We start from the raw sequence: 144179 nt of genomic DNA on the forward strand, positions 1-144179 counted from the left end.
ATTAATGCTATGTTAGTTCCTTTCCATAAATCTTATCTCTAACATGATTTGTTTTCAATTTACCTACATGTTTGCTGTAGAACTTGCTCCGGGTTACCTCGAATAAAAGAAAGGTCCATGGATAAATAATGGTATTAACAACACAATGAGATTTTTAACACTGAACACTCAACCCACCAAGAGAAGAAACTATTATTGAAGCTAGCCAGAGACGTAACTGTGTAACAGAAAATCTTCAAGTTAGGTAATCCACAGCCAGGTGATTAAAGCATTACTAGACTGGATCTTGGAATTTGAGTACAAAGTTAATAGAATTGAGTTTGAGTGAATGCTCTTAAGTGATTTTATGATTTGTCCCAGCAACATGTATGCAAGGCACTGGAAAACTAATGTTACTGGGTAATTCTGCTGGTGAGATAGAGTAAAAGAGCTGTAGAAATTATCCAGATTCTATGTTAGGTCTAGCAAATCGAAATTTCCGTCAAAATTAGTAGGGGCACTTCAATAACAGGAAACGTCCTCACAGCTGAGGATATTTAAAGGACTATTGAATTTTAGTAATTTTAGTAGTCTTGGTTTAATCACTTTTTATTTCTTTTATTTATGTATTTATTTATTTTATAAGTTTATTTATTTTTGGCTGCAATGGGTCTTCATTGCTGCATGCGGGCTTTTCTCTAGTTTTGGAGAGTGGGGGCTACGCTTCATCACAGTGTGCAGGCTTCTCACTGCAGTGGCTTCTCTTGCTGCAGAGCACGGGCTTTAGCCACGTGGGCTTCAGTAGTTGTGGCACAAGGGCTCAGTAGTTGTGGCTTGCAGGCTCTAAAATGCAGGCTCAGTAGTTGTGGTGCACGGCCTTAGTTGCTCTGTGGCATGTGGGATCTTCCCAGACCAGGGCTCAACCCTGCATTGGCAGGAGGATGGATTCTTAACCACTGCATCACCAGGGAAGTCCCAGTCACTTTTCTTAATGAATTACATTAAACAACTGATGTTACCTCCTCATGTGCAAAGTGGGGTTATTAATAACAACTTACTAGGGCCATTATGAGGATTTTAGTAATTAAATGTGAAAATGCTTTGTACAGTAGGAAACTCATTAAGTTTTAAGTGAGCCTGAAACTGTTAGATAAAAATGAGGAAGAGTATTACTGCTTTATATAAGGACTTTTGAATCATTCTTGACATGCTTGCTTTAATGTAAGCACCAGGTCATTTTGACTTCTTTGAAGAAAATGTTTTTTATTTACATTAAGTTTGCTCAACAACACCTTTATTTCATCTGTGGTTCTTGTAAAATCATTAGCCACATCTCCTACCTAATGTTTACCATAATCCTCTCCTAAGTCTTGTATCCCATTCGATCCTGTTTCATTATTTCCTCAAGGTATGCCCTACATTTAACCATCTCTTAACTCATCCACAAACCTGGCCACTGTCTACCCTGATCAATCACGTAAGTAGAAGCTGAAGGATGGAGAAATGAGGTTTGACTGAAGGATAGAATGAGATTGAGTTGTGGGAGGGATAGATAGAGGTTTGGGTAAGGGGTCAAGTTTTAGCATGTATTTTTATACACTGCTTGATTTGACAAAAAAAAAAAAAAAGAAAGAGCAAAATAACCCCCTCCCCAGCCTTCTTATATTTGATTGGGCTCATTAAAAAAATCAAAATGGCCTATGTTATTATATATACATCTTCTAAAAGTTGAGTTGAAAACAACTTTGAGGCTAGTAGGTATTCATAACATCTCTTGCTTTCCTCCTTTACCATATTTTTCCTCTTTTTTTTTTCTTGCAACCAGTAAATTGTGCCTGTAAGTGCCACTTAATGGATGAAGTACTTAAATATTTATTAGCTCAAGGTACTTGGGATCTTTGACCTGAGGTAGCCTTTCCCCAAGTTAACTTACGCATTATGAGTTTATGTTTAAGGAAACAGTACCATTCCTATAAAATTGTGATTCCACATTGAAGATGGCATATTTTACAAAGAGATGATTCTTTGTATATACAGAATGCATGCAAATGGACTTTCATAAAATGTGAATGAAGCCTGATTCATGGCTGAATTTCAAAGTCGTAACATTTATCTTCAGTAGGCTGAAGATAAATGACATGTTTATTCCATTCTGATTAATAAATTAGTAAGACAGAAGTGGGTGTCTCAAGAGTTTTCACTTCAGAATCAGAGACAGGATTTCAAATCTGAGATCTGTATCTTATTAGTTGTGCTTCTTGGACAAACTACTTATTCATCTGAGTCTCAGTTTCTTTCATCTCAAAACATAGAATAAAATATTTCACCAAATAAACTTTCTAAAGATTGATTTAGAGATAAACTAAAAAGACCTAAGAAATAATAGGTACTGAACATGTATTAGATTCCTTCAACAAACATAAATTAATTATTAATTACAATGCTTTTTATGACTACATTGAATTTAGGTTCATTAGCATGTTTGAAAAAGTGAAATGTAATTTTTATAATATTGATATATAGTAATAGCTAATTTTATTAGAGAGCTTTGCTGTATAAAAAGTAAATTTATGTACATTGTTTCATTTGATTCCTAAATAATGCTTGTGAGTTTAATTAGTAAATTAAAAAATAATTACATAATTTTACAAATGAAAAGACTGAAGCTCATAAAGAGATTTGACTGAAATCACAAACATAATGAGTGACACAGGACAAGAACCCAGGCATTTTTGCCCTCAGATTTCAATATTTCCACCAAAATATGCTATAAGTTACAATAATTTTTTTTGTTTTAGGGAAATAGTTCTTAGAAAAAATGTTTCTCTTACCACAGAAAGACAACAAAACAGCAAAATGTCTAAGCATTGTCAAGAAGTTTCCATCAGTCATCCATTTGTCATCAAAGACCTGATGACAGAATAATAAAAGATGATCCTCTTCTTGTTATTCTATACAAATCAAGAAATATGTTAATATTTTTCCAGTTCTGTACTCTGAAACTAATTTGTTACATAGATTGCTTTCTATTAAGTGACACAATATTCATGCATGAATTGGTATTTACAACTTTTTATGTTCATATAGTAGATCAGTTTGGTAATTATGGATCAAAGTTCACAATCTGAAATGGGTCAAGTGATTTGAAATGAGATGTTTAATTTGTGAGACAGAAAAATAAAAATGTGTACTTATATTTAATGCCTCTACAATTTAAGAGTCAACTCATATGTATACAATCAACCAGATCCTGGTCCCTTTCTACGTTAGTCTATTACTCTATTCCATGAACTGTAATAAGGTGGAAAGAAAAACTGCTTTACCTACTTTGAAATAAAAGTAGATCTTAAAGACAAAAATATGAATATTAAAAATTTTCTGAACTTCCTTATCCTCAGGAGAGCTTATTATAAAATCTGAATGGCATACTGATTTGTACCTTGTAAGTCTTCATACACATGATATTTTACATCTAGGCTTATTATTAGAACCACAAATTAAATGTCTATTAAAAGTTCAATCACTATGCAACATGACAGTGTCCAAGGGAATTCTCAATAGTTTAAAAATCAAGAGGAATATCAGCATAATATAATGTGTGAAGCATTTTATTGGGTAGACAAAAACAGACCAAAAAAAAAAGAAAGTTAATATTATATATGTGTATTTACATATATATAATATATATGTACTAGGTATATTCATACTGATGGATTGTCATTTGTGCTGGATAATCACTGTGGTTCTATTTCATTTAAGGTTATCTTAATAACCGAAATGAACTAAAAGTTATTAAAACAGATTTGCCTGGATGACTCTCCAAGTATATTTATTGCTTTATGTCAACTTTTAGAGTTTCTAAAATGTACCTAGTCAGGGAACTAGCTCAGCACAGACCGAGAAAATGAGTGTGAATTCTTCCCTAGAGCAATGCATTATTCCACAGAAAGTTAAAGTTAAAATTAATATTTATAGAATACTTATCATGTGCTAGGCACTGTGCTAAATAATTTGCTTGAATTTTTTTTTCATTTAGTTCTTACCTAGCCCCCTATGGTGTATATATAATGCTTTTGACAGTTATCTATGGCTTGTGAATACCTTGACTTAATTTTGCTCAGCTTTCTTTCTCTCTTTGACTTATCTCTGCCTACAGTCTGTATCTCCCTTCATAGGATGGGGAGGGGAAGAGGTGTGGTAGTGGTTGATGACTGAGTAAGTTAGATTGTGACAATTTTTTGAATTCCTAAAGGATAAAGTTTGGGTGGGAGTGCCTATCTGTGGCAACCAGGGATGAAAAGAGAAAATCTCTGAACCAAAAGCTTTGAGGAATACCAAAAATCAAGTCTGGGAAACCGTAATTAGTATGCAAATCCAACAGGAAAGGGAGAACAAAAATCAGGGAAATAAAGCAATAAATGAGGGTTGGTTAATGATAGGTAAAATTGGGTTGAATTAGAAGTGGGTCAAAACCAAAAGGAAAAACTAAGGAGCATTTGAGAAGTGGAAAGACAGCTGTAAATAGCACCAGAGTTTCAGAGACATTCATTTATTTGTTGTGAAGCAGGAACTAATGAATGGATTGAGTTGGCTTATACGTGCAAGATCAGGTAGATTAATCACTACCTTTTAGTTTTAATGAGTAAAGCTTGTAGGATGGAATTATAGTTTTACTCTATTTGTTAGAAAGAGAAGCAATTTGATTCCCTCAGAGATGAATCTTGAATGCTGTGATGAATGGTGACAAAGAACAATATTTAACGATATTACATGAGCTCTTAGTATTTTTGGTTAGCCATTTTATAGCCACAGTTGCGTGCGTTAAAAAGGTAAGCAACAAAAAACACTATGACAAATATTAGGCAATCAATAAATATTTGCCTCATTTGATTCTTTTCTGTAATTTGTGTCTTTCCTTGAAAGAATGTTCTTATGCAAGCTATCATCACCATATTTTAATACCTCCTCTATTCTTCCTTTTTCCCTGATATACTTTTTCAACACTGAGTAGGAAAAAATACATACTCAAATGTAATCAGGAAGGAAAACAAGAGAAATTAATGATCGGTGTCATCCATAGAGTGAGTAGACGGTAATTTTATAAGCTTAACATTTTGACAGTTCTGAAAGTGCAATTTATTTTATGACATGGATGAATCATCATCTATTGTTACTCAAAATAGTTTCTTTTATTTCTAAATATATATTTGATTTCACATAAAAGTGTATCAATTTATTCCACCTTGACTCTATAATTTAATAGCAGCAGTTCTCTTAAAAATGGAATTTTACCATTAGAATATATATTTTTTCTTCAGAAAGAATATATTCTTCCTGAGTACAGATGTTAAGACATTAGTATTTAACATAATAGTTGCTTATTTAAACCACAGGATGGAAGGCAATGGTGTTCCCAGACCTATCAGGAATATTGCTCTCTATGGTCATCAGAATTGTGAGATATCCTTTAAGATTCCCATCCTGGTGTACATACTTTGTATGATCCCTTTTCCCTTGAGTGTGGTCAAAACCTGTGACTGTGACTGGGTATGTTTATGGAGTCTCAGAAAGAGAAGGGGGAAAATGTACTAGAAATAATTTTGAAGAGGAAATTACTGAACATTTTCAAAACTGATGAAGACAGTAAGCCATATATTAAAGAAAACATATGATTATAAAATAGGATAAAAGAAAATTAATCTATATGGTAACAAAACAGTAAAACTCACAGAAAAGTAAAAACAAAAAGAAAATCTTAAGCTACTAGAGAAAAACAAAACAACAAAAGAATTTGTCTATTTTCTCAACAACAGTGATAAAAAAAGCTAGAAGACAAATTATAAAGTGTCAAAATAAAAAAACTGTCAACCTAGGATTTTAAAGCTAGGAAAAAAGCCTTTAGAATGAATAGGAAAAAAGGCATTTACAGATACATGAAACTTGAGATAATTTACCATAATAGATCTGAAATAAAGGAAACACCAAATATTGCTCTTTAAACAGTAAAGGTATAGAAGCTGGAAGATACAGGAAGAAATAAGGGTAAATATATTGGTGAATAGTGGTTACCAGGACATGGGGGGGTGATAAGAGTGTTAGTGTTTAAGGTTACAAATTTGTAATGAATAGCAAATAAGCTGTAGAGATGTAATGCACAGTAAAATGGATATAGACAATGTATTGTACTATGATTATGTAATGTGATAAATATCACCACAAAAGCAAACATATTACAGTATATAAATGTATCAAAGTAACACGTTATACACTTTAAACTTACACAATGTTACATGTCAAATATATTCAATAAAAAAATAGAGCAATCACACACACAAATATTGGTGAAGAAATAAATATTGCCTCTCTCAAAACAGTAATTATAATGAGTTATAAAGTATAAATACACAGAATTAAAATGCATGGGAAGAGTATATGGAAATTAGAAAGGGGGAACAGAGTTAAAGTGTCCGAAGGTTCTCGCTTTGTCTGGGAAGAAGTACAGTTGTGGTTAGCATTAGACCAAATAAACCAAGACTTATGTTTAACCAGTAAAACAATGGTAAATGTGTTTATGAGTTCTGTGCTGTTTATTCTGCTTGTCATATTCTAGATAGATCAGTTCTCTATATTTCTTTGTCTTGTTCTCTATCCCAGGAGGCTGACATTACATGAACATTCTTGCCCTTTGATCTCTTTATTAGCTTTGGCTAATAGAAAGCACTGGTGTGAAATCTAAAGTTAGGAGAATAAAAATTGGATATATTCCCCTGATCCAATCTTTCTGGCTGCTATTATATCCCACTAAGGCTGCATGTTGAAGAGCCCTTATTCAGTGGCTCGAGGCTGTACTAACTCCATTTCCTCTCTTGCCCTTTAGCCATAGGTATAGTTCCTATAATACATTCCTATAATTGTTCCTTCCTGGTTCCCTTAAACTAGTACAAAATAAAATAAATTCTTTCACTAAAATATTATCAAAATTTAAAACCTTGTTTTTTGCTAAGACAAAATTTGATAAAATTTCTAAATGAATAAAGGAAAAAAATGAATTATAAAAATATCCGATCGGGGCTTCCCTGGTGGCGCAGTGGTTGGGAGTCTGCCTGCCGATGCAGGGGATGCGGGTTCGTGCCCCGGTTCGGGAGGATCCTGCGTGCCGCGGAGCGGCTGGGCCCGTGGGCCGGGGCCGCTGGGCCTGCGCGTCCGGAGCCTGTGCTCCGCAGCGGGAGAGGCCACAGCAGTGAGAGGCCCGCGTACCGTAAAAAAAAAAAAAAAAAAAAAAAAAAAAAAATCCGATCAAACTAAAATTACGTTAAAAAAAAAGAGAAAGATAACATAAAGCTCGTTGGCCAAAGAGCAAATGGTTGGTAGATATAAATATAAATATAGAAGTAATTAAATTAAATGTTAAGGAACTAAATATTCCAATAAAACGACTAAGACTATCAGAAGGGGAAAAATCAATCCAGGGAGCATCTGTGAAGATTATAGTTTATCCACGTTACTGAATTCAAGTTGCTAGAAAGACTTTCAATTATATACTTGAACATGTAAACAGCAATGTAAATAACTGAGTTAATCTAGTTACAGTAGCTTATGAAAATGGCCACAAAACCTGCATTTTCACCCTTGTAATCTTGAACCCCTCATCAAGAAGTCAATCTGTTTTCTCACTCCTTGAATTTGACCATGAAACTTGTTTTAGGCAGTGGGACATTGACAAACATGATGTAAGCAGAGCCTTGAAAAGAACAATGCTTTGAGGTCTGCTCTCTTTCTGTCCTTGAGAATCCTGTGAGCAAGTGTGAATGAGCAAGCCCAAGTTAGCCTGCTGAGAGACAGGAGGCTGCACAGAGAACAGATGTGCCCTCAGGGGCAATCAACCTGTTCTCCACTAAACTAGAAACTGACTGTAGGTACAAGAGTGAGCCAAGGTGAGAACTTCTGAGCCTGGACAGACCAACAGTACAATGATCTATTGAGCCCAGGACAAATTGCCAACCCGCAGAATGATTAGCTAATAAATAAACATTTGATGTTTAAAGCCACTAACTTTTAGAGTGGTTTATTATGAAACTAAAGCTAACTGGTAGAGTAATTAGTAGCATTTCCAGTAAATGTATTTAGAATCCTTATGATAACTGAGAAAATCTAATTGATTTGGGGAAGTCAGAAGTTATTTCCAAATTGAAAATATTTTCCTGTGTAAATTGTAGGTTAAAATTATTATATAAGATTAGAGTTCTTTGAATGATTAAAAATCTCTACATTTAATATTTTTTAACTTTAAAATAAGAGGTTGAAGTAGGATGATCATCATTGCTAACATTCCATGGAAGTTTTATGACAGCAGATTCACCATAGATGTTGATTTTATGGTGAATATCTAAGTCACAGTCCTTAGCCAGAATGCACTGAAAAAAGGAATAATGTTTCTGTGCCCCCAGCTCACTATCTAGAATATGACTGAAGTGTTGTACCAAAGTTTATGGTCATAATTCTGTATTACTTATAAATTTCTGCTAATAAAATAAGACTCTAAAATTTTAAAATTTGTTCCAGGTTTTCAATTCCAAATTCTTAGAATTCTGTGGCCTTATTAAGATATAGTAATAGCAAGGGCAAAGAAGATAGGAAAAGTGAAAGCAGGAAAATACCAAGTACTTCTCAGAGTTTACAGAAATCTTTGTTGTGCTAAGTTAGTCTCATGGACAAAGTATATTACATTGATAACCTGTATTAGAATCACCACAGTGTTGTTAAAAACGTAGATATCTAGAGTCTTTCTTTAATTTTCTGAATTGGCATCTCTGAGTTTTAGAATTAATCATAATGTTTCTGAAACTTTAGTGCACCTTTCAATCACCTGTATTCTGATTCTAAAGCCAAAATAAAGACAACTCGGTGTAGTATGGGACTTTAGTTTTTTTTTTTGCGGTCCGCGGGCCTCTCAGTGTTGTGGCCTCTCCTGTTGTGAAGCACAGGCTCCGGACGCGCAGCCCCAGCAGCCATGGCTCACGGGCCCAGCCGCTCCGCGGCATGTGGGTTCTTCCTGGACCGGGGCACGAACCTGTGTCTCCTGCATCGGCAGGCGGACTCTCAACCACTGCGCCACCAGGGAAGCCCTAGTTTATATTTTTATAAAGAACTACCAGTGGTCAAAAAAAACACATACTATTGGAATATTTCTTCAAACAGCTTTTTATTAGCTTCATTATTTGATAGATCCTCAGTAATATATGCTTAGTACAATGCCTCATTATGAAAGTGCTTCATTGATAATTGTCATTGAATTGATGACATATTTAGATCTATTCACACTCAGAATGGGCAAGATGATATTTTTAATTCTTAACGTGGGCTAATTTATAATAGATATTACATCAACTATTATATATATGTCATATACTTGTTAAAGAAAAATACTTTCCAATGACACCTGTTAAAGATGGCAAGGCAGATTTTATTCAGGACTTTTGCAATAGTGTAGGGACAACTGCAATGGGATTTTACAGTGGGGGAGAGAGATTGGGCTCAACTCCTAATACAGCATGAACAAGTGGGAAATTATAGCCAAGGAACAAGGTTGGGGGTGGAGGTCAGTGGATACAAAATTATTAAGAGGAAACCTCAGAGGTAGAAGGGGTTTTGGCTAAACTAACAGGATTCTTGCCTAGGACTGACCAGGGTGAGTAGACATTACCCTGGGGAATGGTGGAAGATGAGGAACATGATCAGATATTGAGGGTGATCAGATAGGGAGGGTGAGGAGTTCTGGTTAAACTGAATTAGCAGGGTTCTTGCTAAAACTAGATTTTAAAAGAAAGTGAACAGTTGTGCCTAGGAGAAGATTCACGAGCCTGACTAAAGTTTGGGCAAGCAAAGAAGCTTTGGCATACTTCATATATATGAAGTATATAGGAACATTAAATCTTATTTCATTTGGTTATCATGTCAAGTGAATTAAATGATGCAGGTAAAGTGAACTAAAAGGTTATATAGCAGTCTTACTGAATGATTAAGATCACTAAAACTTTAAGAAGTTCTAAGAGATTCAAATTAACTGATTTAGGAGGACAATTAAATTGTATCTATAGCAATAGAGGGAATATTTATCTCTCTTTCTACAGTATAGTGTAACATCTCTACTTATTATATACTCAGCAGGTTATGTATTCCTTGCTGACAAGTACAAATAGGGATAGCTACATCAGCTATTTTCCTGGGAAATTTTTAAATGTTACATAAATTTGTAAATTGATATAATTATATTATTTATAAATTGTTACACTTCCAACCTCATAATTTAAAAAAAAATGTGGCACAGCCTCTCTTTTGTTAAAAATTTGTGATATTCTTATTTTCCTAGGAAAAATTCCTTTAATGCTTTGTTCTTAGCCTTAGATTTTTAAGCTGCTTAAGATAAAACAAAATCACAAGGATCAAAAATCAAAAATTTTATTTACAAAAATGTGTAATAGGTCATTTCTTGTATAAATAGCACCAAAGACGTTGGTGTAATCTCAGCTAAAAAACTGCAAATCATGTTTAATGAGTAATTAAAAAATCTAAATATTGAAAAAAGGAGGCTGTTCTGGAAGTTAATAATAAATTATATCACTGTGCTCATCACCATACCTTAAAAAAACTGGCATACGCAAATCTATCAATGTGATACACCATATTAACAAATTGAAGGAGAAAAACCATATGATCATCTCAATAGATGCAGAGAAAGCTTTTGACAAAATTCAACACCCATTTATGATAAAAAACCCTGCAGAAAGTAGGCATAGAGGGAACTTTCCTCAACATAATAAAGGCCATATATGACAAGCCCACAGCCAGCATCATCCTCAATGGTGAAAAACTGAAAGCATTTCCACTAAGATCAGGAACAAGACAAGGTTGCCCACTCCCACCACTGTTATTCAACATAGTTTTGGAAGTTTTAGCCACAGCAATCAGAGAAGAAAAGGAAATAAAAGGAATCCAAATCGGAAAAGAAGAAGTAAAGCTGTCACTGTTTGCAGATGACGTGATACTATACATAGAGAATCCTAAAGATGCTACCAGAAAACTACTAGAGCTAATCAATGAATTTGGTAAAGTAGCAGGATACAAAATTAATGCACAGAAATCTCTGGCATTCCTATATACTAATGATGAAAAATCTGAAATTGACATCAAGAAAACACTCCCATTTACCATTGCAACAAAAAGAATAAAATATCTAGGAATAAACCTACCTAAGGAGACAAAAGACCTGTATGCAGAAAATTATAAGACACTGATGAAAGAAATTAAAGATGATACAAATAGATGGAGAGATATACCATGTTCTTGGATTGGAAGAATCAACATTGTGAAAATGACTCTACTACCCAAAGCAATCTATAGGTTCAATGCAATCCCCATCAAACTACCACTGGCATTTTTCACAGAACTAGAACCAAAAATTTCACAATTTGTATGGAAACACAGAAGACCCCGAATAGCCAAAGCAATCTTGAGAACGAAAAAAGGAGCTGGAGGAATCAGGCTCCCTGACTTCAGACTATACTACAAAGCTACAGTAATCAAGACAGTATGGTAGTGGCACAAAAACAGAAAGATAGATCAATGGAACAGGATAGAAAGCTCAGAGGTAAACCCACGCACATATGGACACCTTATCTTTGATAAAGGTGGTAGGAATGTACAGCGGAGAAAGGACAGCCTCTTCAATAAGTGGTGCTGGGAAAACTGGACAGATATGTATAAAAGTATGAGATTAGATCACTCCCTAACACCACACACAAAAATAAGCTCAAAATGGATTAAAGACCTAAATGTAAGGCCAGAAAGTATCAAACTCTTAGAGGAAAACATAGGCAGAACACTCTATGACATAAATCACAGCAAGATCCTTTCTGACCCACCTCCTAGAGTAATGGAAATAAAAACAAAAATAAACAAATGGGACCTAACGAAACTTCAAAGCTTTTGCACAGCAAAGGAAGCCATAAACAAGACCAAAAGACAGCCCTCAGAATGGGAAAACATATTTGCAAATGAAGCAACTGACAAAGGATTAATTTCCAAAATTTACAAGCAGCTCATGCAGCTCAATAACAAAAAAACAAACAACCTAATCCCAAAATGGGCAGAAGACCTAAATAGACATTTCTCCAAAGAAGATATACAGACTGCCAACAAACACATGAAAGAATGCTCAACATCATTAATCATTAGAGAAATGCAAATCAAAGCTACAATGAGATATCATTTCACACCAGTCAGAATGGCCATCATCAAAAAATCTAGAAACAATAAATGCTGGAGAGGTGTGGAGAAAAGGGAACCCTCTTGCACTGCTGGTGGGAATGTGAATTGGTTCAGCCACTATGGAGAACAGTATGGAGGTTCCTTAAAAAACTACAAATAGAACTACCATATGACCCAGCAATCCCACTACTGGGCCTATACCCTGAGAAAACCAAAATTCAAAAAGAGTCACGTACCAAAATGTTCATTGCAGCTCTATTTACAATAGCCCGGAGATGGAAACAACCTAAGTGCCCATCATCGGATGAATGGATAAAGAAGATGTGGCACATATATACAATGGAATATTACTCAGCCATAAAAAGAAACGAAATTGAGCTCTTTGTAATGAGGTGGATAGACCTAGAGTCTGTCATACAGAGTGAAGTAAGTCAGAAAGAAAAAGACAAATACCGTATGCTAACACATATATATGGAATTTAAGAAGAAAAAAAATGTCATGAAGAACCTGGAGTAAGACAGGAATAAAGACACAGACATACTGGAGAATGGACTTGAGGATATGGGGAGGGGGAAGGGTGAGCTGTGACAGGGCGAGAGAGAGTCATGGACATATACACACTAACAAACGTAAGGTAGATAGCTAGTGGGAAGCAGCCGCATGGCACAGGGATATCGGCTCGGTGCTTTGTGACCGCCTGGAGGGGTGGGATAGGGAGGGTGGGAGGGAGGGAGACGCAAGAGGGAAGAGATATGGGAACATATGTATATGTATAACTGATTCACTTTGTTATAAAGCAGAAACTAACACACCATTGTAAAGCAATTATACCCCAATAAAGATGTTAAAAAAAAAAAGGATTTGGTGTTTGAATATAGATTTCTCATTTATTACTATAATACTACTTTTTTCTCTAGGTATCATAGAATTGAGTAAATCTTATAATTTTCTTTATCACAGTGTTCTATTAGCCAAGTGCTGTTAAAGTATATATGAAAATGCTGACTATATTGAAAAACACATGATTAAATTTCTAATTCTAATAGTTATTTATATTATTTGGGGCATTCTTCTATAGGAAACGCCAAGCAGACTATCAGGGGGAGGTGATCAAAGATGTATCATTAACAATGGCCAAGATTGCCTCTCAATTTAATATGGCTATTTCAAGTTTTTACTATAGAAGAGTCAGGGTCAATGGTAAAAATGAATAAGGTACATAATTGAGAATTGGGTTTGAATTTATCATCTCAAGTTTCCTTGGTCTCTCAAACAGAAACCTAAGTCAAATTTACAAAATATTATTGGGTTCTCAATACCGTCTAAATGATAAATGTGTTATATAGTGTTCTATAATTTATGTTTTATTTTTAAACATGTTAAACATTTATTTCATTGCATGTTATGCCCTAAGTATTTTATGTATTTCAAAACTAAGTTATTATTTCAGAAACTAAACCAAGAGATTCACTATATTTAAAAAAATCTTATTTGATGCTTTTCATGACAATTTCTTAGTGTCTGTGTTAGTGTGGAGCATGGTTTATCCCATACATAGATGAAGAAATTGTGGTTTAAATGTTATGTGTTTTCTTCAAGTACTGTCATATACAAAATGCTGGATTTGAGTCTATTAGATATTGTTAGGACATGATACAAAGTAAACAAACTAAAATTTCTGGTGTCCTAGTTATTTCTTTCTGCCACTTTTGTCTGCTATGACTTTGGTTTGAGATGCAGTTTCACATTAGGTCTGCGCAATATGTATTCACAGTTTGCTACCTCAAAGGACAGAGTTTTCTGGGTCGTGTCCTCCTTCCTCATAGCACAGGGCACAGGAACAAAAGGGCAGGTGACAACTTGGAGTTCCTTTAAAATGTCTGCTTGGATGTAGCAAACATCCCATTTACTCATATTCCATTGGCTAAAGCAAAATGATTGTGCAAAAGCAATGACTGAAGTTAATGGGGGCTGGAGAGTATTATCTGTTAACAAAGAAATGAGTGAATAACTGAGAACAATAACATGATCTACTGTACAGATTTTCAGAAACATGTTTTCAGAAACATAGTTTCTTCCTCTTTTTCATATACTCATCTGCGCTGTCCACTATGAGGTATATACGATAAAAAGATTTGTAAATCCTAGGGGAAGTTTTGATTTAGGTTTGTAAATAATTATCCATAAAGGAATTATCTAAGAAAAAAGGTGCGACCAAACAAATTTCAGAGTATGGTAACGTAAATTCCATAGAAATTCAGAGGAAGAAAAATTAGTTTGTCTGCAGATGGAAGATGCTGCATCATGGAAGTGAGGATTGAAATAAATCTTAAGAAATGATATATTTTTATTGGCAGAGAAAAAATAAGAGGACATTTAGATGCCGAAAATAGGAGCATGGACACAGCTGAAATGAACTTGGTAGATATGGAGAGCATTATGGAGATTTACTCAACTCAAATAAGATTTCTGTTGTATAATTAGGAAATGTGATTGGATAACTAAGGTAAAAATCAGTTACTGCAAAACCTTCAAATAAAGAAGAAAATTGTAAAAAAAAAAAAAAAAAAGAGAAACCTCAACTAAATAGAGTTGGGAGGCCAGAAGGGGGAGCTCTCACACCCTGCAAAGATTGCACAGCCCATCAGGGAGAATGACTCCTCTCTGGGAAAGAACTCAGCCAAAGAAAAGCTATGGAATCGTTGTTTATTATAACCCTCCCAACTACTTTTTCCTCTCTGTAAAAGCATTCTACCCACTTTGCTGTTTGGGTACTTGCATGTGGCTTGTCATGGTTGCAGACTCTGAACTGTAATTCTCTGCTGATCTCAAATAAACCCATTTTTGCTGGAGAACTATCTGGCAATCTATTTGTTTTAGGTCAACAAAAATGATATAACAATTCATAGGCAACCTTCCTTCCCAAAACTATAACTAAAATTATGAGATGATTTACAACAACACAACTATGTTAGTGTGTTTATATTTTAAAGATTGTTATTCTTCATAACAGCTGTGGGGAAACCTCTCTCTCTGTTCCACGTAAAATATTTTATTGAGAGTCTGTTTCCCCAAACGGAAGGTAAGGAATTCTTGAAGACAGAATTTACATTGCATACATTCAACAAATGTTCCCACATAAAAGTATGTATAGCACATATTTAAGTTATGAAGTGTAATAAATATGCATGTATCCACAGTCGAGAAAGTCTTGAATCTCCTAATGTAGCTGGCTCCTTCATGTCTGAATTTGCTTTACCTCTCCCTGCCATTGCCTCAAGGAGTTCTGTCTCAGATCTTTACTGTGATAGCTTGGTGGGATACTTGGAAGTAAAACCCATGAAGCTTGAGAGATTCCCTAAAACTGTGGTCCCCAGGACTTTCTCTCACACTCATGCTAGTCCACACTCAGCCTCCAGTAATTCATCAAAATTTTCATTCAACTGCTCCCTCCTTTCACTTTATGGCTCTAGATGCTTCTGTTTCAGGCAGACTCATGTAATACTCTGTATTCACCTGTCTCGTCAGACTTAAGAGTAGTGATTTACACTTTCAAGTCTCGTTCTTTGATGAGTCAGAGTAATGTTGATTTTCAGTTTGATCTTTTTCTTCTTGTAAGGATGGATGTGACAACTTCCAAGTTGTCTACATGTCAGTTGTGAAACCAAATTCCTATCATTTTCTTTTTTTAATTTAACATCTTTATTATTAGAGTATAATTGCTTTACAATGTTGTGTTAGTTTCTGCAGTATAACAAAGTGAATCAGCTATACGTATACATATATCCCTATATCCCCTCCCTCTTGCATCTCCCTCCACCCTCCCTATCCCAGCCCTCTAGGTGGTCACAAGCACCGGGCTGATCTCCCTGTGCTGTGAAGTTGCTTCCCACTAGCTATCTATTTTACATTTGGTAGTGTATCTATGTCACTTCGTCCGAGCTTACGCTTCCCCCATCCATATCCTCAAGTCCATTCTCTACGCCTGCATCTTTATTCTTGTCCTGCCCCTAGGTTCATCACAACCACTTTTTTTTTTTAGATTCACAAATTTTTTTTAGATACACAAAGCAATCTACAGATTCAGTGCTCTCCCTTTCAAACTACCACTGGCATTTTTCACAGAACTAGAACCAAAAATTTCACAATTTGTATGGAAACCCAAAAGACCCCGAATAGCCAAAGCAGTCTTGAGAAAGAAAAACGGAGATGGAGGAATCAGGCTCCCTGACTTCAGACTATATTACAAAGCTACAGTAATTAAGACAATATGGTACTGGCACAAAAACAGAAATATAGATCAATGGAATAGGATAGAAAGCCCAGAGATAAACCCATGCACCTAATTCATGACAAAGGAGGCAAGAACATACAATGGAGAAAAGACAATCTCTTCAATAAGTGGTGCTGGGAAAACTGGACAGCTACATGTAAGAGAATGAAATTAGAACAGTTCCTCACTCCATACATAAAAATAAACTCAAAATGGATTAAACACCTAAATTAAAGACTGGACACTATAAAACTCTTAGAGGAAAACAGAACGAACACTCTTTGACATAAATCACAGCAGGATCCTTTTTGACCCACCTCCTGGAGAAATGGAAATAAAAACAAAAATAAACAAATGGGATCTAATGAAACTTAAAAGCTTTTGCACAGCAAAGGAAACCATAAGCCACACAAAAAGACAGCCCTCAGAATGGGAGAAAATATATGCAAATGAAGCAACTGACAATGGATTAATCTATCATTTTCTTATAGTCTGAAAAACTTTCTTTAAATTCTTGTAATCCAACATCTACCTTTGATAAATTCTTTAATTATTTGTTTTTCTGAAACCATCTTTATTTCCCTTTCAAATTTGAAAGGTGTTTTTGTTGGATATAGCATTTTAAGTGTAAGGTGTACATCATAATTATTTGATTTACATACATCATAAATATATCACAATAAGTTTAGTGAATATCCATCATCTCATAGAGATACAAAATTAAAGAAATAGAAAAAAATGTCCTTGTGATGAGAACTCTTAGGATTTACTCTCTTAACTCTCATATATAACATAGAGCAGTGTTCATTATATTTATTATGTTGTACATTACAAGTTAGTACTTATGTATCTTATAACTGCGAATTTGTACCCTTCGACTGCCTGCATCCAACCACCCCTGCACCCCCACCCTCCACCTCTCATCATCACAAATCTAACCTCTTTACCTATGAGTGTTTTTTTGTTTCTGAGGTGTAATTGACCTACAACACTGTTAGTTCCTGTTTTACAACATAGTGATTCGATATTTCTATACATTTCAAAATGAGCACCTTGATAAGTCTAGTTACTATATGTCACCATACATAATTATTAACTATATTCTCCACGCTGCCTATTTCATACCCATGTCTCAATTATTTTGCAACTGGAAGTTTGTATCTCTTAATCTCCCTTACATTTTTCTTTCCTCCCTCCAACCTCTCCCCTCGAGCAACCACTTGTTTGCTCTCCCTGTCTATAACTCTGTTTCTGTTTTGTTGAATTTGTTCATTTGTTTTGATTTTTAGTTTCCACATATAAATGAAATCATATGGTATTTGCCTTTCTGACTTATCTCACTTAGCATAATAACCTCTAGGTCCATCCATGTAGTCACAAATGACAAGATTTTCTTCTTTTTTATGGCTGAGTATATTCCATTGTATTTATATATACCACATCTACTTTATCCATTCATCTACTGATGGGCTCTTAGGTTGCTTCCATATCTTGGCTATGGTAAATAATGCTGCAATGAACATCAGCGTGCATATATCTTTTCTAATTAGTGTTTTTATTTTCTTGGGATAAAATACCCAGGAGATGAATTTCTGGATCATATGGTAGTTCCACTTTCAACTATTTGAAGAATCTCCATACTGTTTCCCATAGTGGCTGCACCAATTTACATTACCACCAATAGTGCACTAGAGTTCCCTTTCCTCCACATCCTCAAAAACACTTGTTATTTGTTGTCTTTTTGCTAATAGCCTTCTAACAGGTGTGAGGTGACATCTCATGGTGGTTTTGATTTGCATTTCCCTGATGATTAGTGATGTAGAACATCTTTTCATGTGCCTGTTGGCCATCTATATGTCTTCTTTGGGAAAATGTCTATTAAGTTTCTCTGCTCATTTTTGAATGGGTTGGTTTGTTTTTGTGATGTTGAATTGTATGCATTCTTTGTATATGTTTAATATTAAACTCCTATCAGATGTATCAGAAGATGCAAATATCTTCTCCAAATCAGTAGGTGAGGTTTTTGTTTTGTTGACACTTTCCTTTCTTGTGCAAGAGCTTTTTAGTTTGATGTAGTCCCACTTGTTTATTTTTGCTTTTGTTTCAGTTGCCTGAGGAGACTTATCCAAAAAAAATATTACTAAGATTCAACTCAAAGAGATTACTGCCTAGGTTTTCTTCTAGAAGTTTTATGGTTTCAGGTCTTAAATTTAAGTTTTTACTTCATTTTGAATGTATTTTTGTACATGGTGTGAGAGAGTAGTCCAGTTTGATTCTTTTGCATGTAATTGTACAGTTTTCCCAACATTATTTATAGAAGAGGCTTTCTTTTCCCTATTGTATATTTTGCCTCCTTTTTTGTAGATTATTTGGCCATGAAAGTGTGGGTTCATTTCTGGGCTCTGTATTCTGTTCCATTAATCTGTATGTTTGTTTTTGTGCCAGTACCATACCGTTTTGATAGCTATAGGTTTGTAATGTATTTTGAAATCAGGGAGCATGATACCTCCAGCGTTGTTCTTCTTTCTCAAGATAGTTTTGCTATTTGGAGTTTTGTGTGCTTCCATACAAATTTTAGAATTATTCTAGTTCTGTGAAAAATGCCATTGGTATTTTTTTTAATAAATTTATTTATTTATGGCTGCATTGGGTCTTCATTGCTGTGCGTGGGCTTTCTCTAGTTTCAATGAACAGGGGCTACTCTTCGTTGCAGTGCATGGGCTTCTCATTACAGTGTCTTCTCTTGTTGCAGAGCACAGCTCTAGGTGCACGGGCTTCAGTAGTTGTAGCACGTGGGCTCAGTAGTTGTGGCTCGTGGGCTCAGTAGTTGTGGCTCATGGGCTCTAGAGCACAGGCTCAGTAGTTGTGGTGCATGGGCTTAGTTGCTCTGTGACACATGGGATCTTCCCAGACCAGGGCTCGAACCCATGTCCCCTGCATTGGCAGGTGGGTTCTTAACCACTGTGCCATCAGGGAAGTCTGCCATTGGTATTTTTGATAGGGATTATGTTGAATTAGTAGATTGCTTTGAGTAGTATGGTAATTTTAACAATACTGATTATCCCAGTCCTTGAACATGGTATATCTTTTTGTCTGTGTCATCTTCAATTTCTTTCATCAGTATCATATAGCTTTCCATTTAAAAGTCTTTTTCCTCCTCAGTTAGACTTATTCTTAGGTATTTTATTCTTTTTGGTACAATTGTAAATGGGATTATTTTCTTAATTTGCTTTCTGATAATTTACTGTTAGTGTATAGAAATGCAACAGACTTCTGTATATAAATTTTTTATCCTGTAACTTTACTGAATTCATTGGTGATCCCTAGTAGTTTTTGGTGGTGTCTTTAGAATTTTCTATGTATGGTATCATGTCATCTGCAAACAGTGACAGTTTTACTTCTTCCTTTCCAATTTGGATACCTTTTATTTATTTTTCTTGTCTGAGTATTGTGTCAAGGACTTTCAATACTGTGTTAAATACAAGTGGTGAGTGTGAGCATCTTTGTTTTGTGCTTGAATTTAGATGAAAAGCTTTCAATTTGTCATTGTTGAGTATGATGTTAGATATGGGTTTGTCATAAATGGCCTTAATTATGTTGAGTTATATTCCCTCTATACCCACTTTGTTGAGTTTTTATCATAAATAAATGTTGAATTTGGTTAAAGATTTTTGTGTGTCTATTGGTTGCAGGGACAAGTGTCCCAGATCTAGTGTCAGCCTGCTGGTGGGTGGGGCTGGTTCATGACATGGCTGGCTGTGGCATCTTTGGTGTTCTGAAGCTGGTGTCTGCATGCTGGTGGGTGGGGTCAGATGCTGAGGTGACTGGCTGAGGGTCCCTAGGTATCCCAGAGCTGGCATTGGCCTGCTAGTGGGTGGAACCAAGGCTCAGGGAGTCCTGAGGCTGGTGCAGGCCTGCTGAAGGGTGGTCTGGGTCCTCCTGACATGACAGGTTGTGGGGCTTCAGTAGTCCTAGGGTTAGTGTACCCCTGCCAGTATGTGGGACCAGGTCCTAGAGCTAGTAAAGGCCCACTGATGAGGGGAGCAAGGTCTGGGATCTCTGGCTGAGGGGCACAGGGATCGTGGAGCTGGTGTCAGTTCACAGGTGAGCAGGGCTGAAGCCTAGGGGGTTCTGGTGCTAGTGCTGGCTCACTGGTAAGTAGAGCCAGGTCCCAGGTTCTCTGACTCCAGGTCCCTGGGTGTTCTGGAGTTGATATGTTGTCCTGCTGGTAGGTGGGACTGGGGCCCAGGTTGTCCTGGGGATGGTGCCTGCTCACTGATGTGTGAAGTTGGTCCTAGGACTAGTGCTGGCCCCTGGTGAGCAGAGATGGGTCCCAGCGTTTCTGGCTGCAGGGCTCTGGGGGTCTTGGTGTTAATGCCAGTGCCCTGCTGTGTGGGGCTGGGCCCTAGCTCTTTGGTGGACAGGGACAGGTTCTGGGGTGGTGTGTGCTCAAGGGATCTAAAGGCAGCTGGCTTGCTGGTGAGTGAGATTGTCTCATCCCACCTAGGTGCTTGGCCTGAGGTGTCCCAGTACTGGTGCCAAGAAGCTGATGGGTGAGGCCAGGTATCAGTGCTAATAAGCTAGAGGGAAGATTCCAAAATAGCACTTGCCAGCAACATTTTTTTGTAGTAGAACAATCTCCCAAAACTGACTGGGACCAGTGTCTATGTCTCCAGGGTGAATTCCAGTTGCCTTCTGACTCTCTGGGAAGCTCTCCATGATCAGCAAGTGTGTCTGACCCAGGCTCCTTTCAAATTACTGCTTCTGCCCTGGGTGTCAGAGAGTGTGAGATTTTGTGTGCACCCTTTAGGAGCGGAGTCTCTATTTCCTACAGCCCTCTGGCTCTCCTGAAAGTAAGCCCTTCTGGCCTTCAAAGCCAAACTATCTGGGGGCTCATCTTCCTGGTGTAGTATTCCCAGGATGGGGAGCCTGATGTGGGGTTCAGACCCCTTGCTTCTTAGAAAGGAGCTCTATTATTATAACTATCCTCCAATTTGTGGGTCGCCCACCCTGGGGTATGGGTCTTGACTATAACATGTCTCCAGCCCTCCTACCCATCTTGTTGTGGTTCCTTCCTTATATCTTCTAGTGTAGAAGATCTTTTCCATTAGTCTTCTGGTCTTTCTCATCAACAAATGCTCTGTAAATAGTTGTAATTTTGGTGTACCTGTGGGATGAGGTGAGCTCAGATTCTTCCTACTCTGCCATCTTAAGTTCCAGTTGTCTCTGCTATTGCAAGCTGAATTTCCATCTCTTTAACTCAGTGCAGTGTACACTGCTTAGTATCCACCACCCTTGTCTTCATTCTGGAAATGACTCCAGCCAGAAAGCAAGCAAAGTTATGTTTCTATCATTTGTTTCCCTTTTCTCTGGGGTCACAGTTGTCTGTTGTCCACTGTCAGAAAAATTTTATTTCATATATTTTTCTGTGTTTTCTAGTTGCTACTCAAGAGAGAAAGTCTGGTAGCAATTTTTCTAATTTGGCTGGCAGCAAAAGTCCTGGTCAGTTTTTCTCAACATTTTATTATTAAAATTTTTAAATATACAAAAAAGTAGAGAATTTTACAGTTAACATTCACATCCTTACCATCTAGATTCTGCCATTCATATTTTTTATCTCACATGTGTCCATATATTCACCTTGGTATCCATCCGTTGATATAATTTATTTTTATAGATTTTAAAATAAATTTCAGACATCCATACACTTCCTGCTACATACTTCAGCATGCATACCATTAATTAGAATTCTATATTTGTTTACACGTTTTTTAAATATATGCAGATTTCCGTATACAATGAAATGCGCAGATCTCAACTATATGTTCACTGAGCTTTGATGAATGCTGTATTTAATCCCCATCTTGATATTGAATATTACAATCAACTTAGAGAGCTCATTCATACCCTTTCCCATTTAATTTCCAGCCCTATCCTCCAAGAGGTCATCACCATTTTGATTTTTCCATCATAGATTTTTTTAACGTGTTCTAACAAGTAAATGGAATTATTTATAATGAATTCTTGTCTATAAGGATTCTTTTACTTATCATAGTGACTTTTTGAGATTTATCCATGTTATTGCATGTATTAGTATTTTATTCCTTTTTATTGTGTAGTATTTGTCCATTGTATAAATATACAATAGCTATTTTTCATTCTACTGTTGCTAGACATTTGGTTTGTTTCCAGTCATTGGCAGTTGTAAATAAAAGTGTTATGAGCAATTTTGTATGAGTCACCTATGGACATATATTTTTATTTCTATTTGGTAAATCTAGAATTGGAATTGCTGGGTGATTGGGGTAAGTATTTATTTAGTTTTCAAAGAAACTGCTTAAATTTTATCTAGGTAGTTGCACCATTTTATATTACCACCAAAAAATGGACTTTTTTTATCACTCCACATCTTGCCTGTTTGATAAAATCAAACTTCAAATTTTAGCTGTTTATGAAGGGGTAAATATTTTAGTAACAGCTCATTATAGTTCTAGTTTGAATTCCACTGCTGAGTTGATGTTAAGCAATTTTTTTAACCTGTTTTTGACCATTGTTTTTATGTTTTATTTTGAAGTGTCTGCTCAAAATTTTGCTCACTTTTTTTGAGTTGTTTTTTTCATTGAGTTGCAAGAACTGGCAATATATTCTAGATGAGCAGAGGTTTTAAATTTGATGAGCAGAGGTTTTAAATTTGATGATATCCAGTTTATCAATTTTTCTTTAATGGTTACTGCTTTCTGTGATCTGTCTGAAAACATTTTTCATTTCTTTAGTCAAAAAGATACTCTCATGTTTAGTTTTTTAAGCTGATGGTTTTAGCTTTTATGCACACATATGGCTCATCTTAATTAATTTGATATAGGGTGTGAGAAAGATGTCAAGGTTAATGGTTTTTTCAAAAGAATATTCAATTGTTCTGGCCCATTTTTTGAAAAAACTTTCCTTTTTTCCATTGGATAATTACACACCTTTGTCAAAAATCAAATAATTATATAAGTCTGTGTTCAGTTCTGGGTTCTTTACCTGTTGATCCTTAATGTCGGTGACATACTGTCTTGATTATGGTAGCTTTGTATTATTTCTTGAAGACATGTAATACAAGACGTCCAAATTTGTTTTTTCAAGAATGATATTTATTTTCTATGTTCTTTGTATTTCATATACATTTCAGATTAAGATTTGAAATTTTCAAAAAATAAGTCCTGCTGAGATTGTTTTTAAATTGCTCTAAATATAGAAATATTTGCAGAGAATTGACAGCTTAACAATATTGAAATTTCCAACTTATGAACATGTATATCTCTCCATTTTTTAGATCTTCTTTAATTTCCTTTAGTAATATTTTATAGTTTAGTGCACATCTTACACATCTTAAAAAAATTTTATTCCTAATTATTTGGCCTTTGATGCTATTGTACATGGATTTTTAAAATATTCATATTTTTTGTTGCTAGTACAGAGAACTACAATAAATTTATGTATCTTAACTTTGTATACTGCATTTTTTCTAAATTCACTTAGTACTGTGGTGTATATACATGAGAGTAATGCATACAAATGTCCACTAAAATCATGTGAAAAATGTTCATAGTGGCACCCTTTTGTAATAGCCAAAAATGAAACCATACAAATGTTCATCTACAGAAAACTGGATAAATTGTTATTTAATCAATGGGATATGATACAGAAATAAACATGAATGAACTATTACATACAAAAACATGGATAAACTTTCCAAAAAAAATTTTTTTTGTTTTCGGTACACGGGCCTCTCACTGTTGTGGCCTCTCCCATTGCGGAGCACAGGCTCCGGACGCGCAGGCTCAGCGGCCGTGGCTCACGGGCCCAGCCGTTCCGCGGCATGTGGGATCTTCCCGGACTGGGGCACGAACCCGTGTCCCTTGCATCGGCAGGCGGACTCTCAACCACTGCGCCACCAGGGAAGCCCCCAAATTTTTTGAGTGAAGGTACCCAGACACAAGTAATTTTATCTATATAAGATTCAAAAGCAGATAAAACAAATATATGATGATAGAAGGCAGAAAATATGATTAAACTTTGAAGAGGAAGGAGGGAGGTAATTAGATGGGGGTAACTGAGAAGCTTCTGAGATAATAAGTAATGATCTATTTTCTCTCATGTTTGGGAGTTAACTGGGTATATTAATTTTGTCCTCATTCCTGTATATGTACAGTTGTTATTTGTGTACTTTTTTTTTTTTTTTTGCTTGGTACGCGGGCCTTTCACTGTTGTGGCCTCTCCCGTTGCGGAGCACAGTTTCCGGACGCGCAGGCCCAGCGGCCATGGCTCACGGGCCTAGCCGCTCCGCGGCTTGTGGGATCTTCCCAGACCGGCGCACGAACCCATGTGCCCTGGCATCGGCAGGCGGACTCTCAACCACTGCACCACCAGGGAAGCCCCTATTTGTGTACTTTTTATGTGTGCTGTATTTCAATGTCAGAATTTTACTTAAAACATTCCCCTACTTATTCTTGTATAGATTTTGTAAACCAAAGTATTATAATTCAGTATTGTTTTGAGGAAATTATATTCAGTCACTAACTGATGAAGAGTAAAACTGTAGTGAGGAAAGGATGAACGACTCTAATATAACAACGGATGAACTGAAAGATTTTACAATGCACTAAAAATAGGGTAGGGGAAATCACCTTACAATTGCTTAAGCAAGTTCCTTTTTTGTTTTTTTTTTTTTTTGCGCATGTAAGTAAAAGTCATTTTGTTTACTATATCACTAATAAACTTCTGGGTAACATATTTTTTAAATAGTTCATATTTTCCTAATAAAAATTCAACAATGGGGAACATTTATAAAAAAATAATTGGGCTGGACACATGACCAATTGTGGAGTAAAGAAATATTGCCTCGAGGATTTTCCATTTCCTTTTACTTTTCTAAGCCATTTAATCCAGAGCCTGCTGATTGGGTAGGACAGGTAACTGCCTAAAGTGACCATATATAAAGGTTTCTGAAACATCAAGGGAATGGATTAAAATACAGTTTTTAGAAGTAATTCTTTAACTAGCAAAAAGGAAAACTGAAAATGCTTCAGTTGCGATAAATACATACACATCTACAGACACAAAAAAGGGAATAATATGGTATTACAGAAAAGTGCGAAATGTTTTACTAATTTTTTCAAGACATTTCCTATGAATCAATTAGGATTTAATTATTGAATTTATTTCTCAATGTAAATTTTATTTATAGATAATAAGGAGGTCTTATTGAATTAAATATATAATATTCAATATATATTGAATATATTCAATATTATATTGAAAAACAAAGAATATCTATTTCAAAATAAACCTTATTATTAGCCTGTCCATAGCATCTACTATAGGTTTCCATATCACACTTTTTATACTGTTTGCTATGTATCCTTCCAGGTACTTGGCCCTGGGGCATAGCATGCAGAGGGATAAAACTGAGTATTAACTAGCCTCAAAACCATGAATAATTCTGCAAGCTCATAATATTAACTGAGCCTTTGCTTAGAGAGCTATTGTCATTGCCTGAACAAGAAAGAAACTTCTCTTAAAAATATTGTTTATAATTAAGTTCCAGAGGCATTGGATGGTTTAGAGGAGGCACAGGCTCAATGGAACATTAGGAGACGATTGTTCTCCAGCAGAGGGTAATAAACAGATCACATGCTTCCACAGAGGCAACTCTGGCTTTCATGCTTTTCTTTTAATTAGTATTTAATTGCTTAAACTGGTAATTTTCTCTCTTAAAAGCATCAGTAGTTCTCAGTAATAGGCACCTGATTAAATAGTCTTTATAATTCTTATTTGCCCTATACCTCTCTAATGTTAGAGATAAGCCAGTCCATTTCCTTCCACTCCTCCAGTTCACTGTGTGTAAAAATCTTAGTAATTGCCTTCTACAGGATGTTAAGAAACATCAATATCCCAGTATGGAGAGACGGGATTCTTATTGTTTGCTAGCTGATGCATGACTGAACTCCAGAATCCTTAGAATCTACTTCTTAGGGCCATTCCTGTACTAACTCTCTTAGATTCAGTTCCTGGAAACAGAGACTAAGACAAGATTTTGAGAACACACGATTTATCAAGGATTTTCTCTTAGAAAAGATTTACATAAAGAAAGAGGGATGACACAGTGGAGACCCATGCAAGGACGTGGTCTCAGGTCTAAACTGCATACATTGCAACACAAAGTTGATCCCAACTTGAGGCAAAAGGAGTAGGAATTTGTGCCCCCTTTTAGTCAGTCCTTGGCTGTGGGCTTCCCCTGGATGGGCAAGACCTCTCAATGAGTCATCTTCTATTTTGCCAAGGGCAATTTTACAAGAAGAGGGAATCTTTGAGCCATTAGAAGTCAACTCTCACAACAGCTGGGAAATAAATGCACTGGCTCAGAAAAGTGGGCTGGTAACTCTGCTATAAGAAGTGAGTTATGGCAAGAGTGAACAGTTAAAATTTGAAATTGATATATAATTTCATAACTTGCACCCTATCTGGTAACTGATATTTTATCAAAAAGTGATAAAAATGTCTGCAATGAATATGTTTTATTATCTTTCAAGAACTGAAATAAAGATACTTCAAAATGGTATTTACATAATAATTTTTCCTTGTTTTTGTAATCTAAGATTATTTATTACCTGTGTTGTAATTAGCAATAAAATAGTATTTAATTAACTCTAGTAAGTAGCTAAATCATTGGTTATATCAACACTTGAAATCATCTATCTTGGGTAGAAAACCAAATATATAATAAAAAACATTTAACGTGGATGCAAGGGAAGAATACTCTTGATTATAATATCATATTGTATAATTTTTGTTATATATCTTATTTGAAAGTGACATTCCCTTATGTCTGAGGTTTATGCTAAGATAAACCACCTATAAAACAATATATAAATGAGGCTACATGTAAATTTTTTGGAAAACCTTCTGGAATAACTAATAAAGAAGCAGTGTAGAGTCTGGACTTCTATAAACTCATCAATCTGGCTGAGCTGTCTATAGGCAGGAGTCCCTACTAACAGCTTCTGTCAGTGTCCTGATGGATCTCACTGGATTTTATTTGTAGTGAGAGACTGACAGGATGCTCTATTGTGAATGAAGGTCCTCTTCACCACCAGATTTATCAAGCAGACACTCATTAACAAAATCACACCACTCATTTTTTCATTCGGGGACTGTTTGCTGATTTGTGTTCCCAGAAGAGGACGAGCAATTTCTAATTATAAAAGAAAGCCCATGAAATGGTGATAAATAATGTACATTTTTATAACACTGTGCAGTTTTTCAACCACTGTCACATTTTTCCTCTCATCTGATTGTTGCAACTGCACTATGAAGTTGGCAGGGCATAACATAGCTGGATTTTTGGTTTATTCGTTTTACATTTTTTCTTTTTTTTTTTTAATTTTTATTTATTTGTTTTGCGGTACGCGGGCCTCTCACTGTTGTGGCCCCCCGGGTTGCGGAGCATAGGCTCCGGACGCGCAGGCTCAGTGGCCATGGCTCGGGCCCAGCCACTCCGCGGCATGTGGGATCTTCCCAGACCAGGGCATGAACCCGTGTCCCCTGCATCGGCAGGCAGACTCTCAACCACTGCGCCACCAGGGAAGCCCTCTTTATTGTTTTTGGTGAAAAACAGACATTCAAACATATCTAAGGTAATATAGAAAGGAAGTGTTAGATCCAAGACCAGACTCTAGTCCATTTCCTGATCTCTCCAAAGCTTTTTAAAATTTATAATGGTACAGTGTTTTCTCTCAGTAGGTAATGAAACATTTTATAAATATATGTTTGTAAAAAATACATATCATTATTTTTACTTTATGAATGAAATACATCAGTCACATACTCCTAGAGGTTTAATAACACAAAGTTTAGTAGGCACCGTTTGATACTTCCCTGTATTTGGAGAATTACAGTTTTACTAATCACTACCTTTTCAATTGTTAGCAGCGGAACTTACACTTGGTGGAGGATTTTAGCAATGGAATGATACTTAGCAAAGTGGCCCAAATTCAGGTAGCAAGCTAAAAGAGTGTGGCAGTACAATTCAAAATACCTTCCCAACAGGAAGCAGTTTAACACATTTGCTCTGTTCAGTTTACTGCACAGTGCTGTTATGTCAGCTGCTTAACTCAAAGATCACTCAAGTGCAGCTCCCCTCCCTTCTAACGAGGAGACAGCAGGTGCAAAGATCACATTCCTTCCCTGGTGTGGAAACATGGCATTCAGCAGAGTAGGCAGGGACTCAAATCAAACAATAGGTGTCAAGAGCATGAACCCTACAGAATAACTGCCAACCTCCTGCACTCCTCAGATGGATGACTCCAGCTTACTCCATCTTCCTGTTCAATCTGATCTTTAGGAATGATTCCAACAGTGGAGAATAAACAGCAGGGGTTCAAGAAAATAAAGAAAATGAGACAGTCAGATAAATTTACGGCCCATTTAGAAATCTGTGTGCTCTTACAAGTCTTACATTCGGCAGTGTACCACAAGGCAAAAAGGGGAAATCTGAAGGGGTTAACACTAGCTTCATTATATGGCAGATGGTTTATATCTGAGGCTTTGTGCTCATGCCAGTCTCAGGCCCAGGTAATTTATAATAGCCTAAAGTTCCAATATAAAAAGCACATACCTGTAGGGAGACATGTCAGCTTCCCTATGTAGCCTGTCATTTCCTTGGAAACATAATAATTAAGATGTCTGGTATAACTGCTTCTGCCAGAAATATTGTTAGATTTCAGCCCATTTCAAGAAACTCTGAATTCAAGGAGAGAATTATTAAATACTGCATGACAAACTAAGGAAAGTGGTCTTACAGATTTAGTCTGTCAAAAGGAACAGATACTTCATCTAAATCTCTCGACAGTAAGTAGAGGAATACCTAGGCTTGAATTAAAAATAAAAGGATTGACAATAGTTTGATTAGAGCAAAATCAGATGAGATGGGAGAGAAACATGTACTCCTAACCAAATGCAGTTTTTCCATCTAGAAGACTGACGTGGTTTTAAAGGTAGAGTGGCATTGTCCCCTCTTCTCAATGCAATTCCCTCTTCTGATTGCCCATATTATTCATAAACAAACTACTCATCGTAGCATAAGAGTGCTACTGAGGGTGCTATTCAGTATCAATTTGCTTGCAACTATCAGAGGAGGCAACTCATGACATTTGTATGGTAAATTAATTTCCTGGAGGTATGATAAAACTATGTCAATTGCACTAAAATAATTTACCTTGTAATATATTTAACTTATAGAGGAATATGATTAGATATTTAAAGGAAGATTTAAATTCAATGGGGGTAAAATAATTAAAAAGAAGCTGAGAAGTTCCCTTTAATAGTGAAGGCTATTTTTCTGACCTCTTTCAGGTGTTTTTTTTTTTTTGCAGTACGGAGGCCTCTCAATGTTGTGCTGTTGTGGCCTCTCCCGTTGCGGAGCAAAGGCTCCGGACTCGCAGGCTCAGCGGCCATGACTCACGGGCCTAGCTGCTCCGCAGCATGTGGGATCTTCCCGGAAAGGGGCATGAATCCGTGTCCCCTGCATTGGCAGGCGGGCTCTCAACCACTGCGCCACCAGGGAAGCTCCTCTTTCAGGTCTTCTTAATAAAATCTCTTATTATGAACTCAGGTGAGGCCATAAATTCAGTTCAATTACAGTAAAACAGTCAATAGCTGTATGAATGACAGCAAAAACTATATTACAATTTTATGATGAATATTAGGAGAAAGAGTAATTAAAAAGTCATTTAGTGCTTCCCTGGTGGCGCAGTGGTTGAGACTCCGCCTGCCGATGCAGGGGACACGGGTTCGTGACCCGGTCCGGGAAGATCCCACATGCCGTGGAGCGGCTGGGCCCGCGAGCCATGGCCGCTGGGCCTGCGCGTCCGGAGCTTGTGCTCCACAATAGGAGAGGCCACAACAGTGAAAGGCCCGCGTACCGCAAAAAAAAAAACAAAAAAAACCCAAAACAGTCATTTAGCTTCAGCTAGCATTAGTTTAAAACTTAGTATGTGCCACGTAATGTGCTAGGTTACCACCCTGACATATGTTGTTATCTCATTTAATCCTCATGACTATCTACTTAAGGATCCATTTTGTTTCCATTTTTAAGCAAGGGGACCGAATCTCAACATCATAGTTATCAAAAGGCAAATTTGTAATTTTTCTCTATTATGCTTAGTCAGTGACTCTTTTAAGTTTGAATTACATTTCTTTAAGATTTTTATTATCTATTTGTTTACATGGAAGACCACTAAAAATAGCATGCTAAATTATAATTCTACCATATATCTACCATAACTCATTACACAAAAAGGTCCTTGAGAATGAGAAGACTTCATTTTGAGGAGCTATTTAAGCTACAATAATACTAGGCTAAATAGACTCCTATTCAAAATATGACTTAGAGGCTTATATGGACTTTGCTAATACAAATCAAAGAAGTAGAACCTTAATGATGTGATGTTTATTCTCCTTTCTTGCTCTATTTATTGCACTGATAATCTCTTTAACTCTACTTCTACCTCTATCTCTATTTCTGTATCTATTTCTTTGTATACCTCCATATATATGTATACATTCTCCTATTTAAAATCTATTTATATTTGCTGCCCCCCATCCCAATAAAAAGTGAGCAGCACCTTGAAGGCAGAGAATGTGTTTGGTTCATTGACATTTTCCTTCATCTGATTCATAGCAAGTTCAATAAATATATATATATATATATATATATATTTTTGGCTGCGTTGGGTCTTCGTTGCTGCACACGGGCTTTCTCTAGTTGCGGCAAGCGGGGGCTACTCTTCGTTGTGGTTTGTGGGCTTCTCATTGGGTGGCTTCTCTTTGTGTGGAGCACAGGCTCGAGGCGTGCGGGCTTCAGTAGTTGTGGCTCACAGGCTGAGTAATTGTGACGCGCGGGCTTCAGTAGTTGTGGCTCTCAGGCTCTAGAGCGCAGGCTCAGTAGTTGTTGCAACAGGCTTAGGTGCTCTGCGGCATGTGAGATCTTCCCGGACCAGGGCTCGAACCCGTGTCCCCTGAATTGGCAGGCGGATTCTTAACTACTGCGCCACCAGGGAAGCCCTCAATAAATATTTGCTGGATGAAGAAATGATGTACTTATTGACTGTCTTATAGAAATGTCTGATTTACAGGTGTATTGGGTTGAATTATGTCCTCCCCAAATTCATGTCCATCCAAAAACCTCAGAATGTGACCTTATTTGGAAATAGAGACTTTATAGGAGTAATTAGTTAAGGATCTGGAGATTAGATCCTCCTGGATTTAGAGTGGCTTAAATCCAATGACTGATGTCATTCTAAGAGGAAAGGGCACAGACACACAAAGAAAGCCACGTGAAGATGGAGGCAGTGATTGGAGTTATGCTGCCACAAACTAAGGAATGCCTGGGGCCACAAGAAGCTGGAAGAAGCAAGGAGGTATTTTTCCTTACAGCCTTCAGAGTGAGCATGGCCCTGCTGGTGCCTTGATTTCAGACTCCCAGCTTCCAGAAAGAGTAAAGTTCTGTGTTTTAAGCCAACCAGTTTGTAGTACTTTGTCAGGGGTAGTCCTAGAAAGGAAGTACAAAAAGGGAAGTCCTTTTTGTATTTGATCAACTTTGGCTACAAAAAGAATTTGCTAGAGTCCACTCTTCCCAAAGAATTGAGCAAGGCATATGGGATGCAGAGGTGAATAGGATTAAGTGGTACGTGAGGAATTTACAATTTTCTAGAGGAGACAGAAAAAGCACATAGACAATTGTAACTCACAAAAATAAGCAAGTTTGCTAAATGATAGAGACATAATAAAGTTGCGAGGTATAAGAAAATCAATATTTTAGTTGTAAGAATATGAGAAAAAAGTTAATACCACTTTTATATGTATTCTGGTTGCTCCTGTCTTAAAATAAGACAGTATGACAGTATGGCTACCATGAGTACACATGTGTGTGATGTGTGTGTGTGTGTATCTGTGTGTATACATATATATGCCACAAGATTATTGCACCTGTCAGTTGTCTATTATATTTGTATTTATGTGTGTGTATGTATACACACACAGCCATACATGTGTAATAAATATATGTATGCATAGAAACAAATTGCTAGAATGCCTGGCCTAAAGTAGACGTTTAAAGAAGAGAGTTGTGTCTTTGTCCTGGATCACTTAATTGTCTTAATTTTTAATTACTCTGTTCTTGTATGAATTATTTATTAATACTTCCAGGTCTCCAGATGTTTTAATCACTTGCTGGCATGTGTACTGAAAAGTGTTTTATCCCTCTGTATCTAACGTGCAATGATTAGTCCAAAAATTATGGCCTAAGCACACAACGGTCCTCTTCTTTCCTATTCACTATTTTTATTTTCTAAGTTTTACTGAATAAATCTGTGCGAGGAACTAAACACTTTTGTCCATGAACTATTCTGCAGTTTGGGCAATTCCTCCAGGCTTGGTTGGAACTAAAGGGGGCTTTCTTGACTTTGGCCCCAAGCAGGAAGGTTATCACATTCTATCTTAAGTGCTGCTTTGGAGACTATTTTCTAAAACTCTTGTCCTCACTGGTGTGTTAGCTCTCCTTACCAACTGCAATAAATTTTCTGTGTTTGGACCTGAGTCTTATGGTCTTATGTGGCTCCCTTTGCCAAATATATACCATCTCTTTGCACAGAGTATCTGCTGCATATGGATAGGTAAAAGCAGATAGGCGTATTCCACAAGGCTGAATCTCTCAGGAATTACCCTCATGAAAATGTTTCATTCTTTCATCAAAGATTATTTCAAAAGTACACTTGACATGAGAGGCACTAATGAGAATAAAGAGATAGAATAATTAATTGGAATCAGAATGCTTGCCTTCCTAGTCTTGAGAATGTAATTCTGATGAGGATTCTTGGTTTTTCAGGCCCAATTTGTAATATTTTTCCATCTAGAGAAAGAGTAGGTGCCTCTTACACCATACATCAGATCACCAATATAGCAGTTGGGATGATGGTCTGTCGGTATTTCCAAACTGAAGTTACTTTTTAATCAATACTTCTAATGCTAGCATCCAATGTTTATACGTCTACCATCGCCACTACATCAAACTAAAACCTATCACAATGTTAATTATTCACATCTAAATTTGGTTTTGGAGTGGTGATGGGGAGAAAATATTTAAATTTTTCATAAGAATCTCCTAAGTCAATGAGGCCTTGAAATACAATATTTGATATATGTTTGTATATTTTGTGTTTTGGGGGTATAATTTTAAATTATAACTACATTATATACTCTGGTTTAATTTTACTTTATTAAATTATTTATATGATACAATCATATCTAGGTTTCAAAGATTCACTTATATATTCCTTGACAGCTACTGAACCAGTACAAAATCCATGATTTCTCTATTCACCCGCACTATTGTCAGGTGTACCTTACAATTCCCTTCTGGTCATATTTTACTTCCTTTCTACAAGTTCTAATCATGCCCACCATTTTAGAACTGATTTAACTGTCATTACTTTTTGATAGTATTTGGTTGTAAAATATAAACTTATTTTTATTTATTTTTATTTTTTATTTTTATTTTTTTTTGTGGTATGCGGGCCTCTCACTGTTGTGGCCTCTCCCATTGCAGAGCACAGGCTCCGGACGCGCAGGCTCAGCGGCCATGGCTTACGGGCCCAGCCGCTCCGCGGCATGTGGGATCTTCCCAGATTGGGGCACGAACCCATGTCCCCTACATCGGCAGGCGGACTCTCAACCACTGCGCCACCAGGGAAGCCCCTATCTTTATATTTTTAAAACTGGAAATATTTGACAAAATTCAGATTCTTTACCATAATAATAAGTCATTGAATGAACTTGTATAATGACTTAACTCTCCCTAACTGTTAAACATTTACTAAGCAGAACTAACAAAGTCTTCAATAAATAGTACTATTACATATATGCTGTGCCTATAAAGATATGGCATAATGGTAATATCTAGAATATTAGTGTGTATATTTGAGAGGACCATTGCTGAAAAGAGATATTTCAAATTTTCTTTGCATAGGATTTGAAATATGTAGCCCTTTGCAATCAAATTTGTCATTAGAGGCAAAAATATCACCAATCTTTTTTTTAATTTGGAAGCACTTAGGTCACTCTCTATACATTATTATATCTCTTTGTTCTCCCAACTCTGGTTACACTTTTTAGCTTAGACTGCACACTGTCCTGCAACTGTTAGTTTATATCGCTGCCATTCCCTAGTCTGTGAATAACATAAGGGCAAAATATGGTTCATTTACCTTTGGGTCCTGAGTTACTGGCACACCTATAGAGTTCAACTAGACAACCTTTCAATTTATAAGAATGTTTAAATTTAAAGAGGTTAAGTGACTTGCCTCAGAAAATAAAATTGCATGTTGACAACAAGCTAGACCTTTGTTTGTTTGTTTTTATGTAAACATTGAAAACAAAGACATTGACAGAAAACTATGAATGGTCTTTTACTCATTAAAGATGATCTTTGGCCTAAGCTGGCCAACAGCCCTCAACAGTATTTAATAAAAGATGTATCTGCCACTATAATATCCACACTGCAGATTATCTATAATAAATTACTCTCCTGACAACCACTATATTCTAATTGAGTTCATCTTCCAATCAATTGGTATGTTAGAAGAGGAACTGATTAATTTTAAGCATAGAATGTACTAGATATAATCATGAAGCAAATTTCCCTCAAATTTCAGGAATAAGTAGGAATGAATGTTGAAGGAAGCTGTACTCTAGTTCTGAATAAGTGTATAACCATTTGATAAGCGTTTTTGAAACGTCTGTGAGAGGTAATGGTATTTTGCTGCTTAACTGAGATGTTTAAATCTGATTAATCCATGGTTGTTTCATGCAAAAGTTACAGTTTAGACAATTCTACAGGCCCTGAATATTCCATCTTTTTCCAACTGGTGGCATCCAGTTCAGAAAGTATTCTTTATGTCACTTATCTATAAAAACTTTGAAGCTATGGATTAGTTTTATTGTTAAACTTCCCTAGTCCCCACCAAGCAAGGAAATATAGAGATGGATAAATTTCATTTGCAAAGCATAGGTATGACTGTTTATCAAGATATTCTGCTCCAATTCTTATAAGGATTCCAGCACTGGAGAAGAAATTATCCAGGAAATAAGATATCTCAGAATTCAGTTTACTGTATAACCCACCTCTTGTCTACTTAGATCAGTAGTGATAGTATTGTATGCCATTAAGGAAAATATAATTTATTGCCAATGTTGATATTACCATTTTCACAGTCTCAATTTTTTAGTCCCTTATGACCTCTCTGGAACTGGAAACTGTTCTTCTGCTCTTCCCTTCTGACTTTCACAAGCTGAGTAGATATGCTAACTCCCTTCAAACTGATATCAAACATTGCTATTAAAATCCCATCAATGAAGTAATTTTCAAAATTGCATTTGTTTTCCATGATTTGCCCATAGGGCTTTTCAATAAAAAGTAGTGATTTCCATTTTAAAAGACTGTAAAATTGTCACCAGCTTCAATTCCCTGATGACTTTAATCTAAGTAAAGGTCATTGCTATCCTATTACAAGGTTTTTGCGAAGTACCAAGCGAAAACAAAATTGACAGTAGAATCTCTGGTCATAAATATATTCGTAAAACCTTATTACTTCAGTTGAAAACCCAGGATATTACTATTTCAGCTGTGCCGGTAACAATAGAAATCTGAATTGGTTTAGATCTATATTTATATTGTTAGCGCCTATTTGGCAAGACATGAGCTTTGTAGCTTTTCCAACAATGGCCAAATAGCAATAACAACAATAAAATAAATATATATTTCTGAAAAAACCTAGGCTATGATTATGTCTAGTAGGAAGTTACCAGGAAATTGCACTAGGACTAGACATCCCTTCTAATAATTCTATTCCTTAGAAAGAGCCATATTTTGAAATTGCTTTACAGATGTTGCAAAGCAAAATATGATTTAATAATTAATACTCTCAAGGATAAGAAAATAACCTCTGAAATAAAATTAATTAATATAATTTTATTAAAAGAAAAAAATGCTAAGCTGCCCTTCCATAATTACCTTAGATGCATATGAAATTGTGGAGCTAGGTTTATAGAAGGTTAACCAGTTTTATCAATATGATTCTGGCTACAAATTTTAAAGATTCTTGGTATGGTTAAAACTGCATGCTGTGGGATTGGTTCTAACTCTTGGAACTCAAGCAGAGTGTGTTGGGAAATAGTCTTTTTTTTTTAACATCTTTATTGGAGTATAATTGCTTTACAATGGTGTGTTAGTTTCTGCTTCATAACAAAGTGAATCAATTATACATATTCGTATGTTCCCATATCTCTTCCCTCTTGCGTCTCCCTCCCTTCCACCCTCGCTATCCCACCGCTCTAGGTGGTCACAAAGCATCGAGCTGATCTCCCTGTGCTCTGTGACTGCTTCCCACTAGCTATCTATTTTACGTTTGGTAGTGTATATATGTCAATGCCACAACTCTCACTTTGTCACAGCTTACCCTTCCCCCTCCCCATATCCTCAAGTCCATTCTCTAGTAGGTCTGTGTCTTTATTCCTGTCTTACCCCTAGGTTCTTCATGACCTTTTTTTTTTTTTCCTTAGATTCCATATATGTGTGTTAGCATACGGTATTTGTTTTTCTCTTTCTGACTTACTTCACTCTGTATGACAGACTCTAGGTCCATCCATCTCACTACAAATAACTCAGTTTCGTTTCTTTTTATGGCTAATATTCCATTGTATGTATATGCCACATCTTCTTTATCCATTCATCCGATGATGGACACTTAGGTTGCTTCCACGTCCTGGCTATTGTAAATAGAGCTGCAATGAACATTTTGGTACATGACTCTTTTTGAATTATGGTTTTCTCAGGATATATGCCCAGTAGAGGGATTGCTGGGTCATATGGTAGTTCTATTTGTAGTTTTTTAAGGAACCTCCATACTGTTCTCCATACTGGCTGTACCAATTTACATTCCCACCAGCAGTGCAAGAGTGTTCCCTTTTCTCCACACCCTCTCCAGGATTTATTGTTTCTACATGTTTTGATGACGGCCATTCTGACCAGTGTGAGATGATATCTCATTGTAGTTTTGATTTGCATTTCTCTAATGATTAACGATGTTGAGCATTCTTTCATGTGTTTGTTGGCAATCTGTATATCTTCTTTGGAGAAATGTCTGTTTAGACCTTCTGCCCATTTTTGGATTGGGTTATTTGTTTTTTTGTTATTGAGCTGCATGAGCTGCTTGTAAATTTTGGAGGTTAATTCTTTGTCAGTTGCGTCATTTGCAAATATTTTCTCCCATTCTGAGGGTTGTCTTTTGGTCTTGTTTATGGTTATCTTTGCTGTGCAAAAGCTTTGAAGTTTCATTAGGTCCCATTTGTTTGTTTTTATTTCCATTTCTCTAGGAGGTGGATCAAAAAGGATCTTGCTGTGATTTATGTCATAGAGTGTTCTGCCTATGTTTTCCTCTAAGAGTTTGATACTTTCTGGCCTTACATTTAGGTCTTTAATCCATTTTGAGCTTATTTTTGTGTATGGTGTTAGGGAGTGTTCTAATCTCATACTTTTACATGTACCTGTCCAGTTTTCCCAGCACCACTTATTGAAGAGACTGTCTTTTTCCACTATATATTCTTGTCTCCTTTATCAAAGATAAGGTGACAAATGTGCCTGGGTTTATCTGTGGGCTTTCTATCCTGTTCCATTGATCTATCTTTCTGTTTTTGTGCCAGTACCGTACTGTCTTGATTACTGTAGCTTTGTAGTATAGTCTGAAGTCAGGGAGCCTGATTCCTCCAGCTCCATTTTTCATTCTCAAGATTGCTTTGGCTATTCGGGGTCTTTTGTGTTTCCATACAAATTGTGAAATTTTTTGTTCTAGTTCTGTGAAAATGCCCGTGGTAGTTTGATAGGGATTGCATTGAATCTGTAGATTGCTTTGGGTAGTAGAGTCATTTTCACAATGTTGATTCTTCCAATCCAAGAACATGGTATATCTCTCCATCTATTTGTCTCATCTTTAATTTCTTTCAACAGTGTCTTATAATTTTCTGCATACAGGTCTTTTGTCTCCTTAGGTAGGTTTAATCCTAGATATTTTATTCTTTTTGTTGCAGTGGCAAATGGGAGTGTTTTCTTAATTTCACTTTCAGATTTTTCATCATTAGTGTATAGGAATGCCAGAGATTTCTGTGCATTAATTTTGTATCCTGCTACTTTACCAAATGCATTGATTAGCTGTAGTAGTTTTCTGGTAGCATCTTTAGGATTCTCTATGTATAGTATCATGTCATCTGCAAACAGTGACAGCTTTACTTCTTCTTTTCCAATTTAGATTCCTTTTATTTCTTTTTCTTCTCTGATTGCTGTGGCTAAAACTTCCAAAAGTGTGTTGAATAATGGTGGTGAGAGTCGGCAACCTTGTCTTATTCCTGATCTTAATGGAAATGGTTTAAGTATTTCACCATTGAGGACGATGTTGGCTGTGGGTTTGTCATATATGGCCTTTATTATGTTGAGGAAAGTTCCATCTATGCCTACTTTCTGCAGGATTTTTATTATAAATGGGTGTTGAATTTTTTTTTTAACATCTTTATTGGGGTATAATTGCTTTACAATGGTGTGTTAGTTTCTGCTTTATAACAAAGTGAATCAGTCATACATAAACATATGTTCCCATATGTCTACCCTCTTGCGTCTCCCTCCCTCCCACCCTCCCCATGGGTGTTGAATTTTGTCGAAAGCTTTCTCTGGATCTATTGAGATGATCATATGCTTCTTCTCCTTAAGTTTGTTAATATGGTGTATCATGTTGATTGATTTGCATATATTGAAGAATCCTTGCGTTCCTGGGATAAACCCCTATTGATCATGGTGTATGATCCTTTTAATATGCTGTTGGATTCTGTTTGCTAGTATTTTGTAGAGGATTTTTTGCATCTATATTCATCAGTGATATTGGCCTGTAGTTTTCTTTTGTTGTGACATCTTTGATTTTGGTATCAGGGTGATGGTGGCCTCGTAAAATGAGTTTGGGAGTCTTCCTCTCTCTGCTATATTTTGGAAGAGTTTGGGAAGGATAGATGTTAGCTCTTCTCTAAATGTTTGATAGAATTCGCCTGTGAAGCCATCTGGTCCTGGGCTTTTGTTTCTTGGAAGATTTTTAATCACAGTTTCAATTTCAGTGCTTGTGATTGGTCTTCATATTTTCTATTTCTTCCTGGTTCAGCCTTGGCAGGTTGTGTATTTCTAAGAATTTGTCCATTTCCTCCATGTTGTCCATTTTACTGGCATAGAGTTGCTTGTAGTAATCTCTCATGATCTTTTTATATCTGCAGTGTCACTTGTTACTTCTCCTTTTTTATTTCTAATTCTATTGATTTGAGTCTTCTCCCTTTTTTTCTTGATGAGTCTGGCTAATGGTTTATCAATTTTGTTTATCTTCTCAGAGAACCAGCTTTTAGTTTTATTGATCTTTGGTATCGTTTCCTTCATTTCTTTTTCATTTATTTCTGATCTGATCTTTATGATTTCTTTCCTTCTGCTAACTTTGGGATTTTTTTGTTCTTCTTTCTCTAATTGCTTTAGATGCAAGGTTAGGTTGTTTATTTGAGATGTTTCCTTTTTCTTAAGGTAGGATTGTATTGCTCTAAACTTCCCTCTTAGAACTGCTTTTGCTGCATCCCATAGGTTTTGGGTTGTCGTGTCTCCATTGTTATTTGTTTGTAGGTATTTTTTGATTTCCTCTTTGATTTCTTCAGTGATCATTTCGTTATCAAGTAGTGTATTGTTTAGCTCCATGTGTTTGTATTTTTAACAGATCGTTTCCTGTAATTGATATCTAGTTTCATAGCGTTGTGTTTGGAAAAGATACTTGATACAATTTCAATTTTCTTAAATTTACCAAGGCTTGATTTGTGACCCAAGATATGATCTATCCTGGAGAATGTTCCATGAGCACTTGAGAAAAATGTGTGTTCTGTTGTTTTTGGATGGAATGTCCTATAAATATCAATTAAGTCCATCTTGCTTAATGCATCATTTAAAGCTTGTATTTCCTTATTTATTTTCATTTTGGATGATCTGTCCATTGGTGAAAGTGAGGTGTTAAAATCCCCTACTATGAATATGTTACTGTTGATTTCCCCTTTTATGGCTGTTATTATTTGCCTTATGTATTGAGGTGCTCCTATGTTGGGTGCATAAATATTTACAATTGTTATATCTTCTTCTTGGATCGATCCCTTGATCATTATGTAGTGTCCTTGTTTGTCTCTTCTAATAGTCCTTATTTTATAGTCTATTTTGTCTGATATGAGAATTGCTACTCCAGCTTTCTTTTGGTTTCCATTTGCATGCAATATCTTTTTCCATCCCCTTACTTTCAGTCTGTATGTGTCTCTAGGTCTGAAGTGGGTCTCTTGTAGACAGCATTATATAGGTCTTGTTTTTGTATCCATTCAGCCAGTCTGTGTCTTTTGGTGGGAGCATTTAATCCATTTACATTTAAGGTAATTATCGATATGTATGTTCCTATTCCCATTTTCTTAATTGTTTTGGGTTTGTTATTGTAGGTCTATTCCTTCTCTTGTGCTTCTTGCCTAGAGAAAGTCCTTTAGCATTTGTTGTAAAGCTGGTTTGGTGGTGCTGAACTCTCTCAGCTTTTGCTTGTCTGTAAAGGTTTTAATTTCTCCATCATATCTGAATGAGATCCTTGCTGGTAGAGTAACCTTGGTTGTAAGTTTTTCTCCTTCATCACTTTAAATATGTCCTGCCACTCCCTTCTGGCTTGCAGAGTTTCTGCTGAAAGATCAGCTGTTAACCTTATGGGGATTCCCTTGTGTGTTATTTGTTGTTTTTCTCTTGCTGCTTTTAATATGTTTTCTTTGTATTTAGTTTTTGACAGTTTGATTAATATGTGTCTTGGCGTGTTTCTCCTTGGATTTATCCTGTATGGGACTGTCTGTGCTTCCTGGACTTGATTATTTCCTTTCCCATATTAGAAAAGTTTTCAACTATAATCTCTTCAAATATTTTCTCAGTCCCTTTCTTTTTCTCTTCTTCTTCTGGGACCCCTATAATTCGAATGTTGGTGTGTTTAATGTTGTCCCAGAGGTCTCCGAGACTGTCCTCAATTCTTTTCATTCTTTTTTCTTTATTCTGCTCTGCAGTAGTTATTTCCACTATTTTATCTTCCAGGTCACTTATCTGTTTTTCTGCATCAGTTATTCTGCTTTGTTCCCTTGTAGAGTATTTTTAATTTCATTTATTGTGTTGTTCTTCGTTGCTTGTTTCCTCTTTAGTTTTTCTAGGTCCTTGTTAAATGTTTCTTGGATTTTCTCTATGCTATTTCCAAGATTTTGGATCATCTTTACTATCATTATTCTGAATTCTTTTTCAAGTAGGCTACCTATTTCCTCTTCATTTATTAGGTCCTGTGGGTTTTTACCTTGCTCCTTCAGCTGCTATGTGTTTTTCTGTCTTCTCATTTTGCTTATCTTACCGTGTTTGGGGTCTCTTTTTCGCAGGCTGCAGGTTTGTAGTTCCCGTTATTTTTGGTGTCTGTCCCCAGTGACTAAGATTGGTTCAGTGGGTTGTTTAGGCTTCCTGGTGGAGGGGACTGGTGCCTGTGTTCTGGTGGATGAGGCTGGATCTTGTCTTTCTGGTGGGCAGGTCCACGTCTGGTCGTGTGTTTTAGCATGTCTGTGGCCTTTTTATGATTTTAGGCAGCCTCTCTGCTAATGGATGGGGTTGTGTTCCTGTCTTGCTTGTTTTTTTGCATAGGGTGTCCATCACTGTAGCTTGCTGGTCGTTGAGTGAAGCTGGGTCTTGGTGTTGAGATGGAGATCTCTGGTGGATGTTCGCCATTTGATATTACGTGGAGCTGGGAGGTCTCTTGTGGACCAGTGTCCTGAATTTGGCTCTCCCACCTCAGTGGCACAGCCCTGATGCCTGGCTGGAGCACGAAGAGCCTTTCATCCACAAGGCTCACAATAAAAGGGAGAATAAGTAGAAAGAAAAGAAAAGAAAAGAAAGAAAGCAAGCAAGCAAGAAAGAAAAAGAGGATAAAATAAAATAAAGTTAGATAAAATAAAATAAAGTTATTAATGTAAACAATAATTATTAAGAAAAAAAATTTTTAAAAAGAAAAAGAAAAAAAAGGACGGACAGAACCCTAGGACAAATTGTGAAAGCAAAGCTATACAGACAAAATCTCACACAGAAGCATATACATACACACTCACAAAAAGAGAAAAAGGGGGAAATAATCATATATCTTGCTCTCAAAGTCCACCTCCTCAATTTGGGATGATTTGTTGTTTCTTCAGGTATTCCACCGATGCAGGGTACATCAAGTTGATGGTGGAGATTTAATCCGCTGCTCCTGAGGCTCCTGGGAGAAATTTCCCTTTCTCTTCTTTGTTCCCACAGCTCTCAGGGTTCAGCTTTGGATTTGGCCCCACCTCTGCATGTAGGTCGCCTGAGAGCGTCTGCTCTTCCCTCAGACAGGACGGGGTTAAAGGAGCCGCTGATTCGGGGGCTCTGGCTCACTCAGGCAGGGGGGAGGGAGGGGTATGGATGCAGGGCGAGCCTGTGGCTGCTTTCCTCATTAACAAAGAATGTGTTCTTCATTATGGTTCGTACACACTTGTGTTAATTAGGACTTTAAAATTCTGTTTCTATATTAACCATAATTAATTATTCATCTTTACAATATATTGCAGATCAAATTGCTATCTTGATGTGTATTCATTTATAAACAATAGAGTCAATGTTAATCATATTTTTATGCCTTTTTAGAAAAACAAACAAACTTGCTTTATTTTCAGTTACAAATGTTGATTCGGAATCTGAGTTTTCACTTCCTCACATTTCTCACAAGATGCCATCATCTGAGCTTTGTTGTGAATGATTCATTTTAGAGGAAAGCACATTTAAGAAAGCAAGTTTGATGGTGAACTGGGAAACATTCCATTCACTCCTTTTTTACATCAGGTAATGGAGTAACTATCAAGTATCTGAAACATTTTCCTCTTAAGCACCAAATTTAACATTTATTGTAACATAGGCATTTTTCTAAAATTGCACTATTTTATGCTTTTGTGGAAAGAATTTTCTAATGAAAAACTTTTCTTGATGCTCAAGGATATAATTATGAATGTTATTGTATTCTTTTAAATAAAAAATACTTAAAATTACTGAAGTATATAAAATTATCTACTCACACTTAAAGGCCCTAAACTTATATGATTTGTAAATTCTGTAGTTTTTCAGAATCTCTGGCATCTTGTTCAGTGAGACAATACCAAACTAACTTTCTTTTTGTAATTGAGAATTAGTATCTAGCAGTCATTAATACAACAGGTCATAAGCTTTGCTTCAGAAAAATCGTGTTTGAGTACAGGGTATATCATGAAACTTGGTTAAATTAATTAATGACGCCTCAGTTGATGACAATAAGAGGATCTAACCTAGAGTGTTGTGCTGAGATTTAATTAAAATCGAGCATGTAGAGCTACTAGAGTAGTAATAAGCAGTCAATAAATGTCATCAATTGCTAATACTATGACTTTAATGCATACTAGTTACACATTTGAGCTAAAATCTGAGAGATGAAAAGTCAACCATGCAAAGACTGGAGTAAAAAATATTCCAAGCAAAGTTGCAACTGAGACATCCTTGAAGTAACAAGAGTATTTTTGAGTCACAGATATGAAGTCAGTATGCTTTTAGTAAAAATCTGAAATAAAGTTGGAGCTGTAAGAACCCTTCATGAAGGGCCTATAGAACATGGCAGAAAGTCTGAATTTTCCCTTAAACTCATTGCATGAATTTAAGTAACGGAATGGTCATGATTTGATTTCTGTTTTAAAAATATTACTCTCATTGCTTTTTATGTAGGAAAGTCTATGTAGATAAGTGTAGGGAGACAAGAGGTGTAGTATAGGTAAAAAAAAGTAATGGTGAGGCAGATTAGGGTAGTTTTCATAGAGAGTGAAAGGAAAAGATGTTTCTCTCTTATATTTTATTCTTGGATTCCATAAAATTTGATTTGTGATTCCCTAAGGGAATTATAGGCTTACTCATTTTTTCATGCTTTCACATGCCAGTGTTATCCTATACAAATATATATATTTGTGCATATATATATGTATATCCATTTATATATCACCACTTTATGATTACAACATCCCCTTGAGTTTGTTATATGTTGAATTGTGTGCCCCCTGACCAGATTCATTGGTTGAAGATTTAATCCTCAGTATTATAGAATGTGACCTTATTTTCAAGTAGGTTGTGGCCAATGTAATTAGACAAGTTTAGATGAGGTCATTCTGGAGTAGGATGAGCCCTTAATCTAATGATGACTGGTGTCCTTATTAAAACAAACAAACAAAAAATGTCATGCAGAGATACTTGGCACAGGGAGAACACCAGGTTCAGATTGTAGTTCAGTTACCACAAGTCAAGGAAGTACAAGAAGCTACCAGAGAGAGAGGCCTGGAGCAGTCATTTGCTAGAGAGTTTAGAGGGAACATTGCCCTGCTACACCCTGATTTCAGACTTCTAGCCTCCAGACTATGAGACGATAAATCTCTGTTGTTCTAAACCACCCAGTTTGTGGTACTTTGGTATAGTAGCCCTAGCAAACAATTACACAGTTATATGATAGTACTATCATCTGAAGAAACTAAGACAGAGAGGTTATAAATTCATCTAAGATAAGACAGCAGTAAATATTAGAGCTAAAGTTTAAGCCAAGTTTAAGCTAAAGTTTAAGTCACTCCAGAGACTGAACTCTGAATAATGATGCAAAGCTGCCTGATATGTGACGTTGAGATATCCCTTCAGTGTGATGAGTTATGTGCTGTCTCTATATTTTTATCCAATGCATAGAAATTTAAGATTCTTTTTATAGCAGTGAAAATATTTCTCAGAAACTTATATTTGAATCAATTAATTTAACTTTAAAAATAATAGAGTTAATTAGTTGGAATTTATAATACTCTGTACGCTTACGATAATTTTTACATTTTACATGAAAGCATATGATAAGTTTTGTTTAGAAAATATTTTAGGGGACTATCATTAATTAAATATTAGATACTCTTAATAGACTGAATATTTTGTCACTCTCAATCTTTTTTTAAAAGGTTTTTGACAAACTATGAAATTTGAAAGCCATTGTTTAACTTTTTATCTCCTAACAGTTGTCCAACTATTATTTAATATGACATAGAGAGATGTGATGTACCAAGAAAATGTAGTTTGTAACCTATTTTTATTCATACTCTTGTATTTTTATGATTATTAGAAGTTTAAGCATAAAGTACACATCTTTCCATCAGTGTTGCTTGTACGAGGGAGGAGCTAAACTGCATTTAAAAGTTTAAGGGAACATTGCAGTGGCCTTGTGCAAAACAAACTTGTTTGCAAGGCTCTCTTCTTAATATTTCCTCATACCGTAGTTCTGTGCTATAAACCCCAAACACCATATTATAATAAATTAAATATTAAATTGTATTTATAATTATTCAACTTTTAAAGTACTTTTATCCAAAGAATTAAAAAATGACTTAAAATACTAGCTTAATCAGAGAAAAACATTCTTATTTTATTGACAAAAACATGCATACATAAAGGAAATAATTCAGAGGTCATTAAATTATCTACTCTTACCATGTCATGCTGTAGAGGAAGAATCTGACGCTCAAAAAGATGAAATTCTGGGCTAAATTCCCAGAATGAACAGTGGCACAGCCTAGAGTAATGGCATACTGGTTTCTAAACTTTTAGATTTTTCACTTTCTACTACATTATTCTGCCTGTCATGACTTTACTATATTAGGAAATGATTTTCTTTTAAATCCTCTTTTTCCATATCCTGTCTACTTGTGCCGTGTACTCATTACTATTCGAAGATGTTCCGATGGTCAGCATAGCTATTTTAAAAAGACTCTAAATTTCTTAAACATTTTTCTTGCATCTACACTGCAATTTTATAGTTTTGTTTATCTTGAGAACCTATTTTTCTCAAATAATAAATTTACCTTTAAATAGGAAAAGTCAGCTTCCTTCTATTACCATCTCTATATCCATTGCCCTGGAGATATGCTCCGTAATTAGTCAAATGGGCCACCTAATTAGCCGAACTCTAATTTTGATCTGTCTGTTCGCTACCTTCTTCTTCACTGAGACAAGCCCTCGGGATTTGAAAGCTTGTCATCATAGTTTCTGACTGTGAAGGGTTATAGTTCACATAATTGCTGAATATTTTATTTGTCATTCAGCCTTTTCTTTGCCTCTTGTTAGGAAAGTACTACTTGCCATAAAAACATATTTGTCTGTCTTAACCTTTCTGACCCAAGCCAGCTCACAATCGCCCAAGCTAGATCACAGTCACAGGTGCAGTTTCTACGTTGAAGTCAAAAACAGATATTGTAATTTTAACCACTCCATACTAAGGAATAAAGGACAAAGGAGAGGTTTGAGGGCATCCCCTCTTCCCACTTAATTTTCTTTTTAATGACTCCAGCCCTCTTGGAAAATACCATATGTTTGGCTGAGTGGGCATCTTAGCTTCTTTTTCAGAACATAACTGGAATTATCTAAGGAGAAAGAGACAATATATCTCAGTAAATGTCCCTTAAACAACGTGATTCTTCTGTAGAATAATGCATTTTACTAAGCAACACATAAAATCATGGAGATTATTTTAGCAATTGACAAAAATTATATTCTTTAATACATACCAATATGCCACTTGGGGAAAATAATCATTGCAAGTCACAGTACCTTTAAAACAGAATGCTCATTAGGGAGATGTAGTTGTTTGACATCTTTTCATATTGTATTCTGCCAAACACTTAACAAGTATTTTCAGCGATCTTAGGGCATACCTCCTCTTGGGTTTCAGAAAAAGAATGGTTTCATGGTAAAGAAATGAACACTTAATAAGCATTCAGAAAACCTACTGGTTGATTAGCTGACCTATCTTTATGAGTGCGATTCTTCCATTCATTAATATATTTGATAACCACTTTCCTAGGAAATGAAGGAAAATTGTTTTCACCAATTAAGGCATTAACTAATCATATGATAGATTAAAATGAAGCCCTTTTCCTGAAAGCAGAGTCCAATAAGGTTTTCAGTGACTACATCAAGATTTATCCCAATAAATCTCCAAAACTTTTGCTGCCACATTCCCTCCTCAGTAGGCTAAAATTCACAAGGTTGAGGAGATAAAACTTAAACTGATTGAATTTTTATTCTTCTGTTCACTGTACATACTTATTACCCAAGACTCAGTCACTCATCGTATTAAAAAATAAATCAGGAAATATAGATAAGAAAAACAAAAGGAAAAAAAAGAATAAACATCACCCTAAATCCAACCACACAAAATTAAGCACTCCTATCATCTTGTATAAAGTCTTTCAGGTTTTTCCCATGATATTATGTTGATACACTGTTGGCATCACAACACACTCTGTTCTATAATCTGTATTGGTTACTAAATATTTTTATTCATCTTTTTCTATCAAGAAACATATAACTACATTTTCATTTCATAGGGCTGTATGTAGTATAATAGCTTTAATATTCCATAGTTTTGATATGCAGACCCCTATTCTGGACCTTAAATTGTTTTCAGATTTACAAAAGTATTTACAAATAGCCATCTTATATATGGTTAACCAGATATTCAAAATGATTTACATGAAATTTCATCTGTAGCATACACATGTTTTTTGTATTTGTCCTAGCTTTTCTTTAATTTTCATTAATTATTGACATTTTAGTATTATTGGTATATTTTACTATACTGTGTCCCAAAACAAATCTGAATAACCCATTTATCTGTTAGTTATTTTAAGAATAATGGTGTTGCGGGAAGAAGAATTTATGTATTTTATGCATTCTTCCCATTTCATCGCATGGAACATGAAAAAAGATGTGTATATAAGTGTCTAAATTGAATACAATTAATTACATTTTTGTTTCATCAAGGGCATTTAAAAAGTGAAACTGGCATTTTTATTTTGCTGTGAGTAGATGGCTTTGTAGAATTAATGACTGTGAGCATAGTTTGGTGCCACTGTCAGAACTGTTACCCACCATTTCTTTTGGACCATCAGTGCCAATGTTAGCATAGTGAAAAAAGGCAAAGCATGCCTTGGTATTATTATGAAATTAGTTTCCACTTTGGGTCTCCCCAAAAGAAACTTAGAGTCATCTCTCAGTTAAAAAACCACTTTTGTCTACCACTGACCTAATGAGACTGACTTAGTTATGTTGTCCATGTAGTCTTAGAAGCATTCTCTCAACAAGTATCTACTGAGCACATTTCTAGTCTGTGGAGACACATTAATGAGCCAAATAGTGAGTCAAACTCACTGATGTCTTTTAAAGTACAGAATAGTCATCATATGTGAAAATATTGAAAAAATATTGAATAGAAGCTGATTATTGCAGAATATTGTAAGATCTTGGAAAATGCTATTCATGATAAATTGATTTTTTTGTTTTTTTATTTTAAAGGTCTGATCTTACTTTTTTTTTAAATAGATCTTTATTGGAGTATAATTGCTTCACAATACTGTGTTAGTTTCTGTTGAACAACAAAGTGAATCAGCCATATGCATTCCTATATCCCCATATCCCCTCCCTCTTGAGTCTCCCTCCCATCCTCCCTATCCAACCCCTCTAGGTCATCACAAAGCACCAAGCTGATCTCCCTGTGCTATGCTGCTGCTTCCCACTAGCTATCTATTTTACATTCGGTTGTGTATATATGTTGCTGCTCCTCTCACTTCACCCCAGCTTCCCTGTCCCACCCCCGCATCCTCAAGTCCATTTTCTATGTCTTCGTCTTTATTTCTGCCTAGCCACTATGTTCATCAGTACGATTGTTTTTTCTAATTCCATATATATGTGTTATCATATGGTATTTGTTTTTCTCTTTCGGACTTACTTCACTCTGTATGACAGACTCTAAGTCCATCCACCTCACTACAAATAACTCAATTTCATTTCTTTTTATGGCTGAGTAATATTCCATTGTATATATGTGCCACATCTTCTTTATCCATTCATCTGTCAGTGGACATTTAGGTTGCTTCCATGTCCTGGCTATTGTAAGTAGTGCTGCAGTGAACATTATGGTACATGTCTCTTTTTGAATTATGGCTTTCTCAGGGTATATGCCCAAAAGTGGGATTGCTGGGTCATATGGTAGTTCTATTTTTAGTTTTTTAAGGACCCTCCATACTGTTCTCCATAATGGTTGTATCAATTTACATTCCCACCAACAGTGCAGGAGGGTTCCCTTTTCACCACACCCTGTCTAGCATTTATTGTTTCTAGATTTTTTTGATAATGGCCATTCTGACTGGTGTGAGGTGATACCTTATTGTAGTTTTCATTTGCATTTCTCTAATAATTAGTGATATTGAGCATCTTTTCATGTGCCTCTTGGCCATCTATTTGTCTTCTTTGGTGAAATGTCTATTTAGGTCTTCTGCCCATTTGTTAATTGGATTGTTTGTTTTTTGATATTGAGCTCCATGAGCTGTTTGTATATTTTGGAGATTAATCGTTTGTCCATTGTTTCATTTGCAAAATATTTTCTCCCATTCTGAGGGTTGTCTATTCATCTCGTTTATGGTTTCCTTTGCTGTGCAAAAGCTTTTAAGTTTCATTAGATCCCATTTGTTTATTTTTGTTTTTATTTCCATTACTCTAGGGGGTGAGTCAGAAAAGATCTTTCTGTGGTTTATATCAAAGAATGTTTTTCCTATGTTTTCCTCTAAGAGTTTTATAGTGTCTGGTCTTACATTTAGGTCTTTAATCCATTTTGAGTTTATTTTTGTGTATGGTGTTAGAGAGTGTTCTAATTTCATTCTTTTACATGTACCTGTCCAGTTTTCCCAGCACCACTTATTGAAGAGGCTGTCTTTTCTCCATTGTATGTTCTTGCCTCCTTTGTTGTAAATTAGGTGACCATATGTGTGTGGGTTTATCTCTGGGCTTTCTATCCTGTACTGTTGACCTATGTTTCTGTTTCTGTGCCAGTACCATACTGTCTTGATTACTGTAGCTTTGTAGTATAGTTTGAAGTCAGGGAGCCTGATTCCTCCAGCTCAGTTTTTCTTTCTCAAGATTGCTTTGGCTGTTCAGGATCTTTCGTGTTTTCATACGAATTGTAAAATTATTTGTTCTAATTCTGTGAAGAATGCTATTGGTAGTTTGATAGGGATTGCATTGAATCTGTAGATTGCTTTGAGTAATACAGTCATTTTCACAGTATTGATTCTTCCAATCCAAGAACATGGTATATTTTTCCATCAGTTTATGTCATCTTTTATTTCTTTCATCAGTGTTTTATAGTTTTCTGAGTACAAGGCTTTCGCCTCCTTAGGTAGGTTTATTCCTAGATATTTTATTCTTTTTGTTGTGATGTTAAATGGGATTGTTTCCTTAATTTCTCATTCTGATTTTTCATTGTTGGTGTATAGGAATGCCAGAGATTTCTGTGCATTAATTTTGTATCCTGCAACCTTACCAAATTCATTGATTAGTTCTAGTAGTTTTCTGCTAGCATCTTTAGGATTTTCTATGTATAGTATCATGTCATCTGCAAACAGTGACAGTTTTACTTCTTCTTTTCCAATTTGTATCCCTCTTATTTCTTTTTCTTCTCTGACTGCCATGCCTAGGCCTTCCAAAATTATGTTGAATAATAGTGGTGAGAGTGGACATCCTTGTCTGTTCGTGATCTTAGAGGAAATGCTTTCAGTTTTTCACCATTGAGTATGGTGCTTGCTGTGGGTTTGTCATATATGGCCTTTATTATATTGAGGTAAGCTTTGGGTTGTCATGTTTTGATTGTCATTTTTTTCTGTGTTTTATTAACATTTCTTCTTTGATTTTTATGCCCATTTCTGGAGAGTTTTTATCATAAATGGGTATTGAATTTTGCCAAAAGCTTTTTCTGTATCTATTGAGATGATCATATGGTTTTTATTCCTTAATTTTTTAACGTGGTGTATCACATTGATTGATTTGCATATATTGAAGAATTCTTGCATTCCTGGGTTAAATCCCACTTGATCATGTTGTATGATCCTTTTAATATGTTGTTGGATTCTGTTTTCTAGTATTTTGTTCAGGATATTTGCATCTATGTTCATCAGTGATACTGGTCTATAATTTTCTTTTTTGTGTGTGATGTCTTTTTCTGGTTTTGGTATCAGAGTGATGGTGGCTTTGTAGAATGAATTTGGGAGTGTTCCTTCTTCTGCAGTTTTTTGGAAGAGTTTAAGAAGGATTGGTGTTAGCTCTTCTATAAATGTTTTGTAGAATTCACCTGTGAAGCCATCTGGTCCTGGACTTTTGTTTTTTGGAAGATTTTTAATTACAGGTTTAATTTCATTACTTGTGATAGGTTCGTTTATATTTTCTAAATCTTCCTGGTTTAGTCTTGGAAAATTGTACCTTTCCAAGAATTTGTACATTTCTTCTTGGTTGTCATTTTATTGGCATATAGTTGTTTGTAGGAATCTCTTATAATCCTTTGTATTTCTGTGGGGTCTGTTGTGATTTCTCCTTTTACATTTCTAATATTATTGATTTGTATCCTCTCCCTTTTTTTCTTGATGAGTATGGCTAAGGGTTTATCAATTTTGTTTATCGTCTCAAAGAACCAGTTTTAGTTTTACTGATCTTTGCTATTGTTTTCTTTGTTTCTATTTCATTTATTTCTGCTCTGATCTTTATGATTTCTTTCCTTGTATTGATTTTGGCATTTTTTGTTCTTTCTCTGGCTGCTTTAGGTGTAGGGTTAGATTGTTTATTTGAGATTTCTCTTGTTTCTTGAGGTGAGATTGAATTGCTATAAACTTCCCTCTTAGAACTGCTTTTGCTGCATCCCATAGGTTTTGGTTTGTCATGTTTTGCTTGTAATTTTTTTCTATGTATTTTTAAATTTCTTCTTTCATTTCTTCAGTGATCTCTTGGTTATTTAATAGCGCACCGTTTAGCCTCCTTGTATTTGTGTTTTTTTTCAGTTTTTTTTCCTGTAATTGATTTCCAATCTCATAGCATTGTGGTCAGAAAGGATGCTTGAAACGATTTCAGTTTTCTTAAATTTTGCGAGGCTTCATCTGTGACACAAGTTGTGATCTGTCCTGGAGAATGTTCCATGTGCACTTGAGAAGAGAGTATATTCTGCCACTTGCAGGTGGAATGTTCTATAAATATCAATTAAATCTATCTGGTCTGTTGTGTCATTTACAGCTTGTGTTTCCTTATTTATTTTCTGTTTTGTTGATCTGTCCATTGGTATAAGTGGGATGTTAAAGTCCCCTACTATTATTGTGTTACTGTCGATTTCCCCTTTCATTGTTGTTAGCATTTGCCTTATGTAATGAGGTGCTCCTATGTTGGGTGCATAAACATTTATAATTGGTATATCTTGTTCTTGGATTGATCCCTTGATCAGTATATAATGTCCTTCTTTGTCTCTTGTAATAGTCTTTATTTTAAAATCTACTTTTATCTGATATGAGTATTGCTACGACAGCTTTCTTTTGATTTCCATTTGCATGGAATATCTTTTTCCATCTGTTCACTTTCAGTCTGTGTGTGTCCCTAGTTCTGAAATGGGTCTCTTCTGGATAGCATATATATATAGGCCTTGTTTTTGTATCCATTCAGCCAGTCTGTGTCTTTTGGTTGGGGCCTTTAATCCATTTACATTCAAGGTTATCATTGATATGTTTGTTCCTATTACCATTTTCTCAATTGTTTTGGGTTTGTTTTTGTTTGTCTTTTTCTTCTCTTGTGTATACCACTTAGAGAAGTTTCCTTAGCATTTGTTGTAAAACTGGTTTGGTGGTGCTGAACTCTCTTCGCTTTTGCTTGTCTGAAGAGCTTTTGATTTCTCCATTGAATCTGAATGAGATCCTTGCTGGGTAGAGTAACTTGGTTGTAGGTTTTCCTGTTTCATCACTTTAAGTATATCCTGCGTCTCTCTTCTGGCCTGCAGAATTTCTGCTGAAAAATCAGCTGATAACCTTATGGGGATTCCTTTGTATGTTAATTTTTTCCCCCTTGCTGCCTTTAATATTTTTTTTTGAATTTAATTTTTGTTAGTTTTATTAATATGTGTTGTCTGTGTTTCTCCTAGGGTTTATTCTGTATGGGACTCTCTGTGCTTCCTGGACTTGGGCGACTATTTCCTTTCCCATGTTAGGGAAGTTTTCCACTATAATCTCTTCAAATAAGACCCTTTCCTTTTCCCTTCTTCTTCTGGGACCCCTATAATTTGAATGTTGTTTCATTTATTGTTGTCCCAGAGGTATCTGAGATTGTTTTCCATTCTTTTCATTCTTTTTTCTTTATTCTGCTCCTCAGCAGTTATTTCCACCATTTTGTCTTCCAGCTCACTTATTCATTCTTCTGCCTCAGTTATTCTGTTATTGATTCCTTCTAGTGTATTTTTCATTTCAGTTATTGTGTTGTTCATCTCTGTTTGTTTGTTCTTTAGTTCTTCTAGATCTTTGTTAAACATTTTTTGTATTTTCTCCATCCATGCCTCCGTTCTATTTCTGAGTTTCTGTATCATCTTTACTATCATTACTCTGAATTCTTTTTCAGGTAGATTGCCTATTTCCTCTTCATTTATTTGGTCTTATAGGATTTTACCCTGCTCCTTCATCTGTGACATATTTTTTGCCATCTCATTTTTTTTTTCTTTTGATGAGTGGGATTGTGTTCCTGTCTTACTGGTTGTTTGGTCTGAGGCTTTCAACACTGGAGTTTGTAGGATGTTGGGTAGAGCTGGGTCTTGGTGCAAAGAAGAAGACCTCTGGGAGACCTCACTCCTGGTGACTCTTCCCTGGGGTCTGAGGTTCTCTGTTAATCCAATGGTTTGGACTAGGAGCTCCCACTGCAGGACCTTTGGCCTGACCCCCAGCTTGTAAACCAAGATTCTGAAAGTGGTGCTGGGTGGCAAAAACATAAAAAAAGAGAACAATAACAAAGTAAAAAATAAAGTAGACTAGGAAACTAACAGATATGTTCGAAAGAATATAAAAATAAAAATATAGATGAAACAATAACCAGAAGGTAAAACAGAACCATAATAGTAAAAAAGAGGAGGAGAATAAAAGAAAAAGGTGGAAAAGGCCTTGGCTGTGGAGACGGAGGCCTAAGCAGGGGCTGGGTTTGGGCATTGGGCAGGGCCTATACTTAGGACCCATGGGCCTGGAAAAGGCCCTGGGAGGTGTGAGGGGTGGGCCTTAGGCTCAACGGAACAGAAGGGGCCCAGGCTTGTCTCCTGTCTCTTGTCTCAGAGGGTGGGGGACCCCTTCTTGGAGTCCAGAAGGCTTCCCAGGGGCTCGAGTGGGTGGGGCTATCTCCCTCCACTGCTCTCCTGCTCCTCCCATCCTGGAGGGCCCCTCCCACCTGCCTCTCCTGTTCTTCCCTGCCTTCCTCCTATACCCCCAGGACCAACGCAGCCCAGGGCGAACCTCTGAGGGTGTAGGACCTGGCCTGAGAGCAGACTTCCCTGGCTGATTGGGCAGGGGAAATGCTGGGTGCGCTCCCCCCTGATCTGAGCCCCCAAGGGTCCTTCTAGGTGTGTGAACCCCTCTCCTCTCTCAGCCACCCCTCCGGGGTGCTGGTCCTGTCCGGCCTCTACCTCTCCTCCCCCTTCAGTCCCCCCATGTCCTACCAGTTCACTTGGGGATTCCTCCTGTCTCCTTGGGCATTGAGGTCTCTCACCAGCATCTGGCAGCCCCCCTAGTTGTGGGGAGATCTGAACTCTATGTCTTCTCACACCACCATCTTGACTCTATCCCCCCATAAATTGATTTCTATGGGTACTTCAATTTTAAGTGAGCTTAAAGGAAAAAACTTGGTAGTTGTCTCATTACTGATGCATTTTTTAAAATAGATGAATAAATATCTCTAGCACAAAGTGTGCTTAAATAGACCTTTCAACTTTTGATCTTACCTTGAAAATTATTTACTGAATTAACTATTTAGAAATATATAGTAATATATATTATCATGCTGCCTATTTTTTGGAGAGCTAAGATCAATGAAAATTTGTCAGCAAATATAAATCAAAGAAAATGGCTTAATCAAATACCACAAAGATCTGGTGTTAGTGAAATTGTCAGGAAATAAAGCTTAATCAGTGGATTACAAAGTATTTTTATGAATTCCTAGTGTGTTATTTCTCAATATCCCTGTAAAATACCTCTTTGGCAGGGAAAATAGACCCCAGCTGAAAATTATACAGTTAAATCAGTGAAAATTAAGACTTACATCCAACCTATTTCTAAAACCTGAAAAGATTTTTCAGTAGGTAAAAACAGTTGGAGGCATATCAAGGAAGATCTTTGTTGACTTGTAGATGTTACATGTGTCTATCAGGCAAGGCTTCCCTTCTGTCAGGGAAGGCTTTAGGCTTCCCAACAGATTACTGCTTGCAGGTTTACAGATGCCTTATTTTACCAACTATAAAACCTAGGAAACCGGAAATAAATTGTACTTTTCATCCTTATCCTTTATCCTTTCCAAAAACTTTCTGAGACTTCCTTAATCATATTCAATCTGTCAGAATGCTGAGTAGAGGCTGCTGGCCATGGTTTTCTTTTGGGAGTTATAGCTCAACCACATAAGATTTATAGGCAAAACCAAATCAGGAGGAGCCATAGGGCAATGTATTTTCAAATTAAGATATCTGAATGGCAGACCTTACTGAAGCAATAGCACCCAAGTCTAGGAGAGATGTCCTGTATAAAGGTACTAAAGATGTTAGGCTTTGTATTCATTTGTCTCAAGCTGTAGCCTGGAGAGCAGGATGCGCTAACCTCCCAGATGAATAGTGGTGATAGTGAAGGAATAGTCCCATATTTTCTTCCTTGACAAATATTAGGTCTATTTCAACATATATTTTGTCAAAGATAAGTAAGCAGAAAAAAATATTAAAAAATCCAAAATATGGAATATATTTTGAAAAAGAAGAAAAAAGAAATAATATTATAGAATAGTAGGTGAAGCTGTCCACAATCAATGAAATAAAGGAAAAATATTTAGACAGATTAGATTTATGTTCTTTAAAAGGTACAAGAAAACATCACCTCAATGAAATGAAAGTGAGAGGTCATAAAGCACAATCAAGAAGAATGATAGCAGACCAAGGATTCATAAGATCCTATTGAGGTATAAGCACTTAAATGAAGACAGAGAAATTAAAAGTTAATTGAAAATGTAATAGCAGAATTATAATTCATTTACTTAGGAAACTGGAAAAAATGCACTGAGGAAAATTGCAACAGTGATTCTCAGGACGTTTAGAGAAAGTCCCCTAGCATATCAAGTATAAGGCATATAAGCCAAACTTTCCAAGAATGAGATGGTTGGCATTGAGGAGAGAGGAAAAAAAAATGATACAAACTTATAATTTTAACTTACTTGCATGAAGGAAAAAAAATAATCAAACTTATTATAGAAGAAAGGCAACTTCCTGATTTGATAAATTACCTGGCTAGCTGTCACCAAAGTGCTTACTGAATCCAGACAAAGTTAGTGAAAAGATAATTTTACATTTTGAGTTATAATTATAAAGGAAATAACATATATCCATACAAAAACTACGAAGTTACTTAAAAAACACAAAAAACAAAACAGAAAAATTATATCAGATTATATTCAGATATCATCTCTGAAAGACTAAATGTCAGGAAAATGTTGATCAATATTTAGAGGTTTAAAAGTAATATTAATTTGTCACCAAGTAATTTTGATTCCAGATACAATAAGGATATAGAAAATGATCTCAACTTCCTACTCAATAGTCACAGAAGAAGGAAGACCAAATTTGTCAATACAAAATGTGTGACAAAAATATTGTGTCCTGGCCCAAGAACTTGACCTTTTTGGTTGCCATGCCAAATACATTTTGATTTTCCAGATGGATTCTTCAGAATTTGCAAACCTGATGATATTCAAATTTCAGATTATTTTACGATCTCCATTTACTTGGATTCTATTCTTCCCAAACAAAATGTTGTTTGCATATTGGCTGCCAATGTAAGATACCTACAAAGAGATAATTTTCTAACAAGAACACTTGTGTCCAGATTTCCTTTGAAGTTGTTATTTTGCAGTTCTTGAATATGGTAATTTGGCATATGGCTTATATGTCAATCCAGAATATTTTTGAAATAGAAATATCCTTAGTTTGTGAGAAAAGTTTGTGTCTCAAAGACTTAGGGCAAAATTTTGTACTATGAAATATTTACTAATGGGTATAAGGTCTCTGTGAACCCAAGTAACTTATTTTACCTTTCTTATTAAAATTCTACTTTAGACATTAGGTTACAAATCTTTGTATCTTTGATTTTTATAGTAACTACAGTAGAAATTTCTATTTTTTCTTCATGTATTATGTGAGATAATTGAGCATCCAAAAAGATAGGAACATTGACAGTATTCAGTTTTTTGTTTTGAAAGCCTCTTTAATTAGCATATTTTATAGACCTTTGTGCAATATGCAGACAGTAGAAATTCATTTTCATAATAATTCCACCACCACCTTTAAAATCCTGCTTCGGTATATTGAAATTCAATGTATTCATTCTAATTCCTGGCATTCGCCTACAAAGCACACAATATAAATATGTTGTAAATGTTTTTAAAATGTTGTATCTTGAAGCAGATAATATAGAGGTTCCTAAAATTTGATGTGCAATGAAATCTCATGAATCCTAGATTATTCCAGCAATACTTTTATTGCCTCAACTTCTCCGAGATACACTCAATGAATAAAATTGAAAACAGTAGCAGTTGCAGTATTTTTACTAGTATCATCAGTGAAATATTTATCACTTGTTTTAAAAGCATGATAAGCTCAGATTTCTTTTTTTTTAATTGAAGTATAGTTGATTTACAGTGATGTGTTAATTACTGCTGTATAGGAAAGTGATTCAGCTGTATATATATACATTCTTTTTTTCTTTTTATATTCTTTTCCATTATGGTTTATCATAGATATTGAATATAGTTCCCTGTGCTATACAGTAGGACCTTGTTGTTTATCCATTCTATAGATAAAAGCTTACATCTGGGGCTTCCCTGGTGGCGCAGTGGTTGAGAGTCCGCCTGCCGATGCAGGGGACATGGGTTCGTGCCCCGGTCCGGGAAGATCCCACATGCCGCGGAGCGGCTGGGCTCGTGAGCCATGGCTGCTGAGCCTGCGCCTCCGGAGCCTGTGCTCCGCAACAGGAGAGGCCACAACAGTGAGAGGCCCGCGTACGGCAAAAAACGCTTATATCTGCTAACCCCAACCCTCCACTCTATCCCTCTCCCAGTCCCCTCCCCCTTGGCAACCACCAGTCTGGTCTTTATGTCCATGATTCTGTTTCTGTTTCATAGATAACGTTCATTTGTGTCACATTTTAGATTCCACGTATAAGTGATATCATATGGTATTTATCTTACTCTTTCCGACTTACTTCACTTAAGTATGACAATCTCTTGTTGCAAGCTCAGGTTTCTTAATTAGGAGAGTATAGCTCACTTTAGGCATACTGCAACAGTGAAATGATAAAATGGGAAAGCATCTCTGATAGCCGCATTTTGAAAATGCCAGATCCTTGTTTAGGGCTCAACATCTGGGAATGATATGCTGTGGCTGTTGTATCTGGACCCTGAGTAATCCCTCCGTTTTTGAGAAATATAGCTCAGGTTTGCTGCTAAGTTGGTTTCTGTCTTTCTTTGATAGATATGTGATGAATCTGTGTATATTTAACTAGAGAAATTAATGGATGCTAGTTATAACTTTGCTAGAGGTGTATACTATTAAAATTCTTTGAGTCACATGTTGGAGGATGTAGTTACTAGAATTGCTATATTTTATTTGGATAGAAGAAAATAGAACTAAATTTGGATACCCATCAAAAACAAATGTTTTCTGAAATTGAAGCTTTGTATAAACCAAAGAGGTGCAACTGGCCATCACATCTCCTTATATATTTGAAATAAGGGGATTTTGTAATGGGACTGCTGAAGTCAGAATAAATTGTTCTGTCATATATAGTAGTTTTCTGGTATGAGTTATATTTCTTTTATGTGGGGAATAGAATGGAATTGTTACTGTGTGCATGCATGTGCAAGGACTCCTTGGTAAAAACCGTAATGGAAAATAAAATTACCCTTTTTCATCTTGAGACAAAACTGCATGTACTAGTTATTTATAGCTGTATAACATTATCCCAAAGTGACTTAAGATAACTATAAGCATAATAAATGTTTCTGCTTATGTTAATATAATGTTTATGGTTATGTTCAGACCCTCATAATTTTGAGGATCTGAAGTGTCTTGATTGGGCAGTTCTCGAACTGGGTTGGGTCTGTTTCTAAGAGACATTAACCAGGGTTGTAGTCTTCTGAAGGATTGACTGGGTCTGGAAGTTCTACTACAAAGTTTACTCGCACATCTGGCTGGCAAATCGGTGTTGATTGTTGGTGAGAGGTCCTAGTTCCTCTACAAGTGGGCCTCTGTACAGGGCTGCTTCAGTATCCATGTGACATATTGGATGGCTTCTCCAAGAGCAAGTGTGATACAATGAAGGCAGAAAGGTTAATGTGTTTTTTGACCTAACCTCAAAAGTCGCATAGTATCGTGTACAAAATATCTAACTGGCCACAAATCAGCCTTGTTCACTGTGGGAGGGAACTACACACACATGGGTCCTTATAAGATATCCAGGATAGTCAGAGTCAGAGGAGGGGAATGTGATGACATAACCAGAGGTCAAATTGATGTGACCATGAGCCAAGGACTGTGGATAGCTTTTGATGCTGAAAAAGGCAAGGAACAGATTCTCCCCTAAAGCTCCCAGAAGAAATGCTGCTCTGGTGACACCTTGATTTCAGCGGTCTGAGATGCATTTTGGACTTCTGACCACCAAATTGTAAGAAACTAAATTTGTATTGTTTATAGCCTCTATGTTTGTGGTAATTTGTTGCAGCAGAAATAGGAAACTAATACAACATTTTCCTGCATATGCCTTGGATTTGGTTTTGCCCAGAAGGCATTGCTTACTTTTAACATGTTTTGCCACCTGGAGAGGCTGGGCATTTTCAAACCCAGAAGGTTGTTGCTCTCTTATGTTCAACAATTTTATTTTAAATCATTCTCTTGCATTTTACTATACACATCAAGAGGAGATGAGATGGCACATTCAACTCTCTGCTTGCAAATACTCCTATCTAGATATGATAGTATATTAAGTATTTCATCTCCTTTCCAAATTATAATAGACATACTTTCTACCACTACACAGTCTTCTGCTTTCTCTTATTTTTCTGCTATTTATTATGAATAGATCACTGAGACTTACGTAAATGCTATTCTGGATAAATTTTGTTAGAAACAGTAAGTTTCCAAAACAGTGGGACTAAGTATGTGCTGTAAATTTATATTTTGTAAAACTAGTGAAATAAAGAATTTGAACTAATTGGGCAATTCAATTTCAAAATTAAATTATTAGGATTTAAAATTAAGAATTCTATTGATAAATATGGGGCCAATTCATATAACGATTATGTTGATTTTGCCATTATAGTTCATCAAATATTTATTTACATTTATTCTATTTTGGTATAGGTAGTGAAAATTTTATTTAGCTATTTAAATAATGTTTGCTTTCTTCAATACTATATTGAATTACATATACAATGCATTTTCCAATATATGATTAAATCATATTTTGATTTACACAATAATGGTATTTACAGTATTTTTTTTAGCACAAACATGCTATTCTGTAAAACATTGACATACAATTTTATTTTATTCATTCGACTATGTGCATGTCTCAGTGCTGGTTTATTATGTCACAATAGTTTAGAAAAAATAAACTTGGAATTACATGCTTGCTTGGAAAATACATGTCATTAAATAGTTTCAGTGTAAAATATGATTTTTACTAAACGGATACATCTGAATTAGCACAAATGGAGGTTTTCTTAAAATGTCTGTACATATTGTAATTATTTCTCTAGGAAAATTTCTGCTAGTCCTTTCTCTTGCTATGTTTCTCATATAATTCATCTCACCACTGATAGACTATTCAAAAAGCAGAACTTACAGATTACACTTTTTCTTCAAATCATTCTTAATTGGACAGGCATACAATAGAGCATGATTATTTTATTGGTTGATATTATGTATATGTGTACTCATCAAACATCTTCCTAGTATAATTTCTACATTCCCCCAAATCCAACCTGCTACAGATAATCTCACCTGCTATATTAAGATTCTGTCCCCATTTCCTGCTCTAATCATCACTCTTTAAAAGCAGTTATTTTGTCTCTGGATACATGAAGTGAGATATTAATATGACATTTAGGTTGCTAACACATCCGGCCACTAGCAACAAGTATAATTTCCTAAATTAGTTGGTCATGAAGGAGTCAGGACCTGAATGAATATAATGCAGGCTAGGTAAATTTGCTGTATCAGTTATGAAGTGTTGACGCAAAATTGCTGACTTGTATGGACACCAGAGCAGGGAAAGCATAAACATCAAGAGGTCAAAGTGAGGACACTGAGTGCTTCAAGTTGGATCCAGGGATGCTGGAAGGGAAGTGAGAGGGCATTGAAAACAAACTTAGCCTATTTCAAAATTTTGCCTACAGCTATAATATACCTCTGTAAATATCTCCATCACTGATTTGTGCCTGTCACACCTGTCATTTTGTCACATCATCATTACAGCCTACATCTTTTTGTGTGTGAAAACTGATTGCTGCCACCTACCAATTCTCATGCTTTTTACAAATATCCATGTATTTCCTTCTTCATATCTGATTTTCTTCTGTCTTCTTCACTTTAAAGCATTAACATTTAACTTTATAATTTGATTTCTATTCCTTTTCCAACTAGCAGCCCTCATTTCTCCCTTGTGATTTACAATTAAATTTCTCGTGGCACCTATTCTTTCTCCCTATTTGAAAACAAGAAAAAATAATAATCTAAAGATAAATGTAAATTTCCTAGAGCAATACAAATACCAGTAATTAATGGAAAGAACCACATGATTACTGTATGCCAAGTATAAAATAATTGAATGTATAACTGAAAAACTTAAATTTACCTTATTTCTATCTAGACATGTTTGTTTTCTAGCTAACTCAAATGCTAATTCACATATGAAAATTCCATCATAATGAACCATCCATATGATGATAATCCAAATCTGAGTATCATCATATCAGATCATGTTGTTCTGGGTCTGATCATTTTAGAATACAGACAAATAAAATAAATAATTTTATCTGTTTCCCAAAACATATTTCCTCTGTTCTATTTTTATTTAAAGAAATACCAAGTAAAACTTTTTTTCTTTTTTATCAGTAAGAGTTAATTTTAAGTAGGACTCAGAATGCAAGGAGAGAATACCTTATAAGTGTCACTACACAACTGCTCACAACCGAATTCTGTGAGTCATACTTGATTTTTTTCCCTCATCTCCACATTCAACCCACTAACAAGTCCTTTTGGTATTACTTCTGAAATATATTTTAAATCTATCCATTTATATCCATTTCTAGTACCACCATCATAGGTCAAACTCTCATTTCATTTTTGATGTACTGGAGTAGTCTTTTAGCTTTGTTTGTTTGTTTTTTTGCTTTTTCCATGCTTGCTATTTCTCCAACCTCCTGATTCATTTGGAAAGTCTTAACATTTCTCCTGAAGTCTGGTGAAGCTTATGGGCCATTTCCCAGAATAATTGTTTCTAAACAATATTTTGAGTTAAGGGAAAATAATTTTGAATTACAGGGAAAATAATTACAGTTGACCCGAGAACAACAGTGGGGGTAAGGGGAACCACTCCACCATTCAGTGGAAAATCCATCTCTATCTGAGGTTCCACATCTGTGGACTAAACCAACCAAGGATTGTGTAGTACCATGGTATGTAGTTATTGAAAAAAACCCACATATAAGTGGTCTTCTGTACATTTAAATATCCCCTAAATATTTGTAAAGTGTAAATCAATTCATGTCATAATTCTATTTAATGGATTTTCATTTAATTAAAAAAAATTTTTCTGCTTATCATGACCAAAAAGATTCAACTGACCTACCTCTCCAATGTCTACCAATTGTCCCTTACTTACCAGTCTTTAGCTAAATATATTTTATTTTCCGTCAATACCCAAACTCTTTCTGTCCTCATGGTGTTTGAATTTGATGTTCCCCTTGTCTGTCTTACATGTCACCTTAAATCCTCCTCCAGCCAGATCTCTTTTTTATTGTACACTTAGTTCCCACAAAATTATAGTGTATAAAGTGTTTATTCTTAACTTATTGATCAAATTGGTAACAGTAAATAAAAAATGGTCATTGCTTTCAAAAGCCAGTAGTTGAAAGCTTCATTCCAAGGACGGTTAGATTTTTTTTAATGTCTGCGCTATTTGAAAAATTTGACATTTTCCATCACCATGTGTCTTGCCTTGAATTTGGACATGATAAAAATGCAATGCTTTTTATTGACAGATTGAAATGGTAGAGAATGGAGTTTTTATTAATCTTTTGAAATTGCTTTGTCTATACTCCTGCAAAATATAAAAGAATAAACATACTTTGGGTCATTTTTTAAACTATATTTGGGAAAATCCCAAAACTTAAATATTAAAACAAATTACTTTGTGGTCTAATGAAGTATATAAAAAAATAAGGTCATGTTTTAACATATGCTGTTTTTGAAATTAGTGATTCATGAACATGTATCATATTGCTTAACTGGCTAAGCTCAGCAGTGTGTACTAATAATCAATGACAGAAAAAAAAAAATAGTTAAACCACTAATGGCCTGAAAATTACTGAAGGGTAGTTCCAAAAAATGGATTAAGCTGGGCAAGGATTATTTATGAAAAGAATCAGCTGAGACAAAATGCTATAATGTTCATTAAACTAGTGAGGGAAGCAGAGAATGGACTTAAGGACACGGGGAGGGGGGAAGGGTAAGCTGGGATGAAGAGAGAGTGGCATGGACATAAAACACTATCAAATGTAAAATAGATAGCTAGTGGGAAGCAGCCACATAGCACAGGGAGATCAGCTTGGTGCTTTGTGACCACCTAGAGGGGTGGGATAGGGAGGGCGGGAAGGAAGGAGATGCAAAAGGGAAGAGATATGGGAACATATGTATATGTATAACTGATTCACTTTGTTATAAAGCAGAAACTAACACACCATTGTAAAGCAATTATACTCCAATAAAGATGTTAAAAAAATCATACTTTAAGGGCATTTCCTTAGGGTCAGAATTCAAACTAATAATGCCATTTTGTTCTGAAGTGTTCATTGAAATTTAGTCTGGCATTTTAAAAATTGGGCATAATATGATTAGGAATAGAAATGGTTGTGAATTTCCTGTCAGATAATTAAAAACAAATTTGTTAAGACATTTTAATCTAAAATGATGACGTTTTGCCAATGTTGGCCAAGTTCCTTTGTAATGTTACTGCATTTGATCTTGGAGATTAAAGAGCAAAATTTCTCATTTTTACTTACAAATAGGGTTATGAGTAAGAGGTTTGGCAGTATACATGAAATAGTCTGCAACTTATAAACTGTATCCAGATGTACTTGCTAATTTTTCTCTACCCAAAGAGCATATTTACGCCAATAAAACTAATACATGTGTTTTCATCACATGTATTTTATATGTACACCTGAATAAAGAAGAAAATTTCTGTTTCATGTAACTTTTTTTTTTTTTTTTTTTTTTTGCGGTACACGGGCCTCTCACTGTCGCGGCTTCTCCCGGGGTCGAGCACAGGCTCTGGACCCGCAGGCTCAGCAGCTATGGCTCATGGGCCCAGCTGCTCTGCGGCATGTGGGATCTTCCCCGACCGGGGCACGAACCCGTGTCCCCTGCAAAGGCAAGCGGATTCTCAACCACTGTGCCACCAGGGAAGCCCCAGGGAAGCCCCCATGTAACTTTAAAACTCTATGAATCTATTTTAGAAGAAAAATGAATAAATGCTTTGATTTTCTCAGTTATTTTGTTATTTCACCAACATAATATAAATAAAATAAGTATGAATTAACACAAATAACAATGTGAGTAGCAGAGACCTTGGGAATGATGAAATATTAGATATGATCAATAATTTAGTTCAGGTAAAAAGTGTATGAGTACGTACAGTTCAACATATTCTTGTCTTCATCAGTCCAGTATTAGTCATTTAGAAAGATGTTTAAGAAAATATCTATGGTTGCTAAATGGACGTTGAGGCGGATATTTAACAAAAAGTAGACTGTGTATGTATGTGCTGATTGGGGTAAGTAAGGTGGAAGCCTGTTTTATTCTTAGAAGGTCATGGTCTTAGCATATGGTCTTTCCCCTGTTAACAAAATGAAGTTGATAATCATAATGCAAAGATTTTGAAAATGAATGAAACACTTCAGATCTATATCTGTGCACTACCAAACAGATTTTGAAATTCTTTAGCATGTGTGTTTAAAATGAGGTCATAATTAGAAATATCTCAACATATGCTCTGTTACTAACATTTTATTTTGTGATTATATCCCTGGGATTCTAAAAGTTGGCTGGTCTCACACAATTTGGTGTCATTCTCAACAAAAACAAAACTAAACAACACTCCCTGACTGGGTAAAAACACCAACTATGACAATATCATTATAGTAGACTCATTTAAATATAATTTTATTTGGCTAAGGCCTCCCTGGTTAGCTTGACCACTTTATGATTCCTATGTTATGCAGTTCTTTTCTGATATTTCAGTACATTTTCAGTAGCATGGACATGCTATTTGTTGGTCGCTCAAGAAGAAAACATGAACATGTTTTTCCTAAGTAAAGTTGTTAATTGTTGCACCTATTAACTGAACCAGGTAACAAATCCTGATAATGCCTCTCATGATAGTAGGGTCAGGGTCTCTCAAACTTTTCACCACCATACTTCCCTGTTATGACTGTAAAACCTTTGTTCCCAGGACATATCTGTTAGGCGATAATAATACAAATTGTTCCTAGAAGCTTGTGACTGTGACTCTTCTGTGCTTCACAATCTGGTTTTCTTACTTGCTGTATCACCTTTTATGTCTCCAGTTTGGGGCCATTGGGGCATAATAATTATTTTATCCTGTTAATGTTGATGTTAACAGTGGTGGCCGGGTGATGAAAACGTAAAGTAGGAATGTAGCTGTTTCCTCTTGATGTTGATGCTAGTGCCTGAGTTTGGACGATGTCTTTCACAGGGGGTAAATATGTCAATGCCAATAGGGCTGATGCATGGACACTCAATGTGCTAAATCTTTGTTTTCCATTTCATTTTATTTTATTTCTATTTCTATGGGGATTTTTTTTTGTTGTTGTTACCTTGTGACTGAACTATGTGCCCATGAGAACTTATGTATAGAACAATCTTTGGGATGGTAAACCCTTATTTACAATCATCCTTCTCTTCAACTTTGACATAATGACCATGAATCTAATTTGTGAGACTCTACTTACTTTTTCCTTAGGGTGACTTTCTTCATAGGAGGCTACTCATATCTTCTTGCCCAGGCAAATGTGATTTCTAAGCTGTGCACAATGTAGTTTCAAACTTGAATCCTTGATGCTTGGAGCTAAACCAGCCAAATCCCTTGACGATGGCATGGAAGAAGACATAAAAAACACTTTGAAACCAGAAAGTGTGGTGTATATACTGTTGAGTGTTGCAATATTGGCAAAAAAATGTGTTACATCTCTCTTTTTTCCTTTTATAACCAGAATCAATATTCCCAGGTCACTCCACTTTAAAGTTACATGACTATTTATTTTTCAAGCATTAAATACAGGTTTCTTTTAGCATCGATACTTTTTGCTCTACTGAAAGAAAATAGGAAAGGGAAAAAATACCGTAGAAGTTGCATTGTTTGATAAATTAATCTATTGACATGTGTATGTGTATATGTATGTCTGTGTTTAAAGCAACACCACTGTTCTTGAATGCAAAACCAGCAAAGAGTAGACAAACAGATAATATCATAGTAAGAAAATTTTCTATTTATTTTGCTATATCATTTAAACAATGTTAAATAAAAGTTACGTTCAGTGCTACTCTCTCGTTGAATGTGTGCATTTTTTCTGCAAAATGAATGAACTGTAGCTGATAATATTATCATTGCAACAACAAATGTAAAATAGTAAAATGTTAATGTACTGTGATGTCATTTACACTTGAACATCTATTCTATGTTTTTTGGCCTAGATTTGCTCTGTTAATTACCAACTATGTTTAGTTCCTCTTAGACTAAGCATTTGTTGTGGGCTTCTGTGTAATCTCAAGTTTTCTCCATTAATTTTGGTACCCAAGATAAATTACAAAGTCAAAATAAACTAAGTTCACCCATTGTGTGTTTCTCATGTCTATAGGATGTGACATTTATGTCCAACTGATAGATTTTCATTTTTCTAATAACTGTATAACAGTTGATTCTCCATCCAATTTTAATGGCATTAAATTCTTTACTTTCTTGTTTGTTTACTAAATATCATAGTAATTTTTCATCATACCTCTTTTTTTTTTGCATTCAGATTCACATTATTTCTGACAAATAAGCAAACACCTAATTGTTTACAAAGTGAAAGAAAACTTACTGCTTATTTGCAATACTAGTTTTCATATTTAAAATGAAATTATAAAATATTTGCCCTGTATAATATGTCAGGTTAGTAGCTTTTAAAAATTGAGATTTTAAGAAGGCTAATTTCTGAGTGAGTTTATTATTCCTATGTGGATGAACTTTTTCCTTTTTGCTTATTTTAAAACATTTAATAAAATACAACTACTTGTTTTAGGGACACATGCTGAAATAGGTGTTACAAATTTATGAAATAGGTATAATATTAAAAATTTTATGTGCTTCTGATATCTGATCATTGACATAGGACATTTCTCTTCTTCTTGTGGAAGAATTTAGGATTTTTCCATTATTTCTTTGTTCTACATTTCTCCCTGTTATGCCTAAAGTTGATATTTTCACATTCACTGTCCCAAACTACTCAGAGCTTTTTAAAATTTCATATATTTCCTTCCACACTGTAAACTTATGATTATGTATTTGAATAACTGTCTTCTTCCTTTTCCCTGTTCTCTCTTTCTGATACATCTAGTAGTTTTTTTCTTTTAGCATTTGAGAGAAGTTTGCCACTTACTTATACAGCTCTGATAATACTTTCTCCTTGCTTCTGAAGAGCAATCTGTTACTTGAATTGCTACTTCTCTGTAGATAAGGTGTTATTTCCATCTTGCTGCTTTCAAGATTTTTTATTTTAGTTTTGGAAGACTGACTATGATGTGCCCTGGATTATGATAGATTTCTTTGGGTATATTGTGTTTGAGGTTTGCTCACTTCTTGAATCTGTAGGTTTATATTTCTTGGCAAATTTAGGAAGTTTTCAGCCATGGTTTATTCAGGACTTTTTTTAGCCCTGTTCTCTTTCTGCTTGCCTTCTGGGATTCCAATGGCAGAAATGTTAGTTCTTTTGTTATAGTTCCACAGATCACCATGTCTCTATTCATTTTTTTCCCTGTATTTTTTTCTTCGTTATAGTTTCCAATTTATTTGATGTTTATTCTGTCCTCTCCATTCTGCTGTCTCCATTCTGAGCCTATCTTTTGAATTTTTAAATTTTATTTATTTAATTTTTCAGGCATTTTATTTTCATTTGATTCTTCTTTATATCTTCTAATTCCTTGCTGAGTTTTTCTATTTTCTCATTTGTTTCAAGCATGTTCATAATTATTCGTTGAAGCATTTATATGCTGGCTGATTGACTTATTGATTGATTGAGGTACCAAATACTTTTTATTTGTGTTTTCATATGATCATTATAGTGCTTTGATAGTTCTTCTTCTTATTTAGCTTCCTTAAAGTCAAAACTGGAAGGTGGCAGAGCTAAGATGCTGGCTGCTTTAAAATCTTTGTCAAATAATTCTAACCTTGTCATCTTAATGTTCATATATAATTGATAATATTTTTTCATGTAGTTTGAGATCTTCCTGCTTCTTAGTATGATAAATTATTTTTAGTTGAAATCTGGACATTTGTGTACTATGTTATGAGACTCTGGATCATATTTAAACTTTGTTTTATCTGGGCTTCCTCTGACATCTCTGGCAGAGCTACCGCTTCATTACTGCCAAGTGGGGGTTTATCCCCTTGTCCTCCATTGTTACCTTGGTGGGCACTCCTCATTATTGCTCAGTGGAATGGGAGTTCTGGCTCACCTCTGACAGTTTCCTGAACAAGAGGGGTAGGAGTGCCTCATTACAGCACCCCATATGGCTTCCACTGACACTACAGGTGGGAGTCCTGGGGATAAGTGGTCTCCTTACTGTTGGATAATGATGAGGAGGCCTTTTCTAGTCCCCTCTGACATGACCTCAGAGGAAGGGGGAAGTACCCCTCCTTACTGCCAGATGTGGATAGAAATCCAGGTTCCCTGCATGGTCTCTACTGTTATCTTGGGAGCTTGTTACAGCCCAATGGGGATGAAAGTCCCAGCTCTGTACTCTACCTTCACTGACACCACAGCTGGAGGTAGGGGAATTGGGCTCCTTGTTACAGCCTGGCAACTGTGGAAATGTAGACTACCTCCTTGGTCTTTGCTGGCAAGGCTAGGAGGAGACACAGTTTTCCCATCCTGTGGTGTTTAGTTAGCTAGCACAATTATTCCTGAAAGTTTCCTGTTTTTTCTATGCTGTGCTGCCCCTTCCTGAGTCTGTTGACTTTTGTTGGGGCTTTTTAAAAAATATTGTGCCCATTTTTGTATTTCCAGATTCTTTAGCATCAAATTTGTAGTATAGGAGGCAAAACGAAAACCCAGGCAAGTCACTACCATTCTGTTCTTTGGACATGAGATTCCTAGCTGGTTGCTGTCTTCTCTCTACCTGTATTCTTATGTATGTCTTATATGTAATATCCAGAGTTTCTATTTATACTTAGAAGGTGGAATAGGGAAAAGTATATCAACTCTTTCTTCTTGGAAATGGACGCTCTTGTTCTATTAATTTTAAACTTTTGCTGCCTGTTCTTAATTTCTAATTTTTTTCTGATTCTCTTTTTTGCTTTATTAGAACATCACAGTTCTTGTGAACCAGGTCAAAGTATTCTCTTATCCATAGAATGATATTATTACATATTTATTTATAATTTTATTTTCCTTTCTGCATTAACTCTCTTTACTTATGTTTCCATTGGTTCTACTTGTTGGTTTTGTTCTCTTTCTTGTATATTAGAGATATTCCATAAGAGATATCCACAGACAGTTTATTATCCTTGTCTGTCTACTTTTATTTATGTTTCATGAGAAGCTAATCAGAAGTTATAGTAGAGTACATAGGCTTGTTAACTGATTGGAGTAAAACAAGCGTGACTGGGCAGGGACTTTTTTGTTTCATTGGAGTCCTCTAAAATACAATGATTTATAATTTTCTTGTTTGGACAGGTGGCACATAAGTACTTGTACTATTGCAATAGGTAACTGGCAGTTAAGAAGGAAGGAGAGTAGGAAGGAAAGATGGGAGGAAAAAGATATGGAGAACAACTTTAGTATACTTATTCAGATTACAGAGGAAGAAACAAAATGATGAAAATGACAAGAGAGGAGGAAATGATAGTAATCACTCATGGAAGAGAGAGCTAGAATAAGAATTACTTTCTATTGGAGTAATGGCCCAAAGACAATACATAAAATATAATAGAATCATATGGGTAACAAAGTGTTAAACATATTCTAGGGAAAAATTATTAAAAGAGACCAAATCCAAACAAAAGAGACAAAATTCAAAACTAGGAATAAATGTCTTAGTATAGAAAAAAACAATCTGCCATTAGTCCATGAAAACACAATAACAGGTTGGTTCATTATTGCTCTTAGACAAAATTGAAATGTGTGATTCGTGGATATTACTTTATTTTCATGGAGAGTAGTTATTTAGGATATCATATATCTCAAAATGCATTTACATTTTATTCACACATAGAAGTCCTCATTTGGTTAAGCAGAAATCATATATTGAATACCTTAGTGATTGTAACTTTCTTATCTAGAGTCCATGTGTTAAAAAAAAATCACACTAGAGAGTTAGGTGTGTGGAGATAGTAATTCACTTAGTTTGGATTTAATTTTTTAAAATAGACTTCACTTGTCTTTCTGTGTCTGACTTACTTCACTCACTAACAGCAATCTCTAGGTCCATCCACATTGCTGCAAATGGCATTATTTTGTTCTTTTTTATGGCTGAGTAGTATTCCATTGTATGTATGTGCCACATCTTCTGTATCCATTTCTCTGTTGATGGACATTTAGGTTGATTCCATGTCCTAGCTATTGTAAATAGTGCTGCACTGAACACTGGGGCACATGTAACTTTTTTTTAATATATAAATAAATAAATAAATTTATTTATTTTGGGGCTGTGTTGGGTTTTCGTTGCTGGGTGCGGGCTTTCTCTAGTTGCAGTGAGCGGGGGCTACTCTTCATTTCAGTGTGAGGGCTTCTCATTGCACTGGCTTCTCGTTGTGGAGTACGGGCTCTAGGTGCGCAGGCTTCAGCAGTTGTGGCGCACAGGCTTAGTTGCTCTGCGGCATGTGGGATCTTCCTGGACCAGGGCTCAAACCCATATCTCTGCATTGGCAGGCGGATTCCTAACCACTGTGCCACCAGGGAAGTCCCACATGTAACTTTTTGAATTATGTTTTTTTCTGGGTATATGCCAAGAAGTGGGATTGCTGGGTCATATGGTAGTTCTATTTTTAGTTTTGTAAGGAACCTCCATAATGTTTCCATAGTGGCTCTACCAATTTACATTCCCACTAACAGTGTAGGAGGGTTCCCTTTTCTCCACATCCTCTCCAGCATTTATTGTTTGTAGATTTTTTTGATGATGGCCATTCTGACTGGTGTGAGGTGATACCTCATTGTAGTTTTTATTTTTTATTTTTTTATTTTTGGCTGTGTTGGGTCTTTGTTTCTGTGTGAGGGCTTTCTCTAGTCGCGACAAGCGGGGGCCACTCTTCATCGTGGTGCGTGGGCCACTCACTATCGCGGCCTCTCTTGTTGCGGAGCACGGGCTCCAGACACGCAGGCTCAGTAGTTGTGGCTCATGGGCCTAGTTGCTCCACGGCAAGTGGGATCTTCCCAGACCAGAGCTCGAACCTGTGTCCCCTGCATTGGCAGGCAGATTCTCAACCACGGCGCCACCAGGGAAGCCCCTCATTGTAGTTTTGATTTGCATTTCTCTAATAATTAATGATGTTGAGTATCTTTTCATGTGCTTTTTGACCATCTGTGTGTTATCTTTGGAGAAATGTCTATTTAGATATTCTGTCCACTTTTTGATTGGGTTATTTGTTTTCTTGATATTGAGCTGCATGAGCTGCTTGTGTATTTTGGAGAGTAGTCCCTTGTTGGTTGCTTCATTTGCAAATATTTTCTCCCATTCGGAGGGTTGCCTTTTCACTTATATGTGGAATCTAAAAACAAGGGTACAAATGAAGTTATTTACAAAACAGAAGTAGAGTCATGGATGTAGAAACCAAACTTATGGTTACCAGGGGATAAGAGGGGGGAGGGATAAATTGGGAGGTTGGGACTGACATATACACACTGCTATATATAAAATAGATGACTAATAAGAACCTGCTGTATAGCAAAGGGAACTCTACTCAATACTCTGTAATGGCCTATATGGGAAAAGAATCTAAAAAAAAAAAAGTGGATATATGTATATGTATAACTGATTCACTTTGCTCTGCATCTGAAACATACAACATAGTAAATCAACTATACTCCAATAAAAGTTTAAAAAAATAAAATAAAATAGACTTTACTTTTAGAACAGTTTTAGGTTCACAGCAAAATTAAGCAGAAAGTACACAGAGTTGCCATATACCCCCTGACCCCACACATTCAGAGCCTCCCTCTATTAACATCCCACACTAGTGTGGTACATGTGTTACAATTGATTAACCTACATCAACACATCATTATCACACCAAGTTTATAGTTTACATTAAGATTCACTCTTTGTGTAGTACATTTTGTGCATTTTGACAAGTGTATAATGACATGTATTCACCTTTATATTATCACACAGAGTATTTTTACTGCCCTAAAAATCCTGAGCTCTGCCTATTTGTCCCTCCCTGTACCCTGACCCCTGGAAACCACTGTTCTTTTTACTGTCTTCATAGTTTTGCCTTTTCCAGAAAGTCATATAGTTGGAATCATACAGTATGTAGACTTTTCATATTGCCTTCTTTCACTTATTAATATGCATTTAAAGTTCCTTCATATCTTTTCATGGATTGTACCTCATTTCTTTTGAACACTGAATAATATTGCATTGTTTGGATATACTACAGTTTGTTTATCCATTCGCCTATTGAAAAACATCTTGGTTGCTTTCAAATTTTGGCAATCATGAATACAACTACTATAAACATCCCTGTGCAGGTTTTTGTATGGACATGTTTCCAAACCACTTGAAAGAATACCAAGGGGCATGATTGCTGCATCATGTGGTAAGAATATATTTCATTTTGTAAGAAACTGCCAGTCTTCCAAAGTAGTTGTGACATTTTGCATTTCCACCAGCAATGAATGAGAGTTCCTTTTGCTTCATATCCTCACCAGCACTTGGTGTTGTGAATGTTTCAGTTTTTGTCCATTTTAATAGGTGTATGGTCATATCTCAGTGTTGTTTTAATTTGCCATTCCTTTATGACATATGATGTTGGGCATTTTTTTTCATATGCTTACTTGCCATCTGTGTATCTTCTTTGGTCAGGTGTCTATTCAGATCTTTTCTCCAGTTTTTAATCAGGGTTTTTATATTCTCACTGTTGATTTTTAATAGTTTTAATTGATTTTTAATTCTTTTTATATTTTGGATAGTACTCTTTTTTTTTTTTTTTGCGGTACGTGGGTCTTTCACTGTCGCGGCCTCTCCCGTTGCGGAGCACAGGCTCCGGACGCGCAGGCTCAGAGGCCATGGCTCATGGGCCCAGCCGCTCCGCGGCATGTGGGATCTTCCCAGACCGGGGCACGAACCTGTGTCCCCTGCATCGGCAGACGGACTCTCAACCACTGCGCCACCAGGGAAGCCCCGGATAGTACTCTTTTATCAGATATGTCTTTTGCAATTTTTTCCTAGTCTGTGGTTTGTTTTACTTTCTTGACAGTATCTTTCAAAAGTAGAAGTTTTTAATTTTAATGAAGTCCAGGTTAATTATTTCTTTCATGGATTGTATCTTTGGTGTTGTATTTAAAAAATTGTCACCAAACCCAAGATCATCTCTGTATTTTAAAACACATTTGAAAGGCAAATAGACAAAATGTATCAACAGTAAATTTTTAAATTGGCTTCCAGTAGCCCAAAGTTTGACTGATACTTGTGATATTTTATAGAAAGTGAATGGTTAGATAATCATTTTTAGACTAGATGCAAAAATAAAAGAATGCTTGGTTAAATGCCAGTTAGTGATTTGGTTGCTGGGAGAAGGGTACTTGGGTATGTAACTGGTTGCCAGTTACCTTTTAACTCTATGTATTTGAACTACACCCCCCCCAAGCGCACGCGCGCGTGCGCACACACACACACACACACACACACACACACACACACACAATTTCTTCCTTATTTAGAACTGAAATCTTTCCTTTAGCCCATCTGAATCTTGATTTTTGGGGTTGTGTGGGGAGAAGGAAATAATTGTTGTCTCCTTTTTTGAACTCTTTAGAACTTCTTTAGAGCATACAAGCTGCACACTATCTTTTAGTCACTTCTCTAGTATTTTTAAAATGCTTTTATATTATTTCATACACGCAGTTATTTTCCCATCTTCTAGATGCAGATTTCCTCAGCCCAGTACAAGAAGACTCTCTTACTAAGTTTCACATTTTATTGCATCCATAACTGGGTTAAGATATAAAATCTGAGCATGGTGTAGTCAGCAGGTGTCAGGTACCCTGCAGGGGAAGAAAGGATGGAAAGAAGCCTGGTTACTGTATGTGACACCAAGACCCTTTACTCTAAACTGGGTAGGGAGATAAAGAATAAGCAAAAGTTGAGCAGAAAACAGAGAATATAGAATGGAAATAATTATTTCCCAGGGTAGAGATCACTGAAAATTAGTACTTTTTGTATGGGAATTATAGAGCAATGTATACTTCCTGCGAAGACTTGATTTGAAGAAGATGAACATGAATCCAGAGAGGTAGCCATGATGACAAGTATTCAGATAACCTCAGGGGATATGTTTGGGAAAATGGTCCTCAAATCAATAAGAAAGTGAAAGCTTAATTTAAAAATTCTTATTAGTCAAGAAATGAAAATATTTGATTAACATTAATATATTTAATTAATAATCAGATTTACTAATAAATAATTTTGTTCAATTGTCGGAAAAATATGTGTTCCAATCACATTAGTCTCTCATAAAATATTTAATTAAAAAAGTTGCTGGTAATATCTAAGATGATCCAAATTACCTAAAAATATTAAAAGCTATTTTCAATAATCTTGTAATTGAACTAAGAGAAAATTATTTCTGTTCAAACAATATATTTGGTGTCATATTTAACTCTAAATTTCTGTCATAAGTCTTATATTTGAGGAGTGTTTAAGCCTTTTATATAAGGAGAGGTTTTTATAGAATTACCACTGTTTTGCTGTCCATCTGGACTTAAATATCTTTAATGAACAATTTAATCTGGAAAACATTAAACCTAGAAGAAAACATTAAACCTATTGCAATTCCAAGTGAGTTCAGTTTGTGTGATAATTATGAATCACCAGGTTTAATATAGAATCTTATTTACAAAGAGCCTTCCTATCTGTGTTCTGGGTGGTTCTCTAATAATTGTCAGAAGGATTCTGGATATTCACTGTTTATACATAACATCTAGTTAAATATGTTTTCTGCATCTCATGCTACTCTGACTGTTTTATTTACAAAATTTCCTTTCTGAACTTCAAGCCTGAGTGACTTCTTCCTGATGCAGGTGAAATTCTAGTGAAGCTAAGGTTTTGATCAATGACAATTAGAAGCTTTCTAGCCAAGCCAAACTCTATCACATTTCTTTATTGTGTTTTCTAACTCATGTAGTTAACATGTAGCGGTTATTTGCTTGTAATTTTCTTTTGAGAAATCACATTATTAAAGGTAACTTTCTATTTTAACTATATCTGAATCATTTTAAAACAGATAATTTAGATACTAGCTTTACCATGTTTCAATTTTATTTATAGATATTTATTTAAATAAAGCAATAATATCATAGAAAAACAGAAGATTTTACAAGTCTTTGTAAAATATATACACTTACAATTTATTATATAAATGCATGCCGTTTTCCTCACCTTTCACTCATTAATTTTTGAAACAATTATCTTGATAAGACAACTTACAAATGAGGGAAAAGACTGTTTTGAATCAAGGGGAGAAACTATTCAAAAATTTTTCTTAAGTCTTAACCTGAGGTACATAAAGTGCTCCTTTAGAAGCAAGGGAAAATGTGGGAAAGGGCAATGAGTGCATAAATGTGTACCCTGATTTACCAAAGAAAATCGTTGGGAAGAGGAGTAAATACCATGTTTATATACTTATTTACAAATCATGGGTTGTTTTTAAAAAGATGAATAAATTGTGGTAAATGTAGATATTGGAGGTAAGTAGAACCCAAGGAAGGGGAAATTAGCCATTCAGAAACGAAACCTGGTACATCAGTCAAGAGCCATTCAGAAAAATGGAAAGTACTCTATGTATGTAAAAAAGAAGAATTAAATCAGGTAATTTGTTTTTTCATGTGAAGGAATACCTGAAAATACAAACTATGTAGTGATGCCACCTAGAAATTAGCAACATCCGTGTGACGGTTAATTTTATGCGTCAACTTGACTGAGCCATGGTGCACCCAGATTTGCTCAAACGTTATTCTAGGTGTTTCTGTTAGAAGGTTTTGGGATGAGATTAACATTTAAACGGGTCGAAGAGTAAAGCAGATTGCCCTGTCTAATGTAGGGCAATGTGTAAGGATGGGCCTTACACATCAGTTGAAGGCCCGAGTAGAACAGAAACTTTGACCCTCCTCTGAGTAAGAGTGAATTCTTCTGCCTGACAGACTTTGACTAGAATATAAAAATTTCTTCTGCCTTTGGACTCAAACTGAAATATCGGTTCTTCCTGGGTTTAGAGACTGCCAGGCTTCGACTGGAACTACCCCATCAACTCTCCTGGTTCTCAGGCGTTCAGACTCAGACGAAAACTACACCGCTGATTCTACTGGGTATCTAGCTTGCCTGCAAATCTTTGAATGGCCTTTATAAGGAGACCATATCTATATGTATATCGATATATCTATTGATAGATAGATATGGTCTCCTTATATATATAAATCCTTGTATATCTATACCCTTGTATATATTTACAATCACATGTGAACAAGGAATGTTGCCCACCATTCCAGTTCTGCAAAGATTAAGCCATTAGCCACTGCAGATGCCCACCCTGAGGGGAATTCAGAATGAAGAAAAGCAGGAAGCATTCTGTGCTTTGGATAGTGGCCCTAGATAGTTAAGATGCATATCAAAGGAATAATTTCAATTAACCCAGGTTCTTACATCTTCCCACACATAGAAAAGCACTAAAATCATTAACCCGAGATGTCTGTTTTTTGTGATTAGCAGTCATCTTTCGATGTTCGACTACATATTCTATTCCAGAAAGAAGAAAACCTCCTGTATATCCTGGCTTCTCCCCTACCTCTTCAGAGCAGTTCCTCAGAGCTACTCAGAGGCTGTCTTCCAGGCTACAGTCCTCAGTAAGATCCCTTAATAGAACTTAACTCACAGCTTTTATAGGTTGTGCATTTTTCTTCAATTGACACACAAACATACATACATACATATATACACACACACACACACACACATATATAGAGTGTATGTATATATGCATCATATGTATATCTTTATACATACATATCACATGATATGTATATGTGCATCCTATTGGTTTTGTTTCTTTAGAGAACCCTGACTTATACAATCAGTAAGGAAGCTATCTTCATCCCTATGACTAGAGCGTTTAGTGTGGACAGAGACCAGGAGCTGTGGCCAAACAACTGAATTTGGAGACTTAGCCGAGAGTAGCTGGAGCTATGATGGAGGTGCTGAGTATCAGAAACTAGAGTGATGGAGAAGACTCAGTCTCTTCCAAACATGCTACCCAATGCAGTGAGTGAGAATACCTTAGCTTCTTTCTTTCTCTTGTCCTCCATACATCCACTAAGACCTCCCATTGGCTGAATAGAACTGGAAGTTAGTTTGCAAAGGAGCCAGGAGAATTATTTACCAGCACCATAAAACATAGAAAGTGAGGGTGGAGAGTTAATCTGAAAGCAAATACAGATGAACTGCTTATCTATTAAGATGAAAGAAAAAGTACTGCTATAGAAGATTTACATTTGCATTGAAATTCATGAACTTAAATAAAGAAGAGACACTGAAAGCATTTGGAGCTCTTTTCAAAGTACTATACAGTTCAAGAGTTACACTTATAAATATCCTGGATAATAAAGACTGTGTAGGTTTAACTTATTTTATAACACAGACCTTGTACTACCATATTGCATTATAAAGAGTCAGGGGAAAGCATTACAGAGTAAAAGAATTTACAAAGACTTATAATGAGTTTGGCTAAATGGGAAGCCATGTATCGGTTGTGTAGTGATTAAGTAAGCAGGAGCATTAGATGAAGTATGAGATTTTTTTATACAGGAGTCAGATTATGCAAGGCCACATTGAAGATTATGACATTTACACTAAATGCAATGGAAAGCTGTTAAAATTTTTTAAGAGAGATAATATGATCATATTTTTCTTTAATGAGACCAATTGTGGTCACTAAGTGGGAAATGCACTGGAAGAGTGCATAGTGGTAACCAGTCAGGAAGTCATTCCAGGAAAGGGTAATGTTATCTTGGGCCTGGAAAGTATAAGTAGAAAAGTAGAGTAGAGATTCAAATAATGATTTGGAAGGACAATGTGTTAGGACAAATAATGACCCCCCAAGATAGTCACATCCTAATTCCTGGAACCTGTGAATATGGTACTTTCCATAGTGACAGAAACTTTGAGGATGTGATTAAATTAAGCATCTTGAATATGGAGAAATTATCTAGGGTTATCTGGGTGGCCCAATGTAATCACAAGGGTACTTATAAGAAAATAAGGGAGGAAGGAGACTCAGAGTCAGAGAAAGGAATGTGATGCTGAAAGCAGAGGTGAGAAAGAGAGGCAGGGGAGGAGAGAAGGAGAGAGGGAGAGAGGAAATGTTACATTGCTGGCCTTAAAGATACAGGAAGGGGCCACATGCCTAGGAATGTAAGCCTCTTCTAGAAGCTAGAAAAGGCAAGGAAATGAATTCTATGAATTCTTCAGAGGCAACACAGCCCTGCAAAGTCCCTGATTTTAGACTTCTGGCATTCAGAACTATAACAGAATAAATTTGTTTTGTTTTAAACCATTAACTTTGTGGTAATTTGTTATTGCAGCAATAGGAAGTTAATATAGAAACTCAGAGGAAATTGGTGCTGGTTTAAATGTAGGAGATGAAGGAGAGGAATGGTGTCAAGAAAATGTCTCACTGGCTAGTAAATGGAGCATCTATTTGAGGGGTGGGAGACTGGAGGAGAAGTATTTTTATTATGTGGACATTTTGAGATATTCATGAGATGGCTAAATGGTGACATCAAATATGCAGTTGTCTTTGTAGGTGTGGAGCAGAAGCAAAGATAATTCTGACTATGTTAATGTTTTAATTACCCTACAGATGGAATTTAAAATCACAGCAATAACTGAGATTCCTGATGGAAGTGATATATGAGATGTCCCAATATTGAACTCCAAGAACTTCAACTTTTAGAAATTGGATAGAGAAAACAGGACTAATGCATAATATTAAGAATTAATCAGGAAGGAATAAGGGAAAATATATTTTGTTTTAATGGAAACTAACATAAGAAATTTTAAGGGAAAACAAGGATAAATTTTGAAAAGAATATTAAGATGTGGAGAAAACAAAATGAATAACTCTTTCAGAAGTTTGACTATGAATGGAGACACATTACTTTATCTCTCCAGTTTATCTTACATGTGGGAGATAAGACAAATGGAAGTCAAAGTGTGACCCAAAAGAAAATAAGATGAGTGTGATGGTTAATTTTATGTGTCAGTCTGGCTGGGTCATATTGCCCAGATATTTTCAAACATTTTTCTGGATGTTTCTGAAAGGTGGCTTTTGATGAGATTAACAATTAAACTAGTAGATTTTGAGTAAATAAGATTACCTTCCATAATGTGGGTAGACCTTGTCCAGACAGTTGAAACCCTTAACAGGACAAAAACTTACCTCTCCCAAAAAGGAAGGAACTCTGGCAGCACATGGTCTTCTGAATTGAATTACAGCATTTCCTGGTCTCAACCTGAGGCCTATCCTGAACATTTTGGGCTTTCCAGCCTCTACAATTGCATGAGCCACCTTAAATCTCTCATTCTCTCTCTCTCTCTCTTTCTCTCTCTCTCTCTCTATATATATAGATAGATAGATAGATAGATAGATAGATAGATAGATAGATAGATATAGATATATACACATGCACACACACATTCTGTTGGTTCTGTTTTTCTGAAGAACCCTGACTAATACAATGAGTAACAGTAGGGATAGAAAACAGGCACATCTGAATGTGGCAGGAGGTGAAAGCTTTTGTGTATATAATTTGAGACAGTTGTCCTCTGCAGGATTCATATTCCTCTCCATGACGTCACTGTCCTTCTGCTTGTTTTTAATTTCTGATATAAAAACAAATCAATTTTTTATAATTTAGGAAGGCAATTTTTTATCTTAATGGAAAGTGAGAAGGAGTGACAGTTTGGTATCACCAGAAGTTTTCAAATATAGAGCAAGAATGTTACAGAAAGAAATGCCTAGGACATTGCAAGTCTGTAATTCTCAGTAGAGTCTATATACTGGAACTTAAGTCAAATGTTTCAAAGTTACTTTCTTTTAATAAATTTATTTATTTATTTATTTTTAAATTTTTGGCTGTGTTGGGTCTTCATCGTTGGGGTCTTCTTGCTGCGCACGGGCTTTCTTTAGTTGCGGTGAGCAAAGGCTACTCTATTGTGGTGCGCGGGCTTCTCACTGTGGTGGCTTCTCTTGTTGTGGAGCACAGGCTGTAGGCGCTCAGGCTTCAGTGATTGTGGCTCTTGGGCTCCAGACTGCAGGCTCAGTATTTACAGTGCACGGCCTTAGTTGCTCCGCGGCATGTGGAATCTTCCCTGACCAGGGATCGAACCCGTGTCCCCTGCATCGGCAGGCGGATTCTTAACCACTGTGCCACCAGGGAAGCCCCGCAAAGTTATTTTTTGTTACAACATATCTAGTTCCCTTTTTGATTTTTATACTCCTTTCCAGTTTTTCTTTTTCAGCTGCATCTTTCTTCAAACCCCATAGCCTCCTATCTCTGTAGTTACAGTGCAGTCCTTAGATCTAGACAGATACAGACATACACACATACACCCCAGATCAGATCTCTGGAATGGGCAAAACACAGTCCTCTGTTGTTCTTCAGTGGCTGATTTTTTCTATTTAATAGTTTATTTACCTTAAAACAACTTTCTAATTATTCTCTTCTAAAGAGAAAAATGAACAATGTATAGTTCAGATTCAAAATCCAGCTTGGTTCTATTTTCCTTTTCTTAATTTTGATTTCCAGTTAAACTGTATTCCTCAGTGTCATAGTATGCTAACATTTATAAATGCATTTATTTTACTGTCTAAGTGAAACCCAGGTCTTCCATAGCACATATTCGCTGAACCTTTACCAGACATGTTCAAGGCTTTGGCTTCTTGATCTTTTTAAAATCAAAATGTACCATTCATTTCCATAGATATTGGAACTTTTCCACATATTTGAATTACATTTAAGGAATCTCCATTTCTCATATTTATTGTTGAAATGACTGGTTAGTCAGCTTTATTATTCAGTGGAAGAACAGTTAATCCTGGTTTTTCGTATTGTCATTTAAAAAGAATAAATAAGTCACTATTTAACATGAAAACTGCTGTGGTAACAATAAAACATGTCTTGGAATAATTTCCAGTGTAGAAATGACTAAACCATAAGTGTTTTTGGTCCCACTGGGTTTCTTGAGTTTTCATTTCCACATCTGTTTATTCTTAAGTAAATGTTTTTCTCTAACAGATTCAGCCTAATAAATAGAATTATAGTTGATTCTATATTTCATTTTGTTTTCTTTTTATGGCTGTTATTTTGAATTTCTATTAGTTTGACAACTTTATTCAAGATTGTATATTTAAGTAGTTTTTCTGTAAGTTACTTCTTAATCAACATTTAATATATTAGAACAAATCTATTAGGGAAAATTAATATACTCTTTAGGTAATGCATGTGTTTCTTATCTTTGTCATTCATGACAACCACTGATTAATCTAAATAATACTCAGTATCCCTAAAGAAGATATACTTACTCAGTGACCTTGATTTTTTTCCAGTAATATTTGTAGGCTGCCTGACTGTGACTTTTTTGTGTGTATCTGTTTAATTTTGTTTTTCTCTTTTACTCACTTCTGTCACATCTCTCAGGAGCTATTCAGATTCTGAGTTTAAGAGAAGCTGACGTTTGAATGGCTCCTTCTGAGTGTCAATATAATGAATTCTTGCAATTGGAAATGTACTCAAATTGATGACTCGCATAAGCAGATGTACTATACTTGTCCCATTTTAATGCTTAGAAAGATATATTATTATGTATTTTCTCTAATATGTCGGTTTTGATAAGCTCATTTCCACCGTAAAGTGGACAATAATTTATAAACAAAATCAAAGCTGTTCAATATAAAATTTCAATGTATGAGACAGATGAACTCTAGCAAATATATATGATACAGGAAACTGAAGAAACAGGGTTCTATGGATGAATTATACTTCTAAAATCAAACAATAGAATTTAGATAGTTAATGAAGAAGTGATGATAATTAAACATAATATGATGTACAAAGGGGCTGAAAACAATAAGTAGGAGGTTATTTCTTTATAAATATGTCATACCCATGAAAGTGGAATTAAAATTTGAATTATATATGCTTTTATAATTACCAACTTCAAGAGAAATCCAGTAAACTATAGCTTCTAATTAGGATGTAGAAACTTGCAAAAGAAGATTGCTCCAACCCTACACATAAGAGCAAACTGGACAAGTAAAAACAGTATATTTTTTCAAGCCTCTCAGGTGGTTGAGCATGAAAGAAAATTAATTGAACTAAATTTCAGAATGTAAGTTGTCATTTCTAGTAGAGAAGTGATCCACCTTGGCTTTCATCCTTGATAAAGTAGTGGGACAAAGAGGAATACACTACAGATGGCATTAAGGAGAAACTAGCCATGTTTTAATCATATTTAACTAGCTGCAACTGGCCTGGCATAAGAGATTAAAGACTGCAGGAACCACAGCCACAGAATGCATCTGTAGCTACTGACCAACACTTCCCCATGGACTTTTAGCAAGTGTATAGTGATAGTAGGCCAAAGACTGGAATCAGGGTAGGAAAACTGAGAGAGGTATCCTCAAAGTCTGCACACATCCTCTATAAGTGAAAGGCAATGGCTTGCTACAAGCTGCAGTCAGGAGAAGAGAGCCACAGGCAACCTGGTAAGAAATGTCAGGTCCTCATTGTGTAAGGCAGGTTTATAGAGTGGGAAGTGCCCCTCTATAATGAGAAATAGAAAACTGCTGGTTTTCTATCTAGAACAAGGAGAACTAGAGTAACCCCCAAATCAGGTGTCCACATTTCAAAGCAGAGGGCTCTTCCATAGTTAGGAACATTGGTGCCTTGGATGCAGATCAGGTAGTGAACACCAGAATCTCCACTGTGTTCAGATCCAGTGCTCTACTGAGGGATAAGTCCTCATGCTGCCTTCGGAATATGTGAAGCTAGTGGTGAGCTGAATCAAACTAAGGCAATACTAAAGTCAGATTCAGCTCACATACAGATTTTATTAACTTGGCATGACTTTTCCTGTGAACAAATAATACATACTGCAGTCTCTAATTTTGTAAAGCAAGATATTAGCATTTAATCAAAAACCAAGAAGCAAGGGAAAGTAATTTGACCCATTGTTAAGAAAGAAAAGTAACAGAGGCATACTGAGTGATGACCTAGATTAGATATATGAATTATCAGTGACAGAAATAGACAAAAAATTTTAAAACCTCCACTATTTCCTTGAATCATATAAAAATTACCTCATTATGTATCATATGAATCTTCATGTCAGTATTACTTCTATAAGGAATCATTCATTGTTCATATCAATGTTTAACTGTATAAATGTGTCTGTTCACTTTGGATACATGCAAGATGCTCACTCTATCACCAGTTTTTAGTAGTTTTACTGTGTCGTGCCCAGTATGAAATCTTGTATATTGGAGATGCCAGTTATTCAAATATGGCCAGAAGCAAATTCACTTTTTATATATCTTAGCTCTGGAACTTACTTCAAATGAGTTGACCTATGTATATATAAATATAAACCTGATAGTTAAGGTATATGTATGTGTATGTAGATGCATAAAATATCAGTTGATCTTTTGTATCAACATTTTTATATATTTGCATTTATTTCATAATAAATATTGGACAAAAAAGGAATGTGAAAAACTGTTTTCTTCAAGGAACTATGACTTGTTGAACTATTAATTTCAGGTAAATAAGAACAGTGGCAAAATAGTGCAATATAGACTAGTAGAAATTACATTTAATCTAGTACTTCATGAAATACCAATATATAAATGGTCAAAAGATGTGATTTACTGACTTCTTCTCTCCATGGTGTATTAAATATACATGTTACCAACTTAGAATTCATAGAAAATTAACTTACTCTAGTTAACTTCATTCTAGTTTTTTAGTGAAATAAATACTTCAAAACATACTTAAGTTATGTATATTATTTATGTTATTTATAAAACACATTTTGTATTTTTCCAAATGATAAAATCTATGTGAAAATATAATTTATGTTATAAACTGTGTCAAGAGCTATGTTTAGAGGCTAGAGGGCTGTGATAAACCTGCAAACTGATTTCAAAGAGATTCTGTATTCCTAGTTGAAAATTTTCAAAATACACATGGAAAAAGAAAACAAAACATTTGTATTACAATAAATGATTATTAAATAGAATGAGTATCATGGATAATAAATGAAAGAGTGGCAAAAAAAGACATGGTGTAATTATACTACAGTACATCATGATAGAAGCCTTCAGTTAAGGTTTTCATAAAATTCAAAACACCACAAAAATGAAACAGAGCGCTTTAAAATTTGTTTAAGTAAAGGAATGTCCCTTAATCCAAATTCTATTTTACATTCCCATTTTCCTCCCATAGTCAGAGCAAGGAGGAGCATACAGTGTTTTGAAAAGAAAACAAATCTTTAGAGATCACCAAACAACCAATTTCACGCTACAAGCAGTCACAAATAGAGCTACATTCCCTTTACACTATTTATCTTTGTGCTTCATTGAGTTCAAAGAAGAGCATTTTTCAGAGTTTAAGCGATTAACTTCTCATTTTTTTTTTCTATTCTAGAAAGGGCATTGTCAGAAAAGCATGGGATTAGGAAGCTATAGAGCTATCAGAGTTATTCTTAGTGTATGAAATTTCAATTTAGCAAAACATGTAAAACCCTAAAGGCAGTTAAAACCCAATACAGGGCTTCCCTGGTGGCGCAGTGGTTGAGAGTCCGCCTGCCGATGCAGGGGACACGGGTTCGTGCCCCGGTCCGGGAAGATCCCACATGCCGCGGAGCGGCTGGGCCCGTGAGCCATGGCCGCTGAGCCTGCGCGTCCGGAGCCTGTGCTCTGAAACGGGAGAGGCAACAACAGTGAGAGGCTCGCGTACCGCAAAAAAAACCCAAAAAACAAAAACACAACAATACAAGGAAGCCACTTTGTTTTCACAGTATATTTATTTTGGATCATCACTGACCCAACTGATTTTCTGCTGAATTGAAGTGCGTAGGTGTTAGTTTCAGAAATTATTCTGTGCTCTATATTTGTTACCAAATCAATGTTATGGTTTACCTAGAAAATTCCCTGAAAAATCTCATCAAACTACTTGTATAATATAAAGCTCACAATGTAGGCATTTTATATATCTGACATCTAGATTTTACTTTCAAAAGAAGCTGAAATGTAGTAAGTTTGCTAAATATGTACTTCACATCCTTAAGGCAGATTAGAAATTGTTACTGAGTGACTACTCATTAGAATAATTATAATTTTCTATGTTTATTGAAATCTCTCTATATTTTAATATCCACAGATTATAAGATAATTTATAAAATAATTCATAGATGTCTAAAGGTCAGTTATATAAAATGGGGGTAAAAGAGTTACAAGAAGAGAGCTTTTGGAGAAGATGGTGGTGGCATGATCATAGTTATTGTTTTTTATCTCCTCAAATTCTTCCATATAAACAGACAAAGCCACTAGGATAGTAAAACTAAAGACATTTAGAAATGTCTGTTGCAAAACTTGGTGGCAGAATATCTCTAAAGATTCATAAATACAAGTGAGTGGGAACAAACCACTGGCAGGTACAAGACTTACATTGTGTCTGTATGGGAAGAAGCACAGGAACCAAACTTGTCTTCTGCTGAAATTTTGAGTTACCGGAGAAGTGTTGGGCCGTTCTGAAAGAACAGTGGGAACCAGGGAGAGTTACTCAAGACTAATTTCATGAGTAAAGCAGGAATTAAAGTGCCAGAGCAGTTTGAACCCTATAAATACTCTAAATTAACACAACTCAACCCCCTGCCAACAGAAAGCTCCACACTATGGAGACAATTCAGGGGGCAGAATCCAAATTTAGCAGGATAGGGCCAATGAGGAAAGGAAAGATAAGTTCCTTGTAAAAAGCAGGACGAGAAGCCGAGGTGACAGATTTCATGAAGTATAACTACATATAAGTATATAATTATATATACATAAGTATATGTAATTTTATATATATATATATATATAATTTCATTGTGAAACCATAAAAGAAAGAGCTAGTATGTGAGTGGAATTATAACTTATGAATTTGTTAGGATGCAGCTAAAACAGGACTTAGAGGAAAAGTTATAGTTAAAATAATAAGAGAAAACAATGTTCTAAAATCAATGACCTGAGTTTCCATTTTAAGATACAATAAAAGAAAAAGCAATACAAAAATAGATGGAAGAAAATGATGAAGGTAGAACACCGATGAAATAGATAAAAGACTAAAATCAGAAAAAATTCACAGAGCCAAAACCTAGTTCTTTGAAAATATAAACAATATTGACAATCTTTCCCCATACCCCTGCAAAAAACAGAGAACCCAAATCAGCAAAAGCAGAAATAAAATAAATGGATTGTCAGCAAAGAACCTACAGACATTAAAATGATAATCAGAGAATACTATAAACAACTTCATGCCAACACATTTTGAGAACTTAAAGTGTTTAAATTTGTTGAAAATATAATTTACAAAAGGTTATGTAAGAAAATAAACTCTGAATACATCTATATGTTGAAAATTTAATTCATTATTTAAACTTTTCCCAAAGAAAACTTTAGGCCTAGAGGCTTTCGCTGATAAATTCTATCAACCATTCAAGTAAGAAATGGCATTAATCTTACTTTTTTTTCTGCAAGTAGAAAAGGAGGGAATATTTTCCAACTCAATTTATAAAACTGGCAAAACCTTAATAGAAAAATCTGGCAAGGCTATTAAAAAATAAAATTACAGATCAATAATTCTCATGATTATTGGCGTAATAGTCTTTACTATTACAAATCAAACAAGCTAGAAAAAAGCTAGCTATGACCCAGTAGGATTGCTTCTTCATTCCCCTGCTGCCCCTCAAATGCTTGGAAGCAGCTGCACTACACCTTAGCTCTGTATTGCACTGACAAAACTGACTCTTCCTGGCATTAAAAAATTTCCCTAGAAATTCAAGCTTTGTATAATAATAAAAAACTAATAAAAGTTACTGAACAAATTTTATGTTTTCAGGCAATATTTTAAGTGCTTTACATGTATTAAATAGACCAGTAAGTATTGAGAAAATCAAGGCATAATTAGTAAGTGGCAGAAGTGTAATAAAAATGGAGAGAAGCTAACTTCCGAATCCATACTCTTAGTCATTATAGTATGTTGTGGCCAAATGGGTGTTGGACAAAATATATCAGATTTTACCTAAAATTCTGCCTTAGTTGTTTAGTGTTCAGTTTTACACAACCATTGTAGGTTTACGGCTCACACTGTTTATATATCCATGTGATGCATAGAGTATTTGATTTGTTTTTTTTACATCTCCAATCATTAAGGCAATATATACAATAATCAACCCAATAAGGGGAAATTTTTTGAAAGGCAAATGTAATTTATATAAAAGAATAAAATTCAGACTGAATAGCTATCTTTCTGCACTTCTTTAATTTCAGAGGAAGATTTCATTTCCCTAGAAATTCATACTTAGCTGAGACATTATTTAGGAGAAACCACAAGTATAATTCCAAATATTCAGCAAAACAATATATTGATGCTGCATCTTTCCTGGAAAATTTTTTATGGTTTTTATCTTAATGCTAAGAGAAACATAAAAAATAAGAATGTAAGGGTAGGGAAGTGAGAATAAAATAGAAATCAAAACTCTAGTCACAAAAATATACTCTACTTCTATTTTCTCATTTCACAATTTTTGCTTAAGATAGTACATTTGTTTTATACATGTGCTGTCTTGCATCACTTTATAATGGTTTTCTTGGTGCTGTGTCAAGAATTCTGAGACTGTATCTAAGCTATTCAGGAACGATTACCTTGACAAATTTAGTGGCAATTTCTGCCACTACTGCTAAATGTGGCCTAAAAGCTGAATATGCCTAGTTTTCTTAAATTTCACACGTGCAAAACAAAGCTGAATAATATCACTGCTATTTAGTTTCTTTTAGTTAAAACAAAAGACAATGGTCCTGTTTCAAAAACTCCTACTAAAATGTTGAATTATAAATAGTGAGTTTATTTTTATATTTTAATGTTTCTCTGTTTGAGATATATCTTAAATAGAATATTTTATGTAACCTGAAATAGTAATAATTGTAATAGTGTGTTTGTATCCTATGGCTGCAATAACAAATTACTGCAAAATTGGTGTCATAAAACAACAGAAACTTAGTCTCTCATATTCTTGAGGCCAGAAGTCTGAAATCAGTGTCACTTCGCCAAAATCAAAGTGTCCATAGGGCTGTGCTACCTCTGGAAGCTCTAGAGGAAAATTTGTTCCTTGCCTCTTGCAGCATTAGGTGGCTGCCATCGTTGCTTAATTTGCGACTGCATCACTCTGATCTCTGCCTCCACTGTCACATTTCCTACTCCTCTTCTGGCTGCTTCTTCCCTTCCTCCGTCTGTGTGAACCTCCCCCTGCCTCTCTCTCAGGAGAAGGTGCGCAACTGCATTTTGGGCCCACCCAAATAATCCCGGATTATCCCCTCTCAAGGTCTTTAATAACGTCATTTACCATATAAGGCATGGCAAAAGAGTCTCACAGATTCTGGAAATTAGTGCCTGTTATTTTGGGGAAACATTTTTTCAGCCTAGTACAAATGGAAATAGTAAAAACAAAAGTAATAATAATATCTAAAATTTACTGAATGCTTATTGTGTGCTGTGCTTTGTGCTAAGTGCTTTAAATATATTATTTCATTTAGCTTCTCATAGTCCCAATGATATTGCATTTTTTATGAATCACTATATTAGAGCAACAGTTTGAAAATTTAACAAACTTAGAAATGAGAGTAAATGCAATAGTGGTGAAACTCATTGATGATAGAATAGATCCTTTGAGCAAAATGAGAAAATATGTTAAAAATGGTGGAATTTAATTAAATGTACCAAGCAAATGCAGCAGAAGCACATCAGAAAAAAAGAGATATCTTTAGAAATTAAGATGAGAATATTTGAATTTAAAAATAGATATCTAGCCAAAATGTCATTTTTGAGGAAAAATTTCAGTACAATCCAGCATATTAATTGGCTTAGAATAATGTATCATTGAAGTATATTTGATTTAATTCTGTTCACAATTTTACAAAAAAATTTTGCACCTGAAGGATGTACCAAGTATAGGAAATTCAGAATTAAAAATAATGTGTCATATCTTAAATTATAAAATGAATAGTGATGACATATATTGTATTTTTCAAACAAGAGAACCATTTAAATATAAAATTTAATAATGGTTGGAAAACTAATGGATTTCAATAAAAAAATAATGAGATTTGAAGCAAAACCTAAAAAAAGGAGGGTTCAGAAGAATATAACATTTCCTATATTTTTATCATTAATAAGGTATAAATATTGTATTTGTCAAATATATGGCTATTACTATAATGTATAATGCAATAAAAATCATCTTCTTCACATAGGTTCCTTAAAAACTGGCTTGAGGCAAAGCTTACATGCTTCTTCTTTATTGGTTACAATCCAGTGAAGCAAGAGTGATTGAAAAAAGGAAGTACCATAACTTTAGAGAGAGCAAATAAAAAGTGTTGCAAAGCTAAATTTATCCCTGCCTCATAAGAAACTTAGTTGTTTTCTTGGTCACATTTGTCATCCCTGGTGAGATGTCAGAACATCCATCTGGGCCAGAAGAATGAGCAAATAATCTGCTGGCTCCTTCTTATCACCTGTCTCTCAATGTTAAATGTTTACCACATGGCACTTTACCTTTACTATATCTGGTTTATGTTATCCAGCCCCTCTTGGCAGCCAGAGTCCCTCTGATTTAGGATTATGTTATCCAGTACTTCTGTAAAAACATAGTCTCTGTGAGTTGCATTAGGTCAGACCTGGGTGCTGGAGTTTATATGACTTCCCACTCAGGTATAATAGTGAGAGTTATACTGAAGTCTTACTCTTGTCATACAAAGCATATGAGGGAGGCAGTGGTTTTAGATGAAGGACAATGACAGTGGTGAGAAGGATGGAATTGACCATCAGCCAAGGAACACAGCAAGTGGCCAAGGCCAATAAGAAAGTAGAGCTGACCAAATGTAGAGAAAGGCATAAACTACCTCTGCACTACTCAAATCTACTAGTGCCTTTTTGTTATACCTGAAACTTCTCTTGGGAATAGGCTGCCATCATTTTCTTCTCAAGAATGTAGGTGCTTCCATATCTTGGCTATTGTAAATAATGCTGCTGTAAATATTGGAGTGCATATATTTTTATGAATTAGGAACACACCTCCATGCTGTGTTCCATGCTTGCCGCACCAATTTACAATCCCACCAACAGTGCATGAGGGTTCCCTTTTCTCCACATCCTCCCCAACATTGGTTATTTGTTGTCTTTTTGATGATAGTCATTCTGATGTGAATGAGGTGGTATCTCATTGTGGTTTTGATTTATATTTTCCTGATGATAGTGATGTTGAGCATCTTTTCACGTTGTCCATCTGTATGTTTTCTTTGGAAAAATGTCTATTCATGTCACAAAGGTGACACAATAAAACAGAATGTATGAGGTAATATGTCAGAATTTCAAACATATAAGCAAAGAGAATATCTGTAATTAATGTCATTAATAACCGTACTAAATAACCCTGTCAGCTTGGGTTAAAAATTTATCTGTGTGCTCTTTACAACGGAACAAATCATAAAAATAAAGGTCAAATTTAATTATATTGACAAAGATTTATTAGGCAAATGCACAAACATAAAGAAATAATGTTATAGCAATACCAGAATACATGGCAGTATTTATTATTTGTAGACTTTTTTGATGATGGCCATTCTGACCAGTGTGAGGTGATACTTCATTGTAGTTTTTTGACTTGCATTTCTCTAATAATTAGCAATGTTGAGCATCTTCTCATGTGTCTGTTGGCCATCTGTATGTCTTCTTTGGAGAAATGTCTATTTAGATCTTCTGCCCCTTTTTTGATTGGGTTTTTTTATTTTTGATATTGAGCTGTATGAGCTGTTTGTATATTTTGGAAATTAAACCCTTGTCAGTCACACCATTTGCAAATATTTTCTCCCATTCTGTGAGTTGTCTTTTCATTTTGTTTATAGTTTCCTTTGTTGTGCAAAAGCTTTTAAGTTTTATTAGGTCTCATTTATTTATTTTTATTATTTCCATTACTCTAGGAGATGGATCCAAAGAAACTATTGCTGCAATTTATGTCAAAGAGTGTTTTGCCTATGTTTCCTCTAGGAGTTTTATAGTATCTGGTCTTCATTTAGGTCTTTAATCCATTTTGAGTTTATTTTCGTATATGGTGTTAGAGAATGTTCCAGTTTTATTCGTTTACATGTAGCTGTCCAGTTTTCCAGCATCACTTGTTGAAGAGACTGTCTTTTCTCCATTGTATATTCTTGCCTCCTTTGTCAAAGATTAATTGATTATAGGTGTGTGGGTTTATTTCTGGGCTTTCTACCCTGTTCCATTGATCTAGATATCTATTTTTGTGATAAATTTTATTCAAAAGATGCTAAATCTATACATTCAAGACTATAGAATATGGTTGAGAGACTTCCAAAAATCTAAATTAATGGATAAAGATATGTTAATGATGTTAAAGAACTCAAAATTGTTAAAATGTTAATTTTTTTGAAATCATTATAAAACTTCTAGATGAAAGGAGAGGCTGAAAGTGAAACTTAGGTAGAGGTTGTTTAAAATAAAAAACCTCATGAAAAATAGAAGAAAATATTGACACCTTGGACATAATTAAAATTTTTTAAAAATCTTACCCTTCAAAAGACATTGTTATGAGATCGAAAATGCAAGTCAATCACTGGGAAAAATATTTGCTAAACATTTATTTAATAAAGGCCTTTTGTCAGAATTAAACAATGATATATGATTGTACAACTTCTAGAATGACTAAAACAAACAAGAAAACAAAACCCCCTGACAGTAGCAAGTATTTTTGTGTATGTAAAGCAAATAGAACTCATATTTTTCTGGTGAAATGAAAATGATAAAGTCACCTTGAAAAATATTCATAAATTAAACATAATATAAAACAGTGATTCTACCCCTGGCTTTTATTCAAGATAAGTGAAAGTACATGTTAACACAAATACTTGTACTTCAAATTTCATAGAAGGTTTGTTAATACTTATTAAACAAAAACAATTGGGAGAAGCCAGCAAATATCTTTGAAATATGGAGGAATAAACAACTGGTATATTCATACAATGGAAAACTACTCAGAAATAAAAACTAATAAGCTACAGATACAGAGAACAATATGGACAAATCTAAAAAACATTATACTAAATGAAATGTTAGACAAAAAATACTATATACTCTGATTCCATTTATATGAAAATTCTAGAAAAGGTAAAAGTAGAGTGACAAAAAGAAAGCACTCCGGGGATGAGACAGCAACCTGACTACAAAAGTGCAAGACAGAACTTCAATGAATGATGAAAATGTTCTGTAACCTTGCTTTTTTTTGTAAGATACAAAAGTGCACAGATTTCTCAAAATTCATCAAATTGCATATTTGCAATTTTTGAAAATTATTGTATATAAGTTACTCCTCAATAGAACTGATTAAGAAAAATGAAAGAATGTATCTTTGTTGCTTAGTAAGATCTCTATGATATAGACCATGATCAAAGTAAACAGAGAGATGCTAGATTAGATGAAGGTATTTATATCATGAAAAATGAATACAAGAATAAAATTAAGAATATATAGGAAATCCGGTAAATCCAACAAGAAAAAGAGAAGAACTCCAAAGAATAATATGTAAAAGAAGTTAATAAGCAATTTACAGGTAAGGTGACCCAAAAGCCTAACAGTAATATATGTGGATATGTTAACTTATTGATATAAAATATACATGATTAAAATATAATAAAATATCACTTTGTATTATACTGGCAAAATTTAGAAATCTAGTTACTGCCATGTATTTGTTGGCAAGTGATTTATGAAGCCATTTTGGGGATCAATCTCAAAGTATTCAGTCAAATTAAATATATGCACATCCAATATTCCAGTGTGCTTGAATATTGCAGAATTATTCCTGTCCTTGTGAGATTACTAACAGCACCCCCTTTTACTCTCCAGCATGTCACAATCTAATGATGAATTATTTGGTCACCTTATCTATGACTAAGAAAATTTACTTCAGCTATACATCCTAAAGACATCCTACACAAGTCCATAAGAGAACATATATTATTATGTTCTTTGCAAGCTTTTGATGTCAGCGATTTGAGAATACATTAAGCATCCACAAACTGGATACTCAGCAGTGGGAGCGTGGGCAGGCAAAATAGGTACACATCATGGTGTGGTCTACAGGAACTAAGATTAATGGGCTCTTCTCAAACTTAAGAGCTTGTGTGGATCTTAAAATATGTAGCTTATTTCTTTTTAAAGTAAGAAACAGAATGCGATACATAATGTAATATTATATGCAATTTAAAATATGCATTAAAATTTAAAAGGATATATTCAAACTAAAGGATATTCATAAAACATGAAAATGTTTTCTTGGAGTAAGGGAGGTAAAAGGGAGAGGGTACAAATAATAATATTTTTTGTGAAATTTGGAGAATTTTTGGACCTTCTTTTTACAGAAGGTCCAAAAAACAAAATTAACTGTCTATCTCTATATCTATCTGTGTGCATGCATTTCCATTTCTGTTTGTTTTTATTATGTCAGCATAATATAATGGCAATCAATACCCTATAGGGATTATGTTACATATTATAGTGAAAAAATTTATAAAATATAGGATTTTTAGACCAAATAATAATATTATTATTATTTTATTTTTTTGCGATACGCGGGCCTCTCACTGTTGTGGCCTCTCCCATTGTGGAGCACAGGCTCCAGACACGCAGGCTCAGCGGCCATGGCTCACGGGCCTAGCTGCTCCGCGGCATGTGGGATCTTCCCGAACTGGGGCACGAACCCGTGTCCCCTGCATCGGCAGGCAGACTCTCAACCACTGCGCCACCAGGGAAGCCCCCAAATAATATTATTAATAAAATTTGAAATGTCAGTAGGCTAACAATTCTCCATACAAATTATAAGATGTATGAGAAAATGTTTAACATTTCACTTCGAGTCACATTATATACTCACGTTGATTTTACAGAAGTGAATGCTAACAGTTTATACCTTTGTAAAAGTATTCAGAATAATAAAAGTAAAAAGTACAGCTTCAGATAAAATGCTACCACAGAACAGTATTTCATACAATGTCCTTTTCTCCATGTTTGGGTAGATGAAACATACCAACCCAGACTCTGAAAAGTGTCAATCATCTTTATAAAATATTTCAGACCCATTTTCTCATTATCTACATATTTTCATTAAGATCCAAATGAAGTTAATAATTGTTTTATTAAAAAAATACTGCATATTTTATAACTGAAATCTCTGTAGTGATTGAGTCAAAAGAGAATAAGTTTCCTAGCTAACTTTGGTCAGTGCAATCAAATTCACCTGGAATGCTGCCAGTCGTTCTAGAATTAGTTTCTGGCATATACCAGCATGAGCAGAGATGTACACCAAGGGCAGGTAGACCTCAAGATAACTTTTGTTCCCTTTGGGGAGCTTTGCTAGGCTTATTGACATTAAGCCAGCAATCCACAGAATGCTTTTCCCAAGCTGGGTTTTTATACCAAAAAGCAATTTGATTACAAAGAGTGGCCAATCATCTATAAGTTGGGCATAGTTACCAAGGGCCTCTAATCATTTAAAAATAGAAAACAACTTGACGCTTTATATATTTATTTTTATTCACTCTCATGTCATATTTTCTTCCATAGCTACTGTTCTCTTTTATTTTTGAACCGTAGTATGCCTTCCCATATATGGTGGCAATTGATAATTGAAGATCTCTGTAGTTGCAGACAGTAGAGACATGCTTTTAAAATGTATTGATACCACTACAAATTTTATTTGAATAGTGAATATTTCTACTAATAAATTTCTCGAGCTATACCTTCATTGTATAATTTAATCAAAACAAAATGTGATTTCTATTATATTCTTGCATTCAAGTGATGAATTGGTAAACATGATGTTTTACCTGCTATCACCAACAAAGAGTTACTTTAACCAAAAACCAAAATTCTAGTATTAAAAGAATAATTCCTGTGTTTGAGTCTGGATTATCTAATTACTAGCTGTAATTAGATATATAGGCAAGCTACACCTGTAAAATGGAGAAAGTATTATATTCCTCACACAAATGTAAGCCTAGCTTTATAATCACTATTTATCATCATCATACTATTATTTGCTTTGTTCCTATAAATCACACTGGAATATTTTTTACACATAAAAAACATATACTCTTTTTCTGTTTCCAGCTAAGATGTCAATGCAAAAACATTTGCCTAAAACTCCCTCTGAGAATCCCATAAGAATGACATCAGAATATATATTTGGGAGATATAAAATTGGAAAGAACATATTCAGTTTAAATTCAAAATTCCTACTGTAACTGTGGAACCAGCCCAAACCGGCCCTATCCTTTGTCTAACAAGATACTGAGTTGTTTTCCAGAGACAACGGAACAAAACCACTAGTCATGCAGCTGTAGCATGTGCAGAGGAGAAAATTTTGACCTAAATAACTCCCAGAATCAAGTCCCAACCCCACCACACAGAACCAAAGGACTGGGACATGACATAAACCTGAACTCTCAAACCCTTTCAGAAGCAAAGGGTCCATTGTCCAGGAAGATCTGGTGCAGAAGCTCTCTTTACCATATTTACCATAAATGGCTAAGTTCCAAAGCCCTCCCATCAAAACCTGCCCTGCCAGTGCTTTCTCATAGCAACCCATCCTACCTAACTCATAAAAGTTTGTACAACTCCTGGGTAGGGGAGACAGATTTGTGGTCTCCCTCTTGTCTCCTTGCTGGTCAACCTCGCAATAAAGCTTTGTTTTCTCAAAAGCCAGTGCCATATTTTGGCTTTTATTGGTATGTACATCAGGCAATGAGCCCTTACTTGGTAACACTACCCTAATATCTGACACATGATAAGCAGTTAATTTATGTTAAATATTCTTATCCTCATATCATTATTTTGTTGTCATTATTGTCACTGAGTATAAGAAACAAGACATTTCTCTTTAAATTATTGTGAAGCAAGGATACTATAAAAGAATATTCAAGCATTATATTGTAATTGCCCTTGTCTTATAACAAAGCAATGGGTTCTGGCTATAAAAGAGGAAAAAATGACAGACACTCTAATACTTATTAATACAAGAGTGGAAGTCAGAATACTGCCAACATCTTTTGTTTTATAAATGTTGATGCCAGGATGTTTTTGATTCTGGACTCTACAATATTTTTGATTGCTCATTTTAATGATAGTTAACTTTTCTTCATCAGATGTTCCTGTTAGTTTTACTAACTGAACATTTTTCAGTTTGACTGAAAATAAGATACAGAGTCTTTAAATTATCTTCTATTTTCAGAAGAAGTTTTTTTTTCACTGGGTCTTAGTGATACTGCTTTTTAGATTGATTCTCATGTATGAACATATATGTGGCCAAAAATGGGCTCCATCTAAGAGAGTGTGCATTAATGATAAAACTTAATGTTTATATATAAGATTAAAGGGTAATGGAAAATTGACTAAAGGAAGTAAATAAGTAGGTAGGTAGTTATTTTTTCTCTTATGCAGATTAGATATCAAAGAGCCAATAGTTAAAAACAGTTTAACTGTTGGGAAGGGGAGATAAAGAGATAACTGCAAGGCCAGCAATTTGAGGAGAAATCTCTATATCTCTATGTTGAGGTGGCCTCAGCAGCAGTACCATTATATGTAGTTACCTGAAAAGTGAGGCTTTCTACAGATATTTTAGTGAATATCCCTGTTTCTGGTTACTTATATGTGAATTATAGTGCAGATCTTTAGAATTTTAAGAGGAAAACTTCACCATCCTTTGCTGAGAAGTATTCTCCTGACATAATTTATGGTTTGCACTGTCTCATGTTTGCCTGATAATGGACCCCCACATTAACATGTAATCTGAGGTGTCCATAAGGAATTATATTTTGTCTCACACACCAAACCATAATGTTGAGTATGCCTATAGCACTGCATCATCAGATGGATGTTGATTATATGAGTTGGAGTTCAAGCAAGAGTTGAAGGCATAAGATGCTTGAGCTTGTTTCCCAGAAGCCCATGGTTCATATTCCTGCTACTTAGACTATTCCCTCTCAACTATTCTATAGATTCATGAGGAGTAATGGTTCTATGTGATTTATTGGTAATATATGAAAGTGGACAGCTAAAACACTACAGACCTATACTGAGGTGGCCCTGATAGACTGTGGTGAAGCAAAATCCTCCCAGTGGGTAGACCATCGAATAGTATGTTATTGTTTATTTTCCAAAAGGTGAGATAGTCAGAGGCATAGATTTATACCGACTCAAATACTGTAGCTAGTGGTTTGGCTGAATGGTCAGGTATGTGAAAGGAACATAATTCCTTCTGATTTTTTGTCATGATTAGACTGGATTTTTGATTTTTGTAATGAATGGAGTACCCTTGTTATTACATCATACCAGGGGAACATTTTATCCATATGACATTACTGGTAATGTTAACCATAATCATTTGGTGTTAGTGTTTGCTAGATTTTCCCACTGTAAAGTTACTGTTTCTCCATTTCCATATTCCAGCTTATATCCCAGCCATCCTAAAGGGGGTGGGAACATTGAAGTTCACCTCCTGGAGGAGAGCGTATCTACATGTATTGTTTGGAATTCTTCTGTACGGAAGAGTTGTCTCTTCTCTCCCATTTATTTATTCATTCAATCATTTATTTATAGTAGTATGAACTCATGTGTATTTATGTTATAATTTCATTATAAACCAGTACTGCATTTTTTTCTCTTTGTTCAAATTACTACAGTTCTGGCCATTGGGAGCGCTTTCATGTTAGCTTCTGGGTCCTTTGACGTGCCCTCATCCTTTAATACTTGAACACTTTTTTCTCATACTAAAAGATGCTCCAAGCTCATCTTATATTGTTGCTGACCCAGTCCTAGAATCAGGCATGAAATGACCTTTTAAAAGCTTACTTACAGTACCAGCTCTGTGACAACCCCTTCAGAGACTGGATTAATGAACATCACCAATGATGTATATAGGCATGCCTCAGAAATGCTGTGGGTTTGGGTCCAGACCACCACAATAAACCTAGTCAAACAATTTTTTTGGTTTCCCAGTGCATATAAAAGCTATGTTTATACTATACTGTAGTCTAATTAATAAGCAATAGCATTATGTCTAAAAAAAATGTACATACATTAATTAAAATGTATACTTTATTGCCAAAAAATGCTAATCATCATTTGAACCTTCAGGGAGTCCTAATCTTTTTGCTAGTGGAGAGTCTTGCCTTGATGTTGATGGCTGCTGGTGGTTGAAGGTCGAAGGTTGGGGTGACTGAGGCAATTTCTTAAGATAAGACAACAGTACTGTTTGCCACATCAGTTGACTCTTCCTTTCATGAATCATCTGTTTGCAGCATACAATGATGTTTGACAGCATTTTACCTATAGTGGAACTTCTTTCAGAATTGGAGTCAAACTCTGCCTCTGCTTTTAAACTAAATTTATGTAATATTTCAAATCCTTTGTTGTCCTTTCAACAATCTTCACAGCATCCTCACCAGGAGTAGATTCCATCTCAAGAAACCATTTTATTTTCTCAATCATAAGAAGCAACTGCTCATCCTTTAAAGTTTTATCATGAGATTCTAGCAATTCAGTCATATCTTCAAGCTCCACTTCTAATTCTGGTTATCTTGCTATTTCTAATACATCTGCAGTTACTTCTCCACAGAAGTCTTGAACTGAACCTCTCAAAGTCATCAATGAGGGTTGGAATCAATGTCTGTCAAACTCCTATGATTATTGATATTTTGACCTCTTACCATGAATCGTAAATGTTCTTAATGACATTTAGAATGGTGAATTCTTTCCAGAAGGTTTTTATTTTACTTTTCCCAGATCCATCAGAGGAATCACTATGTATGGCACCTGATGAAATGAATTTTTTAAAAATTATTTATTTATTTATTTATTTATGGCTGCATTGGGTCTTTGTTGCTTTGCGTGGGCTTTCTCTAGTTGCGGTGAGCAGAGGCTACTCTTTGTTGCGGTGTACAGGCTTCTCATTAAGGTGGCTTCTCTTGTTGTGGAGCATGGGTTCTAGGTGCACGGGCTTCAGTAGTTGTGGCATGTGGGCTCAGTAGTTGTGGCTTGTGGGCTCTAGAGCACAGGCTCAGTAGTTGTGGCACACGGGCTTAGTTACTTCGTGGCATGTGGGATCTTCCTGGACTAGGGCTCAAACCCGTGTCCCCTGCCTTGGCAGGTGGATTCTTAACCACGGCGCCACCAGGGAAGTCCCTGAAATGTATTTGTTAAATAATAATAAGTCAAAATTCCTCTGTGATCCATGGGCTACAGACATGAAAACAACATTAATCTCATTGTACATCTCCATCAGAGCTCTTGGGTGACCAGCTACATTGTTAATGAGCAGTGATATTTTGAAAAGAATCATTTTTTCTCACAGTAGTTCTCAGCAGCAGGCTTAAAATCTTCAGTAAATCATGTTGTAAACAGATGTACTGTCATCCAGGCTTTGTTGTTCCAATTATAGAGCATGGGCAGAGTAGATTTAGCATAAACCTTAAGGGTCATAGGATTTCCACAATGGTAAATGAGCATGGGCTTCAACTTAAAGTCATCAGCTACATTAGCCCCTAGCAGGAGAGTCAGCCTGTTCTTTAAAGCTTTGAAGCCAGGAATTGACGTCTCTGGAGCTATGAAAATGCTAGATGGCCTCTTCCAGTATAAGGCTGTTTCATGTACATTGAAAATCTATTGTTTAGTGTAGCCATCTTCATTAATTATCTCAGCTAGATCTTCTGGATAACTTGCTGCAGCTTCTACATCAGCACTTGCTGCTTCACCTTGCACTTTTATGTTATGGAGACAGCTTCTTTCCTTAAATCTCGTGAACTGAACTCTGCTAGCTTCAAACTTCTCTTCTGCAGCTTCCTCACCAATCTTGGTCTTCATAAAATTGAGGACAGCTAGGGCCTTGCTCTGGATTAGGCTTCGGTTTAAGGTTGTGTTGTGGCTGTCTTTCTCTTTAATCCGGACCAGTAAAACTTTCTCTGTGTCAGCAACAAGACTGTTTCACTTTCTTATCATTTGTGTGTTCACTTGAGTAGCACTTTTAATTTCATTTAAGAACTTTTTATCTGCAATCACAACTTGGCTGTTTGGCACAGGTGGCCTAGCTTTTGGCCTGTCTCAGCTATTGACATGCCTTCCTCACTAAACTTAATCATTTCTAGCTTTTGATTTAAAATGAGAGACTTGCAACTCTTCCTTTCACTTGAACACTTAGAGCCCACTGTAGGGTTATTAATTGGCCTAGTTTCTATATTGCTGTGTCTTAGGGAATAGGCAGGCCCAAGGCCAGGGAGAACAAAAGAGAACTGCCAGTCTGTGGAGCAGTCAGAACACACATAACATTTATCCATTGAGTTCAATGATTTACATGGGTGCATTTCATGGCACCCCAAAACAGTTACAGTAGTAACATCAAAGATCACTGATCACAGATCACCATAACAAATATTAAAATAATTAAAATTTTGAAATATTGCAAAAATTACCAAAATATGCCACAAATGTAATGTGAGCAAATGCAGTTGGAAAGAAATGGCACCAATAGCCTTGCTCAACATAGGGTTGCTGCAAACCTTCAATTTGTAAAAAAAATGCAGTGTTTGTGAAGCACAGTAAAATAAAACACAATAAAATGAGTTATGTCTATAAAAAGATTTTGAATGTTCTTTTGGGAGGAGAGTTACCCTGTTTTGGATTGTGTAACAGATAGCTACATCAATATTATCTGGAATTGAGATTTCATTGTTGTCTTTATTTGGAAGTTCAGAATGTTTTTAAAAATAAATATGTAGGTGGCGTGTTGAAATAATGTGGGCTGTGGTAGATTTGAAATGTTTCAACTTAGTTAAACTAGAACTGCGTTTTCTAGGCATAACCTTTGCTGCATAGTTCCAGGGAGGAATGGGTCACAGAAGACATTCTGAGCATCATTTGAAGTGTAAAGGACAACCATACTCTTTTTATGCTTGGAAGTTTGGTGTAGGGTACTGTGTTCTCCTACAGCTCATGCACACTGTCACTGATCTGCAGGTTTACTTGACTGCTGTGGGGCAGCAGCTCATCTTAGAGCTCTTCCAGTTCTCACTGAGTATACTCCTTTAGTTTTTCCAAGTCTTAGGGCAGGGCATGCAACCTGGGCAGTAGTAGCCAGGCTCTCTGTTTCTCCTTGTCCTGCTGGAACTCTTCCTTCATTTTCCTTGGTTCCTGGTTCAGGTGCTTATCTCTGTGATGATACCTTCTCCTGCACGTCACCTGCAACATGAGGATGGAGGCTGGGAGGCAATGAGAGACAGATTCCAGATCCTCCTCGCATGTTCCATTTGTCCTTGCTTGACCCTACTTTACAATCACCTTGCCTTCAAAGCCATTTGCTCTGCTGACCTCAGGCCCAGCACCTGATGAAGAAGCAATGACTGCATGTGATCTGTGTAATCAGCTCCCACATTTTTGTAAGGTCAAACCTCTGTAGTAAACCCTCTATTTTATGTCATTTCTCATGATTATAGTTCTATGATCAAATGCTCACTGATAAGCTATAAATATGGAATATGATGTTATCTAGTCATGTATGTATTTCCAGCAGTGATATGAGCCTTCCTGTACCCTCCCACCCACTGCTTCATAGAAGCACTGAACCAGAATGGTAAGTAGGTAAAAAAAAAGATTGAAACATATGCTACAAAGTTTGTATCCTTAATCATTGCGTTAGAATCAACAAATATTCTTTTGGTAAATAAGGTAACATCTATCAACCAAATGGAGAAAAAGTTATAATTTATCTACTTAGTTATTGTAATCAGTTTGTATTCCTAATAGAAAAAATTACACTTAAAACATCAGCCTATAATCTTAATATTAAACAGACACAAGCTACATTTTTAATAATTTTGTGAAGCAAAACTTGAATGGATAGAGAGAAATCTTAAGTTTGGGGATAATTGTTGGAAGACATAAAACTAATCCATAGATATCTAATTGCTATACATTAACAATGTGAAACAGTAACTTCATGTGAGCATGATCAATTAAAATCCATTTATAAAAATATTTATTCTCTTCAATATGGTTTAAACTGTAGTATTTCTGAGGTACCCATGACTGTCTGCACAAGTGTGTGTGTGTGTGTGTGTGTGTGTGTGTGTGTGTGTGTGTGTGTGTGTGAAGTTATCCTGCTGAAAAACCAAAGAATAAAGAAATGTAGCTGCAAATCAGCTTGGTGGAAAGAGTCAAAGGAAACAAATTCAGAATTTCCTTACCATATGCCCACTATGGACCGTGGGGTCCAGTTGAAACTCTTCTGCAAAATATGCAGTACCATTTATTTTCCCACACCCTCCTAACAGTTTTTAGAGTTATCGGTTCTGAAGACCACAAACTTTTTTTCCCTCTGGAATCTTTGGATCAATTCTTCAAGGAATAATTACTCTCTATCTTCCCAGGTGATGGATTCAAGATCAAGACCAACTCTGATGGAGACTGAAAGTCACAATGAAGTTAAAGAAAAACATGCTTCTGAAGATAGTTGCAGACCTAGCCCCAGGATACAAGGTTAGAAGCCACAGAGTGGCCCAATACAACAGCTTTTTAAGGTTTTTATTGTTTGAGGGTGTTTCCCTTAAATTGTGAGGGTGGGATAGACATCTCATGTTTTTTCCAATGACACTTCATATTTTATACATATTGTTAATTCTTTTTCTCCTTTGTGAAATCTGTACATCTGAATAAGGTTCTGTGCTCATGGAAGTAAGAAATGTAGTCATAAAAGGAGGCATAGTCTGCTGTAAGTCTTTTCTTGTCCAAGAAAAGGTGGCTCTTCATTGAACTTTTTAGTTCCTGTGTCTATGCCATGATGAACATCAGAATAACCAATGACCTGTTGTAGAGGACAGAAGAATTGGAAAACACTTGTCTAGTAGATGGTGCCATTTGGGACCTACTCCCTTTCCGGATATATTAAGTGAAGGTGGCCTGTGCTAGGCATTTAGCTTGCATATAAGACATAGAAAAATAATAAACAAAACCAAATTCAGCTAGAACTGTCTGTAAGAAAATTTGTAATCATAGAATATAACAATTATTCATTGTGAATATAAGTATTTGAAAAAAGAAATGTAGTGAAAGTTACCATCTAAAATATATAGTTGATTCACATATAGGTTTTTTAGAATGATGAAAGCAGAAAAGACAAAGTTGTCATTTACAAAATAGAGATAAGAATGATTATTTCCTATCAACTGTGTACAAATGTGTGGATCAATTAGAGATTGATTTCACTTAGGGGAAAAAAGCCTGAAAAGTCATTAGCTCCTTTGAGAGATGTTCAGGATGTTCTTCAAGTCACTTTCATAACTTCTGATTCCATTGTTATTGTTTTATCCTGGAATTGGCTACATTTTATAAAAGCTTTGCTTAGAAGAACCACCTGCTTTTGAAAGAATAAAGTTTTAGATTGACTAATGGAGACATAAAAATGCTTTCTTCCTAAAAACTGTATACTATATTGACACATGTTTCTCCTTAAAGATAATAAACTCAGTAGGAAAAAAATGTTTAAAGTATCAATCATATTTTATAAAAATTAGTTAGAGAAGTGAAATTATATAAAGCCTGAGGGATGTTTGCATAAGGTTTATGCCAAAATCTTTCAGCTTTCTAATTGACACTTGTGATATGTAATTTTTGATAAAACTGCACAAATAGTAAAACAGACTATCCTGCATTTAACTAATGTTCACAGATTTTGCTTTACAGGTTTTTTAAATAGCAGTTAAGAAATAAAAGCATATTAATTTAGAATGCTTTTGAGTACATGAAAAATGTTAATTCTAGAATCTCTTTAAAATTTGAATGAAAACAGGAAATATAAGATTCCCCTAAAAATTAATTTTGCATTTACTAATGGTCATTTTTTTGTCAAATTATGTTTAAGGATATATAAATTTAAAGAAAGTTATTGCCTTTGGGAATTTTCTATTTTTCAAGTAAGAATTTAAGAGGAAATTAATATGTAATACTAATGATTCACTTTTTAAAGACAGGAAATTGTATTTCTAGTTCCTTGCACACTAAAATAGTGACTTTGATATCCTATACAAATTGTTGCTGTGCAAAATATCATCTGTTAATTAATGAGCTAAATTAATCTAATTCTGATTTGAAAAGAATAGGGTGTGACATTTAGAGAGACCTTTCCACATTTGTTTTATATCAACTTCTGACATTCGACGTTCAGTAAGTAATCTGTTTCTGAAATTCAAATTTGACATAAACAAGTAGATTTCATTTCAGCCTGTTGTAATAGCATATTATGATCTGTACATCATCTTTAAAGCAAAGGAAAATAATGTTTAAAAACAAAGCAGTTTCTTTCCTTGTACTCACTTTCAAGGCTTCAAATTTTAATTATAGTTTAAAGGTTGTAAGATCTTTTCTGTTTGTTCATTTGTTTTCCACTTACTCCCAAGATAATTTGAGGTTGTCTACAGTTAAGCTTCAGCATATGATTGACTTAGTAATATGGATAAATTAAAAGTTAGATTAATAAAGGAGAACATTGAAAAATGATTTGCTTATTATTTAAAATAGAAAAGAATGCTTATAGTATTATTGTGATTAATTAACTAAAATCCATTAAGTAAGAAATATAAATATAATACTATATATGTTTCTTATAAATCTTTCAAACATAAAAAGACACCCATGTGTGTATTAAGCATCTATACGGTGGGGAACATCTACAACTCAGCTTGAAGTAGTCTTTAGCAGCTTATCCTTATGTTTATTTCAAACTTCCTACTAGGAAATGAAAAAATGAAAATGGTAGGTTATATAATTTCAGTTGTATGCAAAAACAAACAAACAAATAAAAACGACAACTACCACAGCAAAAACCCCAAGCCACTTGAGGCAACACATTAAGATAGACAAATCTTTTATCCATGTCAGCTCTGAAAATAATTAATAATGGTGGACTTTTTATATAAGATGCATTGAAAAGATAATGCAAAGTATATAACTGATAAATGATTTTAAAAACAAAACCCCAAAGCATCTGCATTTATGTCTGTTTCCTATATACATTATTTCTGAACACTCTGCCAGTATGTCAAAGAAGAACATGAGAACATGGGTGTTAATGTTACCTAGATTTGAATTAGTCCTGGCATTGCCCTGTACTAAGTGACAGTGATCAAATTAATTAATTCTCTAATCCTCTGCTTTTATTTTGATTTTTTTGCTTTCTTTTGTTTCAACTACAAAACAGGGAAAATTGAACTTGTTCTCGCATTCCATTCTTTCAATAAAATTTTATCATAATGCCATATTTTATCATTAATATTCTCATTTATCACAATAGCATACCTTTCTAATGATATAGTGACAAATAATATTATTAGTATTTATATATAAATATATGTACATTATATATTAATATATCACATAAATTTGAAATAATATGGTAAGGTAATAAATAATATGATCAACACATATATCTCCTATATTATATACTGATATATTATGTATATATAATATCCATTGATATATATTAACATTGCATAATATTTAAATTTTACTACATTATTAATCATGTATCAGCTTATTTTTAGAGAAAACTTCTCAAATTCTCAAAATAATTTCTCAAACTTCTCAAACTAATTTCTTGTGTATCATTGATGTTAAAGTGTTAATATATTACTTTTTAAATAGACAAACATTACACATGAATAAACTTTTTTTGGAAATACATCTATTAATGAAATGGATAAAGTAAAATTTTGTGCTTCATGATTAATTAATGCATCCATGACTATCACTTAATGCTGGAATAAGATAGATTTACAGTAATTTCTATTGCTATGTTCCATTTTTATAATTAAGCACTAGGAAATGTAGTTTAAATAAATAAGTAGATAGAAATGAAAGGGATTTCGTTATAGCAATGTCACGTGATTATTTAAATTCCTTCCATGATTTTTACCAAAATCACACATTAGTTGGTCACTGGATGTTATTTTTTGTACTTTTATTTTTATTTATTTTAATAAATTTATTCATTTATTTTTGGCTGCGTTGGGTTTTCGATGCTGTGCACAGGCTTTCTCTAGTTGTGGTGAGTGGAGGCTACTCTTTGTTGTGGTGGGCAGGCTTCTCATTGCCGTGGCTTCTCTTGTTGCGGAGCATGGGCTCTAGGGGCGTGGGCTTCAGTAGTTGTGGCACACGGGCTCAGTACTTGTGGCTGGCGGGCTCTAGAGCACAGACGCAGTAGCTGTGGCGCACGGGCTTAGTTACTCCACGGCATGTGGGATCTTCCTGGACTAGTGATCAAACCTGTGTCCCTTGCATTTGCAGGTGAATTCTAAACCACTGCACCACCAGGGAAGCCCCTGTACTTTTTTTTTTTTTTTGCGGTACGCGGGCCTCTCACTGTTGTGGCCTCTCTGGTTGCGGAGCACAGGCCCCGGACGCGCAGGCTCAGCGGCCATGGCTCACGGGCCTAACCGCTCCGCGGCATGTGGGATCTTCCCGGACCGGGGCACGAACCCGTGTCCCCTGCATCAGCAGGCGGACTCTCAACCACTGCACCACCAGGGGAGCCCACCTCTGTACTTTTAATTAAGGTATAATTTACAGATCGTAAAGTTTCACTTTAGTATACAATTCTGTGAATTTTGTAAAACACTGTCATATAGCCACCACTACGAGATAGAGGACAACTCCATCAGCCTCCCTCAAATTCCAAATTTCCCTGTGCACTTTGACAGGTAAAATGTCCTCTCAGTCACAGCCTCCAGGAAGCACACTGACCTGTTTCTTTATGTAAAGTTTTGCCTTTTCCTAATGTTGTATAAATGGATTATAACATATACAGACATTTTAGTTTGATTTCTGTCATTTAGGATAATATACTTGAGATTCAAATATGTTGCATATCTATCAATAGTTTGTTGTTACTCTTACTGAGTAACCCAATTTATGGATATACCTTAATGGTTTATCCATTAAACAGTTGAAGGGTGTTTGGGGTGTTTTCAGTTTTTTGCAATTATTACTAAATGGGCTATAAACTTCTCATATACATTTTTGCATAATAATAAAGCTTCATTTCACTTAGTTAATATTTAGAACAGGAATTGTCAGGTCATATTTTAGGTGGGTATTTAATTTTATAATTAACATTCATGTTTTTTCCAAAGTTACTATATTATTTTGCATTCTCACTCGCAATGTGTGAGAGTTTCCGTTACTCTGTATCCTTGCCAGAATTTCACTAAATTGTGGAAAATCAATTGACCACATATATGAATTTTTTTCTGGATTCTTTTTTCTGTTCTGTTGGTCTGTGTATCTATCTTTTTGCCTGTACAGTCTTGTCTACTATAGCTTTAGATTGCATCTTGATGTCGTGTTGTTCTTTTTCAGTATATTTTGGCTGTTCTAGTTACTTTTGAAGGGATTATTGATTTCTATCTAGCCTGGATTTTTATTGGTGTTGCAATAGTTCAGGTTGCTGATATTGATATTTTCACACCATGGAGACTTCCAATCCATGAACATAGTGCACATCTCCATTTATTTAGATCTCCTTTGATTTCTTTCACTGGTGTTTTGTAGTTTTCAGCATACAGATCTTTGCACATATCTTTGTTTTGTTTTCTTTTTTCTTTTTTTTTTTTTTTTTTGCGGTACGCGGGCCTCTCACTGTTGTGGCCTCTCCCGTTGCGGAGCACAGGCTCCGGACGCGTAGACTCAGCGGCCATGGCTCATGGGCCCAGCTGCTCCGCGGCATGTGGGATCTTCCCGGACCGGGGCACGAACCTGTGTCCCCTGCATCGGCAGGCAGACTCTCAACCACTGCACCACCAGGGAAGCCCCTTTGCACATATCTTAATAGACTTATAGCTAAGTATTTCATGGTGCTTGTATTACAGTAAATGGTACAATAAAATCATTAGTTTTCAATTAGTCATTGTCAGTGTTTAAAATATAATCAATATTTTCATATGGACCTTGCATGCTGTGACATTATTAAATTTTCTTACTATTCAAATAACTTTTTTGGGATAGATTCTGTGGCATGTTCTACATAAACAAGTTATCTGTGAGTAGAGAATTTTAATTTTTTTCCTTTCCAGTATGTACATCTTGTATTTATGTTTTTTGCTTGATTGTACCAGCTAGGACCTCCATTATGATATTTAATAAAGGTGTTTATTTAATGGTAAGAGTAGATATCCTCACCTTGTTTCAAACTTCGGGGAAAACTGATTAGTCTTTTATCATTATATGCAGTATTAGCTGTAGCCTTTGTGTGTATGTTACTGTTTTTGATGCTGTTTATCAGGTTGAGGATATTCTCTTGTATTTCTAGGCTGCCTAGACTTTTTTTTATTATCATGAGTAAATGTTGAGTTTTGTTAGAGAACTTTGCTACATCTATTAGGATATGGGTTTTCATCTTTTGTCTGCTAATATGGTGAATTATTTGATATTCAGGTGTTGAATCAGCCTTACATTCCTGGGATAAACCAAAAATTGGTTTATGATATACTGTATTTTACATATTGCTGGATTTTATGTTTTATATATGCTGTATTTTATTGAATAACTTTGAAAGTGTGTTCATAAGGGACATCTGTCTGTAATTATTTTTCCTCATTTTTTTAAAATAAAGGTAATGATAGTCTTCTGAAATAATTTGGAAAAAGTTACCTCCCCTTTGATTTTCTGGAAGAATTTATATAGAATTTGTACGTTTTCATCTTTAAATGTTTGGTAGAACTTACTGGGAAGGTCATCAGGGCCTAGGGTTTTCTTAGTTTGAATATTTTAAAACTACAGGCTCAATGTCTTTAATGGATATAGAACTATTCAGATTATTATTTCTCCTTCGATAGTGATTGCTAGTTTGAATCTTTCAAGGAATTATACAATCTCATTTAAAATTTCAAATTTATGGACATAAATTTTTTTGTAATACAGATTGTCCCTGACATAATGGTTCAACTTATAATTTTTTGACTTTATGATGGTACAAAAGAGATATGCATTCAGTAGAAGCCGTACTTTGAATTTTAAATTTTAATCTTTTCCCAGGCTAGCGATATGCAGTTCGATACTCACTCATGATGCTGGGCTAGCTGCAGTTCCCAGTCAGCCTCTCACTCGATCACAAGGGAAAACAACCGATACACTTACAACTATTCTGTACCCGTACAACCGTTCTGTTTTTCACTTTCAGTGTGATATTCAATAAATTACATGAGATATTCAACAATTCGTTATAAAATAGGCTTTGCCTTAGATGTTATTCACCCAATTTTAGGCTAATGTAAGCTTATTAATGCTTTTTCAACTTATGAGATGTTCTATTTATAGTGTGCTTATTGGGGCATAACTCTATCATAAGTGGAGGAATATCTCTATTCTCTTATTACTCTTTTGATATCGGTAAGGTATGATGTGATTTCTCTTCCTTCCTTCCTAATATTTGTAATTTGTGTGTGTGTGTGTTTCTGTTCATCGTAATGAGAATTTTATCAATACTGGTGATATTTTCAAAGAACCAGTTTTTGATTTCATTGATTGTTTTCTTTAGTTTTTTAGTTTTTGTTTTACATTTTACTGATTGACTGTTCTTTAATATTTCTTTATGCTTGTTTTAGATTTAATTTGCTCTTCCTTTCTGCTAGATTCGTAAATGAGGCATAGGTCATTGATATGAGCTCTCTCTTCTAAAGAACTAGTTAGTGCAATCATTTAACTTCACACAAGTTTTAAAATACTGTGCTTTAATTTTTATTTAATTCAAATATAATATTCCTTTTATTCGATTTCACTAATGAGTTACTTAGAAGCAGGTATTGTTTAATTTACAAATATTGGGGCTTTTAAATATCTTTCAATTATTAATTTCTAGTTTAAGTATGTTATGGTGAGTGATTTAATGAAACTGAGATCCAATCCTTCTTGGGTTCTCAACTCTTCCCCTACGAATTAATGACAGACTACCTATGCATCTAGAAATATCACCTCTGACTCTAGACTCCACACTATCACAGTAGACAGGGCTAATGATTGCAGACGACTAATGCAATATACCCTGTCTTCTTTTCAACATATACCAGGAGTCTTTCCTCAACCTTCTTGTAACCAGTCTTGAGTGACCTAAAACCCAGACCTCGTGCTTTGAAAGAAACATCAGGGAATGAAAGTATTAATATCCGAAAAGAAATAACCCTAACAGGTATTGATAACAATAGGACAGTGATGAGACCTACGGGGATTTGTTCTTGAATTTATCTCTATCAATTAAATACTCATAGTACTAGAAAATTGTCCCTACTTGTAGAACCCAGCTTGAGGGTTTTTACTCCTATCCTTTGAAAGCAGATGGTCTTTAATAAGAGACAGACTCTGCTCAAAATCCTTGGGACACAAATTGTGTTAAAGATTAAAGCACAAATCACAAATTGTGCTTTAATCTGCATTCTTGTTGTTTATTTTCTTATTTCCTTTCCTTCTTTAAAAAATAGGGTTTAATGAAATTTTAAATCTTTTTATTTATAAGCTTCTATTCTGATATCACGTTTAACTCCTTAGTCACTTTGTTTGAGTCCACTACCTGCCCATAATTATTTGTGTACTTGCTAATCATATAGCCAAGTCATCTATTAGATTTGATGCATTTTTCTTTAAGAACCACACAGCTTCTCTAGCTTCCAGTTCCTCATAATGGATCATTTGGTTTCCTGGGAATATATACTCGACCATTAAGTTACATTTTAGATGGAGACTACCACAAGAGAAGATTTTCTGGGTATGGATTTGGTTGTTTTTAGAATTATTCTCAGTGTACCACCAGCTTCAAATCCTCTGGCTTTACCTTAGACTTTTATGGGGCTGATTGCTTGAGAGTTTTACTTAATGTTCCCATTTTACCCCTTGCTTTAGGCTTTCCCTGTGTGCCTGCTCTTTAGAAAGATTCTATCTTCATTCTCTTGTATTGACATTAGTGGTAGACTGCTGTTGAATGTTTCCTGGTCCTTGCTAGGCATTTTGGTGTGTAGGGTGAGGAGAGCAGAGTTTTCGGTTGTTTCATTCAGCCTAAATTGTATTCAGAGTCTGTGTCTCTGAGTCTTGACAATGAGACTTTCTAATTTATCCTGCACATATACAATGGTTGGATATCTTGGATACCTCTAAGTATCTTGTTCAGAGAGGGTTTTCTGCCCCTTTCCAAGCAGTAGAAGTGTTTGATTTTATTTCCCCCACCCCAATCACAATGGATCACCCTCCTCTGCCTTTAGGATGACAGTTTACCGCATAGTGGCTTAAGGCTCTGTAGGGGAGAAAAGGGTGAAGGATAAGCGGTGGAGTTTGTTTTTTTTCCCCTAGTTGCTGATGCTCTCCTCTCCCAGGTCTGCACCTAGGGACCTCTCCTGCCAACAGTGTTTCTTGTGAGCAAGTGGTAAGTTTGTGGAAAAGAGCCTGTGAGTGGGTGTGAATTTCTTTTCTGGTCTGCGTTTCCTAGGATTTCTATACTCTAATGCTAGTCTGCATTTAGCCTATAGCAATTTGTTAACAATTTTAACTGTATTATTTTTACCAGCATTTTTGGTTCCTGGCAACTTTTCCTCCAATATCCAAAGACAGAATATGTTTTCATTCGAATTTCAGGATAGATTACTTCCTATGACCTTAACTCTCTAATGGGTTAAAGAAAAGCCATGATTTTGTTGCGTATCTGTGTTTTTCTGTGTGTGGTAGGATAAATGATCTTTGCAGTACTCTATTATTTTTAACAACCTATTAGCTGACAATTTTTTAGGTCCTCCTTCAAAACTTTTTGATGATAATAAATGCACATGATCTGATTTAAAAAAATTAGTCGTTATTCATATTTTCAGTTCTTAATATAAACACCAATGTTTTGAAATATTGTGTTTGTGATCCATTATAGGATTAATGGTCACTGACAAATTCTGCCTTTTTTCCTAATATGGGAGAAGACTATTGTGAAAGAGGAAAGAAGATAGTGGAATGAGCATAAACATAGATGTTTAAAGAAATAGTGGTTTTAGGGACTATTGCATTTGAAAGTTGTGTACCTGGAATTGAATCCTTTAAAATTATACAAGACACAGTTTTTTAGAAATATTTCCATACCTCTAGAGATGAAACAGCCCATTTTGGAGAGTCATGAGTTAATTAATGCAAAGGTTGAACAGAACACCTTTGCATTAATTGTATTAACACTTGGTACATAATCATTTTTCCATAAATATTTACATTTTATCGTTAATAAGACCAATCCAATGGTGGATTAGAATGTGGAGGCTGGAAAGGGTGGAAAGAGTGAAATGGATATGCAGCATACAGATGATATGGATTGATTCAATTACAAAGTTTAACACAAATGGAGAAATAACTTGAATTATAATTACCATTTTTTATATCCTTCCTATGTATCTAGAATAGAAGCATGGCAGATAAATCATACTTGATGTTATCAGATGGTATCAAAACCAAAGATATTCAGTGTTGGTCATTGAAATAATGTTTATATTCTCTGTAACAGGTATGTAGAAAAATAATTTTTTTATGAAAATCAACGATCCTGAATTATATACTTGTTTTACTAAAAATTTATTCCATTCATTCGTAAATATAGGTCACGTGGGTGCCTTCAACATACCAAAATATTTTAAAGTTATTCTCTATTCATGCATGTGTTCAAGCAACTATGTAACTGAATCCCTGAAATAATAACTGTAACTGTAATGAAAAAGTTGACCTTGAGGTAGATGATGTAGTGAACAATTATGAAAATGTTTTCCACCTTTATATGACTTTTATAATTGGATCAATTTTGAGGAAGTCTACATCTCAGAGAATGTTCATGAGTAACTTAACTGCACAATGTGCATTCGAATTAAATAATAATATATAATTGATAGAATTGTGAAGTACTATCTAACTAAAAGTTCACATAAGTCTTTCAAAGACGATGATTTTTAGTATGGACATAATGCATTCATGATCCAGTTCACATGTTTAATGATATAATTTCTGGAATATGTGATTAGGGATGCATCACTGGCATTTAAAAGGCTGCCTGTCTTTCCCAAACAATTATAGTGACCTAATGGCCTTCCCATAAATACCTTAAGAACCTCAACTGTATGATGTTCTAAATTGTCAACTACTTGCACCTCCTCCTTCTCATATATGTAATCTAAGTTTATGACAGCCTAGTTCATCTAGCCACCCCAGTTACACTCTTCTTTGACAGCTGCCTTCCTTCATATTGCAACATACATAGCCAATAAAGCATTAACTTCTATTAATTTTTACCACCTGGGTTTTTTTCCAAATGTATTAATTATTATTTATTATTAATTGACCCACCATTGAATTAAATTATACCTGTAACCATCTTATTTAACATATTAAGACAAATATGTTTGATCTGTGATCCCCTTGCACCAGAATTTATTATTATTCAGTGAAACTAACAAGCATGATTACCTCATTGTGCCTCTGAATTATTGTGTGATAGAAAGAGAATGGACAATTCTACTAGGGGTGTAATTAGTCTTGTAGGCATTTCTGCTCTGCACAGATAAATTTAAGTCCTAAATTTCCTGTTTTTGTCCTATTTGGGATGCATTTCTATTTCAACATTTTTTGTTTAGATTACATTTAGACAATGAGATCTTGAGAAATAAGTTTTTCTTTTTTCATTCTCAATGCAGAACAAAGTAGTTGAAACAAAGTAAGCATTCCATAATTTTTAGTTGAATTAATAAATTATTTAATGAAATCGTAGAATTTTACACCACATCCAACACGAATGTGTCACATTACTTGATTTCAGTCTTACTATACACTTAAATATTCAAGAACACATGATACTGGTGTAGTGACAGACAAATAAATCAAGGACAAAGAATTGGAAACAAGAAATAAACCCATACAACTGAGTGTTGATAAAGTTCTAAGGAAAAAGGATCTTTTCAGTAGATGTTGCATGAACAAAATATATTCATATGGAAGAAAATAAATTGTGACCCTAACCTCACAATAACACAAAATTTACCTTAGAATGAATGGCACATAGATCTAAACATAAAAGCTAAAATTAAAAACGAAAACAAATAAAAACTTCCAGAAGATACCATAACATTTCCAAAAGAAGCATGGGAGACCTTAACCTTGACCTTGTGGAACGGGGTGGGAACTAAATAAAGAAAGGAGAATAGGAAAACTTCTGGGGGTGATGGAAATGTCTGATATCTCGACAGTAGTGGTTTCATGGGATCATACATTTATCAAAACTCGTTCAACTGTACACTGAAAATGGGTTCATTTGATTATATAAAGTGCCTCAATAAAGTTGATTTCTCAAAAGTATAATACAAAGTTTATACACAAATGCAGATTTTTCCATACATTATATGCCAATATAATGTATTGGCATATACACATGCAGATTTTTCCATACATTATATGCCAATGCACACATGCAGATTTTTGCACACATGCAGATTTTTCCATACATTATATGCCAATAAATTTGTAAAAGAAAAAGTTTTAATGAGATAACCATACACACACCCTTCAATAGCAGAACTGAAAAAGACTGGCAATATCAAATGTATGGGAGTATTGAGAGCAGGTAGAAATCTCATACTCTGATGAGTGAAGTGTAAATTGAAAAACAGTCTGGCAGTTTATTAAAAATTAAACCTATATTTACCATATGACCTAGCAATTGAGTCCCACTTCTAGGTATCTATCCAATAAAGAGAGACATACACACACACACACACACACACACACACACACACACACACACACAGGATCCTCATTATTTGTAGATTCCCTATTTGCAAATTTACCTACTCACTAAAATTTGTTTGTAACTTCAAAATCAATACTTGCAGCTCTTTCAGGGGCATTAGTGGACATGTGCAGAGCAGCAAAACAATTGAGTGCTCAACCTGTATTTATTGGTCATCTCAGGCTGCCATAACAAAATACTTTAAACTGGGCAGTTTAAACAATAGGAACTTGGTGCCAGCAAGGTCAGTGTCTTGTGAGCACACTCTCTTTGGGTTGTGGACAGTTGCTTTCTTGCTGTGTGTACTCATATGACCTTTCCCCCTGTGCATGTGGTGAAGAGAAAGTGAGAGGAAGCGAGCTCTCTGATATCTCTTCTTATAATGGAACTAATCCCAGCAGGACGGCCAGCACTTTCCCAGCTGAGGTTGGACAAGGAGATGTTTTGCCTTCTTGTTTCAGCTCTCATAACTTTAAATAAGTATCCTTTTCACAATTGATTTAGTGGCACATTTTTGTGCTCTTTGTCGGTGATTTCACTTTTTAAAATGGCTTGCAAGTGCAGTGCTGAAGTGTTGTCTAGTGTTCCTAAGTCCACAAAAAATTTGAGTTCAGGTAGTTATAGCAACTTTATTCACAATAGCCTGAAAATGGAAACAACCTACTTTGCTATCAAGATGTGAGTGAAAAACAAATTGTGTCATACTCATGCAATGCAGTACTGCCCTGCAATAAACATGCTATCTATGCACACAATAACAGGAATAAGTCTCTAAAACATTATGATGAGTGAAAAAACCTGGACATGAAAAACTATGTTTTTTATAAATTATTTTTATGATATTATAGAACAAACTAAACCATGGTGATAGAAAGCAAACTGATAACTGCCTGAGTTGACAGTTGGGAGAGGGAATTGATGGCAGAAGGTCACTGAGATAACTTTTTGGGATGGTGAAAATGGTCTATATCATGCTTGTTGTGGTAATTTCAAGGGTGTATACTTTTATCAAAATTCATCCACTCCATATTCCAAATGGGTACATGTCATTGTATATAAATTATAACTCAGTAAAGTGATTTTAAAATTTATAAAATGATATTAAAAATGGGAAGATTGAAATATGTTGACCAGAGAGGAGATATCTTTAATAATATAGTTGAAAGAAAATATGAAATTAAATAATATCAGCAAATATTGATATAAAGATATAAAGGGTATCAGTTGTGAAAAATCCTCTTTATTCTCCAAGATTTTGTACAACTCATACAAGTTTTTTTTTTTTGGTGAAAGAAGAATCCACAATGATACTTTAAGATTTTTCGTCAGTATATCAAATTGTAGGTTTTTAGGAACATACATACATGTATACACATACACATTCACACACACACACATACACACACACACTCCTTTATATACACTAGTGTCTAATAAAGTGCTTAATGTGTAGTCAGCACTGTTTGCTGAAATGAATTTTCTTGAACAAATTCCAGCTAGTACTAGCAAGATTTTGTAAAAAAAATTATTTCAAAATAATCTAAAAAACTTGTTTCTAGGTGAACATGTTAAAAGATTTTCTGCACAGGTTTGGAGTCCACTTCTTTTGCTGTAGGCTTGGGACTCTTGGTGATTTGCCATAAGGATTAAGTCATTGACATTACAGGCCAGATTCAGGTTCCCTTGGAAATATTTTAGCTCTGAGATCTACTAGCATCTGGTTATTTCCACATGAAAGTGACCACAAACAAAGGTCTCTGTTAGATAGAATTCTTAAATCAGAAATCTGTCATTTATTTACTAACCCCAATACCCAGGTTAGTACTTTCTCCCCCAATCTAATTGTGGTTACCTTCAAATTCTCTGATACTATAAACATGGTTTCAATAGAAGCACCTTAAATCTGATCTTTCCTGCTTTCTCTGCCCAAAATGCCTTATTGGCAGATGTTTGAGAAAAGCTTGAAGCCTTATCTCCTGCAAAGGCTGTTCTTCAAAACACTTAAAATTGTTCCACCTTTATCTCTCCTTGTAAGGCTTTGCTAAAACTTGCATTCAGTTTCCAACCAAACCAATATTTACACTTTCCCCAGTCAGTTCGACTTTTGTTACAGTGGATGTTGACATAAAGTCTCGTTTTAATTTATCCAGGTTATAGTTTTGAAAATGTGCTGTGGTGGCATAACAAAGGTTAACAAAGGTCAACAAAGGTCAGAGTTCAGTACTGGAGACAGAAACCATTCTTGATATTAATGGCAGGAAGTGATTTAATAAAAGATTAGGTATTTACAACATTGGTGGATGTTTTGTAAGTCACTCAATAGGAAGGGCAAAGTGGAGAGTGAGTATATATAGACAGTATCCCATTTTGTATGTTCATAGCTATGTCTACTTATCCTTTTAAATTTCCCACCCTTTGCATTTATGGCCAAAAAACTCAGCCAGTTTTAAAAAGTTATATTCTGAGGTAATTTTATATTATATTGAGTTAGACCTCCTATTAACATATACCTATAGATCACTTTCATTTTTAAGGAGACACATACTGTATATGTAAAAAGAAAAATCTAACTCACTGAAGAATGTTATTTTAGTACTTTGAGAAAACTTGTAAGATTTAAGGAGAAAAACTATCAAATCTAAAAAGTGTGAGAACCTCATAAAGTGTGAGAAATAAAATTTTATATCAACTTTATAATTTCTTCTGTTCTTTTTATTTTCTGAAAAATGAAATAGAAATATTGTTATTAGAGTGATTTCCAATGAATGTCAAAAACATTAATGTTTTATAACTGTCCTTTTCAGATTAATAGGCTTCAATGTGAATATACATAGTTATTAATAAGAATAAGTTTATTATGCGTGCTTACTTTAGTCTATTATTAATGCAGAATATTTAGATTTGACACCTTAAACCTTGCCATAATTTGCATATGTTCCTACTCTAAGATGGGGATTGACAAACTAGAGCCCACAAGCCAAATCCAGCTCACCTCTTCATTTGTAAATAAGGTTTTAATGGAACACAACCATCCTGCTTTTATGCTACAATGGCAAAGTTGAGTAGGTGGAACAGAGAGCTCTGACCCAGAAAGCATAAAAATATTTCCTAGCTGGCTTTTTATAGAAAAAACCTGCTGACCCTTGCTTTCAAATCTTACTCTGTGATCTAAGACAAAAAACTAACTGGGTGATTCCTAGAGGAAATGGAGAGAGTTTGTTAATTCCTCATTTGCAGTGTTGGATAATTATAAAAGATGCTCTTTTTTTTGTTTTTTTTTTGCGGTACGCGGGCCTCTCACCGCCGTGGCCTCTCCCGCTGCGGAGCGCAGGCTCCGGACGCGCAGGCCCAGCGGCCACGGCTCACGGGCCCAGCCGCTCCGCAGCATGCGGGATCCTCCCGGACCGGGGCACGAACCCGTGTCCCCTGCATCGGCAGGCGGACTCCCAACCACTGCGCCACCAGGGAAGCCCAAGATGCTCTTTTTTAATGGTAACTTAAAAGTCACTTTCAATTAGATTTAAGGGAAAACATATTTAACACAAGTTTGATTCTGTTTGTTTTAGAATTTAAGCATAGTCCAGCATTGTCCTTGAATGCACTCAAGTGATCTCAGAAAAAAAACCAAAACAATAAATCTTACATGTCATCACCTAATAATGTAGTGAGCAAATCAATTCCTACAGAATGACAGCATATAAACACACACACACATGCTCACAAGCACACACGTGCATACACATTTGCACACACAGTCACATATACTCAGGCCCATTTAAAGCAGATGAGCCCTGTATTCTTGCCTTTTATTCAGTTATTCACGACATCCCACAAAAGCACAGGGTCCCAAAAGAAATGAGAAAATTTAATCAAACTTGAAACAAAACCAATGATCTCATCTATGGAGCATTTAATTTTCAAGACAGAAAAAAAATGTTTATTATTTCTTCTTGAGATTCAGACCCCCCCACATGAATTCAACTTCAGTCTTTCAAGTTTAGTGTAAATGTGAGTATCCAAAATGCTATGAGTTTAAGTGGTTTTGAGTTCTGTAATGAAAAGTTTGAGCATTGTTCTCAGAGGAAACACTTCCTGGCAGAGCTTCAAGGAAAGAATGTGTGATTGCAGGGAGATTAGAAATTCTGATTGCATTAGGTTTTCATCATTCTATGGGATAGGGCTGTTGTCAGTACTGTGTCAAAAAGAGTGACAGATCTGTATCCACAGCTTTTGTGAAAGCCTAAGATGGACGAGGTTGTATACTTTTAACATAGTAATATGTTATTTTCTTAGGCATCAGATATAATAGTAATATCGAAACCATTTTTTACTCATTTTGTATTCTATCGTGGTTAAAACACATGGCACTTTTATTTATTATCATTTGGATAAACATTAGCTACTTTCAATTTTATTAGAGAAGTTGCTGAGTATAAATAGAACACCAAGCTATTTTCCTTATCTTAGAAAAAACGTATATGTTCACTACTGTTTTTTTTAAAAAAAAAACACTCTCATTTGATCAGTTACCAAACAGGGCAATATAGATCATGCCATGATATTCTGTGCCTGTTTTCCTGTCTTTAATCTGAGGGAGTCTAAATTGAAAGCATATATTCCATATGTTTTCACAATGGATAAGAATATGTATGTATATAAACAAGTATGGTTTCCTTATCATATAGCTTTATTAAACAGTAATTTTATCCATTTTATGTAGAGAAATACTTTTGATGGTTTAAAAGGCTATTATTGTTAAATAGATAGTATTTAACATCTCTAATATGCTGAAACTTAGTTTTCTTCATCTTTCTATATGATTAATTTTATAGGTTCCAAATTTATGGAAGAAATATCCCCAAGGCAAAGAGACCACTTTTATGAATACATGTGCTTATTAAACTTAAATAAAGTTTACTAATAAAGAGCACGCAAAGATACCATGAACATTTTATATCAATATTGAGAAATAAAGAGTCTTTAAGAATGTCACAGACCTGAGGAGCGTCTAAAGAGAGAAAGATAGGAAAAGTGTACTGCTGTCTGTTTGCACCAGGTTTCTGGAACCTTCCAGAAGAGTGAGGCTTGAGCCATTTGTGTCAGGGAGGAAAGGTGGGGGCCCAGCCGCTAGTGAATCAAGGGCTTACGTTCTTTTGGTTCTTTGGCTCAGATCCAGCTGAAGTAATATAATGGGTTAGCTTCCGGTAAAAGTATGGTATATGTAACCAACTTGCCCTTTTCTCCATCAAACAATTACTTACACAGACTATTTTTTCAAGTATGGCTCTGCCATTTAAAGAAAGTGACCTTGCTCATTCAAGACGTCTTTGGAGGACTTAACATTAATAAACTGGTACATTATATTATGTGATTTTTGCATAGTTTGTATAAACTTTATTGGGTCACAGTATATTTTTGTTATGTATAAAGTTGTGATCAATTTGCTAATATTAAAAATATATATTTTTGTAAGCTCATGATGGAGAGTAGTCCATTTAGGGACTTAATCTAAGGGAGTGAGGTGGCAGGAACCCCATACTATCATCAAGTGTCTTGTGTCTTTTCTTACTCACCAGAGTGATCTCCCTCAAGATGTTTTTTCACTATGTTGGAAAAGCTGACTCTTCTTCCAAGATTCATATCTTGCTCAGTGCCTCTTCTGTTCTTGTGTAAATTATCTCTCCCAAGTCCAATCCCCTTGATCTAATCTATGTACACACATTCCTACTGCTTTTTTTCTGGCTTCCCAAATCCTAGTCCTAAAACAGTAATTTCCCTAGGTGGAGGTAGTGGTGTTTCTATCATATTTCCCTAATCAATTAAGATTTTAGGGAGACTTTTTATCCAGCTTCTTTTACCTATTGAGTTTTGGTACCAGAAACTCACTCAGACAGAGGGACAAGCTATGAACTAATGTACCTGAAAACTCAGCTTTTTAAATCTAGTTGTCTGGTTGTTTCTAAAATTTATTTAAAGACCTAATTGATTTGTTTCTTCTCTGTATTGAGGACCGTCATTTGAGGAGAGGGGTGAGGAAGGACACATAGGACAACAGGGAAAAATTAAAACTTGTTACTTATCACGAGGGGAAGCCGGGGTATAAGAAATAAGTACTTAATCAAAATTATTCTGAAATCTCACATAAAATTTGAATAATATTTCAATAGATGTTTTCACTACTATATTGGTGCCTTATTTTCTCCCTCTTTTTAATTTTAATGGAAAGTTAGAATTGACTGAATTGAGGGTTCCTAAGCAGTTTCATAAAAGGAAACAGTACAGAAAGTTAATGAACATTTTGATAATGCTTATATAACATATCCCTTCTAAAAGTAGCAAACATCTTTATTTCATATTTAACTTTGCAAAGACCTCTGCTTACATTAGTCCTATCATCTAATTATTTTAATTCTTCTTTAAAAAGATTTGAAAAAACTCTATTATATTCATTGATGTTAACGTTTATGGTAAAATAGTTTATACAGTTATTATGTGATGACTGATTGAAAAAGGAATTATGATGTAATCCCTGAGATTCTAATAAATGTTAGTGTTTTGACTAACATGAAATGACAAATTTGATTTTGAAATTTAATATGAATAATATTCAGATACTTGGATAAATTTGGGCATACTCAAATTTCATTTGCAAGTAATATTGTAAAAATAAATTATCTTATATATCATGCATTTGTAAATAAACTGTATTATTGCCATAAGATATTAGCTATATAAGGAATTATTATATTTCCTTTTTAAAAAATATTTTGAAGTTAATTCTGGATTTATTTTTATAATGGATCCTTTTATTGATTATGCATATAAAATAAGATTTATACACATTTGAGTAGTACCTAGGGTGGTACTGTGAACTCATCTGAACATTAAGGAATTTAAATCCTTTCCTTCTTGGACTAGATGGGTATAGAGTAAATATGCCTCCTTGGACTAGATGAGTATAAAGTAAATCTTTATCTCATAATCTTCTAAGTTTTATGAGTATTTTGGGATTATTCATTTTGCTTCTCTTGCTGTAGAAGACAAATAGGATAAGAGGATTTTTGCCTTTGGCATTTATAAAGAGCATAGAATGCCTTGGTAAATACAGAGAAATTGTTGGTGAATTTTCATAATACTCAAACACTTCTTCAACTTCAATATTTTATGACTAGTTGGAAAAATATTGACCACTATTTTTGGTTGTAACATGACATGTCATATATAAATGAGTGTGTTATCACTCATTTGTGAATCTGTGCAGAAAGCTTAATTCATCACTTTTAACTCCAATTTACAATTTTTATTTACAACATCTATTTTTTAATAAGGTAATACTCAAAAACCAAACTGAAGGTATGTTTTTTAAACTGTTTCTTTTTCCTTAGCCTTAATAAATAATTTGTATTCCTTCCAAAAATTTCTTCTCATATCTAACTTTTTCTTGCTATTTACACTACGATCACTTTGGTCTAGGGTTTCTCAGTTCCACATTGATAGCTTCTTAACAGGGTCTTAATCACTACATAATTATAACTGCCCTCCCTGTTCAGTTCTTTTATAGGTCTGTAGGTCAGAAGTCTAAAGTGGGCCAGCAGGATTGCATTTCTTCTAGAGGCTTTAGGAGAGAATACCTTCCCTTGCCTTTTCTGTCTTCTACAGGCTGCCTGCATTTCTTGGTTTGTGGCCCCACTCTCCATCTTCAGTGCAACTACCAGACCATCTTCTGAACTCTCTTTCTCTCTGCTTCTGTTGTCATGTCGACTTTTCTCTAATTCTGACCCTCCTGTCTTCTCTTATAATGACCCTTGTGATCACATTGAGCCCACCGCCAATAATCTCACATAATTTTCCAATTTCAATAACCTTAGTTTAATCACATCTGCAAAGTCCTTTTATTTTTTATTTTTTTGCCATGTGAGGCAACGTACTAACAGGTTCTAAGGATCTTTGGGGGCATCTTTCAAGGGTAATAAGCGCATTATACAACCTATAGAAGAGCCGTTACTTACCTAGAGAACAAAGACAATCTCTTTATCACACTGCACTGCATCAAATTATATTTTGATTCATTGTGTGGTTCTCTGTCTCTTTTCTTATTCTCTCACTTTTATGAGCGATATTTTCTTTTTTTCAAGAAAATAAGGACTCAAAGAACATACCAGTTTTAGTGCCAGAATAATAAATTTTCTAGTGAGATCACTTTCCCATCTTGGGAGTTGAAATAAGATATTCCCTGGGAAACAGGGTAAGAGAAACCAAAATGGCCATTAGGAACAACAGGGAGAGGGAGGATAAGGGCAAGGACATCAGTTTCAGAAGGGCTGAGGAGATGAATGGGAGGAACTAAGAGAATGACTTGTTTCTGAGTTCTGTCTCCACTTTTCTGCACCAACTCATCATTTTTCAAACACCAGTTGGTCCAGAATCTTGGATAATTGTTAAGTACTGCTGAAACAGGGTTAGGGTTTTTGGATAACGTGTGTATATGGATGCATGAAGAGTTACACTGATTGCAGACCATGGTGGGATTAGACTAATCCTTGAGGAGTTCCCCTGTGAATTGGAATAATGATGGACACTGTATCATAGATATAGCATCAATCAAGGTTCTTAAAGCACTTTCTTTTTGCTCCAATATTTTCCTACCCAAATACTCTATTCCAGCATAGAATTACTCATGTTCTTTTGAGTATACACATTTCCTCTTTCTGAATTGTTCTTTCCTCTTTTGTCCTCCTATCTCTGATACATCCATGCTCCCACTGAATGATTGTAAGTACAATCTTTTCCTTGAAGATATTCCTAACATTTTACTTTGAATTTATTTTTTTTTCTAAAATGACTTGTCAACCCATCCCAATCTCTCAGTATTCTAAAAATGTATAATTTGTTCAAAACTGTCTATCTGAAACATAAAAGTAGACATGAAGAAGTACCATAAATGCTAAATTTAAGAATAATGCTTTATATATGGTTTCAGTTAAAACAATAAGAAGGAATTTTAGAATTAGAATCTCTCCCTTTTGTAACACCTGATGAAAAAATGGATGTAGGCAATGATCATCACTGGCTACTAGCATCACTCTTAAAAAAATAGAAGTCACGTAGTTTCTAATGAAAAAAAAAAGAGCACTACCCTAAATAGTATCAAATGTCTACATCACTGTTGTTCTTGTTCAATAGAAATATAATCCCAGACACATTCTAATTTAACACAGTCACTGCCCACACTTAAAAAGTAAAAAGGAACCAATGAATTTAATTTTAATAGCTAAAAACTACCTTCAGTAATTCAAAAACTACCTTCAGCAAGTCCCTGCAAATGTATGAAATAATGAACAAGTTATCTGGTAGATCATTGGCTTACAAGTACCTATGATTAATTGATTGGTTGATTGATTTAATTTCAGCTTTATTGAGGCATATAAAATTGTAAGATAATTAAAGGGTACATTACAGTGATTTGATATACATATGTACATATACATATGTAGGACATTATGAAAAAAATTCTTTCATTTAGTTAGAAGTGTCTAGGATTTGAAGTGACAAGTATTGAAAAGATATCCTTTCTGGAGATCGAACTCCAAAAGCAAGGAAATTTCCTTTGGTGATAAAATAAGCAAAATAGGAAAACTTATGGTAATGCTAAAAAAACAAACAAAAAAGAATAAAAACACTGGAAGACACACAGCTTCTCCCCCCACTACCAAAACAAACAAACAAGTCCCCTAAAGAAACAGAAATTTGCTGTACTGACAGAAGAAAATACTGTTAACTAGGAACTTTGCAAACCTCTCTTATTCCACAATATAGACAGAAGAATATAAAATACATTTATAAAAATCTTATCTCAAAAAATAAGAAAACTGTAATCAACATACTTTAAGTGATGAGAATTCACCCAGAAACACAACCACATGTTGTATATGAGAGATCTAAAGCAGAGTAACTTTAAAAGGTTAAAAACAAAAACATGTACAGGCAAATGGACAAAATAAGAAAGCAACAGTAGCAATCCTGGAATTAAGAAAAATTGATATCAGAAAGTATTAAACTTGAAAAAGAAGGGAACTTTTTAATGCTAAAGTAACGGTTCATAATTAAGATACAACAATTATGAATATTTATACATCAAATTGCATAGGAACTACTTTAACAAAGCAATATTTAAAGGAAATGCAAGGAGCTAAGTTAGAAGTACACTAAAAAGGCATGACTTAAACTATGCTCAGTAGAAGTTTGATCAAGTTGATACAAAGTATGTCAGAATATGGAAAACCTAAACAACACATAAATAATGTTGAGGCCAAGCTAACACCATGTCTATTTTCTCTAATTTTCCAAGATATACTCACATAGGTCTCTTTCTTCGATCTGTCAAAGCAAGGCTGCATGCAAAATAAGTAAAATCTTGAGAATCAATGTTCCAGCAGTCTAGCCACCAGTTTATCAGCTATGACTTGTTCATAGTTCTCAGTATGGACTTAGTAGGATACCTATTATATTTGCGAGAGAAAACTTTATTTTCCAAAAGAATTTTTATTTATCAAGGTGATATTGAGTTGTATTAAAACTGTATTGTCCAAAGTCTCCTATGGAACAATTAATGTAATGAATTTCTCTGAGATACTAATACAAGAAATAAATATTTTCCCTTGAAAAATTAGAATGCCCTTTTATTAGACAATGAACATTTTATAATATAGTTCCCTCTTACCTTATCTTGTAGAAATGTTAGAAAAAATCTTTGTGCTAAATTTCTGCTAGGTTTTCTTGTACAATATCCTCCCAACACATCCATCTCTTCCATTTATTTCAGAATATGTTTCAGTTTAATAAACCTGTAGTGCCTATTTTTTGTAGGCTAACTCAGCTTCTATTTGGAAGCATTTGTAGCTTTGATATTGTGATTTATAATAAAAATATGTATTTAGTTATTCAGATGACCAAATATACTTCTTATACATATTTGGTCTTTGTCCATGGTTCCTGATTCACAGCTCCCCAAACTCCTGAATTTCCCAGGTGTTGAGAGGGACAAAAGTGTCTCTTTCTATGTTAAGGGGGTAACTTTTGGACCCCACCTAAGTATGGGAGCTGATTACCAGGAGAACCAACTGTGTGGTTAGAGGGTTGGAACTTTCAGTCCTACCCTTCGGCCTTCAGGAAGGGGAGAGGGCTTGGAGGTTGAATCAATTACCAACTGTCAATTACTTAATCAGTCATGACTATGGAATGAAGAATCTGCAAAAACCCAAGAGGACAGGGTTCCAAACACATGGAGATTTGGGGAACTGGTATGCCTGAAGAAGGCATGGAGTCTCCACCACACCCTTTCTGCGTACCTTGCCCTATCCATCTCTTATCTTGCGTTTCCTGAGTTATATCCTTTTATAATACACCAGTAATCTAGTAAGTAATATGTTTCTCTGAGTTCAGCAAGTTGTTTATTAATCAAACCCAAAGAGGGGTATCTTTGGAAATTCCAGTTTGTAGCTGATGAGCAGCACAAGTAACCTGGGCTTTTTATTGGCATCTGAAGTGGAGGATGGTCTTGTGGGGCTGAGTCTTTTACCTGTGGAATCTGATTCTATTTCTGGGTAGACAGTGTCAAAATTGAGTCAAATATTTGGACACTTAACATGATAAATCTCCAAGAACACCTAGAGTTGATGATTGAGCTTTTGCATAGAATGTTTAAGTTACATTCCCAAATTCACACAAGTGTTACCTAACCAAACTTGGGTCTGCTAGCCTGTGCACAGTAAAGCCAATCTACTGACACCGGGTTGTGGTGAAGGAAAGTGCAGCATTTATTGTAAGGCACCAGACAAGGAGGCTGGGACAGCTAGTGCTCAAAAGCCCATACTCCCAGATGGGTTTCAGGAAAGTATTTTTAAAGGCAAGGTGAGGGAGGGGAGTTCCAGGGTATGTGATCAGCTCGTGAACTAGTTTCTAATTGGTTGATGGTGAGGTAACAGGGTGGCATCACAGGGGTTAACATTATCAATCCTGAGGCTCCAATAGGTCTGGGGGCTATGTGCTCCTGGTTATCAAGTAGTTAACATCTTCCATTTGATGGGGGTTTTAGCATCTGTGAAACAACTCAGGAAATGTGCATCAAATACTATTGATATTATCTAGTTACTTCAGAGAGGAGCTAAAGCAGAGGACATGGGGGTGCGGAGTCTGTCCTGGGAAGGCCCCATAGGGTTCTGCTCACTTAAACAAGGTGATGATAAAATCTGATTTTGATTCCTGGCATCTGGCTTGAAATCTTGTGCCCTTAACCACTAATGCAGCTTTATAGGTACTGTTAGGCAATGCAAATTGTATTGAGACTATAGAACAAAACTGCTTCATAAAATTAGCATAATATGTAATTTTCTATACTTCCTAAAGCACTTTGTTTCATCAAGTAAACAATTTTACCTATTACATTATATGATAAAGACCCTACATAGAGTCTCTTTTAGCTTTAAAAAAATTTATTGGTTGGTATTAAGATTTAAACGTATGCCCTTGCTAAGATTGTGTCTGTAATGTTTTGGGACACATGGCTAATTCAGTAAAATGGCTCAAAGAAATTTAAGCTGCCCTAGTATACACACATACACACTACTGTTACACTAATTGAAGTTTTTCAGTTTTCAGGTAATTGCACTGTGTGGATATACTGTCTCATCACTCTGCCATTGGGTTTAATGATATTACCACAAAGAATTTAAAATCTGTAGAATTATCTTGCCAGTACCCTATTTCTTAGCACCTTAATATTCATCAAGGTGTTCCAGTTTCTGTTCCTCCCTCATCCCATAGGATGAAAGTGAAACAACTGCTGCCAATTCATAGCATATGGACTTATCTTTTTCATTACAATATATTTCCATCTGAATACATTGGAAACTCTTACAGTGAAGTATTTTTCTTCATAATCCAAATAACTGGAACATGAAAAGACCTACTAAAAGAGATGCATAATTTGTGAATTGCATTTCCTTAAAATGTTCTGGATTTTATAAATGCTTAAAATATTAGTAACTACTGTTACATTTTTCCTTGATGCTTTAGGGAAGAAACGTTAATTACATATTTAGCATGGCAAAGCCATATGTTTGATAGCTGACTTTTGGCATCAAAAAGAATCCCTTCCATATCAGTGATTGCTTTGTGGAGGTTTGGGAAAAACCTGCACCAAAAAGGCTAACAAAGGAAATCAGTGATAAGCTCTTCACACTAAAATAATTTTTCTTTCATTTTACTTCGTCAAAAACATCTTCAGCAATGGAATAGTAGAAAAGCTTTTCTTTTGTTAGGTGATCCATGTATTTTTATAATTAATGTGCTTATTTCAGATCCTCTTTAAATGTGAAATCTAAATCTAATATACTCTTCAATTTTCATTCACTTGAATTTAATAAATTACTAGTGAATTATATCTTAGTGATTTATAATCTACACACAAAAATTATTTGGCATAAGTGAACAAATGATAACAAAATCTGCTATTTATACTGTTTCAAATTAAAGTACTAAATATTATTATTATTTAATAAACATTAAATAAATTAATAATGTTTGACACCAAAGAAGTGCTTCATGAGAGCAAGCATATTTGTTTATTTACTGCTATAATCTAAGATCTAGAATAAACATGGCATACCTCAACAACATAAATACTTGTTGCATGATTTGGACAAGTTGCTGAAATACCATTAAGAAAAGTTAGATGTTGATTGGCAAATGATAGGCATTGTTTTTCTTCAGTACTGACAGCATTTTGCCATTCATTAAGTTAAAAAAGAGACCTCTTAATATATATTTTTATCAGGTGTGAATTTAGAATTTTTTATTGCAAATTTTTTAAACATCAAGACATTTAAAAATTAGTATTTAGATAATTCTAATTAGTATGATGCATTTTGAATAATTGAATATTTTCAAAATATTTTGTGTGAGTAATCAATTATTTCAGCCAGGAAACTATCATTATTTTTGAGGTCGTTAAACTGAAAAAAAAAGAAGTAAGTAATTTGAGCCTTAGCAGTCAGAGGATGAGAAAAAAGTGAATGCAGAATATTTCCAGGTAAAAATAAGTTGTCAGTGGAAAACTATAATGTCTTTTTTATGAGCAAGCAAAGCTGTTGAAGAAGAAAATTAAACCAAAACTGCCATAACAAGAACAACAAAATAGCTTAGCTTTTCCTTGTTTTTAAAAGTGAATCATAATCAAGAGCTGACAAGACAAATGCTACCACTAAATAAATACTGAATTATTGGGAAAGGCAATCACAACAGTTCAAAATGTGAGCACGTGAGACAGCAACCACCAATGCAAGAGGCAGGAGATGTGTTTCTTGGAAAGCTAAGATGTTGTGGCCTGAGAGGAAAACAAGAATAACCCCTGAAGTCTTCTACATTAGCGAGAAAATGGAATGATGCAACAATGAATGTAGCTGAGATAAATAGTGATCAGGAAGGAATTATAAATGTGTCATAAGCTCTACATAGTCACTGCACAGTTTTATACTATCTTCCGTTATGTCTCTTTATTTAATATAACATGTTGACAAGTACTTTTGCTATTGTAGTTATTCCAAGAAGAAATGATGTAAGATTACATCATATTGGAACGATTTTTTGAAACTAACAACTTGGTTAGAGAAACATGTAAAAATGTAAATATACAGATATTACACTAAGTAATCATTATGTATTTTTCAACTAAAGCAATACTTTAGTAATTATGGTAAGTAATGCAATTATACTAAATAATATTATCTAAGTAATTATATTATGCTAAGTGTTATAGATAGGTGTTACATAGATAAACTAAGCATGTATATGTTTTTGTCTATAACAATAAATATTGTTCAAGTTTTCCAAGCTTGGAGAAACAGGATGTGCATATTGTAGATATAATCTATATTTTTAATTGAATTCAAGTTTATTCCTAAAAATAACTGTGTAAGAAAAAAAAAAAAAGCTCAAATAGAGGAATGTAACCTGGTACAAAGGTCAGAATTTGCCTGTCTGAATCCACTCAACAGACATGTCCATTGGATTTGCCCATTGTTTAAAAATACAGACTTCCCATTAAACCTGTCTTTATTTCTATCTCATACCCAAATCCTCCAAGCCACAAATTGAAAGAAAAGGAATAAAAATATACTAAAAGAGAGAAGAACTCTAGAGGAGGCATCACTGAACAGAAGATATCAACATGATTTTGGAAGATGGAACAAATGAGGAGAAATGACTGATCTAGCAGCATGGGATAATTTGAAATTGACCTGATCTGCTAAAACTAAGTGGAGACCTGACTTCTCAAATCACTCAAATTAAAGCAAAAATCCTTAACAGAACTCAGCCCTGCATGATCTGCTTCCCATTACATCTTTGACCATCTTGCCAATCTTTTCCCATGGCGCTGACTTTACTCCAGCCACTGAGGTTCCCTGTAGTTCCCAGACACACCAGGCGGGCTTCTGCCTCAAATGCTTACATTTGCTAGTCTCTCTGACAGGAAGGATCTTCCCAGAGCATCACCATGGCTAGCCAACTCACTTTCATATGTCTTCTCTTTGCTCAAAAGTCAACTCTCAGTGAGGGTCTCTGTGGCCACCCTATCTAAACCCTCAACCCCACCTCCATCCCTATAGTTTGTTTTGTCTTCTTAGCAATTGACAAATTTGTCTTCTTATCATTGACAAATATCCTATGCATTTTATTTATTTCTTGTACTTATTATTAGTTTTCCCTGTTACAATGAAGACTACATTAGAGAAAAGTGTGTGATTCCTACCACTGCTGTTATTACTTAGGCATCTAAAACACTACCTAGAACATGGCATATTCTCAGTAAAGATGTGATGAGTAAAGGATCTTTTTATATGTAATTAGGTACTTACCTGACAATGAACATTGAGGGGTATTCTTTCTTTTTGTTTTTAAATATAGAACATTTTATTTTTCTTCCAGTTTTGAGATGTAATTGAGATACAGCACTATATAAGTTTATGGTGTACAGCATAATGATTTGACTTACATACATCATGAAATGATGGCCACATCGACAGTTTTTTAATATATTTTTCAAAAGTTTTCTAATTCACAATGTTGGAAATTTCCCAATGCAACTCTTCAAAACCGACTTTCAAAATGCCAACTTAGAATGTTCATTTTAATACTGCCCTCTACTCTCCACAGATAGACACACTGAACTTATTTTAAGGATCTGCATTATCTGTACTGTTACGTCCACCTTCCACAGAACATTTTGTATTTAAAGGTTCCAGACCAGCTGAACACTAGTTAGGGGATATTGAATCAGCATTATACATTCCATTTTGTTGTTGTGGTATTCTGGTAAAAAATACATACTATGTAAAAATTAACCTTATTACTTGTCAGAAAATTTAAACAAATTGTCTTTTCATGTAAGCAGAAATTAAGTAGTATAAAAAACATACATTAACAGTTATCCTTAAGAAATACTGTATTAAAGCACTTTCCAAAGCAGATAATAAATAAGAAGGCACTAAGACAGCCTCCTAACAATATATTCAGATAGTCATTTCCATATATAAACAATGTGTCTGCCTTAAAAATACAAAGGAATTTATAAAACTGCCAGCATAATTGAGTCCCCAAGCAGGAAAAGGATAAAGTGCTTAAGTATACAGAAAAAAATAAGAAACAAGGAAACCATTATTAAAAATGATTGAGAGAGAAGCCATAGTTTTATTGTAAAGGTCTTACTACACAAGCATGCTTCTTTTATCTAATTAGCATTCTAAATATATAGATAAAATGTTTCAAGTTGGTTATTATCAATGTTATTACCAGATTTTATCAATTCAGTATTTATTAGGCAGTATCCTTTGAAGTGTACCCGCTGGTCAGGGAATTTCAACATTTCTACGCATTGGTTTGCTATATTTTTGAATACACTTAAAGTGCTGTTTTCTTTTTTTTTTTTTTTTTTGTGGTACGCGGGCCTCTCACTGCTGTGGCCTCTCCCGTTGCGGAGCACAGGCTCTGGACGCGCAGGCTCCGCGGCATGTGGGATCTTCCTGGACCGGGGCACGAACCCTTGTCGGCAGGCGGACTCTCAACCACTGCGCCACCAGGGAAGCCCTAAAGTGCTGTTTTTAATGGAATTTTTTTTTTCATGGAAAATGATATATAATCTTGGAAGTGTTTTATCTTTGAGACATTGTTTTCTTTTTTGGGATTTCAAAACAGGGAGACAGGAGAGCTCCAGGCAAAAAGGACAAAAAAAAAAAAAGAGAGAAGGAATGAAAACAAAACCCCCAAACCCTGAACTATCAGCATTCACTATTGCTTGCATCTATAAATATAAAGAACATGACTCATGAGTTATTTTCTACATAATTCCTATAATTCCTATTTATTCTTATTTGTTGAGAGTTTAAAATAAAATTGGCTTAATATAGTCGCGTTATTTTATTAGGATTTAAAATTTTTGAGTTAATGAAATCTTTCCTCCTTTTTAATTCCACTCACTATCTTGTTTCTGAATATATTATCTATGTTCTATTCCTTTTACAATTATACACAAACTCTGAAACTTGCTTCTGTGTGAATGAATGCAAAATACCTCCCCTTATAATAACTTATTTTATTTTGTCTAACAGTTCACAATTTCAGTGGAAAACATTTTGCTTAATACTTCAGAATTTAGATGTGCTGAGATAAATAATCCAGATTTGAAGTATTATAAAAGTGGTCAACTCTACTTTATTCACTAATGCAATATAGTTAAAGTGTGGACTCTTTTTTTTTTTGCGATATGCGGGCCTCTCACTGTTGTGGCCTCTCCCGTTGTGGGGCACAGGCTCCAGAAGCGCAGGCTCAGCGGCCATGGCGCACGGGCCCAGCCGCTCTGCGGCATGTGGGATCTTCCCGGACTGGGGCACGAACCCGCGTCCCCTACATTGGCAGGCGGACTCTCAACCACTGCGCCACCAGGGAAGCCCGTGGACTCTTATTTTACATGTAATATCTTCTAATTTACTTCAAATATTTAATCATATTCTACTACAAAATTATTTGTGTCAATGATCCAGTAATTAAGTATATTCTACTACTCCTTGATGCTAGAACTAGCAACATGGGCATTATTTTTCGGACAACACATTGAGAACTTCTAATATGCTTTAATTTTTATATTCAATATTTAGTTAACAAAATATTATTTTCTACTAAATACATTGTCCTTCAATAAAGTGTATAGTTTTACTTTTTAAAAATGTTAAGTGATATGAATTAAAGTATCTATACTTCTAGTAATTTTGCAAGAATGGGGATTATATAATTTCTAAACGTGAGTTCACTGGGCTTTGAAGACAACAATTTGTGCTTTTCCATTAGTGCTAAACTAATCCAAATATAAAGTCTGGATATGTAAGTTAATTTTTTTCTATAAAAAAATTTGAGGCCAATAGCGGATAAACATTTACTAAGTAGTTTTAATAGGAGTCACATTGTTTAAAAAAAAAATACTGTCACAGTAGTTAGGAGGATTTGACAGATTTGATCCATGAATTTTCTTAATGTTAATGTAAAAAGTTTCCACATTTCAAAGGTATATAATGGGCAGTGTGTAGTTATTCTAACCAATATTTAAACAATTAATGTATAGTTAAATATATAAATGATAATACAATTGGCTAATTATATTAGAAATGAAGAAAAAATGTCTTATTAGACTTAGTCTTGTTTGAATTTAGTGAACCTGTTGAAATCACAATAATGTCTTATTTTACCTAGCTTTCTAAGTGCTATAAGAATGAGAGAAACTAACTGTGAAAAGATATTTCTCTATTTAAGAAAAAAAAGATAATTTGTTTTAGGTGGTTCTCCATTAGCAGAGCTTGGAGTGGGTAATTGGATGCTAGAGATCCGTTGTGAGCATGCTCTCAAGAAAATATGTAGAGGAGTGAGAGAAGCAGGGTAAGGAAGGCAAAGGAACTATTCTAGAATGTGTTTTCAGATGAAGTCTAGGTGATCCCATGGGGAGCTCTGGAATGTAATTTGTTCTGCTGTGTCTGCTCACACTTGAGACAGGCCAATGGATCATATAGACCTCCATCCAAGTCAGTTATTGCCTATAGAGTTGTGCTACCAGTGTGGTGGGGTGCAGCATAAATCCCAGGACCAAAGGCCTAGGCAGCTTCAATCATCAAAGGGCATCCTCCAAGAAAGTTTGCACATATGAACATTAGTCTCCTTATTTGCACTAGCAGCAACAAGGGGGTGGGGACACTGTGTTAGTTTCCTTTTGGTGCTGTAACAAATTACTAAAAGTCCAGTGTCTTAAAACAATACCAATATATTATCTTATGCTTCTAGAGGTCAGAATGGGCTTTACTGAGCTAAAGACAAGGTTTTGGTAGTACAAGTATCTCTTGCTTTTTTTTTTTTAAATTTATTTATTTTATTTATTTTAGTTTTGGCTGCGCTGGGTCTTCGTTGCTGCTCGCCGGCTTTCTCTAATTGCGACGAGTGGGGCCTACTCTTCCTTGCAGTGTGTAGGCTGCTCATTGCGGTGGCTTCTCTTGTTGTGGAGCACTGGCTCTAGCCGCACAGGCTTCAGTAGTTGTGGCACGTGGGCTCAGTAGTTGTGGCTTGCGGGCTGTAGAGCGCAGGCTCAGTAGTTGTGGCGCATGGGCTTAGTTGCTCCGTGGCATGTGGGATCTTCCCCAACCAGGGCTCGAACCCATGTCCCCTGCATTGGCAGGCAGATTCTTTTTTTTTTTTTTAACATTTTTATTGGAGTATAATTGCTTTACAATGGTGTGTTAGTTTCTACTTTATAACAAAGTGAATCAGTTATACATATACATATATCCCATATCTCTTCCCTCTTGCGTCTCCCTCCCTCCTACCCTCCCTATCCTACCCTTCTAGCTGATCACAAAGCACCGAGCTGATCTCCCTGTGCTATGCGACTGCTTCCCACTAGCTATCTATTTTACATTTGGTAGTGTATATATGTCCATATATACACTACCACTCTTTCACTTTGTCCCAGCTTACCCTTCCCCCTCCCCATGCCCTCAAGTCCATTCTCTAGTAGGTCTGCATCTTTATTCCCGTCTTGCCCCCAGGTTCTTCATGACCATTTTTTTTCCTTAGATTCCATATATATGTGTTAGCATATGGTATTTTTCTCTTTCTGACTTACTTCACTCTGTATGACAGTCTCTAGGTCCATCTACCTCACTACAAATAACTCAATATCGTTTCTTTTTACGGCTGAGTAATAGTCCATTGTATATATGGGCCACATCTTCTTTATCCATTCATCTGTTGAAGGACACTTAGGTTGCTTCCATGTCCTGGCTCTTGTAAATAAATCTGCAATGAACATTGTGGTACATGACTCTTTTTGAATTATGATTTTCTCAGGGTATATGCCCAATAGTGGGATTGCTGGGTCATATGATAGTTCTACTTTTAGTTTTTTAAGGAACCTCCATACTGTTCTCCATAGTGGCTGTATCAATTTACATTCCCACCAACAGTGTATGAGGCTTCCCTTTTCTCCACACCCTCTCCAGCATTTATTGTTTCTAGATTTTTTGATGATGGACATTCTGACCAGGGTGAGATGATATCGCATTGTAGTTTTGATTTGCATTCCTCTAATGATTAATGATGTTGAGCATTCTTTCATGTGTTTGTTGGCAATCTGTATATCTTTGGAGAAATGTCTATTTAGGTCTTCTGCCCATTTTTGGATTGGGTTGTTTGTTTTTTTGATATTGAGCTGCATGAGCTACTTATAAATTTTGGAGATTAATCCTTTGTCAGTTGTTTCATTTGCAAATATTTTCTCCCATTCTGAGGGTTGTCTTTTGGTCTTGTTTATGGTTTCCTTTGCTGTGCAAAAGCTTTTAAGTTTCATTAGGTCCTGTTTGTTTATTTTTGTTTTTATTTCCATTTCTCTAGGAGGTGGGTCAAAAAGGATCTTGTCATGATTTATGTCATAGAGTGTTATGCCTGTTTTCCTCTAAGAGTTTGATAGTGTCTGGCCTTACATTTAGGTCTTTAATCCATTTTGAGTTTATTTTTGTGTATGGTGTTAGGCAGTGTTCTAATTTCATTCTTTTGCATGTAGCTGTACAGTTTTCCCAGCACCACTTATTGAAGAGGCTGTCTTTTCTCCATTGTATATTCTTGCCTCCTTTATCAAAGATAAGGTGACTATATGTGCGTGGGTTTATCTCTGGGCTTTCTATCCTGTTCCATTGATCTATATTTCTGTTTTTGTGGGCAGGCAGATTCTTAACCACTGTGCCACCATGGAAGCCCTCCCTTGCTTTTTGAAAGTTCACTTTATGCCGCTTTGCTTTTACAAAAGACCTCTTTTTGCCAACAGAAAAAAAATCCAAAAAGGATTTTTGCTTTTATGAAAAAAGGTAAAAAGTGGAAATAGTCTTCACAGTTTGTTTTGTGGGGAGCGCTTATAGAGGCAGTGCACATTCCCGGCAGTGAGAGTGGCCCCACCAAACTCCTTGCTGGAGAACTAGACTCAGCATCTCAGCATTAAGCTGCCATAGCTCTGAACTGTGTCTATGAGCATCAGTGTTTTATCTTGATCTATTTTGTGCATCCGTTAGCAAGATGTGTCCCAAGGTAATTGCTTCTTCACTTTATACCATTTCGACTTACGAAAGGTTTCCTGGGAATGCTGTACTATCAGAGAGGGAAACCTGTGTTGCACTTCTTCTGGAGGCTGTATGGGAGGATCTGTTTCCTTGCCTTTTCCAGCTTCTGGAGGCTGCCTGTGTTTCTTGGCTCATGGCCATGTTCTTCATCTTCCAGTGTCTCTCTGAATCTGATTCTCCTTCCTCCTTCTTATGAGGACCTTTGTGATTACATTGGGTTCACATGGATAACACAGAATAACTCTCCATGTCAAAAAACTTAATCACATCCACAAAGTCCCTTTTGTTACATAAGGTAACATAAACAGATTCTGGGAATTAGGATGTAGACATCTTTGGGGGCTATTTTTCTGGGTACCAGAGGTACCAAGGGACTCAGCTGTTAACAACTTATCAATAAGTCATAGTAGTCATACAAAGATGTACTTTTTAAAAGTTGAAAATTTTTCAAAAATTAAGCAGTAGAGCAGTGTGTATAAACGTAGAGAAGGATGAAGTATTATATACATGATTGTTTTTCAACAGCATGATCCTGCTGTGAAGCCAAGCAGCCTGCATTGTTCGGAACTGGGAGTATGGGTTCACGCATCTTGAATTTAGTAAAGAGCAAATATTGGTATGCTTGTTTGTTTCTAAGCATAGGAGTCAGCAGATAATAAAAATATATTAAGCCATATTTGTTTTGTTTCCAGTTATGCCAGTCGACTAATAAAGAGAGACAAGTGGGGAGAAAAGGCAACATTTTAAATTATTTATGGTTTGGAAGTATAAATGTAGATATAACATTCTTTTTGTATTGCATTAAGTGTAGGTTAAATACACTGATCCTCAGAAAATAAAACCTGGGAACATTTGTTTGAAAACAGAGAAAGAGTAGTGAGACATCTATGTTTAAGTTCCAATTGAAACTGGTTTAAACAACAGCAGTGGCAACAATAACAATCTAAGGAATTCAGGGAATCTTATCCTGAAAAGTCCAGAGAGTAGAGTTTACATTAGGCAGGACTGAGTGTAGGTACTAAAATGATGTTTCCAGGTTTCAGGCTTGGTCTCTCCTTTCCCTCATTTAATAGATAGATTGTATTCCTTTTCTCTCTTCTGGCAGTGGCAGGTTAGATATAAGCAATAAAGCTTCATTCTATCTTTCAATCATTCCAAGCACATACACAAAAATGACCCAACTATCCGAACATTTTAATGTAAAATCCTGGAAAATGGTCATTGTGATAGTCTGAATAATGGTGTCCCCAAATGTGCATGTTCTAATCTCTGGAATTTGTGAATGTTACTTTATATATTATTAAGGATTATGAAATATGAAGATTATCCTGGATAATGTAGATGGGTCCTAAATGAATTCATAAATATCCTTATAAGAGGGAGGTAGAGGGAAATATAAGTGGAAAAGGAGACAATGAGACCACAGAGGCAGGGATTAGAGTGAGGCAGCCACAAGCCACAGAATGCTGGCAGTTTTCAGAAGCTGAATGAAGCGTGGAATGGATTCTCTTCTAGAGTCTTAAGAGAGTATTTTTTGTTGGATTAGTCATTGTGACTGAAAAATAAATTGCATTAATTGGTCTGGCCTGAGTTATGTGTGAACAAGTTGAGCAGAGGTATCTGGTAGATTGAAGTCTCATGGACTGAAACTCAGAGAGGGATGTTTTTCCAGAGTAAAAATGGTACTGGTTTCAGAAGTTGGGTGAGTGGAAGCTAAGCATTCATAAACAGCAGATGTATGTGACATCCAGCACTCAGTGACTATGGCTAGTTTATTCCAGGGCTCTACTTGGCTGCCTATGGGCTTCCAGGTTGGTGTGGAGACAACATTCCTTCTTGGGAGCACAGTGCTCCACAGTGGGTGGAGAAAGGTAAAGATTTGTCTTCTCTCTCTTCTCTCTCTCTAACAGATAGACTGCTTTTCACAGGGAAAACAAGATTAATCTGAAGCATAAAAGATAGATATAAAGTTGAAGTCAATTTATGCATTTAAAACCAACGTTTCATCTTGATTTTTAATTATTATTTTATGGAAATTACTTTTAACCCTGTTTTTAATCCTAATCAATTTCTAAACTATAAAAGTGCATCTCATAATTCTTACTACATTACTCCACTTGGAAATAAAAATGTCTAAAACAACCATCTTCTTCATGTAACTGGACTCATATTTTTCCTCTGATAAGCAATACAATCAATTTTTTTTTTTTTTTTTTTTTTTTTTTTTTGCTGTATGCGGGCCTCTCACTGTTGTGGCCTCTCCCGTTGCGGAGCACAGGCTCCAGACGCACAGGCTCCACTGTGCCACCAGGGAAGCCCTACAATCAATTTTTGAACTCTAAATCTCAAGGTATCTGTCTCCTTGTTTTTCTTTCTTGTTTTTTTAACATCTATATCTAAAATCTTATCAATTTTGGTCACCACTACAACCACAGTGATGTATTTTGTTTCTCTTTACCCTTAACCAATGAAGAAGACCAGGAGTCCATTCCTTCATTTGTTACTGTCCTGGTTTCCTGACTTATCTTCCTAACTTCACTCTTATTCTTCCATACCCAGACAAAGAAGTACTAACAATTTAATTTTAAACTACATCTTTAATTTTAAACTACATCTTTAATTTTAAACTAAGTCTTTGCAATTCCCTTACCAAATAAAGTAGCTCTCCATCAGCTACAGAATTAAGTTCAAGTTCCTCAGACTGGCATTTAGGACACTCCAAATCTGACCAACCTAAGCTGTGAAACATCTATTAAAACCTTTCTCTACCCTTAAGTTACTATTACACTTAAAATGTTTAACATTATTTTATGCCTGCCTCCTGTGCATCATGCATTACATTGTTCTTTGTAAATTTTACTTATCTTCTAGAAACGGTGTTTCCCAAAATGTGGACTGATGTTCAGCTGCTTCAGAATCTTCTGTAATGCTTTTAGAAAATTCAGTTTCTGCTCTATATCCCAGGCCTACTCATAGGAAGTACTGATTCTTGTCAAGCTTCCCTGTTGATTCTTTTATACACTAAAATTTAAGACTCTCTGTTTCAGAAGTTGACTCAAGATTCATTTCCTTCTTGAAGACTTATCCAGTCATCAAAGCTGACCATAAAATGTGTTTTTTAATATTTAAATTCCACAATTAGAATTGAGAAGATTTAGTTCCATGTGCTATATATTTTAATGCACACATAGTTTTTTTTTTCCAAAATTTTAAAGGACAGAGGCAATTTATTGCTTGTTTAAGATTCTACTATAACCAAAGAAATATTCTAAATTTTCCAAATGATAGGAAAATGTCTTTAAACACCATATTATATATTCTAGGATATTTATTAAAATATTATCACTACTATTCAAATTTATTCACAGAAAATACTGAACATAGTTTGACCTCTTTTTGAATATAAGTATACTTTCTATTCACATCTGATATACGTCTTACAATTATCTCTAAAGTGGATACTACTATTATTATTCATTTTATTAGGTAAAAAACTGAGCTTCTAAAGGCCTTTTGTTACAAATTCCTTATACTTTTCCAATGTTAGTCACCAAGTTACTAAGTATTGCTCTGCCTGGGCTTATGCCTAGATGTCTAACTGTGAACCTCATGTACTTTACCATTTGGAGACATTTCCTTATCTGAGTCATTCTATGTTAAATGAGCTTAAGGAATTGGCCAGAAAGGCAGATGCCCAGGGCATGGATTTGCAAACATACTGGTGTTTTGGTGCCAGTCAACTGAGATTTGCTCATAGAAACCCCTATGTTAATGACTGAATGCACATTGATCAAATTCCTACAGATTCAGACAGTGTATCAAAAAGAAGAAAAAATTCAAAGGTGGTAAATATCTCTGCTGATTTTTTTTTTAACAGAATGACTGAATTTGTAGGTTGGGTTAATGAAAGTGAGAACAACTGCTAACAAGTAGTCATCTGAAATCAGAATTCAGTTTAAGACCAATGAATACATATAATGATGCTAGTTAATGGTAATGATTTGTTTTGTTCCCTAAATTTTTTACAGGTTAAAAAATGTTTCCCACATAGGGGAAAAAAATCACATAACAAATACTATAATAAGTATTTACTTAAAATATAAGACAAAAGTATGTAATTTGAATTGAGTAAAACATATATTCCTTTTTGCCACCATTAAATAAATATTATACACATATAAGGAATGTAAGGAATGTAACTTGAATCCAGAGCCACACAATTGATCTCTCAAGTGTTCCACATATTTCAGTCCAGCACTGAATATGTGTTTACTCTTTAGAGTTATTATTAGGTTTAAATGTAACATCTGTTGATACACTAAATTGCCCTCAGAAATGCTATTGTTTTCAACCTACATTCTGTTTTAGTCTTCACTCCTTCCTTGTTGTCAGGGTATCAGCTGTCACTTTCTGTGTCTTCACTGACTCCAGCAGCCACGTGAGATATATCATTTGTAATTTAGATACCATGTGCCCATTTCCATAGGTCCTTTCAAATGCTTGTTTATAATCTGATGTATAATCCTTGGAATACAGATAACGAGTTAGATAAAAAATCATATAAATGTTATAAACATCCTCAATGAAAGGAAGCACTGAGTAGTAGTCTATTTTAAAATTACATGAGTTTAAGTTTGTAGCTATTAGGCATCCATTTTGTGTCCTCTGATGATCTATTTCACTTATTTGTAATTTCTTTTCTTTTTTTTTTTTGTTCTTTTGGGTTTTTTTTTGCGGTACACGGCCCTCTCACTGTTGTTGCCTCTCCTGTTGCGGAGCACAGGCTCTGGACGCGCAGGCTCAGCGGCCATGGCTCACGGACCCAGCCGCTCCGCGGCATGTGGGATCTTCCCGGACCGGGGCACGAACCCGTGTCCCCTGCATCGGCAGGCGGACTCTCAGCCGCTGCGCCACCAGGGAAGCCCTTCTTTGCTACTTTTTTGCATTGGGTGTGAACATGAGCTTTAACTTGCCATTGGACAAGTGTTTTATACGTGCATATTACAGTGACTAGATGTATGGGATTTGGTATTAGTGCTTAATAAACTGCTGAATGGATAAATGAATAAATTATTCTATTATAAATTTCTATAGTTACTCAACATCGCCTATAAATGGGAACATATCAATATGCATATTTGATGGAGGGTCCAAAATACATGGAAGATGAATGGATTTTAAAGGTCACATAACAAATAACTGGCTTAGACTATGAAGTGCTTTGACTACCAGTTCTCAATCCACAGAGACTATAGATAGCTTTAGTGAATACAAACAGAAAAAAAATACTTGTTCAGGAGGCAGTATATAGAAGATAATTAGAGAAAGTTTAAGCAACTTTATAAGACATTTAAATTTAAGAATACCTGTCAGAAAGAGTGCAACTTGCATAATTCATTATGTACTCTTACAATATGAAACTGTTTATAAGGTTCTAAAATGAAAGGTTATAGGTCTAGCTTAATGCACAGGCATACATCTTTTCCAATTTAATAATGTTTTCTGCTTACAATTTATTTGCAAAGTGCTTTGGGAAAATATTATAATATTTTACTGTATATTCAATGCATTGGAAGAAAAAAAACCCT

Source organism: Lagenorhynchus albirostris, chromosome 5, assembly GCF_949774975.1.
Source record: "Lagenorhynchus albirostris chromosome 5, mLagAlb1.1, whole genome shotgun sequence".
NCBI lineage: Eukaryota > Metazoa > Chordata > Mammalia > Artiodactyla > Delphinidae > Lagenorhynchus > Lagenorhynchus albirostris.